At 41.0% G+C, this 144,179-nt stretch overlaps 2 protein-coding genes across 7 annotated transcripts; one reads left to right on the top strand and one right to left on the bottom strand.

The window, feature by feature from the left end:
• Positions 1-30,615: 30,615 nt before the first annotated feature.
• On the top strand, positions 30,616-108,651 carry RASGRP1 (RAS guanyl releasing protein 1). 6 transcript variants are annotated; one of them, XM_050800076.1, is made up of 17 exons: positions 30,616-30,741; positions 36,040-36,224; positions 69,347-69,452; positions 76,349-76,411; positions 77,291-77,422; positions 79,370-79,523; positions 83,165-83,338; positions 84,395-84,511; positions 88,614-88,889; positions 91,190-91,270; positions 93,735-93,839; positions 94,688-94,797; positions 95,804-95,948; positions 96,947-96,983; positions 98,126-98,278; positions 102,336-102,721; positions 106,056-108,651. In XM_050800076.1, exons 1-17 carry the CDS (start codon positions 30,734-30,736, stop codon positions 106,188-106,190), a joined length of 2,367 nt encoding a protein of 788 aa, XP_050656033.1. In that variant the 5' UTR covers positions 30,616-30,733; the 3' UTR covers positions 106,191-108,651. The 6 variants fall into 6 exon arrangements, with proteins under 6 accessions (XP_050656033.1, XP_050656032.1, XP_050656035.1 ...); XM_050800075.1 differs by lacking the exon at positions 30,616-30,741 and adding an exon at positions 31,222-31,453; XM_050800078.1 differs by lacking the exon at positions 30,616-30,741 and adding an exon at positions 31,236-31,453 and having other exon boundaries at positions 102,336-102,678; positions 103,866-106,148.
• Positions 108,652-110,515: 1,864 nt separating this feature from the next.
• On the bottom strand, positions 110,516-143,503 carry FAM98B (family with sequence similarity 98 member B). The gene is made up of 8 exons (XM_050800079.1): positions 143,369-143,503; positions 133,471-133,616; positions 132,208-132,342; positions 126,897-127,075; positions 123,717-123,797; positions 122,997-123,113; positions 115,176-115,343; positions 110,516-112,452 (listed from the first exon to the last, which is right to left on the bottom strand). Exons 1-8 carry the CDS (start codon positions 143,437-143,439, stop codon positions 112,054-112,056), a joined length of 1,296 nt encoding a protein of 431 aa, XP_050656036.1. The 5' UTR covers positions 143,440-143,503; the 3' UTR covers positions 110,516-112,053.
• Positions 143,504-144,179: the final 676 nt, after the last annotated feature.

Below are 144,179 nucleotides of genomic sequence, written 5' to 3'. Positions count from 1 at the left end.
CTGACATTTCGGAGTATGTATAATGTGCTAGGCACTTTAGGTGAGTTATCTAGTTCAATTAGTACCTTGTAGGGTAGGAACCATTATCGTGCTTATCTTATAGATGAGGACAGTGAAGCACAGGTGTGTTAAGCAACTTGACCAAGGCAGAGTCTACATTCAAACTCAGACCACCTGACTTCAAAGTCCGACTCTCAAATGTGACTCATTCTGTCACATCTACTACACTGATGTTAGTCAAATGCATCACCTCATCCCTTCCGTGATCTCGAGAAATGTATGAGTTTTAGGTTCAATGGGATTAACACACAAGGAAAACGAGAACAGTATGAGACAGCAGCTAGTGACACTCTCAATGGCGTCACAGAGGAGGAAAACGATCAATTCACTGAGCATAGGGAAAGACAACACGGGGGACGTCAGGAAGGTCACGGACAGGGTCTGGGCTTGGGGCAGGTGTGAGTTTGGGGAGGCAATGGAAGGTACCCCAGACTGGTGTGGCAGCTTGTAGTTTCCAGGAATAAAAAGCTACTCTTACATGATCTGGGCAAAGGGAAACAGTTTTGGTATCCACTAGTTGGAGAAGTGACAAAGCATTGCAGAGGTCCAGCCACATTCAGTTTTAGGAGAGAGACTGTGAAGGCTGCTTCACTCATGAAACCGTGGGCTCTCGTGGTGCATTGCAGTGGACTTCATGAGTCATAAAACTTTGTGCAAGGGAAGCCCAATTCCATCAGTAAACTCTCAATGATCCTAATAGCCTTATACCTACTGCCTGTTAGTTCAATCTATAGTGTTATGAACTCCAAAAAGAAATTTAATCTTGGTTGGCAAGGCCTAGAATCCCCCTCTCACTCCCAAATCATGTCAAGATCTCCTTCTGCAGATTTGGATTGGATGAAGTTTGGTGCTACAGTTCAAACTCAAGGTACCAAGGCACATATCCTCATTTCTCACATCTCCTCAGCTCCCTAAAGATTATATTCCCAGGCCCGTAGTATGGGTGCCCAAGTCTTCCAAATGACTCCAGAGATGTGGACCTAAACTTTACATTCTTCTGAAAGGTGTCCTGGGCTTCCCAGTCAAAGACAACATTAGGCTATTGGACGCTAGATGGTATTTCCTGAGGAATATGACTTGAGGAAGGAAGATGGCTTCTCTTTACATCTTACCCCATTTCCTGTAGCACCAACTTTCATACCAAGAAAGGACCTCTAAGGACATGCTCTGGGCACGGTTTGAGGTCATATGTTTTTCCTACATTGATGTGTCTGAAGCAAACTGATGTCCCTATCCTATTTAGAGACTTGTCTGTTGACAAGTTTTGGTTCTTTTTTTTTTTTTTTTTTTTTTGAGACGGAGTCTCGCTCTGCCGCCCAGGCTGGAGTGCAGTGGCCGGATCTCAGCTCACTGCAAGCTCCACCTCCCGGGTTTACGCCATTCTCCTGCCTCAGCCTCCCGAGTAGCTGGGACTACAGGCGCCCGCCACCTCGCCCGGCTAGTTTTTTGTATTTTTTAGTAGAGACGGGGTTTCACCGTGTTAGCCAGGATGGTCTCGATCTCCTGACCTCGTGATCCGCCCGTCTCGGCCTCCCAAAGTGCTGGGATTACAGGCTTGAGCCACCGCGCCCGGCCAAGTTTTGGTTCTTGTTCAGCATCATTTACTTAAAGTTACTTCCCAGATTTCTTTGCTTTCTAACATTTAGGCATCAGGTACCTTTCTAGGTTAGTAAAAGAGAACTAAGTTGGGAAAGGATGTTCTTTGGAGACAGAGCTGGAGTCCAAATCACAGCATTGTCCCTCACTGCTGGGTGCCTGTGGACCCAGGACTGAATTTCTCAGGCAAAGTTCTTGTGTGCAAGACAGCACAAGGCTCCCGTCTTAACAGGGTTTTAAAAAAAATAAGTATAAGGAAGGCTCTAGATCATTGTCTGGTACATAATTTATGTTTTAAGTGTTAGTTTCTCACTCCTCCACCCCCCATCTTTTTCTCTTTAGAGAAAACAGGGAAATATTCAAAATTGTAAAGGCAAAAGAGCATTTTGTAGTTGTCATGATGCCTGATGATGCCACTAAGCTGCTGTGTGACCTGGGGTGAGCCCTTTACCTTGTCTTGGTTCCATTTTCTCATCTACAAAATGAAGAGCTTTCATATTCTCAAAACTACCCATATATTTTAAATTATATTTTTTAATTATGTAACGTCTGCATTCCCCAAGTTCTGAATCATAAAAATTCCCCAAATTCATCTGCCATGTCCAGGCTTCTGGGTCATCTCCCAGCACTGGGTGTGGTCCAGTTTCTTCCCTTTCAAGTTTACCCACTGGAGCCCTCCTGCTTTTGATGTGTTGTCAAATGGCTGCTATCTAAGATTAACAAGTACTTACTGACCACTTAGGAAGGAGCAGTGGCCCAGTGATAGGGATCTCCAAAGAACCCAGTTGCCAGACCCGTCTAGACAGCCAGCAGTTCAATAAAGGTGACTGACAGCAAACACAGGTGGAAAAGAATGTAAGGTCACCTTGCCCTGTGATTTGCAAACTATGTGCCTCTGAGACCTGGATGTCCCTTAGAGCCCCTGGCAGCAGAAAGGGAGGGAAGGCAGAAGCAAATGGGCCCAGCCCCACTCCACCAGAGTGTGTTCACCTCTGATCCATTTATTTCTCGGGTTTCTGTGGAAGTTTCTGCTGAAAGAGTCTACTGAATAAAGGGGGGAAAAGTCTTGAAAGCTACTACTTTTATCTTACCCTTTCATTTTACATATAAGGAAACTGTCCTTTACACTTCAAAAGCCTCAGAATAATTCCTGTCCTCTTTGGATCTAACAATTCCACTTTCAGGTAAGTTAGTCCTAAGAAAATAATTATGGATTTGTGAATGTTTCATGAATGTTCATCACACAGTGCTTTACAAGAGAGAAAAAATAATGGAAGCACCAGCAGGAAAGAGGAGTGGTTGAATAAATCTTCTATCCCCAAACGTGGAAAACTGGGAGGTCTCATATATTACAGACGAAAATTACTTATATGGAAAAAATGTTCACAATATATTGCTAAGTGGAACACAGGCACACAGACACATGCAGGTGTATTTGTTTTGCCTCTAACATCTCCATCTGTGCCACAGAAGAACCTTCTGGGAGTCTCTAAAGGAACTTCATTGTGCTGATAATGGTCTGCCATCGCCCTATAGCATCACCCATTCTTTCTCTCCTGCACGACCTCTTCACAGCCACAGCAGGACATCCATGCTACGCTGCCACCTCTGGATGCCCCAGTGCTTCCATTCCTGGTACATCAGAATTCTGCTGGGTTCTTGACAAAAACAGATAACTCTGAGCCACATTTTTTCTTGATCTTAAAACAGCCATGCTCATACCCAGAGCTGCACAGTCTTTCTTAAATGGCTCCATCTGTTTCTGGCCGTCAACCCCTATCCAGCAGGTGGCAAGTCCAGTTTGTCACCAAGAATTGGAATAGACACCACAAAACCTTTCATTCTGCTTTCTGCTTCCGCTTTCTCTGCCTTCTGTAACAGTAGATGGTTCATCTCCTGATGCATGTGGCAAGTCAATATGCCGAGACACTAGGTCGCAGCAGAGAAAGAGATTTAATCTTAGGGTCACCAAACAAGGATGTTGACAAAAAGAGTCGAACTCTGTAAAATATTTGAAGAGATTTATTCTGAGCCAAATATGGGTGATCAATGGCCGGTGACACAGCCCTCAGGAGATCCTGAGCACATGTGCCCAAGGTAATCAGACTACAACTTGGCTTTATACATTTTAGGGAGACATAAGACATCAATCAATACGTGTAAGATATACGTGGGTTTGGCCCAGAAAGGCAGGACAACCGGAAGTGGGGGGCAGCTTCCAGGTCAGAGGTGGATTCAAAGCTTTTCTAATTGGCAATTGGTTGAAAGAGTTAAGTTATTGTCTAAATACCTAGAATCAATAGAAGGGAATGTCCGGGTTAAGATGGGGAGTTGTGGAGACCATGGTTCCCATTATTCAGAGGAAGCCTCCAGGTAGCGGGCTGCAGAGAGGATGTTTCTTATCAGACTTAAAGTCTGTTCTATGCATCATTCCAAAAAGGAGGAGGGTAGAATGAGACATGTCCGGCTCCCCCTTCCCATCACGGCCTGAACTGGTTTTTCCGGTTAACTTCAGAACTCCCTTGGCTGAGTGGAGGGGCCCATCCAGATGGTTGGGAGGCTTTGAATTTTATTTTTGCTTTACAAGGAGATGAGAAGAAATCTCAAGTCCATCTCCCTGAGGAATTCAGGGTTAGGGTTTTGGAGTGGGCCAAAGTGTGGAGATCATTGATTAGATAAAGAGTGCAGGGTGAAGTCATAGGATGGGAAGATGAAGAAGCTGTATTCTCATGCTGATCTCCTTCCTCTTTGGGGTCTTCAAACTGGTTGCTGGAATTTGGGGGTCTGAAAAACATCTTCCTTCATATCGTATAGCATATACACCTGCATGTATGCACACTCTCACAAACACATAAAAACACGTGCTCTTAAACAGACCCACACATGAGAACACCACACCTAAATGGTAATGGTCCTCAGATTGCACTCAAAAAGTTGTGGTCCAATCAGTCACCCCAAGCCTCACAACCTTATGATATCTAGTTAAACTTCTGAAGTTTGGGTCAATTGGTATAAAGAAGCCCAATGCCAGGTTTTGTTTTTGTTTTTGTTTTTAAAATCTGACTTACAGAATATCTTTAAGGATACAGAATTTTGAATTGTTATTCTTATTTCTCTACTTCACAGGACATACATTAATTGAAGATTTCTTTAGAATGCTGCCCATCTACTTTGCTAAACTTATCTGTAATTAGTACCCAGCCCCAGCATTTTAAAAGCTATGTGAATCTTCAAAGGTAGTCTTCTACTTAGCAGGTTAACAATTTGCTCCTACAATCATATGCTTAGGCTTAATAAACCCTTTCTTCATACAAATATTTAAAAAAATAGAAGCTTCATCTCATACCTCTGGAATTACTAATCTCTAAAAGTAGTGAGTGTGGATTAGTGACATTTTACTGTGTCACTTATCTAATTGATAGTTGATGGACCCTGTATTCCTTTCCGCAAAGATGGACCCTGATCCCTTTCCAGGCCCTACCCTTTTTGGAACTAGTTTAGGGTTGTCCTGGCTGAGGCAGCTTCAAAGAACAAGTAGGGGGAGAGGCAGTAGACCTCTGAGATTAGCTAGCCCCTCCAGAAATTCACTATATGTATTTGTGATCAACATTCTTATGATTTTGTTTTCTTGGCAAAGCAAGCTATGAGATTCAGAAGATGTTTGACATTTATATTCATAGTAAAAATATAGGTATATTTTCGGTTTATATTTCCAAGTCCCAGATTAAAAAATGAAGGTGAGACAGTCAAGGCCAACACTGAAATTCTTAGTGATCAGGCTGGCATTTGCCTCCCTAAACCACAAGACCGGGTGCAGCACAGAACAAGGGTTGACTTCCAGGATATGGAAAATGTTAGTAACCTTTTTTTTTTTTTTTTTTTTTTTTTGAGACAGAGTTTCACTCTTGTTGCCCAAATGGCACGATCTTGGCTCACTGCAACCTCTGCCTCCCGGGTTCAAGCCATTCTCCTGCCTCAGTCTCCTAAGTAGATGGGATTACAGGTGCGTGCCACCACGCCCGGCTAATTTTTTGTATTTTCAGTAGAAACAGGGTTTCACCATGTTAGCCAGGCTGGTCTTGAACTCCTGACCTCAGGTGATCTACCCGCCTCGGCCTCCCAAAGTGCTGGGAATACAGGCGTGAGCCACTGCGCCCAGCCGGTAACCATTTTTTTAAAAAGTACGTGGCCTTTTGCCCTTTTTAATGAAACAAAATAACTCAGCACAGAGGGATCATGCAAACATCAAATTATAAAATGTGGATCAGTTATGGGAAGGCCAATCAGACTTTTCACATAACACCTGCTAGGAACCAGGAAACAGAAACAGGATGAGGAAAGACGAAGACAAATGCTTTACCACCTGTGATGTAATCTTTTCAAGAAAAACTAGATACTCTTTTGGTCAGAAGGCCAAGCTAGAGTTTGAAGACCTGATGCAACTCCCAATTTGTTAATGACTCACCCTGTAGCACTTACCTCCGTGCCTTGGGAAGGACTCTTGTGAGCAATGAACAATGAACAGGAAGGGAAAGTCCTCTGTGAATTAAGAGAAATTAGCCACCTGTCTACGAGAGTATGAGGAAAAATGTAGGAAGATTTGAGATTTCTTACCCTTTGTCCCTGAAAGCCTGGAACCGCCTTGTTCCAGACAGTCCCAGTTATAAAGGCTCATGCTAGCATGTTTCCAGGGGTCTCTCAGGCCCCTCACCTCCTGCAGGTACCCAGTTCATCTTTACATGTCCTTGGGCTCCTCTGTGGTCTCGGAGAGCTGAGCCTTCCCAGCTGCACCCAGGACGGGATTAACTTCAGTGCCAGAGTTGATAAGACCCTGACTAGCCTTCAGATCAGCGCTGAGATCTGAGTTAAACCTCCTTAAGAAACAACTAGACCTCGACGGCTTTCAAAAGGAGTAAAAAGAAAGAAAATGAAAGAAGGAACCTGGTAAACCGGCAACCATTTCCCTGAGTTCAATTCCCTGTTGGAATGATATGACTGCTTTCTGTTTGATATGTATCTGTAACTACAGCCATACTCCTCATGAAAGACAAGGTGAGAATAAGTGCAAACAGGGCAGGAAAGGGTTACTTCTTTCTTACGCTTCCGGATGGACTGATGAGTAATGAGCACTAAGTACCTTCAGATGGTGGCTGGCCTGCCAATCAAAGTGCAGTACTGCCTGGATTCTAGGCAGCACTGTTTCACGTGCATTCTCCCTGCAAAATGAGCAACTTTGGTTCAGTGAGGGGTGAAACGCTGAATACAAGGGACTGAAAGGACTTTTGTTTTAGACAATCTTTTGAAACCTTCATTTTCTTTAGCTCTGGTCCTATTCATGTCACTCAACAATGACTTACTGTTCAGAAAGAGCTGCGTCTGCCAAAAACATTGGGCCTTGAGACTCTGATTCAAAAGCCACCCCTGATTCTCAGAAACCTATCCTAGGTTAGGGATATCTGCTAAACTTCACTAATGTTACGGCAAATAAAGTAGTAAGTTGTTGTCCATCTCAAGCAACTCAACACTCACTGCCTCCAAGTCAGGAGGACAAAAATACGCTTTTAGCAGAGGAAACAGTCCTTCACTAAAGGAAGAAGTCAGGGTGCTGGCGGTTTTGGGTTGGGTGGACAGAATTAAACAGTTTTTCAGGAAGCTGGACCTTTCCTGCTTTAGCAGAGCTAGAAACTAGGTAAGTCATCCCGCTTGCCTGCATTTCCTTGTATTTCCTCTCTAGCCCGCTCTGTTTTAAAGGCATCCTTGGATAGTTTACCATACACCCCTTCTTTTGTATATGCCACTGTTTGTAAGGACAGGATTTGGTATGCACTCTTAGGATGGCAGAGATGCCAGGTGTCCACATTAAATGAAGATAAAATGAAAAGTGGTACTCCAATGTTCTGGAAGGGTAAAAGGAAAATTGAGACACTGGTGGAATAGCAATGAATATAAGTTTGTGTCACTTATGAGTCTTTCAAAGGGGCTGGGGACCAGGGAGAAAAGTGGCGTCACTGAGCCAGATAACGTCCTAGCATTTGATTTCCCCTTTGCTGAGAGCAAGGCAAGTTGAGAGATCCTTCATTTCAGTGCTCAGATCTGTAGCAGAAGCTGCAAGCAGGTTGGGTAGAGCAACGAGGTAGAAAGATACTGAGAACACTGGGTGTCTGGAGTATTCCAGGACAGGATGGTGTAGGGTGGGAGCTTGAGGGACTGGGCAAAATAATCCAAAAAAGAGAAAAGTCCATATCGGTCTTAATTTTCCCTAATGTAACCAGGTCTGAGCAAATGTCTGAATTTATGTCTGCATTGCAGAAAAATATTCACAGCTGTTGAAAGTAGATTTTGAGACTGGAGCACAGTTCCATTAATAGTTCACACATGAGAATAAAAGGTATAATGACAAGCTAAGAGTCTTGTTACAAAAACAAATTAATAAATAAAACTTCTGGGTTTGTAGTTAGAAAGACCTAAGGAATAACGATTGAATCACTTGATTTTATATTTCCCCATTGCTTAAAGGGAAGGCCCAAAGCCCTCAGAAAAGGAATCATGGAGAAGAGATTGTAGCACGAACCACACTTCTGTCCCAAAACACTCGCATACGTAAACACGCACGCACCCGCAACGTATGGTACCTGGCACGTGACAACTGGTATCTTAGGGGATCGTGGCCTCCACCAACATATTTAATAGCACATTGGCAACATTTGCACTTTCACTTTTCAAATAACTTGAAACTGAAAACTTAGGGTAAGGCCGGAAGTTTTAAGTCAGTGACTTCTCTTTCCCCAACCAATAGCTAAGTCACTTTAGGACAATTCTCACTTGAGGTGGGCCAAGGAGCAGCTTGTCACTAGACCAAAATTCTGACCCCTATGACGCTCAGGTTTGTAACTTGTAGTTGACAAGACAGCTAAAAGGTTAGCACTTTCTTAGAGCATCAACAATATAGTTAGAGTTGGTTATTTATCCTCTTTCCTCACCCAGCTCCTCATAATGAGTAATAACCAGCTAGTGGGAACTGTTTAGGGTACTAAATCTATTATGTTATATTGTGGGTAGGCAGTGTAGCAAAGTGGTGATAAGCTTGAGTTCCACCATCACATTGACTTGAAACCTAGCTTCACTTCTCACTGGTGTGTTCCTGAATGAGTTACTTAACCTTTCTAAGCCTTAAATTCTTCATCTATAAAGCAGGAACAAGTAACAATGGTAATTCACCACAAAATTTGTTTGTGAGGATAAAGTGAAATATATTCTTACATCTTTTTTTATTATTATGCTTTAAGTTCTAGGGTACATGTACACAACACAACTTGCAGGTTTGTTACATATGTATACATGTGCCATGTTGGTGTGCTGCACCTATTAACTCGTCATTTACATTAGGTATATTTCCTAATGATATCCCTCCCCCCTCCCCCGACCTCACAACAGGCCCCAGTGTGTGATGTTCCCCACCCTGTGTCCAAGTGTTCCCATTGTTCAGTTCCCACCTATGAGTGAGAACATGAGGTGTTTGGTTTTCTGTCCTTGCAATAGTTTGCTCAGAATGATGGTTTCCAGCTTCATCCATGTCCCTACAAAGGACATGAGTGCCTCCTTTTTTATAGCTGCATAGTATTCCATGGTGTATATGTGCTACATTTTCTTAATCCAGTCTATCATTGATGGGCATTTGGGTATTTGGGTTGGTTCCAAGTCTTTGTTATTGTGAATAGTGCCGCAGTAAACATACGAGTGCATGAGTCTTTATAGCAGCATGATTTATAATCCTTTGGGTATATACCCAGTAATGGGATGGCTGGATCAAATGGTATTTCTAGTTCTAGATCCTTGAGGAATTGCCACACCATCTTCCACAATGGTTCAACTAGCTTACAGTCTCACCAACAGTGTAAAAGTGTTCCTATTTCTCCACATCCCCTTCAGCACCTGTTGTTTCCTAAGTTTTTAATGATCGCCATTCTAACTGGTGTGAGATGGTATCTCATTGTGGTTTTGATTTGCATTTCTCTAATGACCAAGTGACGATGAGCTTTTTTTCGTATATTTGTTGACCACATCAATGTCTTCTTTTGAGAAGTGTCTGTTCATATCCTTTGCCCACTTTTTGATGGGGTTATTTGATTTTTTTCTTGTAAATTTGTTTGAGTTCTTTGTAGATTCCAGATATTAGCCCTTTGTCAGATGGGTAGATTGTAAAAATTTTCTCCCATTCTGTAGGTTGCCTGTTCACTCTGATGGTAGTTTCTGTTACTATGCAGAAGCTCTTCAGTTTAATTAGATCCCTTGTGTCTATTTTGGCTTTTGTTGCCATTGCTTTTGGTGCTTTAGTCATGAAGTCCTTGCCCTTCCCTATGTCCTGAATGGTAATGCCTATTTTTTCTTCTAGGGTTTTTATGGTTTGGGGTTTTAAATTTAAGTCTTTAATCCATCTTGAATTAATTTTTGTATGAGGTGTAAGGAAGGGATCCAGTTTCAGCTTTCTACATATGGCTAGCCAGTTTTCCCAGCACCATTTACTAAATAGGGAATCCTTTCCCCATTCTTGTTTTTGTCAGGTTTGTCAAAGATCAGACAGTTGTAGATGTGTGATGTTATTTCTGAGGGCTCTGTTCTGTTCCTTTGGTCTATATTTCTGTTTTGGTACCAGTACCATGCTGTTTTGGTTACTATAGCCTTGTAGTATAGTTTGAAGTCAGGTAGTGTGATGCCTCCAGCTTTGTTCTTTTGGCTTAGGATTGTCTTGGCAATGCAGGCTCTTTTCTGGTTCCATATGAACTTTCAAGTAGTTTTGCCAATTCTGTGAAGAAAGTCATTGGTAGCTTCATGGGGATGGCATTGAATCTACAAATTACGTTGGGCAGTATGGCCATTTTCACAATATTGATTCTTCCTATCCATGAACATGGAATGTTCTTCCATTTGTTTGTGTCGTCTTTTATTTCATTGAGCAGTGGTTTGTAGTTCTCCTTGAAGAGGTCCTTCACATCCCTTGTAAGTTGGAATCCTAGGTATTTTATTCTCTTTGAAGCAATTGTGAATGGGAGTTCACTCATGATTTGGCTCTCTGTTTGTCTGTTATTGGTGTATAGGAATGCTTGTGATTTTTGCATATTGATTTTGTATCCTGAGACTTTGCTGTAGTTGCTTATCAGCTTAAGGAGATTTTGGGCTGAGACGATGGGGTTTTCTAAATATACAATCATGCCATCTGCAAACAGGGACAATTTGACTTCTTATTTTCCTAATTGAATACCGTTTATTTCTTTCTCCTGCCTGATTGCCCTGGCCAGAACTTCCAACACTATGCTGAATAGGAGAAGTGAGAGAGGGCATCCCTGTCTTGTGCCAGTTTTCAAAAGGAATGCTTCCAGTTTTTGCCCATTCAGTATGATATTGACTGTGGGTTTGTCATGAATAGCTTGTATTATTTTGAGATACGTACCATCAATACCTAGTTTATTGGGAGTTTTTAGCATGAAGGGCTGTTAAATTTTGTTGAAGGACTTTTCTGCATCTATTGACATAATCATGTGGTTTTTGTCTTTGGTTCTGTTTATATGATGGATTACATTTATTAATTTGCATATGTTGAACCAGCCTTGCATCCCATGGATGAAGCCAACTTGATCATGGTGGATAAACTTTTTGATGTGCTGCTGGATTCTGTTTGCTAGTATTTTATTGAGGATTTTTGCATCGATGTACATCAGGGATATTGGTCTGAAATCCTTTTTTGTTGTGTCTCTGCCAGGCTTTGGTATCAGGATGATGCTGGCCTCATAAAATGAATTAGGGAAGATTCCCTCTTTTTCTGTTGATTGAGATAGTTTCAGAAGGAATCGTACCAACTTCTCTTTGTACCTCTGGTAGAATTTGGCTGTGAATCTCTCTGGTCCTGGAATTTTTTTTGGTTGATAGGCTATTAATTATTGCCTCAATTTCAGATCCTGTTATTGGTCTATTCAGGGATTCAGTTTCTTCCTGGTTTAGTCTTGGGAGGGTGTATGTGTCCAGGAATTTATCCATTTCTTCTAGATTTTCCAGTTTATTTGTGTAGAGGTCTTTATAATATTCTCTGATGGTAGTTTGTATTTCTATGGGATTGGTGGTGATATCCTCTTTGTCATTTTTTATTGTGCCTGTTTGATTCTTCTCTCTTTTCTTCTTTATTAGTCTTGCTAGCGGTCTAGTTGATCTTTTCAAAAAACTAACTCCTGGGTTCACTGATTTTTTGAAGGTATTCTTGTGTCTCTATCTCCTTCAGTTCTGCTCTGATCTTAGTTATTTCTTGCCTTCTGCTAGCTTTTGAATATGTTTGCTCTTGCTTCTCTAGTTCTTTTAATTGTGATGTTAGGGTGTCAATTTTAGATCTTTCCTGCTTTATCTTGTGGGTATTTAGTGCTATAAATTTCCCTCTACACACTGCTTTAAATATGTCCCTGAGATTCCGTTATGTTGTGTCTTTGTTCTCACTGGTTTCAAAGAACATCTTTATTTCTGCCTTCATTTCGTTATGTACCCAGTAGTTACTCAAGAGCAGGTTGTTCAGTTTCCATGTAGTTGAGCGGTTCTGAGTGAGTTTCTTAATCCTGAGTTCTAGTTTGATTCCACTGTGGTCTGAGAGACAGTCTGTTGTAATTTCTGTTCTTTTACATTTGCTGAGGAGTGCTTTACTTCCAACTATGTGGTCAATTTTGGAATAAGTGTGATGTGGTGCTGAGAAGAATATATATTCTGTTGATTTGGGGTGGAGAGTTCTGGAGATATCTATTGGGTCTGCTTGATGCAGAGCTGTGTTCAATTCCTGGCTATCCTTGTTAACTTTCTGTCTCATCGATCTGTCTAATGTTGACAGTGGGGTGTTAAAATTTCCCACTATTATTGTATGAGAGTCTAAGTCTCTTTGTGGGTCTCTAAGTACTTGCTTTATGAATCTAGGTGCTCCTGTATTGGGTGCATATATATTTAGGATAGTTAGCTCTTCTTGTTGAATTGATCCCTTTACCATTATGTAATGGCCTTCTTTGTCTCTTTTGATCTTTGTTGGTTTAAAGTCTGTTTTATCAGAGACTAGGATTGCAACCCCTGCTTTTTGTTGTTTTTCATTTGCTTAGTAGATCTTCCTCCATTCCTTTATTTTGAGCCTATGTGTGTCTCTGCACGTGAGATGGGTCTCCTGAATACAGCACACTGATGGGTCTCGACTCTATCCAATTTGCCAGTCTGTGTCTTTTAATTGGAGCATTTAGCCCATTTATATTTAAAATTAATATTGTTATGTGTGAATTTGATCCTGTCATCATGATGTTAGCTGGTTATTTTGCTCATTAGCTGACGCATTTTCTTCCTAGCATCGATCATCTTTACAATTTCGCATGTTTTTGCAGTGGCTGGTATCGGTTGTTCCTTTCCATGTTTAGTGCTTCCGTCAGGAGCTCTTGTAAGGCAGGCCTGGTAGTGACAAAATCTCTCAGCATTTGCTTGTCTGTAAAGGATTTTATTTCTCCTTTGCTTGTGAAGTTTAGTTTGGCTGGATATGAAATTCTGGGTTGAAAATGCCTTTCTTTAAGAATGTCGAATATTGGCCCCTTCTCTCTTCTGGCTTTTAGAGTTTCCACTGAGAAATCCGCTGTCAGTCTGATGGGCTTCCCTTGTGGGTAACCTGACCTTTCTCTCTGGCTGCCCTTAACATTTTTTCCTTCATTTCAACCTTGATGACTCTGACAATTATGTGTCTTGGAGTTGCTCTTCTCGAGTAGTGTCTTTGTGGCGTTCTCTGTATTTCCTGAATTTGAATGTTGGCCTGCGTTGCTAGGCTGGGGAAATTCTCCTGGATAATATCCTGAAGAGTGTTTTCCAACTTGCTTCCATTTTCCCTGTCACTTTCAGGTACACCAATAAGATGTAGATTTGGTCGTTTCACATAGTCTCATATTTCTTGGAGGCTTTGTTCGTTGTTTTTTTTTTTTTTTTTTTTTTTTTTACTCTTTTTTCTCTAAACTTCTCTTCTCACTTCATTTCATTCATTTGATCTTCAATCACTGATACCCTTTCTTCCACTTGATCAAATTGGCTACTGAAGCTTGTGCATGCATCACGCAGTTCTCGTGCCACAGTTTTCAGCTCCATCAGGTCATTTAAGGTCTTCTCTATGCTGTTTATTCTAGTTAGCCATTTGTCTGATCTTTTTTCAAGGTTTTTAGCTTCCTTGCAATGGATTCGAACATCTTCCTTTAGCTCAGAGAATTTTGTTATTACTGATCGTCTGAAGCCTTCTCTCAATTCATCAAAGTCATTCTCTGTCCAGCTTTGTTCTGTTGCTGGTGAGGAGCTGCATTCCTTTGGAGGAGAAGAGGTGCTCTGATTTTTAGAATTTTCAGTTCTGCTCTGGTTTCTCCCCATCTTTGTGGTTTTATCTACCTTTGGTCTTTGATGATGGTGACATACAGATGGGGTTCTGGTGTGGATGTCCTTTCTGTTTGTTAGTTTTCCTTCTAACAGTCAGGACCCTCAGCTGCAGGTTTGTTGGAGTTTGCTGTAGGTCCCCTCCGGATCCTGTTTGTCTGGGTATCACCAGCAGAGGCTGCAGCACAGCAAATATTGCAGAGTGGCAAATGTTGCTGCCTGATCCTTCCTCTGGAAGCTTTGTCTCAGAGGGGCACCTGGCTGTATGAGGTGTCAGTAGGCCCCTACTGGGAGGTGTCTCCCAGTTAGGCTACTTGGGGGTCAGGGATCCACTTGAGGAGGCAGTCTGTCCGTTCTCAGATCTGAAACTCCATGCTGGGAGAACCACTACTCTCTTCAAAGCTGTCAGACAGGGATGTTTAAGTCTGCAGAAGTTTCTGCTGCCTTTTGTTCAGCTATGCCCTGCCCCCAGAGGTGGAGTCTACAAAGGCAGGCAGGCCTCCTTGAGCTGCAGTGGGCTCCACCCAGTTTGAGCTTCCTGGTCGCTTTGTTGACCTACTCAAGCCTCAGCAATGGCAGACGCCCCTCCCCCAGCCTCACTGCCACCTTGCAGTTCAATCTCAGGCTGCTGTGCTAGCAGTGAGCAAGGCTCCATGGGCGTGGGACCCTCTGAGCCAGGCACAGGATATAATCTCCTGGTGTGCCATTTGCTAAGACCATTGGAAAAGCACAGTATTAGGGTGGGAGTGTCCCGATTTTCCAGGTACTGTCTGTCAAGGTTTCCCTTGGCTAGGAAAGGGAATTCCCCGACCCCTTGCACTTCCTGGGTGAGGAATGCCCCACCCTGCTTCAGCTCACACTCTGTGGGCTGCACCCACTGTCCAACAAGCTCCAATGAGATGAACCTGGTACCTCAGTTGGAAATGCAGAAATCACCTGTCTTCTGCATCACTCACACTGGGAGCTGTAGACTGGAGCTCTTCCTATTTGGCCATTTTGGAATCTCTGAAATACATTCTTACATCTTGGCACCATACTTGACATACAGGATGTACTCAATATGTTGGTTTATATAATCATCATAAGAAATTTAAAGGAAACAAAATACAGAGGAAAAAGAAAAAAACCTTCTGTTTGATCACAGAATCTAGCCCAGCATAACTTAACATGTAAGTTAGCCCTTTTTTGGTTTGCTTGTTTATGTGTTTTGCCTCCTACCAGTTGTGCCTAATAGTCCTCAATAGCCCAGGGCTTGCCGAGTCCTTTCTGGTTGGGCCTCTGGTTATAACAGCCCCAGGCTCAAGTCTGACCCAGAAGCAGGTACTTCCACACTCCCTGCTATAGGACAGGGACTTCTTAGTCACTAAGGTGACAGCTACCTGGACCATAGGTAATGCTTTTTTGGTTCCTCTAAGCTAGACCCTCTAAACTTGAATGACCGTTTGAAGCCCCCAATTTATTTGTTTTGTTTTGTTTTTAATAGATTTTATTTTTAGAGCAATTTTATACTTACAGCAAAATTGATTCAGCAGCATCCCTGGTCTCCTAAAAAAAAAAAAAAATGAGCAGAAATGACAAAGATTTCCCATATACCTCCTTCCTCTACATAAGCACAGCCTCCAACATTATCTGTATTCCCCACCAAACTGGTGCATTTGTTTCAATTGATGAACCTGCATTAGCATATTTTTATCACCCAGAGTCCACAGATTACATCAGGGTCCACTCTTGGTGTTGTACATTCTACAAGTTTGGGTGAATGTTAATGACATGTAACTGTTGTTATCGTATCATACAGAGTCATTTCACTGCCCTAAACATCCTGTTAGAACCCCTAGTTTTAAAGAGGATTGTGTGTTTACCTCTCCTCACCCAGACTGGCTTTCACTTCCCATCCCATTTCCCACCCTACTGCTCTCCAGGTGGTGATTATTCATATGCCTCCCTTACTGCAAGTTCAAAAGGGACATGAAAGGAGTTCCTCCTCTAAATTCACCTTTTCTTCTTATTTTACACTAACATTTTTTCAACAGGCAGAAGCCACCAGCTCTGCTGGAGCCAAGAAAGAGCACTTTGTCTTTCATGAAAGAGTAAGCTTAATCCCAGCACTTTGGGAGGCCGAGATGGGCGGATCACGAGGTCAGGAGATCGAGACCATCCTGGCTGACATGGTGAAACCCCGTCTCTACTAAAAAATACAAAAAACTAGCCGGGCGAGGTGGCGGGCGCCTGTAGTCCCAGCTACTCGGGAGGCTGAGGCAGGAGAATGGCGTGAACCCGGGAGGCGGAGCTTGCAGTGAGCTGAGATCCGGCCACTGCACTCCAGCCTGGGTGGCAGAGCGAGACTCCGTCTCAAAAACAAAAAAAAAAAAAAGAAAGAGTAAGCTTAACGCTTAACTCCCAGGTCCAACTAATCCAGGAGGCACAGTGCCGAGGGCTGAAATTTAAATTTTCTTTTAAAATCAAAGAAAAAAGGAATATGATAATGGATATATAATAATAAATCCAGTCTGGGTTATAGTCATCCTTATGCCAACACAATCACAAAATATATTGGTTTTTTTTTTCTTTTCTTGAGATGGGCTCTTGCTCTGTCACCCAGGCTGAAGTGCAGTGGCTTGATTTTGGCTCACCGCAGCCTTGACTTCCCAAGCTCAGATGATTCTCTCATCTTTGTCTCCTGAGTAGCTGGGACCATAGGCATGCACCAAGAATGCCCAGTTAATTTTTTTTTTTAATTTCTTGTAGAGATGGAGTTTTGTCATGTTGCCCAGGCTGATCTCGAACTCCTGGGCTCAAGCAGTCCTTCCACCTCAGCCTCCCAAAGTGCTGGGATTACAGGTATGAACCACTGCCTGGCCAAAATATATTGTTAAATATATTTTTATGGAGGAAGGGGTGCATGCATGTAAAAATGTGGCTCTGCCACTCCTGCTGAGTTTGGAGAGGTCATAATAGAAGGTAGGCCTAAAGCAAACTTGCCCACCTCCCACCTCTACCTTCTACCCTCACCCCCTACTCTACCCATTTACTTCCTCTGACTGGTACAGGGCAAAAGTCACAGCGACTTTGATTTTTGAAAAGGACTTTTTTTAAACAACCACCAACATTGATTATATATAACTTGTTTATTTTACACATGCATCATAAATCTAACCCAGATTTCTTCACACCCCCAATCCAAATACAAACTATTGACGTCAAAGCAACTAACACTACAGTAGGATTGTACCTGCCTGGGCCAAATTAAGATCCAGCATGAGGTAGCCCTCCTCGGGAGGCAAAGCCTTACTTTTAGGGCACTTGAAAATCACACATAAGTGGGCACTGATTACATTTATTACAATATATGGCGATGCTTTTCACTGAGTATTTAAGATCAATAAAGCTGAATACATGGCTGACTACCTAGTCAAGAATTAAATCTCAGTCACACTTGCAAAGCCACAATGCAGACTTCTCCAGCTACACACTTTGTTAAGAGTCAAGTATTTTCCATCTGATGCAAAATGCAGGAAAAAATATACGAAAAAAGCAGTGTTTTACAGTAAATTTGGGCTCTCCTGAGGCTGTGTACTGAGAAATTATTTTGACCAAAAGTTTGGATCAACTGCAAATTAGACAGATGCAGACCAATCTGGATCCATACTTGCAGCAAATATAAGCTTTCAGCTTTGTTTTTCAATCAATGCATTTCTAATTTTCATGATGCTGTCCTGTGTGTGACTTGATGACTTGTGAAATACAAACTCTGTATTCACAGAGAACATGGTTATCCTCAGGGTTGAGCTGAGACAATCTTGCTTCCCACTCCTAAAGCCAGAGAGCACAAAAGAGATGAACATAGAAGATAAATTATTTTATCCCATGTTATACTTCCATAAGACGGCTTTCTCCCCATGAGAGTTTCACTCCTTATTCTCATGACAAAGAATCAAGCTGAAAAAAAATATGCTTAAGCCCTATGTGGGATGAGGAAGATTGTGCTTTGGCAGAGAGGTACTGGGAAAACTGAAAACCAAGAAGCAAAATGCTTGTAATCTGTGTGTGAGTGAAATTGACTACTTTAGGACACCTTAAATATGGGTAAAGTATGACCCCTTTTGAGGGAGAAAAAAATTTTGCAGCCCTTAAGAATGCATCTGCAGATGATCGCAATGTGAGAAACACCCACCCACATTGATTCGCAATGATCTTCTCCACTGCTCACATGCAAGTTTATCTATTAATACTCAGGAGTTTTCATTTCAATACTGTGCTTATCACAGTAATTTTAAAAATGCATATTAAATTAAACAGTTTTGTACCCAGAAAACCACATCCTTTGGCTGGTCCTGCCGATTTGAATCTTTCTATGAACTCTCTTTTTTTCCAGCTTTTACCCTTGTATCTTCGTAGGTGTTAAATTATTAAGTAGCGTTAATGCAGTAAGGTGCTGGGTATACAATAGGAGTTTTAAAAATAGTCGTTGCATTATGAAACTGGTTTTAGCATTTAAATTATTGCTCTTCAGATTGCAATGCCAGGCTTTTGAAAGAGGCCCAGTGTTGAATTTTAATTAACTCAGCCTTCTTTTCAGCAGCCTTCATCTCAAGCACCCAAAGGCAAACTTGGGAGTGGTGTTAATTTAATCACATCCAAAGTGGAGCGAGGGATTTAAGGAACTCACGGGGGATTCTTCAAGGTGTGAAACCTCTCAGACTCTGCGAAGGCGAAAAGATTAAGTCAGACTTGAAACTTCACTTATACATTGGCAGGTGGGGAGGAGAGAGAATCAGAGACTAAGTTCCTGAGTGTTGTGGTTCAGCAAAGCGTTCTACTCTTCCTTACCTCTGCATATTCCTCTTCTCTAAAACACCTCCTCCTCTTTTGCCTCACTTGTGTTCAGCTCACTATTTATCTCACTCTACGTGTTAGCCTGGGCCTCATTTCCTCTGAGAGGTTAGCACTTCATCAGCCAAGATCTGGGGTAGGTGCCCCTTGGATGTCATGGTGTAGCACTTACTAGGTAACTGAAACATTCACTGTTGTAGGCCCACAGCCCGGCACAGAAGCAGCACTCAAAACCCTAATGTGTCTTCAGTGCCTCTGCATGCAAGCTGTAGGTCATGGCATATAATCATCAGCAAAGTTCTATTAGGTAGGTGTTGTTTGTACCCAATTTTACAAACAGGCTTAGAAAAGTTATTGACTTCTTAGAGTCACATTACTAAGAAGCATTAGGGCTGAGAGTTCAACTCAATCTAACTCCAAAGGTCACACATTTAACCACCATGCCATTCTGCCACCCAAATATTTGCAAAAAACAACAACAGCAAAAAAAGATATTGTTTGATGAAGTTGAACAAAGTAGATTCACCAGCAACTTACCTTTGCTGGCCTCACTCTCTGGTTTTTTAAACCTATTTAGGCCAGAATCAGAAAGCAATAAGTTGTATGCCAGAATGAGTCAAAATAGCATTTATTTATTGAATAGGTACATGCAAATAATACAAAAATAAAAGCTTCAAAAGGAGGGATAATGAAAAGTAAGAGTCCCCTGACTCAGAGCCACTGAGTTCCCTTTTCCAGAAATAACCATCAAGATCTGTTGTTATCATGGAAGATAGACAGAGACCTGTATTTTGTAAACTGTGATCCCAACCCAGTCATGGATGGATTTAGTGGGTTCTAACCAGCGTATTTTTTAATGTCATGGAAAAACAAAAACAAATGTGAAGGATGAGAATGAAGCACATGTGGTAAGGGTAAATGTTGTTCATGTAGCTTGTGTTTCAGTTTTACACATAGCATAAATGTACACCTGACGGTAATGGAGTATAAAATGGCTCCTTACTGTGAAGCAATGTTTGAAGTAGTTTGAAAGCCACAGACCTGCCAGACTCTTATGGCTTAAAATTATAGAGGTCACCTGTACCAAGAGCCTTCCATCCTTACTGCTTATTAGCCTGAGTGACCCTCTTAAAGCAGAAGTCAGATTGCATCCCTCCTCTGCTCAAACCCTTCCAAGAGCTCTCCTCTTACCAGAAGTAAAAGCCATGAGACACCGTGTATTTCAATTTGTTTGTTGTGTTGCATCCTTAAAAAAAACACCAAGATGAAATTTGATCATATTTAGAGAGACTATTTATGCCAATCTGACTGAAAATGGGGGTTTTGTGATCCAAATAAAAGACTTTGGGGGGCTCTGGAAAGGGCCTTCGAAGAGACAGGCAGCACCCTTCCCAGTAACTGAAAACAAGAATGGATTATTATATTTAGGGTCTATATTTGTGATGATGTAGCTTAAAATACAATTTGCATGACATTTATAAAATTTCCTTTGAAGAATCCTGGGGGTGCCTCAGGGAGACGGAGCACTCTCTGGAGCAGCAGACCTGTGGGACAGACAGACCCCCAGAGAGGTGCACTGCCCATTCCAGAATATACCCAGGACCAAGCACCAAGCAGGAGGCCAACCACCAGTCCCGCCCAAAAGGGCACAGAGGCACAAGGAGCCACTTCTCATATGGGCAGTTCCTCACAGGCTTGGACCAAGGTGAGCAGCAGTGGGGATTTATCATATTTAATGTCCTGCTGAATGGGACAGCCAAAAATATTGAGGCCAACTCTCCCTGTCAGAAGCAGGAGCAGCATTCCGCAGGAGAGTAGAGGATGGTACCATATCCCCTCCCTCCTTTTCCCTTTCCCTGTCTCTTCACTCTCTGGAGTTGTGTGCTCCTAACTGGTTTTGTCCTCACAGTTCCATGTGGAGGTCTCAATTAGTGCATCTCACGGTGGCCCCATAAGATTAGGAGTAGTAGCTCCTGGAAATCAGGGTGTGAAACCATGGCATATTTATTTACTTGTTGACTTGGCTACTGTCTGTCCTCTAGACATGTGAGCTCATGTGAACAAGGATCTTGCCTACCTTGTTCTCTACCAGATTCTCAAGGCATCCAGGAAATATATCTTAAATGGATGAATCAGTGCTAGGCAGTGGACCGGAGGTCATGGTAGCCAATATGTTCTCCAAGCACAACCAGTTATGAAGCAGATGCAGATAGGTGGGTTCGCGTCCCTCTGCACCTGGAGGCAGCCCTGCATATGCCTTCTAGGATGAGCCACTGGTTCTGATGTGTGTGGTGTAGCTCCCTTTGTGTGTGCTTACCTGTTGAAAATAGATGGGGAGCAGAAGGAAGCACACAAGCAAAAGTACTGGGGCTACAAAGGGCACACTGAGCATCAATTTCTATAAGTGACCAAGGTGCACTCAAAGAGGTCAGGTGTTTGGGAGGGCATGGCTGGAGAGATAAGATCCAGTCATGAAGGTACATGATGTTAAAAAGTTTGCACTTTATTCTGTAGGCAATTGGAGACTCATAGGCAGTTTGGAAACAAAGAAATTATGTGACCATGTACATGAAAGAAGCAACATGAAAGAAGAATCAGAGAAAAGGAGGTTATGTAATTAGGGAGGCCAGTTACAAGGCTATTACACATGTCCAGGTAACAGATGATGGGTGCTTAGACCAGCATGTGGCTTTAAAGATGGAGAGGAAGCCCTGGGGAACAATCAAAGGAGGTGGTGGTTGGAAATGTGGGTCTGAATGTTAGGTGACAAGGGTGGATATTCAGACAGAAGAGTCATATAGGTCTGTTAAGGCCATGGGAGAAAATTAAAACACCTAATTTAAGTAATGGATCATTTAGAAAATCTGAAGAAAGCTAAAAACCCTTCCCCCAGAAAAAACATATACAAAAATTTAGATATAGTTTCAGAAGCTTCACATATAGTATAGTCCCCTCTCCCCACTTAATCTCCTCATGGACATTAATTAAGAATCCATGATTGACAGAAGGAAGAATAAGAAAGCAAGCATCCAGAGGAAGGGCCTCACCCAAGGGGTGAGGAGAGGAACACAACGCTCCCCAAAGACACCTATCAAAAAGGTAGGAGAAATAGAAGAGAGGGTAAATGAGGGTATAAGATAAGACATTTGGGTGGCTGGCAAGATGGCCGAATAGGAACAGCTCTGGTCTGCAGCTCCCAGCGAGATCAACACAGAAGGCAGGTGATTTCTGCATTTCCAACTGAGAAAACTGCCTCATCTCATTGGGACTGGTTAGACAGTGGGTGTAGCCCATGGAGGGTGAGCCAAAGCAGGGTGGGGCATCACCTCTCCAGGGAAGTGCAAGGGGTCAGGGAACACTTTCCCTAGCCAAGGAAAGCTGTGAGGGACTGTGCCATGAGAAACAGTGCACTCCGGCCCAGATACTACACTTTTCCCACAGTCTTCGCAACCCACAGACCAGGATATTCCCTTGGGTGCCTATGCCACCAGGACCCTGGGTTTCAAGCACAAAACTGGGCAATCATTTGGGAAGTCACAGAGCTAGCTGTAGGAGTTTGTTTTCATACCCCAGTGGTGCCTGGAATGCCAGTGAGACAGAACCATTCGCTACCCTGGAAAGGAGGCTGAAGCCAGGGAGGCAGGTGGTCTAGCTCAGCAGATCCCACCCCCACAGAGCCCAGTAAATTAAGATCCACTGGCTTGAAATTCTTGCTGCCAGCACAGCAGTCTGAAGTTGACCTGAGATACTCAAGCTTTGTGGGAACAGGGGCGTCTACCATTACTGAGACTTGAGTAGGCCGTTTTCCCCACACAGTGTAAACAAAGCCGCTAGGAAGTTCGAACTGGGCGGAGCCTACCACAGCTCCGCATAGCCTCTGTAGCCAGACTGCTTCTCTAGATTCCTCCTCCCTGGGCAGGGTATCTCTGAAAGAAAGGCAGCAGCCCCAGTCAGGGGCTTATAGATAAAACTCCCATCTCCCTGGAACAGAGCACCCGGGGGAAGGGGCAGCTGTGGGCACAGCTTCAGCAGACTTAAATGTTCCTGCCTGCTGGCAGATCTCTCAACACAGCACTCAAGCTCTGCTAAGGGACAGACTGCCTCCTCAACTGGGTCCCTGACCCCCGTGCCTCCTTCCAGCAGGGGTCAACAGACATCTCATACAGGAGAGCGCTGGCTGGTATCTGGCAGGTGCCCTTCTGGGACAAAGCTTCCAGAGGAAGGAACAGGCAGCAATCTTTGCTGTTCTGCAGCCTCTGCTGGTGATACCCAGGCAAACAGGATCTGGAGTGGACCTCCAGCAAACTCCAGCAGACCTGCAGCAGAGGGGCCTGACTGTTGGAAGGAAAACCAACAAACAGAAAGGAATAGCATCAACATGAACAAAAAGGACGTCCACACCAAAACCCCATCCAATGGTCACCAACATCAAAGACCAAAGGTAGATAAAGCCATGAAGATGAGGAAAACCAGCTCAAAAAGGCTGAAAATTCAAAAAAACAGAATGCCTCTTCTCCTCCAAAGGATCACAACTCCTCACCAGCCAGGGAACACAACTGGATGGAGAATGAGTTTGACGAATTGATAGAATTAGGTTTCAGAAGGTGGGTAATAACAAACTACTCCGAGCTAAAGAAGCATGTTCTAACCCAATGCAAGGAATTTAAGAACCTTGAAAAAAGGTTAGACAAATTGCTAACTAGAATAACCAGTTTAGAGAAGAATATAAATGACCTGATGGAGCTGAAAAACAGCATGAGAAGTTCCTGAAGCATACACAAGTATCAATAGCCAACTCAATCAAGCAGGAGAAAGGATATCAGAGATTGAAGATCAACTTAATGAAATAAAGCGTGAAGACAAGATTGGAGAAAAACGAATGAAAAGGAATGAACAAAGCCTCCAAGAAATGTGGCACTATGTGAAAAGACCAACCTGTGTTTGATTGGTGTACCTGAAAGTGCCGGGGAGAATGGAACCAAGCTGGAAAACGCTCTTCAGGATATTATCCAGGAGAACTTCCCTAACCTAGCAAGGCAGGCCAACATTCAAATTCAGCAAATACAGAGAACACCCTGAAGATACTCCTCAAGAAGAGCAACCCCAAGACACATAATCGTCAGATTCACCAAGGTTGAAATGAAGGAAAAAATGTTAAGGGCAGCCAGAAAGGTCAGGTTACCCTCAAAGGGAAGCCCATCAGACTAACAGTGGATCTCTCTGCAGAAATCCTACAAGCCAGAAGAGAGTGGGGGCCAATATTCAACATTCTTAAAGAAAAGCATTTTCAACCCAGAATTTCATATCCAGCCAAACTAAGCTTCACAAGCAAAGGAGAAATAAAATCCATTACAGACATGCAAATGCTGAGAGATTTTGTCACCACCAGGCCTGCCCTACAAGAGCTCCTGAAGGAAGCATTAAACATGGAAAGGAAAAACCAGTACCAGTCACTTCAAAAACATACCAAATTGTAAAGACCATTGACACTATGAAGAAACTGCATCAACTAATAGGCAAAATAACCAGCTAGTATCATAATGGCAGGATCAAATTCACATATAACAATATTAACCTTACATGTAAATGGGCTAAATGCCCCAATTAAAAGACATAGACTGGTAAATTGGATAAAGAGTCAAGACCCGTTGGTGTGCTGTATTCAGGAGACCCAGCTAACATGCAAAGACACACATAGGCTCAAAATAAAGGGATGGAGGAATATTTACCAAGCAAATGGAAAGCAGAAAAAAGCAGGGGTTGCAATCCTAGTCTCTGATGAAACAGATTTAAACTAACAAAGATCAAAAAAGACAAGGGCATTTCATAATGGTAAAGGGATCAATGCAACAAGAAGCTCTATCCTAAACATATATGCACCCAATAGAGGAGCACCCAGATTCATAAAGCAAGTTCTTAGAGACCTACAAAGAGACTTAGACTCCCACACAGTAATAGTAGGAGACTTTAACACCCCACTGCCAATATTAGACTGATCAACGAGACAGAAAATGAACAAGGATATTCAGGACTTGAACTCAGCTCTGGACCAAGCATACCTAATAGACATCTACAGAACTCCCCACCCCAAATCAACACAGTATACATTCTTCTCAGCACCACATCGCACTTATTCTAAAATTTACCACATAATTGGAAGTAAAACACTCCTCATCAAATGCGAAAGAACAGAAATCAGTCTTTCACACCACAGTTCAATCAAATTAGAACTCAGGGTTAAGAAAGTCACTCAAAGCTGCACAACTACATGAAAACTGAACAACCTGCTCCTGAATGACTACTGGGTAAATAACAAAATGAAGGCAGAAATAAATAAGTTCTTCAAAACCAATGAGAACAAAGACACAACATACCAAAATGTCTGGGACACAGCTAAAGCAATGTTAAGAGGGAAATTTACAGCACTAAATGCTCACAGGAGAAAGCAGGAAAGATCTAAAATCGACACCCTAACATCACAATTAAAAGAACTAGAAAAGCAAGATTAAACAAATTCAAAAGCTAGCTGAAGACAAGACACAACTAAGATCAGAGCACAACTGAAGGAGACAGAGACAAGAAAAACCCTTCAAAAATGCAGTGAATCCAGGAGCTGGTTTTTTGAAAAGATCAACAAAATAGACCACTAGCCAGACTAATAAAGAAGAAAAGAGAGAAGAATCAAATAGACACAATAAATGATAAAGGAGATATCATCACTGATACCACAGAAATACAAAGTACCATCAAAGAATACTATAAATACTTCTTTGCAAATAAACTAGAAGAAATGGATAAATTCCTGGACACATACACCCTCCCAAGACTAAACTGGGAAGAAGTCAAATCCCTGAATAGACCAAAAGCAAGTTCTGAAATTGAGGCAGTAATTAATAAGCTAGCAACCAAAAAAAAAAGAGCCCAGGATGAGATGGATTCACAGCCAAATTCTATCAGAGGTACAAAGAGGAGCTGGTACATTCCTTCTGAAACTGTTTCAAACAACAGAAAAACAGGGACTCCTCCCTACGTCATTTTATCAGGCCAGCATCATCCTGATACCAAAACTGGCAGAGACACACACCAAAAAAAAGAAAATTTCAGGCCAATATCCCTGATGAACATCACTGTGAAAATCCTCAATAAAATCCTGGTAAACAGAATCCAGCAGCACATCAAAAAGCTTATCCACCACAATCAAGTTGGCTTTATCCCCGGGATGCAAGGCTGGTTCAATATATGCAAATCAATAAATGTAATCCATCACATAAACAGAACCAATGACAAAAACCACACAATTATCTCAATAGATGCAGAAAAGACCTTCAATACAGTTCAACACCACTTCATGCTAAAAACTCTCAATAAACTAGGTATTGATGGAATGTATTTCAAAATAATAAGAGCTATTCATGACAAGCCCACAGTCAATATCATACCGAATGGGCAAAAGCTGGAAGCATTCCCTTTGAAAACCAGCACATGACAAGGATGCCCTCTCTCACCACTCCTATTCAACATAGTATTGGAAGCTCTGGCCAGGGCAAGCACACAAGAGAAATAAAGAAAGTATTCAAACAGGAAGAGGGGAAGTCGAATTGCTCTGTTTGCAGATGACATGATTGTATATTTAGAAAACCCCATCATCTCAGCCCCAAATCTCCTTAAGCTAATAAGCAACTTCAGCAAAGTCTCAGGATATAAAAATCAGTGTGCAAAAATCACAAGCATTCCTATACACCAATGATAGACAGAGAGCCAAATCATGAGTAAACTCCCATTCACAATTGCTACCAAGAGAATAAAATACCTAGGAATCCATCTTACAAGGGATGTGAAGGACCTCTTCAAGGAGAACTACAAACCACTGCTCAATGAAATAGAAGAGGACACAAACAAATGGAAAAACATTCCATGCTCATGGATAGGAAGAATCAATATTGTGAAAATGGCCATACTGCCCAAAGTAATTTATAGATTCATTGCTGTCCCCATCAAGCTACCACTGACTTTCTTCACAAAATTAGAAACACCTACTATAAATTTCATATGGAAGCAAAAAAGAGCCTGCATTGCCAAGACAATTCTAAGCCAAAAGAACAAAGCTGGAGGCATCATGCTACCTGACTTCAAACTATACTACAAGGTTATAGTAACCAAAACAGCATGGTACTGGTACCAAAACAGATATATAGACCAATGGAACAGAACAGAGGCCTCAGAAATAACACTACACATCTACAACCATCTGATCTTTGACAAACTTGACAAAAACAATGAGGAAAGGATTCGCTATTTAATAAATGGTGTAGGGAAAACTGGCTAGCCATATGCAGAAAGCTGAAACTAGATCCCTTTCTTATACCTTATACAAAAATCAACTCAAGATGGATTAAAGACTTAAATGTAAGACCTAAAACCATAAAAATGCTAGAAGAAAACCTAGGCAATACCATTCAGGACATAGGCATGGGCAAGGACTTCATGACTAAAACACCAAAAGCAATGGCAACAAAAGCCAAAATTGACCAATGGGATCCAATTAAACTAAAGAGCTTCTGCACAGCAAAAGAAAATATCATCCAAGTAAACAGACAACATACAGGACGGGAGAAAATTTTTGCAGTCTACCCATCTGACAAAGGGCTAGTATCCAGAATCTACAAAGAACTTAAACAAATTTACAAGAAAAAACAACCCCGTGAAAACGTGGGCAAAGGATATGAACAAACACTTCTCAAAAGACATTTATGTGGCCAAGAAACATATGAAAAAAAGCTCATCATCACTGGTCATTAGAGTAATGCAAATCAAAACTGCAGTGTGATGCCATTTCACGCCAGTTAGAACGGCGATCATTAAAAAGTCAGGAAACAACAGATGCTGGAGAGGATGTGGAGAAATGGGAATGCTTTTACAGTGCTGGTGGGAGTGTAATTAGTTCAACCATTGTGGAAGACAGTGTGGCATTCCTCAAGAATTTAGAACCAGAAATACCATTTGGCCCAGCAATCCCATTACTGGGTATATATCCAAAGGATTATAACTCATTCTCCTATAAAGACACATGCACATGTATGTTTACTGCAGCACTGTTCACAATAGCAAAGACTTGGAACGAATCCAAATGCCCATCAATGATAGACTGGATAAAGAAAATGTGGCACATATATACCACAGAATACTATGAAGCCATGAAAAAGGATGAGTTCATGTCCTCTGCGGGGACATGGATGAAGCTGGAAGCCATTATTCTCAGCCAACTAACACAGGAACTGAAAACCAAACACCACATGTTCTCACTCATAAGTGGGAGTTGAACAATGAGAACACATGGACAAAGCGAGGCACACACTGGGGCCTGTCCGTGTTGGGGGGCGGTTGGGGGAGGATAGCATTAGGAGAAATACCTAATGTAGATGATGGGTTGATGGGTGCAGCAAACCATCGTGGCATGTGTATACCTAGGTAACAAACCTGCACGTTCTGCACATGTATCCCAGAACTTAAAGTATAATAATTTTTTAAAAAGCATGAATATTATCCTCATTAGCTACCTTACAAGAATGTTATATTAAATGATGTATTTTGTGGAAAAAAAAAAAAAAGAAATTTGTTCTTGAGGTCAGAGGTGCCTCATATAACACCAGGGAGACTACTTATGTGGCCGATGATGAAAAGAGACACAGACAAACTTCTTATTTTTTAAATGTTTGGAAAAGACTTATTGCTCAGGTAGGAGTAGCCAGAAAACCTCAAAAAAGAGCTCGAAGGGGCCCAGAAGCAGAATCAGATGGACATGAAGTGCAGAGTTTTCAGAAAGTTCAAGAGAAAAACACTCGCTGGGCATATGTAGGCCTCTTTCTTTAGAAAACTCAGCAAGACTCATGTATTAAATGAATTAATAACCTCGATTTCAACCATTTGTATATACATGGACTGTAGGTGTGTAGATGTAACTGCCTACGTGTGCATTTAGTATTATGCATATATGTATATTTACATATAAATATAGTGATGCATTTACATAAAGGCATCCATTTGGCATACATACCTAGGCATATGCAGTATAAGGCCGGATTATTCCCCTGCCACACACAAAGATTTTGCTGTCCAAAGACTCAGTGCAATGAATGGCATGGAAGGGGTTCTATTTTCAAGGACGAAGCAATAGAGAAATACTGACAGCATCGGATAACCTGTGATAGGGATCCCATGAAAGCCACCGGGGACAGTGCCATTAACCTTGTCACTCCTGTCATAGACAGGGGACTTTAAAGAAACACTGAAACCCTTTCTCCAGAAATAATCAGGAAGGATCTTATTTTCTTCTTTGAGGTCAGCACATTCTGCTTTTCAAAATCAAATCCACAGCAGTTTATTAGTAATGTCCCACATGTACTGCCTCAAGCTGGCAGCTGTGGAAGCTAAAGAAGCAAAACACCTGATTCTTGACCTCAGAAAATTTAGTTTAGTTGTGGAGGTAAGACAGGCACACGGAATATTACGTGGCAATTGAAAGTGTAAATATTATAGATTTAAGTATTAGTGAAGAGAGTGGTAAAGAGCTCATTCTGGAGTAGAGGGGTCAGTGAAAAGTAATTGTTTACCCAGTAATGAGAAGATCTCTGTGAAAAAAGTCTAAGACTGCACACTTAGGACTGCTGGGAGATAGACAGATAGACTTATATATAGATACGAATCTTTATCGTCCTCAGACATCTGCCACCTTGTTTCTTTAGGTTGTAGGGCTTGCATGAGGAAGAGTGTATAATAGATAACACTAAAAATGTTTGAGCCTTAGACCCAGTGAGTGACGAAGGGTGTCATTATTTAATATTCTCCTGACATTCACCTGCCCCTTCTGCATCTGTGGCTGTGACTGAGGACTTGGTTCTTTATATCACCCAGGGTTCATGAGGATTCTCTGGAGAAATTTCTTGCCGGTCTCAGTATCAAGAAAGGGGGATCTTCTCTTGAGCAATTTTGTTTTTGGTCTTGCATGTGATAGGAATTGCACTTTAGACAGGGCCTCTCTTTAAACTTGACTGCTAGAAATGCAGGAGACAAATTTTGGTCCTACTTTAGCAAGGGTATTGGACTCTATGAGATGCATTTATTTCAAATGATGTTCATTTTTGGCTCCATCTTCTGTGCCTTATTTTTCATTTCACACACTTCTTTTTGTAGGTTATGTGCTCTTGTAAGCTATCTTGAATTCTGTTTTAAGGACAAGGTAGCATAAAAATATAAGGAAATATATAAATGAAATAGAGGAAGGCTTTAAGGTCCAGAACACTATGGCCGGGAAGACGACTATGACTGTGGCTAGAGTTATGGTCTGTGGCCGTGATAATGAGTGTGTTATTAGGGCAGGGCAGCAGTGATCACAGGGAGTCAGACAGACCTCAGTCCAAGTCAGAGCTCTCTCTGCTGTTTATTACTTGTATGATCTGAGGCATATTATTCTCTAAACCTTCATTTTGTCATCTTTACAACAGTGATCTCTTTGTATCAGGGAGGATGGATTAAATGAGGTAATGTATAGAAAGTACTTGGCACAACCGCACTCCATCATTAGCAATTGAGATTATCAGCACTATCACCTGGACAAGCAGCGGGTGGGCCGCCCCTCTTGGCCAGGTCTTCTGCGCGCACTGACGTTGTAAGAAAGCTGTCCCCACGTCTCCCACACCCACCGACGCCAGGCGGCCGAGTCTGGGCCCGATACGGATCACGCCTGCGGAGCGCACCTCCACATGGGCAGCCCTCGTCCAGGGCGCAGGGCACATGTCTACGGCCCAGTCCTGCAGACGGCTACCAAGAGACCCCAATGCGCAGGTCAAGGCAACTTCACAACTGTCTTTCCGTTCCTTTCCCCTGCCGGACTCCGCGCTCTGATATATACAGGAGAGGCCAGCGAGGGGACAAAGCGTCCGCACTGCAATGCTCCGAGCAGCGGCCGCAGGCAGCGGGGTGGAGGCTGCGGGTCGGCTGCGGGAAAGGGGGTCCCATGGGAGCCGCTAGGCGCAGCCCGTTTCCCGACCTCAGGTGGAGGTCGCCGGGCACAGCTGCCCTGCAAGGCGCGGGTGTGGTAGCCGGGAGCCCGCTCCTCTCCCTGAGACTTAACCCTTTGGCCAAGAGAGGTCGACGGCGGGCAGGGTGAGAGAACCGCGGAAGGCGCAGGGCCCGGGCACCCGCGGAGAGGGGGCAGGTTTCGGGGAAGAGCGGCGGGGCGCCGCACGTTTCCTGCAGCCGCCAGCATCAGCGTGTCAGGTGGTTGCCGGGCGGGTGTGAGCGCGCGCGCGAGGCAGAGGGGGCGCGCTCGCACAAAGTTTGTGCCTGCGGTGCGCCTCGGTCGGGCTCGCCGGGCTCGAGGGCGGGCGGGCGGGCGGGCGGCCGGGGCTACGAGGCAGTGGGGGACAGGGCCGGCAGAAGGTGGCGGTGGCGGCGGCGGGGGCGATGCGCCGCGCCCCGCCGCGCTAGGTGAGCCGGCTTCGGGAGCGCAGGCCGCGGCCATGGGCACCCTGGGCAAGGCGAGAGAGGCTCCGCGGTGAGTAGAGGCGGCCGTGGCCCTCGGGAGCGCCTGTGTCCTTACTTAGGAAAGAGTCCCCTGCCCGCCGCCCCAACGCCCCGAGGGAAGTTGAGGGCGGAGGGGGGCCAGGGTCGGCCGGAGTCCCGGGACACCAGAGCGAGGGGCGGACGTGTCTAGAGCGCACGGCGCGCTGCGCCCGGGGCTTCGGGGAGGGAGTTGGGGCTGAGGGGCGGTGGAGGGGCGGCCGTGAGGCCAGAGCTCGCCCGGCGAGATCTGCTAGGGCCGATGCTCTTCGCGGAGCCGGCGCCCTCCCGCCGACCTCCTCCCCCACATCTCCCCGCCCGGCATCGGGACTCCCACTCGCGGACTTTCCGCGCCGCCCGCACCTGCTGGGGCGCGGGGCTCCGGATGCGCCACCTGGCGGCCCCACCCGGCCCTGCCCAGAACGGCCGAGGGAGCTTGCAGGGAGCCCGCAGAGGTGGCACCGCTTGGTCGCCCCTGCCCCACGGAAGTTTCCAGATCCGTGGGTCAGCGAAACATATGGCCTTCCGGATGGGAAGCTGCACTCCTCTCCCCCTCACTATGATTCTGTAGAGGGTCTTGGATAATAGAAGTTGAAGAAAGAGGGACAGTGAGTGAAAGGGCTCTTGGCCAGGCAGCTTTGAGTTTGTAGCCAAAGGACCAGAACTGGGCAACAGCGTGAACAACGGCCTGGCCTCGGCGTAGGGCTAGACAAATTGTGCACTTCACAACTCCATATGGGACTGTGCCTTGCACCACCATACCCAGTAGCGGCAGGAAGCTTGCGATGCTGGGCTTCCCGTGCTTATAATCCCAGGAACGGAGGGTTCTTGGCCCTGTATGCACGCCCTGCCTCTCCCCATCCGGGTGTCCGCTGAGGGTCCACCACTGTACTTTGCACTAGATTCAGAAGGAGGAGTTCAGTACATTAAATTGAGTATTATAAGGGGGAGAGGATGGGACTGGAAGGAATCCACACTAGAAGTCAAGAGAGTCACCTTCCACTGCAAAGAAAGTTGTGGAAGTTCCAGTTCCCTTACTCCATTTCATCCCTTACTTTTCTAGGCTGGATTTCATACAAAGCTCAGCCTGAAAGTGATCTCCACTGAGATACCTATGCCTGGAGAGGATTTCACCTAAACCAGTTTAGAGTTTTGACGGTCTCCTTCAGCAAACCTATGGGACTTTGGTCACTTTTAGGCTCAGAAAACACCTTCAAGTTAATTCGTTTCTCTCGGGGTTTTGTTTTTTTCATTTACAAGAAAACATTTGGCCACTGTTTTTCTTTTTTTAAATATGCCTTTACAGACTCAGAGGCCATTCATTCTATGGATTGTTAAAACACCCTTCGACCTGCCTATAATAAAGCATTTTATAAATCCTTGTCTACCCCTATTTCACCAGAAAAGGCAGAACGATTTGAGGATTTCTCACAAGGCAACCAGTTAAGAGACTGTACAGCAAGAAAGCCAGGTTTCCTAGTCTACCGTGCAAATAATTCCTATCTTCTTAGAACTCTTAGGCTGCACTTTGACTTTTGATACTTTCTCTTCTCCCTGTTTTCTCATGCTGTAACCCTCTGAGTCTCTCTGGGCTCCATACTTCCCAGATTGCTTTTGGCACCCTCTTTTCCCTTTTACTACCCTATACTTGACCCTGATCCCTCCTGGTTCTGATAAAAGCATCAACCTTCAAGAATCCCCTTATGAAACAAAGTGGCTTCTCTTACTGGTAACACTGGGAAACATTACCAGAATTAGAAAACAGGGCAGGATTAGGAGGCTTGAATGGTCAATGTCACCAACCAAGAAAGAAAACGGAATTTTCCTTGGATCTGTAGCCACCTCCCCTCCACCCCTAGCAGGAAGAGCTCTGTGTGTAGATAGAGCCTCTAGTTGTAGTCGCCTCTTCTCCAAGGTCTAGGGAGAAGTATTGTGGAAAGGCTGAGAGACGGAGACTTCTACAATGAATGACTTTATTATTTTTTTTTAATCTTACCCCTACTCGGCCTTTGGTGGAGGTCTTAATGGTGACAAAGGCAGCAGCTGGGGCAGAAAGCTGAGTAATCCCGGCAGTGGCTACGTAGCCCAGGTGTAGAGAGCTGTTAGTGCTTTCAGGAAGGGAAGGGAGCCCACCTGGGGCGCAAGGCATGGGCCACAAGGGGCTGGCTGCTAGCCTGTCTCTGCAGTCGTGGCCAGGCACGTTGCTCTTCTGATTCTGGACCTCCACACCTATAGAAGAGGGGTTTGGAAAATGACCATAAAGAGTCTGTCCATCTCTAGGGACCTGAGGACAGTTCTGAGGGCCTGCAAAAGGAATATGGACTGAGATTCAGCCTTTACAGTATCAGCTATGCTTTTGAAGGATTTTACTTTCATTTTAAATTGAATTGACCTTTTCAGCCTCTCTGTGATGATCTAGTACTAATCCTCATGTTGTGAAATGTGCAGAGTTCCAAGCACAGTAAATATTTATTAAATGAATAAAGCCAGAGAGGTGCTGGGTACAAATCTCAGGTTTATTATATATGAGTTTTATAAACTTGGCTATGTCATTTACCCTTTTTAAGATTCGGTTTCAGCATCATGAGATGGGGATAACATCCTTCTGGGCTGTAAGCCTCAAGACAGGATCAGTCCCCAGCACAGTACCTGCCATAGCATAGGTACTCAATTCATGTCGCCATTATTATTTTGTTTTTGGAGACTGATCCAATTATGCGGTTATCACAGGGCCTGTTTGAAAATCAGTTATGGTCAGAAACTTGAGTCCTGTACCACCGACTTAATCTTTCAGGAATTACTGCCTAGGGTTAGCAGATGCCCAGTAACCAATTGTTGACTCAATATCACTGGACCTGCACCAGGTCAGAATAGAACTGAGCGGCCACTGCAGACCAGCGCCCTGGAGCTAGTTTGAAACAACCTGAAGGGCCAGGGTGCCCCTGCACAGGTCTAGCTGTGTACTGAGTGGCCCCATAGTTCAGTTACACACCATCTCTTAGCAGTCTGGTTTCCCAAAACCCACATGTGCCTAGCATTTTGTTTTGTTCTGAGCACTTCCTCAGCCCCTTTGGTTGAGATTATATCCTGTCAGAGCAGCTTTCCCAGACACTCTCCCTCAAACTGCCTCTTTCTCCTCTGAAAACATCATGCTTCTTACTCTTGACACTCATAGAACACTTATTTAACATTTATATGGCTTTCTTTTCATTATCTCAGTCTGATTCCTCAGCTGTATTTTTGTATTAAGGAACTTCTAGACTACTGTTATGTAACAACAGCAACTAGTATGTAATGAGTATATAAAGTACCCTCACCTAGACTATCTGTGTGGTCTTCTCTGGCCAGTCACAATGCCTTACTCATAGAATAAGCACTTAGAGATTAATTGATGCCATTATACATTTATAATATGTAGTGAGTAAAGTTACACTTCTGAGATACGTTGTTTTCCTTTTTCTCTTTGCTGCTTTGGTATTAAATTACAAAATAACCAAAGCCACAGTAGAGAGAGGAGAATTAACTAAATGCTTAGAAGAGTTACCAGCAACACTCATCACTATTAAACCAAAAAAGATTACAGATATGGATCTGTGTGTGTATATGTGTATTTTTTAATGGAGAGGACAGTAAACTTCCCAAATCATTTTGCAAAATGACTTGTACTGATGAGGTCAAGACCAAAGATAGAGCTACGTGTGAGTAGATGAAAGTCCATTGGACTCTTACGCCATTTCTAGATCCAAACTTGCCCTTTTACATTGAGTTCTGGAACAACACTCTCACAGCTCTGCTTTCTGTTTTAATCATTAAGGACCCAAGTAAGGATTTGAAAAAATGATGTTTAGTAACAAAAATGACTCATAATGGTTACCTGTATTATCAACCATGAAAAATAAGATCTTAAAACTAAAAGATTTGTAAGAAAGGCAGGACTCACTTAAAATCTAAACACCACCATCATCACCCCTCACTTCCTGCACTTGGGTTCTCAGTCTTTGACTTCTCCCTTAAGGTCCTTAACGATGATTCTGAGGCTGCCTGACCTTCTGTAGCATCTCAGGTGTTGCCGAAGATGAATGAAGTTAGCCAGAGATGATCTCGCACTCCTGACCTCAGGTGATCCACCTGCCTCGGCCTCCCACGGTGCTGGGATTACAGACGTGAGCCACCATGCCTGGCCAAAGTTAGCCAAAGATGAGACCAGCGTAAACAATTTTTAAGATTCAAGTCAGTGGCTTAGTAGCTGAAAAAATATATATATTGCTGGGAGCTAAGGACTGTCAAGATAGTCTTGCCTCTGCCCATTCCCCTTCAGGAACTGGGAGACAGTAGGACAGAGCAATCCTAATGCCAGCATGAAGAGCCCTAGTTGCAACCCTGAAATCTCACCTTTGCTGGGGAGATGTCTGTTTAACAGCCAACCAGTCGTTTGGTGCATTTGCCAAGTGGGAGGGGTATGGCTTCTATCAGCTCAACTCCTGAGATTAATTGTCTTATCTCCATTCCCTTCCTCTCCAATCTGCCTTCAGAGCGTGAAGCTGCCAGTTTGTCCCCTCACTGCCTTCTCTCTTTCCCCAGGAAACCTTCCCATGGCTGCAGAGCTGCCCCTAAAGCAAGACTAGAGGCGAAGCCAGCCAACAGCCCCTTCCCCTCCCATCCCAGCTTGGCCCAGATCACCCAGTTCCGAATGATGGTGTCTCTGGGACATTTAGCCAAAGGAGCCAGCCTGGACGATCTCATTGACAGCTGCATTCAATCTTTTGGTAAGTTGGCTACCTGCCCACAGGCATAAAAATCACTATATTACTTTGTTCTTCCTTTAAAAGTGCTTTACAGAACAGCAATCTAGATTGTATTTTGGCTTTAAAAATAGCTTTTGAGCTTTTGAAATGTTGGAGACAGTCTGCAGAGCCTATGGCACATGACTATGTGGGTGTAATAGGTCGTGATGAGAAGTGCAATTTTAAAGTGAGAAAAGTTACTGAGGAGAGTTTGCATTTCCATTTTTCTCAGGATGGAGGTTTTTCTTGTGATGACAAATATCATAAAAGGATATTGTGCATCTGGTACTTTGAGACTTTTCTGTCCTTGCCTTCTTGGGGCACATAAAGACTATTACATGAGCAAACTTTGTTATCAAACAGAAATTGGAATCATTTGGAGGAATAAAGTCCCAATAATTCCCCTTGCAATCTGGAGGGCAGATGTGATGGAATAGGAAAGGACTGGGTAAAGCCAGGAGGTTTGTGACGAGAAGACATTGGTTGATAAATGTTGCGATGCAGGGTGAAGGGACTGGGAAAGAAATGTGGACACACACAGTTCAGACGCTGCACTCTGTCAGCACCTTTGCTCACCGTGGGAGAGACACGTTTGTGCAGCCGTCAAGCAATTATCTGAAAAGATGTTTTTTTAAATGTTATAAGCATGATTTATTTTTGGATTTTTATTTGTGAAATAGTGATTGAAAAGTACTAAATATTTCCTCCCCGAACATGATTAAAATTGATGGATTTCAATGAAATCATTGAATTCAAAGATTTCCAGCTTCGTGTTCCCCCTGTGGGCCCCTTTTTATATCCCTCCATCTCTCGCGGTGAAGCAGAGGAGCCTGTGTGGCACAGCTCAGACATACCAACCCCGCCAGCCTGCCCTAACCCTGGGAGCCTCCTGGGAAGCTAAGGGAGGCTTCATCAGATCCTAGGCAGCTCGAGATCCATGAGATCTCAGAATGACGGACTAGTGGCTGTGTGTGTTAAGTGCTTGCTCAGACCTTATGTATAGAATTGGGGAAACACTCGACAGGTTAAGGATATTCATTTAGTACAATTTAGTACAGCATTGAATAGTTTCAGCTATTCCAACATTGGTTTAAAGTAATGGTTCTCAAACATTAGAGTGTCAGAATCACACATGGAGGCTGTTTTTTGTTTTTTTGGTTTTTTTAAACACACATTGCTGGGCCCCACCCCCAGAGTTTCTACTCCAGTAGGTCTGGGGTGGGGCACAAGAATTTGCATTTCTAACAAGTTCCCAGGAGATGCTGATGCATCTGGCCCAAGCACCACACTTTGCCAATAGCTGCTTTAAAGTGCTGTTTGTTGTAGACTTTAACTTGGACAAGAGGAAGGTTTTTTAGTATTACTAGTTTAGCATTAAATTTTCATTAGATTTCTCTTTGTTTTATACTTCAGTCTTATTTTACACTTTAATCTTTCAGTTAAGATGAATTTTTGTGAGCAGAATGAATGGCTTTCTATTTCAAAATAATCTCCTTAGAAAATGTGCTGCAAGGAGATACATGAGAGGACAGTGGAGACTGGGGAGGTACGGCCAATGTGGGGCCATCGTTCATCATGTACTCCTTCCCAACCCGAATAAACTGCAAACCCGAATAAACTGCGAAGATCCTTACACCATTTCAGCAGTCAGATTTGCTCGGCTTTAGCAGGCCGCTGTGACTATTTCCTGAATGAGGATTTTTCTTCTTTCTGTTTCACTATTGAAAAAAGAGGGACCAGAAATGTGTTTGTCATGCCGTCTTCCTTCCTTCCATGCCTGTGGTGCAACTGCTGGCTTAGTTCAAGACTGTCTTACTAATCTTCAAATAATTCATCAACCTGAAAAATACATGGCTGATTCTGAAGTCCTTACCCCCAAAATAACCAAGCCTAATTCAGTCCCCTTAACAGACCCTCCAAAGGCAGCGGCAATATATCGTGTTCTGGAATATGTTGAACTGAAAAAAGTGGCTTAAAATCCCAAAGCCGTAAAAGTCCCTTTGAGTCTAGTAGTCTTTTGTCCGTTATCAAGTAGCATTGATTAAGCCCTTAGTTGCGTCTGACACTGTGCTAGGCAGTACTCAAGAAGAACTACAGTGACCAAACTCCGCCTTCCATCAGAGCTTACAACACCTGAGAAACATATTGTTCAGGAAACATATATACACACACACACATACAGACAAAGGACAGGGTATATATATATATACACACGAATATACAAAGGACAGGGTGGTAAATACCGAAGGCATGCAGGAAGAGTAAGTTTTTGTACCATGTAGAGTTTGAGTAAGTGCACTTCATGGGTGAGGACGTAGATCAAGGAGAACGGCCACCATTTGTTGAAGTCCCTCACGGGCCATGGGAATGCTGCGGGAAGTTAGTAAGGTAAGATCTCAAGGTTTTGTGTATCATGTACTGCAGAGGTTCTCATCACAGTACATGAAAGAGGCAAAAACGAAAAGGCGCTCTGTGTCTGGAAGGAACAGAAGCCAGCACCTGTTGTCTGTCTCTCTCCTTGCTCTTTGGTTATCAGTTGACCCATCTATGGGGCTGGGGCATGGAAACTGCGCCGCAGAGGAAATGGAGCCAGGAATCAGCAGCAGACTTTATGACAGGAAAGCCCGTAGCAAAATATGTGCCTATGCTTCCGTAGGTCTCTTTAAGAGGTGATCTGACAGTAGTATGGAGTGAGGCTAATGCTTCTCCTGAAGCTTATCTTACTGGCTCTTGTCTCAGGTTTGTATAGAAAAGTGTTGCTTTAGGTTAAAGCAATCTAGCTAGCTTTTTGTTAATGAGTTTAGATGTCTTCTCATTTTAAACCCACGAAAAACTGTACAGAAGTGTGGGGGGGGGGGTGGGGGGAAATTATTATCATCATTATTTTTATCGTTGCTACTCTTTTGCCTCAGACCCTAATTTCAGGTACTCCACCCAGCAACTTGAATAAAAGAGGGAAAGAAACTTTTAAAGAGAAAGACTGAATAATTGTTCATTTAGTTTCTACTGCCTCTCAACCTCACCTTCTTGCTTTCAGGAGGTTTGAATTGGCTACAGCTGTGCTGTCCAATGCAGTAGCCACATGTGGCTATTTTCATATACATGTCAATTAATTAAAGTTAAATGTAAGATTTCGTTTCGAAGCCTCACCAACCATAGGTGAAGCGTGCAATAGCCACAAATGGCACCTACCGTTGAACAGAGGAGACAGCACTTCCATTGTTGCAGAAAGTCAGTTGGATAATGCTGGAGAGGGTAGAAGATGGTTGTCTCAAAGAAAAAAGAATAGATTTTCTGCAGACTGTGGGATTTGCATTTTGCTAGCATTTCTAGATAAGAGTCTGAATATTGCTTAAAGCATCATGGGCATTCAGAGGTCTCACTGATGGCTATCTCTTTAGCATTATTAACCATTAATTACCACCCACACTGTTCTCAGAAGAAGGACTTATATTGCTTTTAAGGGCAGTGGCCAGTACGGGTAAATTAAGAGCACTTTCGAAGGCCTCTACAAGCCTCTCAGTGTCACATACAAGGTTAGAGATCTGTGACTAGAAACTTAGGCCTTGAGTCATAGTTCATTGCTTTAACCGTGAAACAACCCACTCCCGCCTTCTATTCTAATCAGAGGTCATGCTTTACATTCTCAGCATATTATTACTAGTTAATCCCCTCTTCAGCTGAGCATAATAAGGCGAATCATCACAACCTGGTCACACTTATGTCAAATATATGTGAATCACACCATCTGTTTCAGAGGTAGAAAAGACCTATGAGATCATCCGGGCTTTTACCTTTTTTCCCTTTATAAGAGGGCTGCCAGCATTTGGGGCCAAATGGAAGGCTTCAAATGTCTGAATTCACAAAGCTCTTTCCTTGTCTCCCTCTCAATGCAAGACAATTTCTGACAGCATCGGAAAGAAAACTGCACACCTGCCTCAGAAAGGGGCACACACACACACCACACACACACACCACACAAAACTCCACCCCAGCAAGCAGACCTCCTACTCCCAGTGAGACGTGGGAAGAAACTCCATGTTTCATCTTACCTGTTAGTGTGAAGAGAAATGCTTCCTAATATCTTCTATTTATGGACTGTCTTATTTTTTCTTAGAGTTCCATTTGTATTGATTTTCTTTTATACTAAGAACAGCTCTGAAATAGGTTATATATTACTCTCTCCATTGAACGAACAGGAAAATAAACCTTTGAGAATTGAAAGAATTTGCCTTGCACCCCCAGTCTCAAGAGAGGATGTGCTGATTCTGTTCTCCTTCCCTTACCCCTAGCAGCCACTTGCAACCTGGGTTGGAGCCAGCCTGGATCTCTCTCCTACTACAGGCCTTCCTACACTCAGGGGAGACCTGCACACCACATAGGACGGGCCTGCACATGGTGCCCACCCTTCTACAGTCCTGCTGTCTCCCCAGTTAGAAATAAAACTCCATTCAATGTGAGAAACATTGATTGGACCCCATCTATATACCAGGTGTCTGCCTGATATTCTCTAGTGAGCAAAGTGAATCAGTGAATTCCTGTGTGAATTATACTAATGCTATCCAAAGACCTTCCAAACTAGAAATACCCCAAAACTAATAGGTATGTTTCCTCCATCATGGAGCAGTTGGATATTAAAAGCATTTTATAAGCCTCAGCTTATTGAAAGTAAAACATTCCATCTGTTTTTAAAATTGGAGCCACAAAAGGCAAACACACACTCAGGGCCATAGCCCTCTCCGTAACAAAGGAAAGGTGAGGTATTTCTTACCACTCTGCAACGTGGTCTGTGCACCAAAACAAGGTGCCCAGAGGGCAGCGGGAGCATAAGACCAGAAGCTAAGGGCCATGACATCATTGGGCATGTAGACCTAACAACAGGCAACACCAAGGAACAAAGTCAGTTGTCGTGTCAGGAAGGGGCAGAAGCCTTAGCCACTGTTGATGACAGGCCCTGTGTGAAGAACACAGCTCTCCCAGAAGCCTCCTCAATGGAACCCTCCAGTCACTGGTAGTTGTGGCTACAGGATTTCACGTGTAAAGGATGGTCCTCGGAGGCACTTGCATCCTGAGGCATCTAGTCATCAGAGCAGCTCCCAGGCTGCTCTTAGCCCTCTAGAATGAATTAGCATTATTATAAGACTGGACACTATTTATTCCAAGGGGGCCTTTGCTGCATCTTTGATGAGCAGGCATCACCAGTGCGCCACGCTGGTCTGCCCTCTCATGAGCATGAGTTTCAGTGACTGCCAGGCCTGAGAAAGGAGGAGATGGGAAATCCCCTTCAGTCATATCTGTGCTCTCCCGCTTGGCAGTGTTTATTGCAGGCCACGCTGTAGAGAACAGAGGCAATGCTTATGCGTGAGTTAGACAGTGTCTCAGGAGTTCTGAGCAGTTCATTCAGTAAAGCCATCCAGAGAGGTGAGTTTTACTGCTGAGAGAGCTGGAGACAGACACAATGGACAGACAGTAGTTAAACACTTATCGTGGACTCTGTAGGGTCCTGAGCCTTTACCTAACATGACCCCATTAATCCTCCCAACAACCCTATGAGGTGGTTGTCATTTTGCTCCTTTAACTAATAGAGAATTGAAGCTCGGGGAAGTTCAATGACCTGTGGAAAGTGGTTCAGCTCATTAGTGAGAGAGCTGCTGAGATGTGAACTCTGGTCAGTCTTCCCCCGAGGTTCACGTTCTTTCTGCTCTTCCAGAGATTCTCCAACTTTGGCGTGAGGAATACTCATCAGGGAGTGTGTTGAACATTCAGAGTCGTCACAGTCATCCCCAGAGATTGCCATTCAGCCAGCAGTCACTGGTTTTGATGGAGGTGACCCGTGAACGGATGTTGAGAAATACTGTCGTATAGCACACTTGCTTCCTGAACATCCCAGATCGTTTTCTCAGGCGTCGTAGGAAAACCTGAAGGGCACAAATCTCCAGGGAGGCAATAGAGCATATAGGTTTTTCAGCTATGTGAACTAGAAAAGCACATGGTGAAGCCAGCCTCTTGGAGATCCTTAAAGCAATCCAGCCAGATCTAATGAGATCCCTGCCTAAGAGCAGGTCTGAAACCCTGGGAGCCCTTCTATCAAATGTTCCTACTTTGCTGTCTCTTCTCAACTGCAGTGAGCCCCCTACAACACATCCAGCCTGTCTTTTGGCTATGTAAATAGAATGTGGATGTCTGTTACAACTACAGTTTGATTCTTGCATTCAGAGGCCATGTTCCTAGTGTAGATTTCCACCTTTATTCAACACTCCAGTTTCCTGTGGTGCTGGGAGGGTCTACTCTGTAACGCATGCCAGTCCCCATGGGTCAGAGGGCTACAGTAGTGGCTTAGCTGGGGAGGAACTGGGGAGTGCTTCCCCTGAGTACTTACCCAAGAGTGCTACTTTGGCAACAGATTATCTAAGGCAGTATGTTGACCTGAAGTTTATGAAGTCTGTGATGAAAACACATTGGGAAACTGTGTGAAAGCAGAAACAGTCTTTTCAGTAATTGACAGAAGCAGCTGTGTTGGACCCTGAGACCCCTGGAGAAGGTCATCTACGGTTCAGGCCCCAGCCACAGCCCACCTGCTGATGTTAGAACTTGTCCACTCCCGCCCAGAACAATTACAGCTGCTGGATCTGTGTCTGGTTCTGGACTTACAGTGAGCTTTGGCTACAACCTAGTTGGGGTTGCCCTAGAGTGGCTGGCAGGAAAAGAACAGGGAAAGAGTGAGAATGTAAACAGGGCCAGCTTCCTGGGCACGCCACCTCTGAAGGCCCACAGGTTCCCATGCTTGGTTTAACGCTGTCACAGTCTTGAAATTTTTAGTAATTTTTGAATAAGGGGCCATCATTTTTAATTGCACTGGGTCCACCAACTATGTAGTCAGAGGTCTGTGTAAGAGCCACAAGACCAGAGGGCAAAAATAATTTGCCATGTGTTGAAGACACATAGAATGATGTGGATTGATGTCTTAATTTCTTTCTTCATAGAAAGATGCAATTGTGAAAAAAAAATTATCTCCTTATCTCCTAGCAGTGGTGTGCTGGGCTGGCTCATACCAGCTCACAAGAGTCGATTGTTAAATTTTCAGGAATTCTGCAAGCTAGTTGTTAAACACAACCATGATTGAAAATTAAGTTGTATACACTAACAATTAGATTATATTAAAAACAAAGATAAGAAATACTCAAAACTCACCACTTCCTAATTCATGACTACGTTTTACTGTTATCTTTGCTTTTGAGGTTATGTCTGTTATGTCTACCTGGTACAAATGCTATATAATGGTATGCTAGCATGCATCTTTTCCCAGCTCCGTGTTCAGTGAAGTCATATTAGTAGCTTGTTAGTAGTCTGTTGTGAGTCTTTACACCGTGGAAATCAACAGACACTACTAATCAGGGCTTCCTTTTCAATCCCTCCCCTGGAGAGCCCATTGTTAAACATTTACAAGCACACCACTGTCTCCCGGATACAGAGGGTGCTTACATAACCAAATGTTGAGGTGGGAAGGGACCCTAAAAGCTGGGATTTCTATTTTTTATCTCTTAATTAAGAGAAAGTAATAATTCTGCCATTATTTTGCTGCTTTCATCTATGTATCTTATAAAACAACCTCTCTGTGTGTTCTTCAAAGGAAAGGAATAATGGACCTTAGAGATAAGGAAATCATGTATCAGTGTGGTTGAAAAGTTTTCTTAAATAAGTGACAGTGGAACATGAAAACAACATGAGAGGTTCTCATTCTGAAGTCAAAGTTAGTTTGTGTTTTTATTGTTTTAATTCACCTCTAAAATATCTCTCAGATTAACCAGCCTTGTTTCTGACCAACCCTCAATTTTGTGAACTTTCGTTCTTCATGTATTATATATGCTATCTCTATTTTGATTTCTGATTCCATCTGCTAAATCATTTGCTTTCATTACCCACTGCATGGTGACAGGCACTATTGGTGTATATAACCAACCTTTTGTTGAGTAGTTTTCGTAAGTTTGTTTGCCTACTGTATTTCCAGTTTTATGAACGGTCTGTTCATATCCTTTGCCTATTTATCACTTGCTGCTTAATGCTTTTATTATTAGAGGCGTGCAAAACCTTTTTATATAAAAAGCTGTTAACTCTTTGAATATCATTCACTATAGGCATTTTTTTATTCTCATTTTCATTTTTATGTTGGTTTTGATATTGTCATGTATAGAAACTTTGTATTTTTATGTATTTAAATTTGCCCATTTCTATTTATCTTTTTAAAATTCTAAACCTTAAAAAAAAAATCCCTCTTCCAAAGATTTGATTAATAGTCCATTGTCATTTTAATCACAGTTTTGCTTAATCCAGTGTCTAATTCTATATCATACGTTGTTGTGGATGATCAATACAAGCTTGTTAATAAGTTGGCAAAAAAGAAGCCTTCAGTTTTGTTTCTCAGATTGTCATTTGCTTAAAACCCCAGTGCTTGGACCGGTGACTTTGTAACTCAGAGCCTCCATTTCCCCTCGCTGTAATACCGCTGAAATGATTTCCGAGACTTAAAGCGTTTGGGAGAAGGTGTAATGGGGGTCTCCATCATGATATTAAACTTGAAGAAAGTTCTTCAGGAATTTGCATATTTTAAGAATGTGCTTTTGGATCTATTTGAAGAGTCAGTATTCTTAGGATGGAGTCTTAGAAACCCCACCAAATTTTTAACTCAGTCTTTAAAAATTATTAATACAGACTGAGTGTTTCTTGTTCTTACATAGACTTTGTGGTAAGATAATACATAAGATCAACCACTAGCATAGACTTTTAAAATACTAGTAATAGCTAACTTTTGAACATTTACTGTGAATACCACAGTGTTTATGTTAATATTTTACATATGTAGTCTCATTTAGTTCCCACTGTTTTATAAGTTCTTGTATTTACAAAGATCTAACTCTCCCTCAGCATTTATACTTACTTTATAAATGTTAATAACTTTTAAAATTATTCATGTTCACCATAGAGAACGTAGAAAATACAGACTGACAAAAAGAAGAAAACCACAGTTACCCATTTTACCATCAAGAGCATGATAAGCACTATCAACATTCTTGGGTGTGCCTTTCTTGATTCTCTTCTATGGATACTTACATATATTATAATCACATTGACTTTTTGATAATCAACTCACTATAACTTTTTGCTTTCCATAATTTATATCTTAAACAATTTTGATCTTAAAATCAATATCATTATTTATAAAGAGGTATGCTAGCACACAAGGTTGCTCTTCCATTTTAAAATTGATTTTTTAAAAATAATTCTGCTTAGTCCCTTCAAATATAGGACATAAAAGTGAAGGTTGCTTGGCAACTGAAATGGTGGTAATGAGGAATTAAAGACATTACAAGAAAAGAAGAGTACTCAGTTCTTTTCAATGCTGCATGCTAATTGCAGTAACTATGGCTGATTACAATTGTAATAAATGAAGGAAACACAAAACTTCCATTAAAAATTTGTGATGTGAACTTTTTTTAATTTTGTAGTATAGTGAAAGTGAGATGGGGTTTGTTGAAGAGAAACTTTACTTTCAGAAACAAGAAAAGATCTTTTGTCTGTATTAACTTTTTTCTTTTCTTTTCTTTTCTTTTCTTTTTTTTTTTTTTTTGGTGACAGAGTCTCACCTAGGCTGGAGTAAGGTGGTGTGATCTTGGCTCACTGCAACATCTGCCTCCTGGGTTCAAGCAATTCTTGTGCCTCAGCCTCCTGAGTAGCTGGGTGTGCACCACCAGAGCCAGCTACTTTTTGTATTTTTAGTAGACATGGGGTTTCACCATGTTGCCCAGTCTGGTCTTGAACTCCTGAGCTCAAGAGATCCACCTGCCTCACCCTCTCAAAGTGCTGGGATTACAGGCATGAGCCACTGTGCTCAGCCTATTAACTTTCTAAGGGAATATGACGAAGTTAGCCACTGGGTGAGATACATAGCAGAAACACAGAGATGCCACAATTTGGTACATGTGTCATTCTTCAGCAGCACAGAAGAGATGGTGGGCAGTGGTGTGAAGGAAGCCATGTTGTCTAATTTGGGTTTTTTTTCCCCCAAAAGAGTGGTCAAGGGCCCTGGAGAGATTGCTAAGGTTCTTACTAGAGCCTTCAAGCAGAAGATGCTGCCTAGGATGGAGATGTACTTAGAAGAACACCAGTGATTCATTGAAATGGGCAAAGGGAGTAGAGACTAGAGGGGGAAGAGGGAAGCAGGGATTGCGGTTTTGTAACAAAAGAAAGAATGCAGTCACCAGAGAAGTAAGGCAGTTGGGGATGAAGCCATCCAAGAACTTATCAAAGGTATATCCTTGCCAGAAAGTGAGGATTTCTAGTTGGAGGAGCAAATGGAGCTATGTCTGTCTCCTCGTCACTGATCTATCTGAAGCATGATATAGGACTTGGTTTTGTAATCTTGTGAACAGCTTCATTTTAAGGGGGAACCCACAATATTCAGGAAGCCAAGAAATGTCTCTATTAATCATCTATGAGTCTATCTTGCTGGAATATAGTTATAGACTGTGGAGCATCCTTAAATCTGATGAGCAATTAATCATTGGTTAATTCTGGATTCACTTATTAAATGCCAAATGCGTAGGGGCTTTCTCACACTCCCTGCCCTTCCTCTTTCCCAGTTCACGAGCACCACAATTGGATTCCATATTTACTTCATCCAAACCTGCCTTGGTAGGTTCACCATTTACCTCCAGTCCTGGGGAGTTCAGGCCAGACTGTGAGTTACTGCTATTTCTGAGGGGCTGCCTCCCAAATGAGAGCCATAGGACCCTCGCCTCTGGCCACTGGACTCAGTCTTCATTTATTGCCAAGGATGAGCACTTGGTCTCAGGAATGGATGCTGGGGTCCACATGACTGGCCTTGCTTGAATCGCTAAAGGAAAAGCTCCCTACATTTATTATGCCTGTGATCCCCCCACCCTCTCTGTACTCAGTGCCTAAGAGTCTCATTACCGTGTCAGCAACTACCAGTGTCTACCTGAGATGGACTAAGCTTCATTTAACTGAGAAAGTGCACCCTCAAAATTGCAAGGAAAAATGATGGAGGAGGACCCTCTGGATTAAAAGTGACTTAAAAGACATTTCAACCAGTCCTAGTATGTGAACCTTTTTTCTGAAAATTATGTGTGTGTGTACATATACACACTCGCAGGAGTATAGATGGATCCAGATCTGCTATATGCTGACGGTTGTTGTAGCTGGCTGAGTGCATGGAGGTCCCTTACGTTGTTTTGCTCATTATGGTATATATGCTTATAATTTTCCATAATCTGTTTTTGAGACAGGGTCTTGCTGTGTCACCCAGGCTGGAGTTCAGTGGTGCCATCTTGGCTTATTTCAGTCTCTGCCTCCCCAGCTCAAGTGATCCTTTCACCTCAGCCTTCTGAGTAACTGGGACTATAAGCATGTGCCACCATGTCTGGCTAATTTGTGTGTGTGTGTGTGTGTGTGTGTGTGTGTGTGTGTATTTTTTTGTAGAGACAGGGTCTCACTATGTTGCTCAGGCTGGCCCCAAACTCCTGGGCTCAAGTGATCTGCTCACCTCAGCCTTCCAAAGTATTGGGATTACAGGCATGAGCCACCGCACCCAACCTCTAATAATATATTAAAATTAAAAGTGTCCTCAAACCTAGGAAAAATAGATGATTTAAGGTTACAAAAAATTCAAATGGATTTTAGGAAATTTCTCTAAATTTTCTTAGGTGGCAAAATAGAGTGTGTCTGTTTTAAAGAAGGGAGAGGAAAATAAAGAATGAAAATGGTTACTTTGGTTACACATCATGAAAATAATTCACCCGTGTCATGTACTTGACACCTTATGACACTGCCCATTCCCCAATCAGCGCTGAGATGCTCAATTCCTGGGTATCCAAAAAGACAAAACAAAACAAAACAAAACAAAAAAACCCTGGAAACTTGTAATCATTAATGGTACTGTCAAAGGCAGGAGTTGGAGTTGAGTAAGTAAGAGAATGCGATCCTCTCCTCCCCACCCCATCCCACACACACACACACAGTTTTGAGCAGGGAAATGCCGTGACTGTGGCACAGCTGATTTCAGCAAGCGGTGAAAAGGTTATGGAGGCCACGTCGCGTGGCAGTCTTTGAAATCCAAAGCTGAGTCTTCCATTTACCACATGTGGGTCTTGTTTGCTTATCTTCAATATGGAGAATAATGGTAAAAAATTGTAAAGGCGGTTTTACTTTGGGTGAAAAATTAACAAGGTCGTCTTAGTTTGAGTTTTCCCAGGAGCAGATCCTGAGACAAGGATTTTTAGGTACAAATAGTTTACTTTGGAAGGTGGTCCTAGGAAAAACTGGTAGGGGAGTAGGGAAGGCAGCTCTTGGAGGGTGCATTACCAAGTTACAACTCTGGGAGTCAGAGTAGAAGGCTCTTTTCAGACCAAATTTATCCAAGGGAAAGGAGCTGGAGTATTGATGGACCAAGTCCCATCGGTCATTGGTTGAGGGCTGCTTGTAGAAGGTGTTAAGTTTCCAGCACATTTGGCCTGCCCTGCACACAGGGAGGAGTGTGAAGGGCGTCCAGAAACCTCTCAGGCTGGTGGAAGTTGAGCTGGCATGCATTACAATGGTAAGGTCTGAGAGTATGCATGTGGGAACTTCCAGGCTCTGTTATGAAGTCAAAAAGTAAATGTTAGATGGGCAAATATAGGCTACATGAAAATCTGGATGAACAGATTCAAAGCTAGTTTATAGTCATACTCAAAGTGTATACATATAGATATGAGTATTGAAGGATGTCCTTCTGTAGGTGAACCATTTATGAGTGGCTCTGGACATTTTCTTCAGATTTAAACACAATCTGTGTTTTTGGTTAGACACACTGTGGGAAATAGTATAATTAGTAAGTCAGAATTCAGGAATGTGAATAACAGCACAAAGAACTTAGGCAAACAGGACTTCAATAAAAATAAACGTCAAGTCTTGCACTTAAGTTTAAAACTAATGCTTCTTATATGTTCTGGATGGGGGTAAACTATTAATTGTAGTTCTTATGACAAATATCAAGAGATTTTAGTAGATTGTAAATTCAACATGAGTCAGTAGTATCATGTGTCTTCCCCAAAATATTAACTTTCCAAAAGTTAAAATAATTAGAGCTTGCATCAATATAAATAGCCTTTCCATTTTAAGGGAGTAATACCTCCATTCTATTCTGAGGTCCAGTCCTAATGCTGACACATGGTAACTTTATTCCCTTAACAAGTGTCTTAATGTCTCTGAGACTCAGTTTCTATCAACCTGAAAGTTAGTAGATACTTCCCCTGGATTGTTGTGAAGTAGGTATCTTACTAGAAAGTTAGAATTTATGGCCCCACATGGTGGCTCACACCTGTAATCCCAGCACTTTGGGAGGTCGAGGTGGGCGGATCACGAGGTCAAGAGATCGAGACCATCCTGGCCAACATGGTGAAACCCCGTGTCTACTAAAAATACAAAACTTAGTTGGGCATGGTGGTGCATGCCTGTAGTCCCAGCTGCAATAGAATACTTGGGAGGCTGAGGCAAGAGAATCGCTTGAACCCAGGAGGTGGAGGTTGCAGTGAACCAAGATTGTGCCATTGCACTCCAGCCTGGTGGCAGAGCACGACTCCGTCTCCAAAAAAAGAATGTATGTAAAATGTTCTTAAAATTCCATTGTGCAGTAGATACTCAAAAACAGTAGCAATCATTATGAGTATAGACCTGTAAAGTGTTAGCGTATGGCTTTTTCAGGTTAATAATGCAGCTTGCCAGAGGATCCAAAATCACGTCATGGAGATACAAGATGGTTGGAATAGCTGTGTCAAAAAAAATTACCAGAATGGTGTCATGATAGACACTAACAGCTATGAGCCTAGAAGATAGTGTTATAATTTAAAATTTTATATGAATTTGAGCTATATTAATGCAGTGTTCAATAAGGAAGACCTGAAAAGTCTCTCGTTTTTCAAAATATTAATCAGGACAATGACAGATATCCAACCAGAACTATTTTTGGGAATTTATTAGAAATAATATGGAGTATTTCATATATCTAAAACACAGGAAGAGTACAGGATGCCTGCAGGCCTTAGGAGTGCTTGAAATTAGGGACTGTAATACTTTTAGGAGACTCCTGCATATGTTCTGTGTATGTATGTGTCTCTTCTCTGTCTGACTTGCTTCTCTCCGCTTGTCAGCTCATCATTTTCTTTCACTGAAGATTTGTTATCTACATGGCACTAACAGCTGTAAATCATGCATCTCTTACCATTAGAGATTTAATATTTTTTTTTCCCTCAAGTTCAGTGGAAAAAAAAAAAAAAAACTGCCAGGGAAGAACTTTGATTGGTTTAGATTTGGCCAGGTGGCTACTGCTTGAATGAATTAACTGTGGCCACAGGGTTGGAGTCATTTAATAATCCAGCATTTCTCTCTAAAACCACATGACGGAATTTGGGGAAGGAGCGTTTCCTAAAGGAAGGCTATTGTGCTGGGCATACAAAGCAGTGTCTGTCATGACCAAGATCTGACCAAACACTAGGGTGCAGCATGCTATTGGATTCAAGTTTAGTTTCTGGGTTTTAAGATGGGAATGGAAAGGCTAGAGAGAGTGCAGAGGAGATAAATAGTTAAGAAATTATACAGAAATAACATCTGTGAGGATGTAAGATGGCAGAACCTGAAAAGAAGACGAATAAGTGGGTTTTCCCCTTTGTTTTCTTAATAATGTAAACGTATGTATGTCTCAATAGTAATAACCACAGAAGAGCTAGTATGAGTTATTTACCTCCAGTGGGACATATAAAGGGTAAACAAATTTAAATCTACCAAAGAACTGGGACTTCCCATAAAAGAAAAAAATTAAACATCAAAACGAGAACTTTCATTTCTGACCATAGTGGAATACTGGTTATTAGAATTATTTTCCTGCTACAAACAGCTATGAAACTGGACAAAATATGTGAAGCAACTATTTTTGGGTCTTGGAAAACAAGACAGACATGTGACTGTGGATAAAATAAAAAGATGTGAGATGAAGTCAGAACTCCTCTTGGCTTTCTGCCGGAGAGCACTTTACAAATCATGGTACAGGAAATTGGAGCCCAGTGAGCAGCATCTTGCCTTGCAGAGTATCCTAGTTCGTTTTCTGCTGCTGCAACAGAATACCACACTGGGTAATTTATAAAGAGATTTATTTGACTCACGATTCTGGAGGCTGGGAAGTGCAAAATGAAGGGACCACATCTTGTTATGTCATAACGTGGCAGAAGGCATCACACAGAGAGAGAGAGCTTGCGAGACAGAGAAAAAGGGGGCCAAACTCCCAAGGTAACTAACCTTCTCCCAAGATATGGAGTTAATCCATGCATGAGGGTGAACCCATGACCCAGTCACCTCTTAAAGGACTCACCTCCTAATACTGTTACAATGACAATATTAAATTTCAACAAATTTTGGAGGGACATTCAAACCACAGCACAGAGAGAACAATTTGTGTTCAGAGATTCTCGGATGGCTGGCATTTGTGGAGTAGCATACAAGAGAGAAGGTATTTCCAAAGACTAAACTACGCATGGATAGAATGAGACTCTTTGACCACTAATAGTTACTGGGGGTCTTTGAGTTAAAGGAGGTCTCATGGGAAATAATGCAGTTCCAACCAGCCAAAGTGGAGTGATATAACACTTTGGGCATTCAGGTGGGACGTGAAAAAGACTGCAATGTAGGAGTTGGGCTACTTTAGCCCTCGAATATGAGCTAATCTTGACTCACCCTAATGAAGCCGAAATCTGAGCTTCAACAGGATTAATTTAAGGTCCCATGAATTAAATACCACTATAAAGGAACATATTAATAATTCAAATGATCAATATTGCACTCACAATGCCCAGCATGTAACAAAAATTATAAGACAGAAAAAGAAGCAGGAAAATGTGACTCATAACCAGAAGAAAAAAGATCAATAGAAATGAACTCAGAGATGACACAAATGTTGGAATTAGTAGATAGAGAATTTAAAGCAGCTATTATAAATAAATATGTTGGAGGATTTAAAGTAAGATGAATAGATGTGAGTAAAGTAAGTAAAGTAAGATGACCTTGGCAGAGAAATTGCATCAATAAAAGGAACCAAATGGAATTCTAGAACTGAAAAATAAAATATACCAAAAAGAAAAATTAACTGGATGGGCTTAATACTACAATGGATGCGAAAAAATAAAAAGAAAAAGAAAGAAAGAAAGATCAGTAAGGTCAAAGACAGGTCAATATCTCAGAGAGAAAAGGCTGAAAAAAAAAGACTAGAGTTTCAGATGATGTAATCAGAGTTTATATGGAAATGAAAGGACCTGGAATAACCAAAATCTTGAAAAAGAATGAAGTGGAAAATTTACGCTACCTGTTTTCAAGACTTAATATAAAGCTATAATAATCAAGTCCATGTGATACACATATAAGGACAGACAAACATATCAGTGGTACAGAATAGCACGTTCTGGAAGAAATCTACGTATATGGTCAGTTGATCCTCAACAAAGGCACCAGAGCAGGTTAATGAAGAAAGGAGTGTCCTTTCAACAAATAGTGATGGAACAAATGACAGTCATGAAAAAAATGAACTGTGACCTGTGTCTCACACCATACACAAAAAATGAGACGAATCAAATTACCTAACTACAAATAATGTTAACCTGAATGTAAAGTTAAAACAATAAGGCTTCTAGAAGGAAATTTAGGACAATATTTTTGCAAACTGAGGGTATTTTTTAGACAGGACACAAAGGACTAACCATAAATAATATATTTAACAAATTGAACTTTATAAAAATCAAAAACTTCTCATCAGATATACCATTAAAGAAATATGGTATTTTTTGGAATTAGTAGATAGAGAATTCAAAGCAGCTATTATAAATAAATATGTTGGAGGATTTAAAGTAAGATGAATAGATGTAAGTAAACTAAGATGACCTTGGCAGAGAAATTGCATCAATAAAAGGAACCAAATGGAATACTAAATACTAAATCTGGCTCACACCAGATTGATTTCTGATCATGCTTTTGAAATTAGAATTAACCAAGCCCCACCAAGGAGTCTGTAATGTAGGCAGGCACCAAATCACCTGTGTTAAGTACTTCCCTCGCATGTTGCTCTGAGAACAGGTGAAAGGCTTCACTGCTGATTTCGGAAATTGGAAGGGTCTTCATGGGGTCATACAGTATAGCTTGTAGATCTACTCCAGGGCAAGGATGAACTCCATGGTCTAAAGCAGTCTAATCAAACTTGATCTGATCGCTTGGGAGCTTTTTAAGCATGCAAATTCCGTGCTCCATCCCTGGATCTCTTGATGGAGTAGGTATTAGGCAAGGCCTTGGAATCTATTTTGAGTTCTGTTGGTGGTTTTTTGTTTGTTGTTTTGTTTAGGCCAGTCAAGTGAAGCAGCGGGAGTGGAGAAGAAATAAAGAAACCTGTAACTGGTTGTGATCAATTAGTTGTAAACACCACTGCAGTCGGACCAGTTTTTGTTGTGCTTTTGTTGTTATTTTTTAGTTGAGTGTGTTGTTTGTTTGAGACAGGGCCTTGCCTCTGTGTCACCCAAGCTGGAATGCAGCAACAGTATCAGCTCATTGCAGACTTGAACTCCTGGGCTCAAGTGATCCTCCCATCTTGGCCTCCCAGAGTGCTGGGAGGTACTTCATGGTTGAGCTGCCACCCCAGGCCGAGCCTTAGTTTTGTTGGTAAGCTACTCAGGAAGTCTTGAAAAGTCTCACCTGCATCTCAGTCTGTCAGACTCTGACCCTTCCTTCAAGGCCCATCTCAAATGCTACCATCTTTATGAGGATTCAGTCATTTCTTCCAGTCAAATCTGACTTTCCACTTCCTCTGAACTGCCCCAGTGTTGACCTCCCTCTACGCTCTGACTGTACCCTGTATTGCAGTATTGCCTGTAGCTTCTTCAGGCTGGAACCGGGTGCTTATTATATCTGCAATCCCACAGTACCTATCACAGTGCTCTTTGAGCAAAGAACTCTGGTCTTGTGATGAGAAAAGCCAAGCCTAGAATGCCAACTCTGATACTTGATGGTATTATTATCCATGGGTTAGTGATTTATCCAGGGGTGACATTCAAAATATTTATGTATATATATGTATGTGGGAATGAATGAATGACAGGGTCTTGCTCTGTCGCCTAGGCTGGAGTGCAGTGGCCACAATCATGGCTCACTGCAGCCTCGACCTCCCTGGCTCAAATGATCCTCTTACCTCAGCCTCCCAGGTAGCTGGGACCATAGTCATGAGCCACCATGCTGGCTAATTTGCTAATTTCTTTTTATTCTTAGTAGAGAGGAGGTCCTGCTATGTTACCCAGGCTGGTCTCAAACTCCTGAGCTCAGGCCATCCTCCTGCCCCAGCCTCTCAAAGTGCTGGGATTACAGGCCACCACACCTGGCCTTCAAAATATTTAGCCAGCCTGGCACATGTCCCATCAATCAGACACCAGCTAGCCAGGCTGGGGAGTAGCCCTGTCTTTATGCCTTTCTCGTCAGTAAAATGGATACAGTCCCTACCCACCTCACAAGGTTGTTGTGATGGTCAAATGAGATAATGCATGTGAAAGGACTCTGTAAAGTACAAAGTGTTATGCAAATGTAAGTCAGGGTTGCCTGGTGGTATTTCTAGTGCCCGTCTGTGGGGTTGGTTGCCCAGCCTGCAGCATTGTCTGCTCTGCTCTGCTCTGCTCAGAGCAGTCTCCCAGGAGCAAACCAAGGAGAGCTGTTGAGTAATTGAGCAGGACACTGCAAATCTGAAGAAATCCTGGAATCAACCTGTTAGGTCCTAAGGAAACTCAGAATATCAGCTCCTTCAAGGGTGGCCCCTTTTTAGGCCTGAAAAATATCAATGTTTCAGTATATATATTTTGGAAAAGCTAGATAAAACAAAAACCTAACAAAGCTTTTTGAATTTTAACCTAAGTTTTCCTCACTTAAGGACACCTTGTCCTGTTGCACAATGACCTTGAAATTCAGGATCCTTAAAGATATCTGGGCATCTCAGACTCATCTGATTGTCACCATATGGCAAGGAGCTGCTCTGCCTAGATCTGTAAATGGAGTTAAATGCCAGAGACATTAACATAGATTAAAGGCACAGTCTAAATCTTAGTCCCTGCTTTGTCCTTATAGTTTCTTGCCTCCTCTTTTTACCCTTTTATTTCCTTAAAAACTGTCTTAATTTCCTCACCATCGCCTTCCCACTGCCCTCAGGTCTCCAGATCCTGGGGATGCAAATCCTTAGCTACTTCTCTCTTCCAAATGCATTTCACCCTTTCCTCATATTCAGTGCCCAGTTACTGTTTTGTGTTTATCGGTAGTTGCCAGTCAGTGTCAATGCTTGTTCTTATATGCTTTGATTTAAATGAAGGAAATGGCACCAGTGTAGTGTGTACAGCAGAGAACTAGAGACTGTACGGAACAGACAGAAAATAGACACAACCTTTTAATTCCTCTTGAAGGATTCCCATTTAAAAGGCAATGCAGGGATGTGCACGGTGACTCATGCCTATAATCCCAGAACTTTGGGCGGCTGAGGTGGGAGGATCGCTTGAGCCCAGGAGTTCAAGACCAGCCTGGGCAACATAGCAGGACCTCATCTCTACAAAATGTAATAATAATAAAAAAGAATTAGCTGGGCATGGTGATGTGTGCCTGTAGTCCCAAATACTTAAGAGGCTCAAGTGAGAAGGTTACTTGAGCCCAGGAAGTCAAGTCTGCAGTGAGCCATGATTATACCACTGCACTCCAGCCTAGGCAACAGAGTGAGACCTTGTCTCAAAAAATAAAAAATAAATAAAATAAAAAGGCAATGCAGGCCTATGGTAGGTATTAATAACTTTAAAACCTGAATCATAATGATAAAATAACCAGGGTGATAATTTGTAACCCCTTCTTGCTACTTCCTAGCTGTGGGACATTAACTAGTTTTTTTTTTTTGTTTTTTTTTTTTTTGTTGTTGTTTTCTGAGACAGAGTCTCGCTCTGTCGCCCAGGCTGGAGTGCAGTGGCGCGATCTCTGCTCACTGCAAGCTCTGCCCCCTGAGTTCACACCATTCTCCTGCCTCAGCCCCCGTGTAGCTGGGACTACAGGCGCCCGCCACCACGCCCGGCTAATTTTTTTTTTTTTGTATTTTTAGTAGAGACAGGGTTTCACCGTGTTAGCCAGGATGGTCTCGATCTCCTGACCTCGTGATCCACCTGTCTTGGCCTCCCAAAGTTAACTAGTTATTTTTACCTCTCTTGAGTCTGTTTCTTCATGTGCGAAACAGAAAACATCTATCATACAGAATTGCAGTAAATACTGAGCACATATCTGTAACATGGCCTAGTCCACACCTGGCACACGGTGTAGATGGCTCAGTATATGGTGGCATTTATTATATTCTCATTTAGCATGCAGGCCAGCTCTGGAAACCCTCAATACCCAGGTGGAGGATGTGCTTTTTATCTTGACAACCGTCAGGGTGAGAGGCAGTGGTAGCTGGTGGAAAGGGCAGGGTTTACCTCAGAAGACTGGAACTCAAGTCCCAGCACTGTCACTCATAAGATGGGTGACTATGCAAGTCATACCACCTTTCTGTTTCCTCACCTATAAAATAATGCAGATAATACCCATCTCTCTGAGTTGTGAGGCTCAGATGAGGCAACGTGTGAGGAGAGAGTGATCATTCATAAAACGCTAATAACTAGAGGTTATTAGTACTTCAGCACCAGGCTGAGGGTTTCATGTGCCTACGTGACAGCTGTCAGGCAGCCTAACTATTCGGGACCCACACGTTAACCAGACATCAGTGGTGTGAACTCAGTTCAGAACCTTGTTCTCCTCAAATGATATTAATACTCTTCTTATCTTGAGTGCCATCTCTGCATTCTTTCTCTGCTGGGAGGGGTGCGGATAGGACATTATCAAGCTCTCATTCTGCAAAGAGCAAACTGAGGCTCAGAAACAATCAGGGCCGTCCCAGAGCCAAGCAGCCTGGGGTTGAATCTCAGGTCTACTGCTTACTAGCTGTGTAAACTTGGACAAATTATCTTATATCCTTGCCTCAGTTTCTTCGTCTGTCAGATGGCACCTATCTCACAGGGTTAATATATGTAAAGGCTCTGTTGAAACAGTGTCTGGTACACAGGAAGTGCTCCAAGCATGTTAGCAAAAAGAGAAGCTGGGGGGTGGCTAAACCTTGAATGTAGTTCATTTCTTCTGGTTAGATGCTGCATTTCTTCCAACAATCCCAAGTATTTCTCCTGGTCTCCCCCATCTTCCAATAAGTAACAACATTGTGAGTTTCAGTGTTGTATTTTGGCTATTTCTGTAGGACAGTGATACAACATATCAGTTCATGACTTAGGATGTTCTGAAGCACATTCTTTTTTGTTTTGTTCTGTTTATGGAGACAGCATCTCACTCTATCCCCCAGGCTAGAGTGCAGTGGTGGGATCTTGGCTCACTGTAACCTCCACCTCCCAGGTTCAAGCTATTCTCATGCCTCGGACTCCTGAGTGGCTAGGATTACAGGCACCCGCCACCACACCGAGCTAATTTTTGTATTTTTAGTAGAGATGGGGTTTTGCCACGTTGGCCAGGCTGGTCTCGAACTCCTGACCTCAGGTAATCCGCCTGCCTCAGCCTCCCGAAGTGCTGGGATTACAGGCGTGAGCCACTGTGCCTGGCCCCTTGAAGCACATTCCTATTTAGCTCTTGACTATTGAATAGAGATCAGTTTCCTTCGGATAGTAAGAGATTCCTGACTCACCGGTGCAGTTCTCACTTTCAGAGTGGCTCTCCAGGTCCTCCTGCACACTTCTCTCTAACACCTCCGTAAACTCTAAGATTGTCTTGAGGGTTCTAGGGTTGGGGGAGTGCACTTAAAACCGAGGATTGAAAGGAAGCTTGGAAGGCCACTAATATAGTTTGGATGTTGTTCCTGCCCAAATCTCATGTTGAAATGTAATACTGGAGGTGGGGCCTGGTGGGAGATGCCTGGATCATGGGGGTAGGTTTCTCATGAATGGTTTAGTACCCTCCTCTTGGTACTGTCCCCATGATAGTGAATTCTCATGAGATCCGGTCCTTTAAAAGTGTGTGGCACTTCTGACCTCTCCCTCTTGCTCCTGCTTTCACCATGTGATGTGCCTGCTTTTTCACCTTCTACCATGATTGTAAGCTTCCTGAGGGCTTCCCAGAAGCAAATGCTGCTATGTTTCCTATTCAGCCTGCAGAACCTTGAACCAATTAAATTTCTTTTCTTTATAAATAATATTTTCTTTATAGCAATGCAAGAACGGACTAACACAACCACCAACTGCCAAGGAGGACCCCATGCTTGAGGGAAACTAAGTCCAGTCTCACTGGCACAGTGATGAACTACAGTGGACAGCCACTCCTTGAGTGGTGGTTAGAGTTAAGGGACAAAAAATCATGGTCCCGGTCTAGAATAGCCAAGGATGAACCAGAACAGAGGAGGAAAAAAAAGTGATTAAATCTAGCAAGAGAAATAAGAATAATTCATTACTGTTATAGTGCTTCACAGTTTTCTAAGCATTTTTATGTATTTAATCAAACATCATCTAATCCTAACCACAAGCAAAGAAGGGGTGAGGAAATGTTCAGAATAATTCCTGTCTGATTTTAAAAGACTTTGTTCAGTTACTTTTACCCTACGTGGTGATGTGATGTTTTTTTTTGTACGAGACTGTTCATGGCAGAGAGTTATAAGCAATTGAAGGACAGTTTCTATGGCGAAAAGCGTATTTTACATAAGACCATGGTCAGTGGATCTCTATTTTATGTCAGCACACACTGTCACAATTCCATCATGCACTGGAATGAGGCTGTTATCTAGGCTTGTGGGTCTGATGGGACAAAGTCACTCATTGAGAAAAATTGTCTGAGGAAGGCTGAGCTCGTGGCTAACCAGTAATTCTCAGATGGGCCTTATATTATTTTATTGTGTAAGTATTGAGGAAGTTCCCCAAGTTGCTTCTTCATGCCTACTGGGTATGTCTGAAAATATGCAAAAAAAAAAAAGGCCAAGAATTTAACAGACAAGAATGACGTGATAGAAATATGTGCCAGTAAGCAAGCTAAGAGCCTGACCCAGATTTTCTTCCCAGTTTGTTTGTTTCTTTTTCTTTGGGTCCACTGGCCCTTTTCCAGCCCCCCTCCTAGCAAGCTCCTGGCAGCTCTCTCTGTCCCTCTGGGAAGCTAAGACAGGGCCCCACTGCTCCTTCTTCCCTTACCTGGCTCATTCCTATAGTGCTGCATGGGAATGGTCAATGTCTGTGAGCGTGGGGTTGCGTGTATGGCAGCTCATCAGAGAATCAAACTGTAGCATAACTACCCAGCCAGATAATTCCATTGTTCCTAGAAAGTTTGATGGGGCCCAGAAGAAGTAGCCACCAGGTATATTCAGTTGGCACTGACTTCAACAGATGCTCTTAGAGTTTGAAGTCATGGCGTTGTCTGAGTCAGCTCACTGGGTCTGCCCGGGTCTTGCAGTACCTCCTCCCTGCCCTTGTGTTTATTTCCTAGCCCCAGTCCCCAAACCCCACCCACAGACTTGTGTCCAATTTCCAGAACTGAAGAGGACCAACCTCCCTCCTGACTTCTCAGACTCATGATTCTTCAGACATGACAAGTCCAGATCGAGACTGCAATCCCCGAGGAAGGCCAGCGGTCTTGCTCAGCAGAGGCGATACAGCTAAAAGCTCTTTCTCACTTTAGGCAATTCATGCACTTGGTTAGACATTTATAGACTTCAATTGCTCATCCAAAAAATCTGGGTCATTCTTTACATAGCGCTTCACACTTCGGAAGGAAAGCCATGCCCGGGGAGGAGCGTTTCTGTTGATGTCTGGTTTGGCTGAGGCAGTAGAGAGTGCTTCTGCTGTGGGAAGAGGGAGAGATGGGCCAGCGCAGCACTGTGGGCTCTTAGGGGACCTGGCATTTTCACCCCCTGGCCACTGGCTCCCAGACTCTCTGAGTTCCAATTGTCCTGACTAAATGGTGCCAATAATAGCTGCCTTGTGTTGATGTCATGAAAAGTGGTGGGTTTAAGGGTTAGGCACTCTAAGGACATTTTTAGAGTATGTAGTGTAATTCCAGTGAGAAGGGCTGGGTGGGTCTGTGGGGGTGTAGGGCTCCCTGGGGAGGAAGAAGGAGTAGAGGTGTGGTTGAGGGGGCTAGCCATGTAACATGGATCGCCAAAATGGTAGCGCTCTTCCCAGTATATTCCTACCTACCTCCTAAGCCCCGAGGAGAAGGACATGCCAAAGAAAGAGCCTTGGGCTGGGAGTGAGAGGGCCCTTCTTGTGGAGGTGCCTCTACTCACAGTGGCTGAGGCATGCTGCCTCGGTTTTCTCATTTTTAAATTTGAGCCCATGGTCCTGCTGCTGCATTAAGCTGTTGTACAATGCAAATGTTCGACACAGGTGAAGCTGTTTGTTGAAACTAAGTGCCACAAAAATGTAACATACTATTATCAGGTGTTCTCACGCAGAGAGAATAGTGTGGTTCTTCAGCCACTCGCTTGCTTCAGGGATGGTTTGTGTGGGTATGTGCTCATTTTGTACAGGTCTGTTCGTGTGTACCTAGATGCTGTGCAACTTGAAAGGCCTGCTCCTCCTTCCTGCTCCACTACTCTGGCCCCGGCAGGACCGTGAATATCAATAGAACAGAGGGAGGAAGCACGGGTTCTTTTCCTTCCAGTCTTTTTCCACGTTGGCTTCTCTGCAGCAGGAGTTGAGGGGAGGCTTGGTTAGAACAAATCACCTTTGTCTGGGGGTTGGTTAACCAGATTTTTCCCTTTTGTGTCTGTGGCTTTGGTTGCTGCACCAGCTGTCATCACTGCCCCAGCAGTTGAGTGGGAGAGAATAGATGAGCCTGGCCAGCCCCTCTCCTGCTTTGGTAAGACTCCGCTTAAAGGCCTGTTGTAGAAGTTTGAAATTGCAGGTTAGGGTTAATTTAAAGCTTGTGTATTGTCCATGTTATGGTATCCCCGAGCCATTACAAGTAAATAATTAAAAGCTAATTGTAACCAAGATATTCAGAGCTTCATAAATTCCTGGACACAGTAATATGACAAGAAACAGACACTAGTCTAACTATATGGCAGGCTCATCTACGTGGGCCAGGGTATGACACACCAGGTTATCCCAGAAAGAAGAACAGGACAAGCTTTATGAGGAATTGAGCTTCCCTTCTCCCAAATTCTCACCTTATCTTAACATTTTTATTCTTGGTTTAGGGCACCAACCACTTCAAGAAACTGCTGTTGCAATGTGGATTTCTCTGAGAGGATTCATCCTTGAAGTCCTTGTCTCCTGCAGAGGAATTTGTTGATCTGGGTTAACCGTCCAGTCACTGGGCAAGGCCCAGAGGGCATGAGATTAGGAGTGAGATGAGGAGCGGAATGGGTTCAGGAACACCTGGGGAGCAAGGAGACCAGACAGGAAGGAATACAGAAGGAAGCCCAGCGAGCACCAGCCCTCTTGAGGAGGCTTGCAGCTGCGGTGTGTGCATGCTGGAGCTGGCCCACACCTGTCCTGAAAGCTGACTGCAAGCATCTCTTCCTAGCCGCATGTTCAGTGACTCCATGTTGGTAGCTTGAAACTGGCCATAGTGGAAGTATTTACCATGCAGATATGTGAACACTACAAACCAGGCTTCCTCCCGCTTCTCTCCCAGGAGAGCTTTTCATTAAACTCTTACAAGCATGCTGTTGGTGGCAACCATAATGGATTCTCCAACTTTCCCTTGAAGCGGGACTTAATCCTTAGCAGATCACTTGCTTTCTCCTGATTGTTCTCCTCCCCTGAGTCTTGAGGGGCTGGGGACTAACAGAGACCAAAGTGGCCTTGGTGATATGTGTGAAATGGCTCTGGTCGTAGAAGGTATATAAGTTCAAAGTTCGTATCACCACATTCTTTTATCACACACACTTCCTGCCTAAGTTGCTGCTGTCAGTTCTACAACACTAAACAAACAACAACCAGAAAACAAACTACTGAGCTTATTTTCAGCTTGCCAATTTTTGTACACTCTCCAAACAGGATTTAATGAATGTAATAGTCTTGCTGACAAGTAGGTTTTATTTCTTTGGAATATTTATCACATAGTTAGTTATTTAGAATTCTGTGTATATACCTACCAGGTTCAACCTAGACCCAGCCTATCCATGTTTCTGGAGATACTGACCTCCATTATCAACCTCAGCCTTACCACAGGCTCTGTGCTAACCTTGCCCCCAGGTTTTCTGATCCTAGCTTTCCCATTGCCACCCTCTGGCCTCTGGTTGTGGCACACCTGTTATTTCGTGTTAGGCCCTCAATGCTGACAGCTTGCCTATCCTTCATATACCGATCTGTCTCTGGTACACTCAAAATCCTTGGAGATTTCCTTGGAAACCAAAACAAAGGAGAAGAAGTGACTGTTCTGGAGTTGCTGTCTGGTGCTGGACATTTGTTTTCATGTTTCATGTTCATCTTGCAGCGAGGCGTTTCCATCTCATCCCCCAGACAAGCCTTCACTGTAGGAAAGCTGGCCACCACCTCTTATCAGCAAGGAGCAGGGTCTGCGTCGCCACCCTTTGCCAGTTTTCTCTCACGAGACTCTGATCATCAGGGAGCAGGTCTTCTCTCTCAGAGGCAAGCAGCTTATTTCAGGCAATGACAGCAGTTTTCATATAGTTCTTCAGATCTCCCTTAGTACCTAGGACAGTGCTTTCCATAGGGTGGATTCATAATCAATGTTGGTTAGTGGTGTCAAAAAATTATTTCTAATTGAAGTAGAATGAACAGTTGTTATACAGAATAGTTAGGAAGCCGTATCCTCATTGGAGGGGTCCAAGTAGAGGCTAGACAACCACTTACCTGTGATGGTTTTAGGAGGGAATAATGCATTTGGATAGAAAGAAAAGGTAGAAGATGGCTCGTCTTTTCCACCCTGATTGTCTGTGATCTCATAAACTATGGGACGCCAGCACTGAGTCTAATGGTGGAAAACAGGCTGTTGGCCCAGAGACAAATGACTCTCCAGAATCCACTTGGTTTTTCTGTTTTCTTGAGCAGGCGGTCTGCAGGTTGGGTGAGTCTTTAATGAATGTGCTTCTCTAGCAGCGTACATTACTCCCCTAGTCAAATGGCAGAGTATGTACGATCAACACTGTGTACCCCACTGAGGCTTCAACCCTTTAAAGTCTTTTCCTGTAAGTGTAAGGAGAAGCAGATGGTAATGAAAAAATATGCACATTTTATTATGCATTGCACATTTTACTTATTAGAATTTTTAGTATGACACCCTGCATTTTAAAAAGCCTAAAGATGAAAACAAAATGGAATTATTCATTGAAATATTTAAATCAGCTTGCAGCAATTATCTCAAAATATGAAAATAAAATCTAGCAGCCTGGAAGGTAGATCTTCCTTGACCACCCACTTTGAAAATCTTTTCTTTCAAAGGGAGCCTCTTCCTCTCAAAAAGGAAGACGTGCATGCTGTACGGAATGAGGGCAGGAAGGGACACATCCCTCATGAGATTGTATAGAGGCTGGAGCTTGTGTGTGGGAGAGCTGGTGGTGGGAATGAGGGCAGGTGACTACAATGAACCATTCTCTCGTTGAAAAGTAGAACCAGGACCGGAGAGGAGTTACCTCGGAGTTCTGGACTGGGTGTAGAGAGAGAGTGTTTCTGTCTGCTGCTTCCCTAACCACATCTTTGCCTCCCATTGCCGAGTGAGTCATCCTCTCCCGGCCTTACCATTTGCCAGCACTCACTCCCACAGACACCATGTGAGGATTAACAAGCCACATTGTGGGAACATCACTGAAACTCTGTGGAAGAAGCGGCGCAAGGTAAAAGTGAAGTGTGAATATGATTGTGAATCTTAAGCTCAGAACCCTGAGTTCTTAAAGGCAATTTTTAAGATTAGTATCAATCAACCAAAGCTCACAAGAGTTTTTCAGAAATCACCAGAGTACAAAAGCTATTTCACGAAATGTGCAGCGGCTGTGACCTTAGTGAGATTTCTTAGACTTGTAGCCATAAGGACTGGAAGAGTTCGTAAAGCTCAGCTCCCACTTTATTCTTGAATTCCTTATCCTGACAAATGGTGATTCAGCATGCAGCCAGGTATAGTGGAAAAAGAAGGGGCTCTGGAATCAGAAAGACCTTGGGCCAGGTCCCAGCTCTTCCATCTATTGTCTTTTTGACCTAGAACAATTACCTAATCTCTCTATGCTTTGATTTCCTCAGCTGTGAGTTGTGAACAATGCCAACATTGCAGGGTGGCTGTTGAGAATTAGAACATGGTTAAAGTGTTTAGCACAGCTCCTGGTATTTAGTAGGGCTTCAATAAATGATAGCTGCTATGCTAATTACAATAATTTTTATTAAGTGTTGTTCTTCAGGCTCTTTTTGAATATCTCTGTGATGGCAATACTTCCATCATTAGACAGTACTAATGGTTAGAATTGTCTGCCACACGTTGTGCCCAGTCGTATTTCCTGTAATTTCTATCCCTCTACTCTGGTGCTGCCTTTTGTGGCCCCACAGAACAAGTCTAAACATACTCCCATGAAGAACACTTCAGATATTTGAAGACAATTTTAATCTGTTCCCCAAGTTTTCTTCATGGTAAACTCTTTAGTTCCTGGAATCCTTCCATAGGTGACTTAGTTTTGATCTCAACAAGGACACGTCTAAGTCCCTTTTCCTCATATATGAGCATCCATGGGAAGATGCTAGCCAGCCATAAAGGAAAGTTGAGATGGCCAGTTTTAGATGATGCTATCCATACTGAATAAGCTGGATTTTGTTCCATGGTTCATGTGAACATTCTAATGCATACCCTACAAGTATATTTCACAGTTTCTTCTTTTCACTGTAGTTTCACCATAGTGTTCAGGAATATGAACACTGCTACCTGTGAGGAAGGGTACATTGTAAAGACTGTATTGTCAAATGCTGCATTGAAAAGTCACCCCTTGTAACTGTGGTAGGTTTGATTGCATTATTGCCCCCTGACTTTTTACCTTCTCTGTGTTAGTGATGTGTTCCATGTGACGTTGAAGTTCCTGCCCCATGACTTTATATTCAGTAGTGTGACTTGCTTTGGCCAACAGAATGAGTCAGAAGAAACAGTATGCCAGCTCCAAACCTAGGCTTCAGAGGCCTCGGGTATATCCAGTTTCACTCTTCAGTGTTGTGCCATCATCATGAGATAACCTACCCCCACTAGCCTACTGGCCCAAGGAAGCTGGGAGGCATGTAGGCTAGGGCCCTTAGCAGCACCCAGCCTGCACTAGCTGAATCTGACCAACTCACAGAAGCTTGAGCAAAAGTCAGTGATTACTGCTTTAAGGCACTGAGTTTTGGGGTGGTTGGTTATGCAGAACTTTTGTGGCAAGAAATAATTATTATGGAAATTATGTGGGGCCAAAAACATCAAGTAATACTAACCCTACCTGGACAGAGTACAAGTTTAGAAGAATTAATGAAAGACTTACAAAACTATAACCAAGCTAGATGAACACTTTATAAAAATGATTTACCAAATTGTAACTTTGAATTTCTTTTGCAAACTGTGACCAAGAAGAAAATAAATGTGTATATTTCACGAATGAAATAGGTAATGACAAAAGCAAACTCAATTTCTAAATATATGTAAAAAGTTAAGGTGTTTCCTATTTGACATAGTTCACTCATTTACTCAAGAAATGTTGAATGAGTCATGTGTCAGTACCATTCTAGGACCTGGAAATATAGTTGTGGGAAAAATGGACAAGGCCCACATCTCGTGAAGCTTGTATTCTACTGGAGATTTAGAAACTAAAAAATTAAATAAATTAAGCAGATAACTTCAGATAATGATAAGTGCTACGAGAAAACTCAGGCAGGGTAAGGAATACCTTAGGTAGTTCAGAGAAGACTTCTCTGAGGATGTGACATTAAAACTAAGACCAAAATGGCATCAGTCATTCAAGGGAAGAAAGACTACATTGAAGAGAATAGCAAATGCAAACAGCCTGAGGTAGGAATAAGCTGGGAGTGTTCGAGGTATAATTAGACGTGTGGAGAGGAGTAATGTGGTATGAAGTGAAGTGGATGGTATTTAAAGAGGCCAGGACATGTAGTGCTCTTTTGGCCACAGGAAAGGGTCTGTTTTATTCCAAGTGGAATGGAATCCACTGAAGTGTACTAAGTACACGACTTGCTTTATGGGTTTTAGAAGCTCAGTCCTGACTGCTGTATAGGGAATAGATTGTAGGTGGACAAGAGCGGAAGCAAGGAGTTCGATGAAGTCATTGCATCATGGTGGCTACAACTAGGGTGAGGCCAAGGATGGAGAGAAATGAGCAGGTTTGAGATAAATATTGGAGGTAGAATCAAGACTTCCTGATGGATCGGATGTGAGGGAACATGAGCAATGAAGGATAATGCCTAGGTTTGTAGTTGGGGTAACTGAGAGGATGGTTGGTGGTGCCGTTTCTGGAGATGAGGAAGATGCGAGGAACAGTGAACTCGGAGGAGGGGAGAGGTCAGGAATTTTGTTTGAATGAGTTAAGTTTGAACTTAGACGTTCAATGGGATTTGCCAGGTAGGCTGCCAGACATACTAACTGGGTAGTGAAGGCTGAAGATACCAGTTGGGCAGTCATCAGCATATAGATGGTATTTTAGCCAAGGGACTAAATGAATTCATCTAGAATAAAGAAGTGAAAGTTTTATTTTTAATTTAAAATTTCAGAAGTTTTAAATTTTAAAAACTGTCAATAAATAAAAGCAGCAGCAGGAGGACTCAGCCACAGAGCATGCTGACATTTAAAAGCTCAGCAGAAAAAGAAGAGACAGAAGAAGAGCCTGAGAGAGAGGCTGGGAGAGTGTGATGTTATGGAAGCCAAGAGAAGAAAGTGTTCCAGGAAAGAGAGTCATCAACTTGGGTTGTGTTGGGTTGAATGCTACTGAGTCATAAAGTGAGATAAGGACCAAGGAGTAACTATTGGATTTGGCAGTGTGGAGCTGATCGGTAACTTCGAAAATAAAAGATTTAGTGGAATAATGGACACAGAAGTCAAATGGAATGATTGAAAAGTGAATGGGAGAAAAGAAGCTGATAACAGTGAGGTTTTGCTAAAAATGGGAATGGAGAAATAGGTAGCTAGAGAGGATGAGAGTTTAAGGTTCTGTTTTGTTTTATTTGATTTTGAATTGGAGATGCAGAGTCATATTTAAATGACCGTGGAAATAAACCCACAGAGAGAAAAGTTGATGCTGTGGGAGAGAAAATGGACAAATGCAGGATCAATGTCCTTGAGAAAGGGGGAGACCTAGAGCACAGTAAAGTGTTGGCCTTCCACGCTAACAGAGGAGGGCCGGGGGTAACGGCAACAGAGTGCCAGTGAAATGGTGAATTTGGGGATGGGAAGATGAAAGACACTGTCAGTTTACATATATGTATATATATTTTGTTGTTTAATTTTAATATATACGCTTTTAAATTATTGAGATGGCCTCACGCTCTGTCACCCAGGCTGGAGTGCAGTGGTGTTATCATAGCTCACTACACCCTCAAACTCCTGACCTCAAGCGATCCTCCCACCTTGACCTCCCAAAGCATTGGGATTACAACCGTAAGCCACTGTGCCCAGCCACTTATATTTTCTCAAGAGATATGACTTCAGGTCATCATTTGAGGAGCCAAGACTTCTGAATCCTGAGCCCAAAAGCACTGTCCTTCATTTGCCATTTGGTACACTTGAAGCAGAATGAACATGATAACCCCTTTAATCTCATGTATTTTAACGAGTAATACAGATGACAAAATTCATGTATATTCTTTCATTTGATACTCTTGCCCTGAATAACTGAAGTTCCCAGTCTGGAACAGAATTCAGTCTGTATAAATGAAGACACTATAATGAAGGGGCTACTTACAGAGATGAGAGTGGAATTAAGAGATGTACCCAGAAACTATCAACCGTCAGAAGTCATTACCACCCTTGGGGCCAGTGGGTCGAAGGAGATTAATAGTATTAGATCCAATGAGAGCTGGTGCCATGAAGGGAGGACCAACCAGCGTGATCATTCATTGAAGAGATATGTAGTCACTGTCAGGGGAACGGTGTCAATGCAGAGAGAGAATGAAAAACAAATATCCTGACTTCCCTCCACTCCCATGTCTTGCTGGTGCTTCCCAATGGCTAACCCAACTGGAAGCTAGCTGGCAAGTGAGTGGGCTGTCATGGTGAAAGAATCGACCTGGCAATGAATAACCAGCACAGCTCCTAACACTTCATGCCATAAATGTTGAAAAGATTTTGAAAACCGCTCCAAGGGGAATCTTTTTACCCAACGCCAGTGTATAAATGCATCTGATTATTTGGTGCCAGCTGGGATTTGGAAAACCTGGCTAACCATGTTCTTTAATACAAATCATCATGAGTACTTGTAATCCACTGGCAATCTTAAAATGTAATGTTTGCCCATAGTCTTTTATTTCCATCCAGAGGCATATTAACCATAAAACTGGAGCAGCATATATTTCAGGGCCCCTCACTTGCATGAGCCCCTTCCCTAGGCCATGGGAGGACCCTAGAAGTGTATTCATACGGTCATTTGTTTTTGTAAAATTTGTAAAGGTAAGATATTTTAACTGCAATCTATTAAAAACCAACTTTTCTCACTTTGACCTTAGACAGGTCTCTCCCTGCCCCGACCCCGACCAGTTATATGAACTTTAGGCCCCACAAAACCTGGATCTGCTTCTGCTTTCAGTGAGACTCAAGTGTGCTGATGTGGATTTTATCCCTTTCCGGATTTCACCACTGTGGAGAGGGAAAGGGGTAATTAATGAGCATCACAATGGACATTCTGCAAGGGGGAGAATGTAGTGGGAGGATGAGAAAAACAGAGGGGGGCGGTGCCAGGGACAAGGGAAGAAAATCACTGTGCCTGAAGGATTGCAGCTGAGTCACGGAGGGTGTGCAGGTGTCTACCAGGTGACTAATTTCCTTCCAGGGCCTAATGCAGGTGCTGCTGTTTATATTTTCAGATGCGGATGGAAACCTGTGTCGAAGGAACCACCTGTTGCAAGTCGTCCTGACCATGCATCGGATTATCATCTCCTCTGCAGAGCTGCTCCGAAAAGTTGTCACCCTATATCCTTTACCGTAGAGGGTGGCAATCCCAAAATGGGATCCGCCCAAAACAGAGCTTGAAATTCGAAGCAGGCTTTTATTTTTATTGGTTTAAAATAACCCTGAGTGGCAAATAGGTTCATACGTTCTTTCAGGGGTATGGGTACATGTGTTGGGGGTGTGTTCGTGTCACCTCTGTTGGGTGGGGCAATGTTGTCGATGCTGATTGCTCTGGGGGATGGTCAAAGAAATCAATATGCAAGCACAATCTTCAGTCTCTTAATAGTAAAAAATACTGTGTCTGTAGAGTGTCCAAAATAGACATGCGTCCTGTGCAGATTGACACAAGTGCAAGCATGACTCAAAGATAAATTTCTTTCTGGCTTTCCTGTCCAATACTTCAACTTTCTCCACATTCTGAAGAAAGACTCCCAGTGCCACAGCGTCTGGAGGATCTGCTGGTGCCTTATTGCTTCAGGCAGGAGGACTGACTGTGCCAAGAAAAACCTGCTGGATTTTAACCTTATTATGGGGTATGAATCAAGTAGGGTGGAGAAAGCTCCTGCTTTCTCCTTCTCGCTGATGACACTGTAAGCAGCAGCCCCCACAGAAGAAGAGTTGTAGGCGGAGTGAGACCGTTTAGCACCCAAGGCTCAGGTCCTTGGTACTGTGTCATGACTTGTAGCTGCTCTAACACTTTCTCCCTCTCCTAACTCCCCACGCTTCATCTTACAGCACACAGAAAAGATAAAAACCATCAGGACTGAATCCCTTCTCTATGCCTATTCATGACTCTACCTCTCATCTCAAAGGAGGTGTTCTTCAGTAGCACACAAAGTGGGTGAGCATTGGGAGAAGTGCACGTAAATAAGAGGTGCAGGTCATAAGTGGGTGCCTCTTCTGCAGAGAATTTTAAACCATCATGAAACCAACTCAATGTCTACTTTTTATTAACTTCATGTACCAGTGATTATAAACAATATCAGCGATTAAATACTCCTCCCTAAAAACTTGTTTGTTGGCCTAGGGACTAAATTGTACCTGGGGTGGCTGGGCACAGTAACTCACCTGTAATCGCAGCACTTTGGGAGGCCAAAGCGGGCAGATCACTTGAGGTCAGGAGTTCGAGACCAGCCTGGCCAACATGGTGAAACCCCATCTTTACTAAAAATATGAGAATTAGCCGGGTGTGGTGACACATGCCTGTAATTCCAGCTATTCATGAGGCTGAGGCAGGAGAATCACTTGAACCTGGGAAGTGGAGGTTGCAGTGAGCTGAGATTGCACCACTGCACTCCAGCCTGGGCAATGAAGTGAGGCTCTGTCTCAAAAAAAAGAAAAAGAAATTGTACCTTGGGGTTCCTGCCCTTAGTGCACTACTGGGTGCCTACACAGTGGGGCAGATCCCCGTCTCCCCTTCCCATGGTCCCTCATGGTTCTTATAGAATCTTACTCCACCAGCTATCGCCTCTCCTATACTTTCAAACTCTACCTCTTCAATGGCACCTGCCCCTTAGCCTAAAACACATTCAAGTCTCCTCATCTAAAAATCAGCTCTTAACCCTACCTCCCCTTCATTTCATTGTTAGGGTTAAAAATTTGATGTGAAAGCGTCTTAAAATAGTCTACACTCACTATCTCCAATCTCTTTAGTCCTCCTCACTTCGTAACTGTGTTAAGTTGGCCCCCGGTACTTGAACTTTCCTCTGATGTCACCAGTAACCTCCTAACTGCAAAGCCCAATGGCTTTTTCTCATCCTTGTTTCCATTGACCCCCAGAAGCATTGGGCATGACTGACAACCCCGTTCTCCTCCCAGCTGTCCCTCCAGGCTCCTGGAACTGCACCCTCCTGGCTTTCCCACCTCTTGGGTTGTGCCTTCTCCAGCTTTTCACCTAGAGGCTTCTTTGAGCTCTGCTTACATGTAGGTATAATGTCCTGGTTTTCCTTTCACTCAGCTTCCTTTCTGTGGGTGATTTCTCACCAGAATTTCTACCACAGTTTCCACCATTCTTCTGTGCTGATGGTGACTTTCAAGTCTGCATTTCTCTAACTTAAACCTTTCCTTTTTTTTTTTTTTTTTTTTTTTTTTTGGAAATTGGTGCGGGGAGAGGGGTCTCACTCTATTGCCTGGTCTGGTCTCAAACTCCTGGCATCAAGTCATCCTCCCACCTCAGCCTCCCAAAGTGCTGGGATTACAGGCATGAGCCACTGTGCCCAGCCATCTAACCTAAACCATTTTTCTTAGGTTTATGCCAGTTTGTCCTGCTAACACTTAAGACTTTAATATATTCATTAGCTCACTGTCCCCACCCACAGCCACTACCTCATTAATTCTCCTTTGACACTGGTACAGCCTTGTTTTGCCTAACTAGGCCACATTCTGAGAAATACATCATTGGGCAACTTTGTCATTGTGTGAACACCATAGGGTGTACTTACACAAACCTAGATGGCGTAGCCTGCTACACTTCTAGACTAGATGGTACAGCCTGTTGCTCCTGGGCTACAAACCTGTACAGCAGGTTACTGTACTGCATACTATAGGTGGTTGTAGCACGATGGTAAGTATGTATGTATCTAAACATAGAAAAAGCACAGTAAAAATATGGTATAAAAGATTAAAAAATGATATGTATGGGGGGCACTTACCGTGAATGGAGCCTGCAGGACTGGAAGTTGCTGTGGGTAGTCAGGGGTGAGTGGTGAGGGAATGTGAAGGCCTAGGACACTACTGTACACAACGGTAGATTTTATAAACACTGTATACTTAGGCTATACTAAATTGATAAAAAATACTTTTCTTCAATAATAATCTAGCTTACTGTGACTTTATAAACTTAATTTTAAAAACTGACTCTACAGCTGTGCAAAAATATTTTCTTTATATTCTATCAGCTTTTTCGTTTTAAAAATGTTTAATGTTTATTTACTTTTTAAACTTTGTTGTCAAAATCTAAGACACAAATACAGTAGCCTAGGCCTATATTGGGTCAGGATTATGAAGACACGACGAGGCAACAGGAATTTTTCAGCTTCATTTTAATCTCATGGGACCACTGTCATATATGTGGTCCGTCATGGACCAAAATGTTACGCAGCACGAGTGTATTTTCATGGTCAATTTCAGTTAACAGTGTTAGTATCTATTCTTGCCTAAACCAGTAACATCAGAAGCACTCTTGATTTTTCCCCTGCTTTCACCTCCTACGGTCTGTCACCTGATCCTGGCCTTTGACTTCAGAAATGACTTATCTGTTCTCCATTCCTATACCATGCCTTAGTTCATGTCTCCGCAGTCCCTCTCCCGGACCACTGTCCCATACCAGTCTTTGTATCTACATGGTCCGCCTATCCCGCCTCATGGTAGCTACCCTTGAAATTCTTTCCTACAAAGCAAATTGGGCAGGCCATTGCTTCTAAGCCTCTGCAGACCACGGAGTTAATGTCAGCTCCTTAGCTTGCCAGGAAAAGGGCCTCCTCAGTCTGTCCCCAGCGAGTTTTTCCTGCTTCATTCCGTAGCTCTCTGAGAAACCCTGTCCCTTCCTCACTGAACTTCTCAACATACTGGCTGTAATGGGGCCTTTTATAATTCCTGTGCCTTCAAAGCCTCTCTACCCTCTTTTTTTTAGCAAGCTCTTTCAGTACCCTTCTGGGAAGCTTTTCCTGACTTTTCCAGCCCTTCTCCCCTTTTAAAAATACTTCTGGTGTTTTAAAGTAGTATTCTTGATTGCAAATCTGTTTAATTCCTTTGATTTTCATTTTGTATTGCTTAAGTCAAAGTGTGTGTCTCCTCTCTCTGGCCTGGATGTAGTCTGCGCTGGAAAACCCGCAGGGAGTGGGAAGTGTATTTATTCTGTTAGCTAAATGAATCTGTCTCCCCAAACTTCAGTCCGTAAGTTTTGCAGCGTAATGCCTGTGTCCTCTGGTCTTTGTAGATGACCGTTTCAAGTAAACTGCAGAACCTTTGTGTCTAGCTGCTGTGATTTCAATTTGGTTAATAATATAAAAGATTGCAAGGGTACTGAAAAGTTGGTTGAATTACAAATTAAGCAAGATATAAATATATCTTTGTATTTTAAAAGTACATACACCGTAACTTACCTATTTGTGTGTCATCTCCCCCGCGAGACCCTGTTTTTCAAGGACAGGGAGCAAGGTTTATTTATCTTGTATCTAGAACTTAGTTTAGTGGCTATTTCATGGTAGGACACTATAAATGTTGCATTACTATGGGTGCAAACATTGGGATACTTTTTATATTTACAAGAACTTTTACATGTGATAAAGGTGTAACCTGGGGTAGGGAAAGGGATTCTGAGAGTATGAAATAATACTCCTGTAATGAAAGCCAGGTTAAACACTGAAGGCAAAATTATTTTCTTTCTTTACGCTTAGTTTCCCTGTTCTCTGACCTGGAAGTAATAAAATTTTTAGTTAAATAAGCTCAGATGGTCTCCTGATTTCCGTTGTTAAAAGAAGAGAGGGATAAATTTGAAAACATGCTTTGAATAGTTTGGATGCCTGAAAAGTACAGTCAGAACTGTACTGGCACTTTATAGCCATAGTACTAGCTATGAAGAGAAGAAAAAGGTCTGGGGTCTGAGCGTTCCAGCAAACATTGAAGCTGACCAAGATCAGCAGGTGCCTGAGCCGCTTACTGTTTAGCCTGCATGTGCTGGTGTTTGTTTCAGCTCCTGAATGAAGTGAGAAAGAGGGTGCCCTGCTCCCGTGGTGGGCAGCCTTTGCCATGGCATAGGGGCTCTAAGGACCTCTGAATGGCATTCTGAATGGTGCCCAGGCTCGGCACTCAAATGTAGACTGACTGGATTTACAGCATTGATGCTGCGCCACAGTGTAGCCAACGTGCAGCCAATGTGCACTGTCAGAATACAGTTTTGAAGGAAAGGATAAGGAGCCACTGGGAGAAGGTGAATGACACGGTAAAAGTCACCATGTCAATTTAATGTATCTACTTAGCTTTAAAACAGAAGTGTGGTTATTGTGCCTTCCCCTTTAAAATGGAAGAATAAAAATTTCAACAAGTAGAACAAACGATAAAAATATAGAATCTGAGAGGTATTTATCTATGTGCCTTATGCCTGAATCTCTCTGCATTGAAGTGATGCATTTTCTTAGTGATGTGGCCTAAAGAAACATAAAGCCATCTCATTCTCACTTCTACCTTCCCACCCAACCCAAAGAAAGGCAGTCATAAAAACTTTTCTACATCATGAAGTCTGCCAGTTCCCTGCGCTTATTTTTATGTCAATTAGCTTTGTTGATATGTAGGGTTTTGCGGGTTTTTGTTTTGGTGCTGTGATCTAAAGGGCAGATTTTATAGGCAGTACATGTATTAAAATGTAATTTTTAAAACTAGAAGTCATTTTATTAAAATTACAAATTTTATAACCATAGTTCTTGTTTAGGGTTTCAAGTTTAGCTTGCAAATCTTACTGTTTCTATAAGTCTAGCATGTTTCAGCAAGCATTTTTAAGGGACTTTGAAAAATGTTTCGTTAATTTCAATAATGTTAATTAAATATTTCCAATGGTTTTAAACTACCGTTCTGCATTTTATATCTTAGATAATTTTTAAGTGCTTCAGATACCTCCCTGAATTCTAAATAATCTTCTTATAAACTCTAATAGATTAAATTTATAAACAGTAAAGCTATCATTATCTTAGATGTTCCAAAGCTATGCATAAACTTAATAAGGTTTCAATTTAAAACCACAAGTCTGAAGAACTTAATTATATATTGCAAATTGAAGTTTCAAGGCTATCATTCTAATATGCTTTTAAACATTACAAGCGTTTATAATTTCAAAATGCACAGATTTCCTTCCTAACCAAAAAGATCAGTACTACGATTTTCATTCTCTTTTACTTTTATTTAACTCTAAATTTTCCAAAGGTTAAAATGCGTACACCCACAGAAGGAAGACCAGTCCTGTCCCAGTTCATTAAAATTTTTGCTGGGTTGTTCACTGGATTCCTCTCATGGGCCCAGCTGGAATTCACTGAACCCTATATTGTAGTCATTATGCAGTTTTTAGAAGGAAAACAAGGCATGGCCTTTACGGGCACACAGCCCACACAGCCTGATGCCTCAGTCTGTTGATGGGAAATGGCAGGACCTACTCAGGCTCATCACGGCATTGGAGTTCTCATTTCTTTGACTCTTAAAATAAATGAATATTTTCTTCCATTTATCTTTAAAGATATGTGAACTTGATGAGATCTTGCTATTCTTTCATATTCTTAGAATGCTCAGAATGCAAAGGATCCTTAAGGTGATCTCCAGTTTTGTTTCAGATTCTTCACACGGTTTGTCCGTCTTGCTGTTACAATCTATGAGGTCAGTCTACTGACATCCTCTAGGTGTATATATTGTAACTTTCATATTATTGTTCTTCATTATCATGACATATCTGAATATGTCTTTCTTCCTCTTCGAATTCACTGCATACATGTGTATCAGTTAAAAGAAACATTTTAAAAGATAAATGGGGCTGCTGTTTTTTCTTTTTTCCTGCTTCATTTGTCCTTCATAGGGGCTGCTTTTTGAGCACAGGCAAGGAGTCATTTGCCCCTTCTTCACTTCTTATAAGTTACCTGTCCTGGGACCTCTTTACACGATTCATTTCTCAGTTCTGCGGTGCTGCTGCCTCCTTCCGTAAGCCAGGTTGACATGGGCTGGAGAGAAAATTACCATAATCGCCTTTCTAGGCGATAATATGTATACAGCTGGACACATCAAGTTGGCTTTTATCCTTTGGCCAGAAAGATAAAGCATCACATTTTCATTTTTTAGAAAAAATATTTTGGAAGGTAGTTTCAGCAAATACTTCCAAAGATGGAAAGTCGTTTGATTTCTGTAACAGAGGCCTCCATTTCCCTTAACCACAGCCCTACCTATAAGGATGCTTTGGCAAAGAATTCACCAGGACTTTGCCTGAAGATCTGCTATTTTGTAAGGTAATGTTTTTTATGTATTTCAAGATTTTGTGGAGCAAGGTGAAATGACAGGTGAAGCACGGGACTTTCCCTGCCTCTCCTGACTCTATAGAACACCTTTGGACAGACGGAAAAGAGTGGTCCTTCATAACAGTGAATTTTCTCTGATGTACCTGAGCTTAATTATTTTATACCAACCTTTTTTCAGTCTTTGGTATCAAATGACATAAAGGAGGGAACAGAGAAATAATTAAAGGTCTGTCATTTTCTTTACTTTTATTCTTAATTATACAAGTAATATAGCTTATTATAGAACATTTTTTAAAATGTAGAAAAGAATGTAACTATAATAATGATCACTCATATCTAGTTACCTATTTTGGTATATTTCCTTTGTCTTGTTTTCATGCCAATTTTTTGAGATGAAAATATATATACGGCTTTATATCCTCTAGTTTTCACTTAACTTTATAGCATGAGAATCTTCTCGTCATTAAACACTTTTTGTAAACATTCTTTTTAATAGCCATGTAATATTCGAATATGATAAAGCATAACCTATGAATAGATTGCCTCATTTGGGACATTTGGTTTATCTGTAGTTCTGTCCTTTGTAATTATCTCTGACCCACATGATTGCGCCTGAATCTTTGTCATGGCTCCTTTGATTGTGATATGCCTTACCCTACCACAGCATTTGTGTGGAGGGACAGAAGGTTTTCAATGAATAGGTTTCTTCCTTCCCTGCTCCCACCCCAGCTCCTTCAGTATACTAGTAGATGAATCAGACTTTGCCTTTTTCTGAGTTCTCTTTGTGACAGTAGATTCCTTTGTGAACCCAACACATTGTGAGCCCTAGGTATCAGTTTTGGATTGTGTTTTTTAACCCCCTTCTTGTAGGTATTGGATAACAGAATTCTGGGTCATGTTTAAAATGGATGCCAGCTTGACAGACACTATGGAGGAGTTTCAGGAACTGGTGAAAGCTAAGGGTGAGGAGTTACACTGCCGCCTGATTGACACAACTCAAATGTGAGTGTCAGGGTTTGACTCATCTTTCTAAACCACCTCCTTCCTGTAATATAATCCCAGTTGCTTGCTAGGCTTCTGACCCCCAGCGGTGACTGCTGCTCTCTTTCGCCACTCTGAGAAGCCCCTCACATAGGCAGGTTCAAATTGCCTCACCAAAGTGAAGGCTTGGCATTTAACAGAAAAGCAGAGAAGCTGCACAGTGATAAAGCACTAGGTGACTTATATCCAAGAGCAGAAAAAGTAAGTCCCAGTCAAAAAGAAATCAGGTAGCAAGATATTGACTAAAATTAATCCAGATCATGAGAAACTGAAAGTGCAAATGACTGAACTCACACTTAATGCAGGAGGCACCCCTGAACTTGTAAATAGGGACAGGACTGCTAAAAAAAAAAAAAATGCATTCAGGAGAGGGCTTCTAACATGTATGGATGTCTATGAAAGACACTTCAGACTTCCAGAGCCAGATGGGATCCCAGGAATGTTTTAAATTATTCCTTGGAATTCTTATTTATAAGACTGACCCCCTTCTGGGAAAATGAGTGCCTTTCCTAATTAGGGGGAGGGGAATGTATGAACTGTGTGCCAGGGTTTTCACAGTGAGGCTGCTTTAGTTTGAAATAGTACAAATCCCTGAGAAATAGACTTCTAGGACTGATAATATATTCTAGAAATCATTTCATCCAACATCCTGATTTTTCTGACTGGGAAATTGAGGCTCAGCAAGAATGTGACTCCTCCGGGGTCCAGCTAGTGAAGCTAGTGACAGAGCATCAGCTAGCCTCTGAGGCCCTGTCCGTGATGCACGATAGCCACGCAGAAATGATTTCAAGATTATATTTCAGAGCCCCAAATAAGTCCGTTTATCAGTTTGGATTCTCTGTACTTCTCTGCTGAAAATTACACAACTTGAAAGATAAGAGATTATTCAATAGTTTCTTCATTTTAAAGATGAAATTAGAGCCCAGGGCAATTCTCAACCCCAGGTCTCCCTGTCCCAATATTTCCTAGCTGACTTTTCTTGAGCAAAATTTTCCACAGTATATTCTGTAGGAATTATTTGTCTGTGGGATATTACTTGGCCAGATATAATTGAGGAATAATGAGTTATGAACTTTCCTTTTGCAGTGCTTTTCAGCGTGTGTAATATGCTCACTGGTCAAAGAGGCTACAAAATTTATAGCACTTCCCAAGCTCACTAACTACAGAACCCTTTTATCAAGAGACAAGGTTCCCAGGAATCGCAGTTTGGAAAAGACAGGCAACCTGCTGTCTTTCAAAATGGGGCCACTTCCCTTTGCTTGTTTAGTGAAGGAAACTGAATAAGAAATGCATGGGTTGATTACAAGAAAATAATGGGGGCAGGGAGCACTCTAGGGTCAGCTAGGCTTCCTTGATCATTTCAGTAGCTGAGGACATTTGAGGAGAATGACACAACTCTGCCAAGAGTGACCACATGTTTCTACACCTGATTCCCTCTATGACATCTTCTCGCTGTGGTTCTTTGAGCTCTTCCTGGCATGAAAACTGTCTCACTACCTTGGAATTTCCAACCAGATAGAGAGTCCCTGTCATTCACATGAGATTGAAGGAACACACAAGTGGAATGGAGGGAGCACACATACCACAGGATACACAACGGGGCCAGGACCAAAGGCAAGGAAACTGACCGATACCTGAGACTCTTTCCTTCCCACTGCCTTAAAGTAAACTCATTTATCCTGTACGCAGCTGCACATTTAAAAGGCTCACTGAAAACCAGCAAGACCTCTTGGTTGCTGCCATGGAAAAAAACTGATTTGGAGAAACTCTGTGAATGCACTGTTCTGGCCAAGGAAAGTTAGCGAATGGTGTTTTGTATATTCTTGTGAAAAATGTTAATGGATTTACTTGCAAAAAATGATTTATTCCTTTGCCCTGTCTTCTCCCTTTCACATTTACCCACAAAAGCAATGCCCGTGACTGGTCCAGGAAACTTACTCAAAGGATAAAATCAAATACCAGCAAGAAACGGAAAGTCTCCCTGCTCTTTGACCATCTGGAACCGGAAGAGCTATCCGAGCACCTCACCTACCTGGAGTTCAAGTCCTTCCGAAGGATATCAGTATGTACCCAAGGGGCGGGAGAAAAATCTTCCCTGGGGTATTTCTGAAAATAAAATGAGAATTCAACAGCCCATCCACTTCATAACCTTAGAGGCCCCCTCAGTAGTGGCGGGCTTTCCTGCCAGATATCATAGAGTCTGGAAAAATCAGTACCGTCTGAATTCCTTTGGTTGTGACTCCTGTGCTTCTCCCATCACCCTTCTTCCATGCCCCCACCCATACCATCCCACCACTCACTCAAGTTACCATACTGTGGGCACACATCACACATACACACACACACACTCTCTCTCTCTCTCTCTCTCTCTCTCTCTCTCCCCCCCTCTCCCCCTCTCCCCCCCTCCCCCTCTTTCCCTCTCTCCCTCTCCCTCTCTCCCTCTCTTCCCCCTCCCCTCCTCTCATACCCCTGATAATCATTAGGCTTCAATAACTCTTTTTTTAATCTTCCTCAAAAAAAGTGGGGGGGAGCGCAGGGGGGTGGGGAAAGGATATGTCCTCTCAGAGTTTGAATTCATTCTTGGGTAAGCTTTGAATGGCTCTGAGAAATCCCAAAATAGATTCTACTGGCCTAGCCCAGAACATACCTAAATCCTTGAAGTGGTGCTGGCCCAGAAGTCACTGTGATTCTAGAAGCTAAGCTGTGCTGACCCCCTAACCTTTCGATTGGGGCAACTAAGCAGAGTCAAAGGAAGAGAGGTTTCAGTTGATCATCAGGAACAGAAAGAGCGCACAGGTGCATCCTGTCCTCACTGCAATCCTTGAAACTCCATATGTGATCCCAAAGAACGTTAGTTCTGTATAAGAGAACTTGTCAATGTGTCAGATGCCAACAGACCCTCACTGGCCAATATGCTTTCCTGAGAAATGAAACCCTTTTTCCACTTAGCCCCTAACCCTACCAACAGGTACAGTCTTCACCTTCGTGCTAAAAATAGAGACCACCTAGTTGCTGGGTCCATTTATTAAAATGACTGGTATTCTGGTGAGGGAATGGAGGCCCAGAGGGCTGACCTGAACAAGGTCGACACAGCTGATTACAGTCAGAGCTGAGGCTAGGACCACATGCCTCTCTCAATCGGTCACCACCAATTTATTGAGCTCAGTTGTGTCTGGAAGGAGACCTGCAGACCAGGTTACAAAGGAGAGTTTACATTTTCATTCATAATGTTGACATCCCTTCGGTTTTCACACAGCTGTTTGGCTAGTCAGTCAGGAAGCTCCCAGCTTCCATTTGGAAATAACTTCTCCAAGCATTAACTCTCCATTCTCTGCAGCCCTCAGTACCCCAGACCCAAATTGAAAGGCTCTGCCTGGGGAGTTCCCATTTGGCAGTGCCTCCCCTGTCAGGGGGAAGGACAGCAGTCAAAGCTGAGAGCAACTGAAAAAAGCCATTTATCACACAGGAAATCTGAGCTCTGCAGGGGTCAGACTGGCAGGCTGCTTGGTCAGGCCTGCAGGATGGCTGCTTGATGCCAGTGCTCACATCAGTGGAGGCAGAAGTGAAAAATCAGTGCAGAACAAGGAATCCCAGCCCGTGTCCCCAGGGGTTCAGCAGTGTTCTATTTGCAAGTAAAAACATCAGTTTCAACCTTCATTTCTTTTGACTGGCAAGGTCCCTTCTTCATAGAAGACTATTTCAGGGATTTTTTGTTTTTCCTGTACAGTGCTGAACAGTTTTACCAAACACAAGTTTTCTCTCCAACATGAGGTTGGAGGGCAATTTATCTCTGCTGTGAATTGAAAGGCATTTGATATCTTCTGTTTGTTATAAAACTTTAGGGGTAGTGAGGATGTTACTGGGATAATTCTTTTGTTCTCATTCATAGGTGGGAACTGAACAATGAGATCACTTGGACTTGGACTCGGGAAGGGGAACATCACACACCGGGGCCTATCATGGGGAGGGGGGAAGGGGGAGGGATTGCATTGGGAGTTATACCTGATGTAAATGACGAGTTGATGGGTGCTGACGAGTTGATGGGTGCAGCAGAGCAACATGGCACAAGTATACATATGTAAAAAACCTGCACGTTATGCACATGTACCCTAGAACTTAAAGTATAATAATAATAAAAAATAAAAATAAATAAAAAATAAAAATAAAAACTAATTTCCCATTGGTAAAAACAAAAAAAAAAAAAACAAGTGGATTTAATGTTACATTTATAGTGGGAGGGGTATATTAAATGTATCCACTGGACTATATTAATTGAATGAATATTTTCAAAATATATGTATTCAATAAGTTGTAGCTACTTTCTTTTAGAACCAGTAAGATGTTTGCTTTATATATCTCTCTTAAGGAGCGATTTTGGTCCTACTCATAGGCTTTCCACCCATCAGCAGCTATAGCACAGTAAAATGGGGCTCAGTTCATTTGCAACTATTTTATTTGGGTTGTGACTTCTTCTCATCTATATATTTACTACTTAGGCAGAACTAAGGTGTACTGTAGTAACAAGCCCCCACCCACCCACCTCCTGCACAATCTCAATGGCTTAACTAAGCAAAAGTTTATTTTTCACTCACACTGCATGTCTAACATGGGTCAGCAGAGGCTGATCAGAGTTCCCCAGGAACCCAGATGATGGAGGCTTCATCTTGCCAGGAATTTCCAAGATCTCTGCAGCAGTGGGAAGGCAACAAGGCAGACCATTCACTGGCTCTTACATCTTTCCCTCCAAAGTTACATCGCTTCCACTCAACGTTCTGCTGGCTGAACTATGTCATATGGTCACACCTTCTTTCAAAGGGAAGAGTTGGAAGTAATTGGGGAAAAGCACCAAAGACTTCCATAGGAATGTTGAAGAAGAACAAAACAGACTGTGCCTCCCTCTTGGTTATACAATTTGAGCAGAGGGATTCTTTGTGACAGGGACACAACAGCTACAAACATCACTTAGACTAGATCTTCAGGGACATTTCCAGTTTTACACATGCTGTTTCATTGCCAACTATAGTCAATGCTATTGTCAAGCTGGGAAACCATGGTCAGCGAACATATAGCTAACCACGTTTTAGGTACTCCATTTGCCTCTGCTCAAGTTGGTGAGAAGGAAATACAGACAGGCTTGTATTAGCATGAGATTCATAACTACTCCACTAGCGCAACCTTACATATATGTAGCACTTTAAAAAGTTAAAGCTTTCACACATTGTCTTCTTTGATCTTCATAACAATTCTATGTCCTAGATAGGGCAGATTTTATGATCACATTTTTAAGGTAAGAAAACAGCTGGGGAAAGAGAGATTTGTTTTTGTCAGGGGAATTACCTTTTATTCCCTTCACCTTTGCAGCAATACTGATCTTTATTCTGTACTGTATTCTTTAGAATTTAGAACAGTCGGTAACAATATCTAATGAAATACAGTATTTGGATTAACTAATGTGTCTACACATCCACTTATTCCTAATAACTTTCGATGCAGAGATCACGCTGTGGGTAGAATAAGAAAGATTTTCCTCCCACCATGCTTGTTGGCAGGTGGCCAAGATGCTGTAGAAAAGGGCCAGGAGCTCCTCTGTTCCATGGCAGTTCCCAGCCATCAACTGAGCAGACCTGACTTGTCCCTTAAATCTTCTGGAATACCAGAGTACAGTACTGATAGTTTTTTTTTTTCTTTTTTCTTTTCCTGCAGTTCTCTGATTATCAGAATTACCTTGTAAATAGCTGTGTGAAGGAAAACCCCACCATGGAGAGATCTATTGCTCTGTGCAACGGCATCTCCCAGTGGGTACAGCTGATGGTTCTCAGCCGCCCCACCCCGCAGCTCCGAGCGGAAGTCTTCATCAAGTTCATCCAGGTGGCTCAGGTGAATCACTGGTTTGAGACTTTTGGCTTGGGCTATGAGGTACACCTTCTATCCCCTTTTCCTCCAGCTTAGCCTATTAGAGCTGTTTTTTTCCCTCCTGAACCATGGTGGGGGGTGGGGAGGTTTGTGTGCCTTCAACCCCATCTAGATCTGGTGATTTGTCTATTCTTCCATACAAGGACAGTGTGGAGGGGAGGGGGCCATACAGGCCATATCAGGGGTCAGGATCCAGTTTGGGATCTGTTTAGATCTTTAACATTTTTCAAAAGATGTTTACCAGCCTACGTTATTTTCCCGAGTCTGGCCCACATGGCAAAGGAAAGGGCAGTTCCAAGATTTACTGGAGCTGGACCAGCCTGAATTCTTACGTCTTTGAGCCCATGCCGTGCTGAATGGCTGCATTTAATGTTTGATGGGCATTTTATAAGAGGAAAACAGGTACTATGAACCCATATTTGAAGTTCCCCAGAGATTCTAGCTTCTCTGTCCCAGTTACTGTCCTACATAGGCACTGGCATTGCATGGGAAAATAAGACAAAGTCCTTACCCTCAAAAATAAAAGTCTGGTAAATTTGGAATAAATAAAAGATTATACTTAATAATATCTTTCTCCAACTCTGGATGGTCTAGATCAGTGTTTCTCAAAGTCAACAGCCCTGACCTTGGATCACCTGCTCTGATATTAACTAAAGGCATATTAAAAGGACAGATCTCCAAGCCTAACCCCAGATCCAGGTAATCAGAATGTCTGGGTTTGGTCCAGAAACCATTGTGTTAAACCAATACTTTAGGTGATTCTAAGAAAGCACTGACCTAGAAGGTGGTCCACAGATCAGCTACAACAAAAGGAGAGAGATGTAACACCTCCCAGATTTGGAATCCACCAGTCCGAATTAAGAAGAAGGGGAGACATGGACAGGGAATTGCAATGCCTCATAACTAGTCTTCAGCCAGTGTAAGGGAGACTCATGGCACAGAGATAAGAGGCAGCCTCTAAGCTCCCCATGTAACTGACATGTACAGTGACTCTGCTGTCATCTGTCTTCTGTGTCACAGAAGCTCCACCAACTACAGAACTTCAATACGCTGATGGCTGTGATAGGTGGGCTGTGTCACAGCTCAATCTCGAGGCTCAAGGAGACAAGTTCGCATGTCCCACATGAAATCAATAAGGTCAGTGCTACTGTCTTCTCTGGGACCCTTAGCAGCATTCTCAGGACGTGTGCCAACATTTTCTCCTTGGGGGGAGAGCCCAGAGAGCATTTCCAAACCACACCATCCCTTGTCAACCAGGCTAAGCAGCAGGGAGTCAAACCTTAAGGAAATCCATAGGATGGAGAAGTCACATTTTTTAGAGTAACTGTGATTTTGTCTGGCCTCAGACAGTGTCACTGCAAATGTTCCTGCTGGACCAGTTGAAACAATGCGTGCCTCTTCCCATGGGCATAGGCCACTGAATATTCAGTTACCATCTTTGACAGATTCCTTCACTGCAGCTCTTTGCTCTAAAATGTGTTCTCAAAGAGAATTGTGGTTCGGTTGACTATAGGTCAGTTCGCACATTGAGTGTAGTTATGTAGTGATATGTTAAAAACCTAGCTATCCAGAACCCTTAGAGAATGACATTCTGGATAGTTGAATTTTAGCAGATAATTGGATATGAGTTCTTCAGATACCATTTTGTAATATATAATGTTTTATTAATGAATATTTTTCTTAAATGTCCTGTGCATTTTCCTACATTATTAGATTTTACAGAATATACTTTAATCTTTTATGACATAAGGCTGTTTTGCTTGTTTCTCTTTTTTACAGAAACAGGGTCTTGCTCTGTCACCCAGGCTGGAGCGCAGGCTGGCATGATCATAGCTCACTGCAATCTCAAACTCCTAGGCTCAAGCGATCCTCCCACCTCAGCCTACCAAGTAGCTAGGACTATAGGTGTGCACCATTATGCCCAGCTATTTTTTTTAATTTTTGTAGAGATAAGGTCTCCCTATGTTGCCTAGGCTCGTCTCCAACTCTTGGCCTCAAGCGATCCTCCCATCTCAGCCTCCTAAAGTATTGGGATTACAGGCATGAGCCACTGAGCCCAGCTGGAGCTGCTGTTATAAATATAAACCACTGTGATATACTGAGGATATAAATGTATGGCATGGGTTAGAGAATGTCTGCTCTTTGAGCACTTTCATCTCATGTAAAAGGACCTTACTATCTATACTCAAGCCCCGATCTTTCCAAACTGGCATGAAGAGGAACTCTCTTTTTAGGGAGAGATACCTGAGCTCATTGCCCTAGCTGTTTTTCCCAGGTGTTCAGCTCCCTTTTGGGGAGTCTTTTATCTGTTCTCACAGTGCTGGGCCTCTGGGGAGGCCCCCCACTCCCCAGTGGTCTGATCAAAAGGGCATCATCTTTAGTCACCTCTTCATTCCTTAACAGTTCTGCTGAAACCAGGCGCAGCAGTTGAAAAGATTGCCCGTGCCTCAGAGGTGACAGAGAGAAACAGTCACAGAGATTGCAGCACTATTCACAATAGCAAAGACTTGGAATCAACCCAAATGTCCATCAGTGACAGATTGGATTAAGAAAATGTGGCACATATACACCATGGAATACTATGCAGCCATAAAAAAGGATGAGTTTGTGTCCTTTGTAGGGACATGGATGCAGCTGGAAACAATCATTCTTAGCAAACTATCGCAAGAACAGAAAACCAAACACCGCATGTTCTCACTCATAGGTGGGAACTGAACAATGAGATCACTTGGACTCAGGAAGGGGAACATCACACACTGGGGCCTATCATGGGGAGGGGGGAGGGGGGGAGGGGGGGGGAGGGGATTGCATTGGGAGTTATACCTGATGTAAATGACGAGTTGATGGGTGCAGCACACCAACATGGCACAAGTACACATATGTAACAAAACTGCACGTTATGCACATGTACCCTACAACTTAAAGTATAATAATAATAAATTTAAAAAAAAAAAAAAAAGAAGCCTTCAAGTCGGTTTAGCTTACAAGAGAGAGCTTGCTGCTCTTCCGCTTGGCGTCCCCCACAGCAGTGCTTCCTGTAGTAGCTACTTGACCCTCAGGGTGGTCTGCATAGTGAATTAGTAAGTCCAGGGTTGAAGCAAGAGTCCCCAAGTTGTTGATTTCACCTTCGGAGGGGAATAAAAGTATCTCTATCATTTTTGCTGTTACACTCTTGTCGTGGGAGCCCCTTCCATGCCTGGGGCTCCCCTGCACCGTTGGTGGAGGTTTATGAGGAGGAAGCTCTCTTGCCATCTCCCAGTGATTTGAAGGGGTCTGACTCCAAGAACTCCAAGCTCTTCATTGTGGAGAAATGGTATTTTGTAGGCCACAATTTTATTAAGTTTGGGCACTGTGTCTAAAAGGGTTACAGTAGTCCCACCTTATCTGAGGTTTTGTCTTCTGTAGTTTCAGTTACCTGAGGTCAACTGCAGTCCAAAAAAAATTTAATGGAAAATCCCAGAAATAAACAATTCATAAGTTTTATGTTATTGATTGATTGACTGATTGAGACAGTCTCATTCTGTTGCCCAGGCTGCAGTGCAGTGGCGCAGTCTCGGCTCACTGCAATCTCCACCTCCCAGGTTCAAGCAATCCTCCTGCCTCGGCCTCCCAAGTAGCTAGGACTACAGGTGTGCACCACCACGCCCTGCTAATTTTGTGTTTTTAGTAGAGACGGAGTTTCACCATGTTAGCCAGGCTGGTCTTGAACTTCGGACCTCAGGTGATCCGTCTACCTCGGTCCCCCAAAGTGCTGGGATTACAGGCATGAACCACCACGCCTGGCCAATTCATAAGTTTAAAAATGCATGCTGTGCTGAGTAGCATGATGAAATCTTAAGCCATCCCACTCCATCCTTTCTGTGACTCCTTCGTATCAGTCACTAAGTAGCCATCTCGGTCATCAGATTGACTGTCATGGTATTGCAGTGCTTGTGTTCAAGTAACTCTCACTTTATTTACTAATGGCCCCACAGTAATGATGTTGTAATGTAATGATGCAAGAGTAATGATGTTGGCAATTTGGATATACCAGAGAGCAGCCCTAAAGTGTTTCCTGTAAGTTCTTTACTTAATAAGGAAAGAAAAAAATCATATGCTGAGGTTGCTAAGATCTAAGAAAGAAGGAATTTCGTCTATGAAATTGTGAAAAAGGAAAGAAGTTCATTCTAGTTTCTCTTTTGTACTTCAAACTGCAAAAGTTATGGCCACAGTGCATGATGGGAATGGCATTACATTCGTGGGTGGAAAACATGAACAGAAATGTGTTCCACTTGACAGCAATCGGGTTTGTTACTATGCACTGTTTCAGGCATCAATTAGGCATCTTGGACTGTATCCCCCTAAGAATAAGAGAGGACTCCTTATGTTGTATGATAACATGATTGGCAGGCAGTCACTTCACGTCTTTGCTTCTGAGAAAGCTGGTTATCACTCGTGGGGAATGGATTCTGTGAACTGCTTGCTGACTTGAATGACATGTGATTGAAAAGAAAACCAGATCTGGCTGCTCCCTTTCTGTGCTGGTGAACAGCCGTTCCCACTTCCAGGGTTGAAGCAGGGTGTAACCTCTAGTGTCCTCTCTCCTGTCCTTTGCTCGGAATTGATCTGGTCTATTCAGGTTTTTAGTTCAAGGTTTTAGTCTGTGAATGGAATGTCACTTGCTTTCTAGTCATAGGCCCATTCTGAGAATCCTGAAAGGCCCACCGAGCACCTCATAGAGGATAACACACAATAGACTACTGAAGCTCCACTCTTAAAACACATGCTCTTCCCCGTGCCAGCAACATTTCCTGACATCACATTTCAACTGTTAATCAATGCAGTGTCTCTGGAAGCATTAAGAAGACACCAAGGAAAGTAATCACATGGCTTGGGGACAGGAGTTAGAGGGATAGTGTTCACTATATATTCTTGCACCTTTTAAATTTTTGTATCAGGTCCTTATTTTTGAAAAGAAAGACATTTTAAAATAAAAATGATAAAACCCCCATTTATAATGTTTAAGTAATATAATAGATTCAATCATATCTTGTGTTTGTAAATATATTCTGTGATATTTGACATAGCTGAGGTTTTAATTGGGGAGTCATAATCTGTACCGTTTACATGAATAACCCCCTGCTCAACAAATTCTGGATGGGATGAGATCACGGCAGACGATGCAAATATGCAAGGTGGTCATTACGGACAATACACACTACCTAGCGGGTACCTGTGATTGGTCTGTTCTGCTTTGTAGGTTCTCGGTGAGATGACTGAGCTGCTGTCCTCCTCCAGAAACTATGACAATTATCGGCGAGCCTATGGAGAGTGCACCGACTTCAAGATCCCCATTCTGGGTGTGCATCTCAAGGACCTCATCTCCCTGTATGAAGCCATGCCTGACTACCTGGAGGACGGGAAAGTGAACGTCCACAAGCTACTGGCCCTGTACAATCATATCAGTGAATTGGTCCAGCTGCAAGAGGTGGCCCCACCTTTGGAGGCCAACAAGGACTTGGTACACTTGCTGACGGTGAGGTTCACACAGGAGAACAATTACTAAGCACTTTCTCCGTGCCAGGTGCCATTCTGTACACCTTACCAAATATTAGCTATTAATCCTCACTCTATGAAGCAGGTACTATTATTCTCTCCAACATATAGATAGGGATACTAAGGCACAAAGATCCACCTTGCCAGAAGACCACACATTATTAAGTAGCAGAGGCTTGATTCAGACCCAGGTGCTGGGACTCTAGAGGCTGTGCCCTTCAGACTTCTAGGACTGTTTCACTACCCCTACAAAAGCAGTCCTAAGCTCTCTGGGAGGAGCTGATGGCAAATTGGGATACAAGTCTTCGTAAAAGATGAAGAGAATGAATGTGCTCTTATAAAAAGGGCAGGCAGTAAGTGAAAAAACAAAAAACACCCAGAGTTATTCTTTGGTTCCTGGCTTAGATCTTTGCTCTTGGAGATATTCAAGCGAAGGGTAGATGAACACTTGTCAGTGGTGTGGGAGACCAGGATTTGCATCTTGAGTATGGGGTGAGATCAGATGAACTCCCTTCCAGACCTGCAGTTCTGTAGGTCACCAGCTGTGTGACTGTGGACATATAACCCTCCAAGATTCCTCTCCTCAGAGGGATTAGTCTCTGGGATGACTTCTAACTTCTCTTCCAGTTGTAGTTATACAGTTTTTAACCTGCTGTTTTTGGGGAGTAGAATAATGATCATAACCTCTTTCTGCCTCACAGCAGCATTGTGATAGAACCCTGGGCTTCACATCAGCTGGTGTGTGATCCTAGTCCTTTCACTTATTAGCCAGGTGACCTTGGCAAGTCTGTGCCTCAGACATCATTTGTAAAACCATGCACTGAACCTTAACATTCTTTGGATTATAAATCTTGTGATGAAAGCTGTGACCCTTCTTCCCAGAAAAATGTACATAAGCCATATATATATTTATATATATTTATAAATATATATAAAAATATAAATATATAATGTATAAATAATATATAATATAAATATATATTTATATAATATATATTATATGAATTTATATATTTATATTTTATTTATACATTATATATTTTTATATATATATTTTATATATATATATATATATATATATATTTTTTTTTTTTTTTTTTGAGACCGAGTCTCGCTCTGTTGCCCAGGCTGGAGTGCAGTGACACCGTCTCAGCTCACTGCAAGCTCTGCCTCCCAGGTTCCTGCCATTCTCCTGCCTCAGCCTTCTGAGTAGCTGAGACTACAGGCGCCTGCCACCATGCCCGGCTAATTTTTTGTATTTTTAGTAGATATGGGGTTTCACCGTGTTGGCCAGGATGGTCTCGATCTCTTGACCTCATGATCCATCCACCTCGGCCTCCCAAAGTGCTGGAATTATAGGCGTGAGTCACTTTGCCCGGCCCATAAGCCATATATTTTTAAATATGCATGTAATTTCAAGTTCTGAACTCCTTGAAGCCTATCCATAGACTCAAGGTTAAGAATAAGATTATTCCTAAGGACTTCTCTCCTAAAATTTTATAGTTCTAAGATATATGAAACTCATTAACTCTTTTTCTTTTTTTTTTTTTTTTTTGGAGACAAGGTCTGGCTCTATCAACTAGACTGGAGTGCAGTGGTGCAATCTCAGCTCACTGCAACCTCTGCCTTCTAGGTCCAAGCCATCCTCCCACCTCAGCCTCCTGAGTAGCTGGGACCACAGGCACACGCCACCACGTCTGGCTAACTTTTGTATTTTTTGTAGAGACAGTGTTTTGCCATGTTGCTGAGGCTGGTCTCAAACTCCTGAGCTCCAGCAGTCCACCTGCCTTGGCCTCCCAAAATGCTGGGAATACAAGCATGAGCCACCATGCACCCAGACTCATTAACTCTTAATAGCAATGAATATGTCTTACCATTTAAACTGAATTTTATTGTTGGACTCAAATTTAATAGTCTCAGACCATACACACCATCCTTTTAGATCATCTTTCTGCTTTGAGAGAGAACAAGTGATGTATTGGTCATCTGTCCAGACAAGGCCTTTGGCCTAAGCTCTATATAGAGGCTTAGATTTAAATCATAGTTAAAAAGAGAGCATCCTGAGATATGTCTAAAATTTAAAAACATTTTAATGAGAAAGAAGTAATGCTTGCCCTATTGCAGTAGTAGGTGTTATACCTGTTTTGTGAATTTTAAAAACAAACTGTTTAGAGCCTAAAAGAGTAAACTACTGGCAAGGATAATCCAAGAAAGAACCATCAGCCGTGGGAGAGGCAAACAGCATCTTAGCAATGAACCCTGTTCTGCTTTGATCCGCAGCTATCCCTGGATCTCTACTACACTGAGGATGAAATCTATGAGCTTTCCTATGCACGGGAACCAAGGAACCACAGAGCTCCAGTGAGTTTCATGTTAAGACTCCACATGTAACAGGTGCTTTACAAGCTTCTCCTCGAATTCATTCATCCTCAGGAACAGACTTTCGGTTCAGTTTAATAAGTATACCATTTTTCTTAAGTGCTCAACTTTATGCTAGGAACAGAGAAAACTTTTCAACATATGTCTGAGGAATAGTTCCTGTCCATTAAAAAGCTGTGATGTAGTTGAAGAGATAAGCCTAATGTGTGACCAGTGAATAACTAGTGAACAGTAAATAACTATATCATCAGAACGCCAGGTGTGGTGGAATCAGTCAGTGGTTTACAAAGTAGAGAAGGAAGATACTATTGTGCACCAGAGTGACATCCCCCTCCCATTAAGAAGCATCCCCACATAAATTTCTTTTCTGATTCATTGATGATAATGAGAGTAATATGCATACTAATCAGAAGCTAAATTTCTGAAGATTTCCAGGTTGGTAGATAGAAAAGCCCCATTTTCCTGTAATGTTCTGGGTGAAAAGAACAGTCTGCTGAGTCTTTTGACAGGAGTCCTATGCTGAGAAGTCCTCAAAATAGTACACAGTCCTGGCACTGCCCACAGTAGGAACTTCACAGGTTATCTGCCCTGCCCTCCCACAGGCAAGTAAAATCATTTCAGTCTCCTGGGAAATTTCCAAACCCTAAAACAAGTGGTACTCAAGGGAAGAGAGTTACCCACACTTAAGAAATCCAGCTCATGTATTGGGGTGGCTAAATTGCACTCCTCCACATAGAAGGATCAAGTTCTAGCATTCTATTGTAATGAAAGATTTGACTGAAAATATTTGGTAGATTCCATTTTCAGGTTAGAGGCATTTCAATGGAAAGGGTACGTTCTGTTTTTTCAAAGAGATTTTAATTTGGGCCAAGTTTCAAATACAGTCATGCACCACATGATGACATTTTGGTCAGTGATAGACCTCATATATGACAGTGGTCCCTTAAGATTATAATGGAGCAGAAAAATTACTATTGCCTAGTGACAGAACCATTGTGACATTGTAGCACAACACATTACTCACTGTGTCTGTGATTATACTGGTGTAAACAAACCTACTGAGCTGTAAAAAGTCTAGGTCATACACTTATGTACAGTACCTAATACTTGATAATAAATATCACTGGTTTATGCACTTACTATACAATACTTTTTATCATTATTTTAGAGTGCATTCCTTCTACTTAGAAAAGTTAACTGTAAAACAGCCTCAGGCAGGTCCTTCAGAAGGTGATAGCTCCAAGCATGTTACTGCCCCTAAAGACCTTCCAATGGGACAAGATGTGGAGTGGAAGACAGTGATATTGATGATCTTGACTCTGTATAGACATAGGCCAGTGTGTGTAATTGTTTGTACCTTAGTTTATAACAAAAAAAGTTTTAAAAAATTAAATATTTTTAAAATAGAAAAAAGTTTGTAGAATATGGCTGCAAAGGAAATAACTTGTACAGCTATACAATGTGTGTTTTAAGCTAAGTGTCATAACAAAAGAGTAAAAGTTAAAAAAATGAAAAGCTTTTACAGTAAAATAAGGTAATTTATCATTGAAGAAAAAAATTTAAGAAACTTAGTGTAGTCTAAGCTTACAATGTTTATAAAGTATATAGGAGTATACAGTAATGTTAGGCCTCCACATCCACTCACCACTTGCGACTTGCCAGAGTAATTTCTAGTCTTGAAAGCTCTATTCATGGTTAAGTGCCCTGTACAGGTGTACCATTAAAAAAAATTTCTATACCATATTTTTACCTTTTCTATGTTTAGCTATGTTAAGATACACAAATACCATTGTTACAATTGCCTACAGTATTGAGCAGAATAACCTGCTGTATAGGTTTGTAGCCTAGGAGCAGTAGGCTATACCGTATAGCCTAGGTGTGTAGCAGGCGATACCATCTAGCTTTGTGTAAGTACACACTGTGGTGCTCACACAATGACACAATCACCTAATGACACATTTCTCAGAATATATCCCAGTCATTAAGTGATGCATGACTGTATTTAGAAAAGAGCTTGTCCAGGCTTCAGATTATTTTTCTTGTGTCTTCCTGCCTTTTAGCTAGGCTTTTCCTTATTCACATTTCTACTGCAGAGTGACTGGAGAATAGAGAGGAAGCATAAATGATCCACTTTACTCTGTTGATAGCTCTGACAAAAGGTTTAATGGAGAGGAAATTGCAACTCAGGCAGATTGAGAATTTCAAATTATCTGTAGCTACAGATAATGTATGTGAAGAGCACTCTGGAAACCGTAAAGCACAGTACCTTGTTAGCCAAAATTATTAGAAGATTTCAGTTGCCTGTGGGTTCTCTGCTCCTCACCACTGAACATAATTGAATATTGTCCATAAATGTGACTGTCAGGTAGTGGGAAAAGAAGGAGCTAGCTACAGGTTATAATACTGCATTGTAGTCACGAGGATTTCTCTAAATATTTCATTTTAGCCACTAACACCTTCAAAGCCACCAGTAGTAGTGGACTGGGCTTCTGGAGTATCTCCCAAACCTGATCCAAAGACCATTAGCAAACACGTCCAGAGGATGGTGGATGTAAGTACAGCGGTGTTTCAGCGCACAAAAGCAAGGCACTGCCTGGCTCAGTTTTGTATGTGGGGCAAAGGGGAGAGGAGAGTACAATGGTGGAAATATAAAGGCAATAATCTTGAAAGGAACCACTTACTTCTCTTACTGTGGCTTTAGAACAATTCAGAAGTTACATTTTGACAATACACACTGGCCTTATATGAAGGCAGTCATGCCTCCTCTTAAAGACCTAGCAGAAGAGCATATGTTTAAAGGTTGTCAGTTGATTCAGGAGTACAGAAGTAATGGGATACATTTGAGTATAGTAAAGGATAATACAGTAAACCTAAAACTGAAAAATTTTGTACTGCTTGATTCAATTCTCTGTGCTAATTGCTGAGGAAGGGGTATATATTCTCATACTTCTGCATTTATCCTTGTGGACAACTCCCGTGTAACAACAGAAAAGAGCATAACAGTGAGAAGAGGATTAAGAGGGGGGACAGTGCACTTCCAACTGGGCTGTTTGTAGAAGCATCTCAAAGAAGATGCAACTGGAGATGAGTGATGAAAAAAAGGGTAGAGTGAAGGGAGAACATCCTCTGTGCAGTGAACTAGGAGTAGCCAGCATGACAGTATAATTGATGTGCTAATGATTCAAAGTACATGGCCACCCTCCAGATGCTGCTACCTACAAAGGCCTGAGATGTGACCTGCCACATCTTTGCCACGGCTAAAGGAGCAGGTTTCCCTGTTCCTCTTGTTCAGGTTATTAAAGGCTTTTATCCAACTGCCCCAGCTCTTCGTCATCTGATCTAAAGGGAGAGAAGACTGGTTTCTCTTTAGTAATCACCAAAAAAACTCCTTTTTCACAGTCTGTCTTCAAGAACTATGATCACGACCAGGATGGATACATTTCTCAGGAAGAATTTGAAAAGATTGCTGCGAGTTTTCCATTTTCCTTCTGTGTCATGGACAAAGACAGGTGAGGATTTGTACATAGGAAGATGTGGTTATGAGCCCATTGGTGAGAATAGGTTTATAGGTATGTCACTAGAAGCATTTGAAAACTCAGATGTGTTGCTGCTGTGATCACTTAAGAACAGACCATAAAATATGCATGCTTTAAAAAATATTCTGGGCCGGGCACAGTGGCTCACGCCTGTAATCCTAACACTTTGGGAGGCCGAGGTGGGCGGCTCACCTGAGCTCAGGAGTTTAAGACCAGCCTGGCCAACATGGTGAAACCCTCTCTACTAAAAATACAAAAATTAGCCAGGTGTGGTGGTGGGCACCTCTAATCCCAGCTACTCGGGAGGCTGAGGCAGAGAATTGCTTGAACCCGGGAGGCAGAGGTTGCAGTGAGCCAAGATCATGCTACTGCACTCCAGCCTGGGCCACAAGAGCAAAACCCTGTCTCCAAAATGAACAAATTCCAAACTGAACATTCCATAAATCTGCCACTTTAGAAATGGTCAACTATAAATAAAAAAGTTTAGTCTTCCTTCTTGCTTTGTCATTACAGATTTTGGGAACCAACTAATACTTATTCATACTTTGCATATTTACTTTTCTCAAGGTTAAATAAATTCTATCTTGGTTGTCTATAGGAAACCAATTGTATGGTTAGTGGGTTCCAGTTAGGTACTGTCTAAAGTCAGAAACTGTAGCATAAGACATTTCCTTCCCTATACACATGTACATTTTACATTGTTTCTTTTTCAAGTCTTATAGATAGTGGTCAAGTTAGTTAGGAAAACCTGGTTTGGCCAAAGAACACCTCTGTGGAAATGACTAATGCTGCCTCACCTACTTACCACATGTCATCTTGTATCCTTGTTAAGAGTAGGGCCCATGGAAGTAATCATAGCACATACCATATTACCACTGAGGATAAAAAGAAAGGTGAGTTTCTAAGGCTACAAGCCCCCCTTGCTACCTGCCTCCATGCCCCGTATACTCACATCCTTGCCTTGGTCATTTGCTGGCAGGGAAGGCCTCATCAGCAGGGATGAGATCACAGCCTACTTCATGCGAGCCAGCTCAATCTATTCCAAGCTGGGCCTGGGCTTTCCTCACAACTTCCAAGAGACCACCTACCTGAAGCCCACTTTTTGTGACAACTGTGCTGGATTTGTAAGTTGTTCTTAGGGTGCTCCAGGGTTGAATTTGGGGAAGAGTGTGGGCTAGTTTAACTAAGACAGGCACAGACCTCACAATCCTTATAAACCCATCCCAGCCTGGAGCCCAAACAGACACCTAGAATAACCTAGAACTCAAGCGTGTGGTTTTTACCTGCACTCATTGTCTCTCCCTTCTTCCTGATTGTTTTTTCTTTTCTACTGCATGAGGCCTTAGATAAATGGTACCAGAAATGCTGAATTAGGGATATACTTTTAAAGTATAATATTTATGTGCTGTTACAAGTGTTATAACAAAGACATATGAGATACCTTCTGTCTTTAGGAGATGATATGGGCTATGCCCCTCCTCCGTTCCACTCCTGACCAGTAGTTTCCCCCTAAACCCAGGTCCTGATGCAAGGCTCTATATCCTTCTGTTTGGAGTCCTTAGGAACCTGTTTGCCTGATGATTCATCCATTTCTGGAAAATGTCTGATTCATAAGGCTGCTAGTGAGGGCCAGGCATGGTGGCTCATGCCTGTAATCCCAGCACTTTGGGAGGCCAAGGCGGGCGGATGAGACCCGGAGTTTGAGAGCAGCCTGCCTAACATGATGATAACCCGTCTCTACTAAAATACAAAAGAATTTAGCCAGGTGTGGTGGAACATGCCTGGTGGTCCCAGCTACTTGGGAAGCTGAGACAGGAGAATTGCTTGAAACCAGGAGGTGGAGGTTGCAGTGTGCGAGATCGCACCACTGCACTCCAGCCTGGGCGACCAGGCAAGACTCTCAAAAAAAAAAAAAGAAAGCTGCTTCTTGAGAAACTTTGATCAGCATAAACTCTTCTCATGTTTAATTTAAGGTCAGAAGGGACAAGACATGAGAGATAAATGAGGTTTCCTTCCCACTTGAGCTAGAGAGTAGAATGAAGGAAAATAAAGGAATGTCACCTTGTAGCCTCACACCAGATGGATGAATGACATGTGGTACATTCTGTCTCTTGTTTCATAGCTCTGGGGAGTGATCAAACAAGGATATCGATGTAAAGGTAAGACTCAATATTGTTAACTGTTTTTCCTGGTGTATCAGTCCATTCTCACGCTGCTATAGAGAACTGCCTGAGACTGGGTAATTTATAAAGGAAAGAGGTTTAATTGACTCACAGTTCCACAGGGTTGGTGAGGCCTAAGGAAGCTTACAATCATGGCAGAAGGGGAAGCAAACGCATCCTTCTTCACATGGTGGCAGGAAGAAGTGCTGAGCAAAAGGGGGAAAAGCCCTTATGAAGCCATCAGATTTCATGAGCAGTCACTCACTATCGTGAGAACACCATGAGGGTAACTGCCTCACGATTCAATTACCTCCCATCGGATCCCTCCCATGACACATGGGGATTATATGGGCACTACAAGGTGAGATTTGGATGGGGGGACAGAGCTAAACCATATCACCTGGTCTTAAGAGTCCCACCTCTAAAACATTTTTTTGCCCGTAGTAGTTGTCCATTTAGTCCACAACTTCTCAGCAGAGTTCAGAGTCTCATCACCAAAGTGGTTTCCTAGGACACCCTCGGTGAATGACCACCACACCGAAGAGAGAAATGCCCGGTTGCACAGTTAGGCAGTTTCCCTTTATCAAATCCACTTTCTGTTGATGTTGGCCTAGAACAGGGATGGCTGGTAGGAGATGGTGCTCCCATATAGTCATGGAAGGGTGGGTCCCCAGTGAAAAGGATAGAATCTCTTCTGGAACAGAAGATAAACAATTACTAAAGGCCTTTTATCATTCAGGACATAACTGTCCTTCCTTGTGACTAGGAGAATTCAGGAGTGAAAGAAAGGAAACCTTTTACTGCAGGAAAGAAAATAAGACCTAACAGCTGAGCGTTTCCAGAGGGTCTCACTAGAGTAGGCAGAATGTGTGGGATACCAGGACACCATCTCTTCCCTCCAAGGTATCAGGATACTGCTTCTGATGCTGAGACTCACTGATAAGGGCTACATTAAGAATGTGAGCTCTGGGCTTCACCAAGTGAGAAGAATGCTAGCTTCATTAGGAATGTTGTGTCTTAGCTCCAGAAGATAGAACAGACATGTGTGACAAGACAGCACTGCATGAATTTGGTTGTGAGACACACTGGGGAAGAGAGAAAAGTGAAAGACTTCTTGACCCAGGATGTCTTGTCCACAGACTGCGGGATGAACTGCCACAAACAGTGCAAAGATCTGGTTGTGTTTGAGTGCAAGAAGCGAGCCAAGAACCCAGTAGCTCCCACAGAGAACAACACCTCTGTGGGGCCAGTGTCCAACCTTTGCTCATTGGGAGCCAAAGATCTGCTCCATGGTAAGTAGGCACTGGGAACATTCATCTTGGAAAGTGAAGTAGGAAGCGAAAAGTTTTAGAGGAGGAAAGACTACCTCATGACTCTATGTTAGAGTTTAAATTTAATCTCAACAGCTAGGCCAGGGCTGACTCCTCCCCCAGTTTTAGATTTTAGCTCCATGATGCCTATGTCTCAGACTTGAGGTGTGAGAACAGCAGAGTCCTAGTTAGGCATAAAAATCAGCAGGTTCTTATTGAGCATCTACACCAAGCACAGATACTGACTTCTGGCCAGGATAGTCCCTCAAGTTAACAGTTAACTATCCCACCCTATCCCCAGCTCCAAACCCAAAACAGTGATAGAGAGAATATGTATGTACATGCACATGTATGTGTGTGTATATATAATGTAAATTCACATACAAAGTATATAAATAACATTAAAAGGCACAGTGCATTCAAAAACAAAGACACACATCTCACAGGTCAGACATGTACTAGAAACACACAGCAAGGAGTAGATGCGAAAGCTACTGGTCTGCTTGGCTGCATGTCTAGAAGCAAGTAGAGGCAACTGCGAATTTGATTGCTGCATAGTAACAGAGACCACCTATGCATGAAAGGTGACCAGAACCAGACTTACTGCTTAAAATTGAGAAGGAAAAATCCAATGCTTAAAAAACTGTGACTATCACTTAGCAGCGGGAAGCAGACTTAGCCACAGGCAGTCTTCTAGTAGCTGAGTGACTGTCTATGATATCCCCAATTTTTCTCCAGGAGAGGAGCCCCAAGCCATTAATTTAAGACCAGGTCCTAGTCTGGAGGACCCTGAGGGGCCAGGTAGCAGTAATTGTTGAAATTCTAGAAACAGAAGGCTAAATATAGAAAGGAAGGGTGGGGGTCAAAACTCCCACTCACATGGAGCTTGCAGATTAAAATTCCAAATCATACAAGAAAAATCCTAGGACTAAGCCAAAACATTCAACATTCAAGAAATAAACTAGCAAATTCACTTATGTTAAAATGCAAACAACAGTATAACAAGGAAATGACTTTAAGTATGTTTGAGATGCCCCAGATCTAAAGTGCAAAGAAGCAGAACAGACTGTCTCTGTCTTCATGGAGTAGTTCTAGTTAGGGGGAAGACAATATATAAATATAGAGCAGTTTAGAAACAATGCAAGAGTATATGCTAAGAACCAAATAGGTTGCAGTGACAGCAAATGACAGGAGGACATAGCAGAGAGATCGCTGTACTGGGGCTGTTGGGACTTTATGCAGAAGGTGGAATTTCAGCTAAGTCTTGAAGGAAGGGTAGAATTAAGTTATGGGAGGAGGGCAGAGCACATTCCAGATAGGATGTACAGTAGGAGCAAAAGGCCAAGGGCAGAACAGCTCTAGTACTCTTGAGATAGTGAGCAACAACAACAAAAAAAGGTGTTAAGGCGATTTAGGTAAGAGATGAAGTAGAAAAATGAGACAGTCTAGAGAGTCTTAAATGACAAGTGCCTGTCTATATGATAAAATGAGGAGCTATTTAAAAAAGAGTAACATGAAGGGCTTGTTGGGGAGGGTTGGGGCACAAGGCTTCATAGTGCTATACTAGGCCCTGATTTCGGAGCTGGCTGGTCAGCCAGCATGTCAAAACACTGATCACCTTGACTAACTGAAGAACATACAGGTCTTCAGCCAAAATCCAATGCTTATTAGGTTAGTGCCAGTTTAATATAAGAAGCCATGTAACTTCTAATTAGAACCAAAAAGGGAAATAATAAATGAGTTTATTTATATAAAGCACTTAAAATCGGGTTTAACACCTATGTACCATATGTTAATATCATTACTCTTTTGAAATAAGCTCCCTAAAGTGATAAGGCCACTATAGTTACAACAGATGCCTAGAGAAAACTTTAAGTCCATATAGTATACATTCTGCATTTGAAGCATTTCTAATGTTCAGTAGTATATATCAATATGCATTTGTTGATCATTTAGATCAAAGCTTTAGTGCTTTACTTCCATGTAAGAAATGCACATTCCTTTTTATCACATCAGCCAAGTACAAATTTTCTGCTGTCTTCCTAAATCCTTCCCCTTATTATCTATCTAAACACAGGCTGACTTCAAACTTTTGGGATGTTTTGTTCTTAGGGGGAAAAAATCCTCTCAGGGTCTTAGAAAGAATATGCTAATCAACTAAGGATTTGATGTTCAACTTTTAACAAAAATCACAAACACCATTGTGAAAAATAGGCCTAATACCCTATATTTCATTCATGCACTCTGTATTTTCAGAGTTACACATAACCTTAGGGCACCACAATTCTGTCACATAAAATGCAGATTTTCAAGTGGCAAAGGTAGCAGAGAACAGCCTGAACCTGAGACCTCAAAAAGGAATCCCTGAAGGGGCTGCTGTTAGAGATTTCTCCTCTTCAGGCCATCTCTCCTCTTGCTCCAAACCCTGCCCCACACTGGTAAGAAAAGTAATTTTCAGGAAGTAGACCAACAGGTAGGATAAACATACATGTATCATGGGCAACAAAATGAAAATTACTATATTATTATAAAGTTGCTAAAAGTCAAGGTCTATTTATAATGGCAAAAATGACTATTGGATATCATCCATTCTTAGTTGTTTCCACCTCATTATTATCTGGGATGGTATCTGCTTATCAAATCAAAATTTCCAGTGATTTCTTTTAGCCCATTACTATCTTTCTCAATCTCATCAACTTTCACTTTCTTGAAACTTGTACCTCTCCTAATTTCTATAACACTGTGGTCTCTCAGGACTCTTCCTGCAATTTGAAGGGCTTGCTGTTGCTTTTTGTTCTTATTGGTTTCTTCCTTTTGCTCCTCAAAGTGTATACTGCCCAAATTTCTGTCCCAAGCTCCCTGTATGTCTAGGAATTCAACCTAAGTAATGGACGGGATTATATTCATAATTTGACAATTTATGTTTGGTAAAAAGAATATATAACTGTATTACAGAAAAGTTGGAAAATAGAGATAGGAAAAAATCATCACCCATAACACTCCTCCAAAAAAGACAATAATTATTTTAGGGTGACCATAACAATTTAAATATTTGAGCACTTAAATAACTATGTAATTACAATTTTGAGCTTTAATGGATAAATATTAAATGTTAATTTAAATTATGTTCTCTTTGGCAAGAGTTAAACTAGGATCTTTGTAAGATTTCTAGTTTTACAACTGGTTGATTCTGGTCAAATACTAATTAGAAAACTTTTTTTGTTGTTTTTTAAAGCCATCTTGACTATACTAATCCCGTGTCTTCAAAGTCAGACCATCCAATGTTTTAATTACTGCTGAGTCTTTCCAAAAAGTAAACTGAGATGGTCTGCAGCTTATCTTAAAGCCTATGTATCACTCACCTCAAATGCATCTGCTCTTACTCTGCTTTTCCAGGAAATTACTTCTTATGGCTAACATTACTAAGCTGGGTCCTGGGTAGTGGGTCTTAGTTGAAGAAAACCCGAGAAACTTACGTTTTTCCTTTCAGTATCAAACAAGGGCAATACATTTTAAGGTACATTTCCACAAAGCTAAAACTTCCTTCTCATGGTTAAGCTGTGCCCATTGTACAAACGGGTCCCCAGAGAGTTCTTATCTGTTAGAGGGTATCTGTATCAAGACTGAGACACGAATGCTGAGGGTTCCCAAATTTCAGAGTCAAAAAAAAGTATGTATGGAGCATTTCTGTCTATGTACTGTTCTTATTCTCTTTATTTTATGAAATTCTATAGCACTGAGGCAGGGGCTTCAACTTACCTCCAAAAACAGAAACCCTCTAGGCAACCCGTGTGCAAACAGAAGAAAATGCTCTTTCTCAGGGTGGATGTAGCTTGACACCAGTGGCCATGTCTTGGCCAGCAAAGCCCCTGGATTTCAGCCCTCACTTACCCCCTAAATTGGGTGCCTGAAAATGGGTCCTCTTTGAACATATGGAACTCCTGTAACAATAAGAAAGGTCACATTGAAACTAATGTCTCAGTCTTGAGTCTCTGCTTTCCTGAGCCAGAGTACTAGCATGTCCTGTATCTTCCTACAGCACCTGAGGAAGGACCTTTTACGTTCCCTAATGGGGAGGCTGTGGAACACGCTGAGGAGAGTAAGGATCGGACCATCATGCTGATGGGAGTGTCCTCACAGAAGATTTCTCTTCGGCTGAAGAGGACTGTTGCCCACAAGGCCACCCAGACTGAATCACAGCCTTGGATTGGCAGTGAGAGCCCTTCAGGTCCCTTTGTGCTGTCTTCCCCAAGGAAGACAGCCCAGGATACTCTTTATGTGCTTCCCAGCCCCACCTCTCCATGTCCCAGCCCGGTCTTGGTCAGAAAGCGGGCTTTTGTCAAGTGGGAGAATAAAGACTCCCTCATAAAATCAAAGGAGGAGCTCCGTCACCTGAGACTGCCTACCTACCAAGAGCTGGAACAGGTACCTTCCTTTTCCTTTTCCTTTTTTTCAGACTATCATAGAGAAGTGGAGCCAAACCAGGACAGAGCATGGAAACTGAAGATTCAGATCCGGCTGATTATAAGCAGTCTCAAACAAAAAAGGAGGAGGGGAGAAATGGGGGAGGGGGAGAGAGGGAGGGAAGGAAGAAAGGATGGATTGATTCCAGCTTCCTCACAAGCCACTGGGGGCCTTGGTTCACATTACACAACTAGCACAGGCTATACAGGGCTCCCCGTCACCACACAGGTGGTGGCATTTCGGAGTGCTGGTGCCAGTGCCCAAAGCACTGTTTACTAGGCTCATGGAGAAAAACCACAGTATCTACTGGTCAGCTTTACTGTGCTGACACCACTCCTTTTCTAGATGGAACTAAAATGAACTTGCCTAAATCCTCCTTCCCTAGAGGTCTCCTTAGTATGTTCATCAGGGTTATGGTTTGGGATCATTATGGTTACCTAAGCATCCTTCTAAGAGAAGTTAGTGATCTTAGTTCTACAGCAACAACAGTAAGAGAAAGGTGAGTGTACTGTGGCTCACCATAGAAAATGCCTCCCTCCTAACATAAACGAGGAGAATCTTTTCTAACACATCAGGGAATATGCTGATCTTTTACACATATTAGAATAGTGAAAGCAACAGTAGCAAGCAAATGCACAGTTGAATATAATATAGAGCAATATAATGTATAAAATATTAACAATTATGACAACAGGAGCTGCTTTTCAATGTTAGGCTCACAATGTCCTAATTACCAGGTACCTAACAGAGACAATGGAAAAGACAAAATAAAGTTTACCAAGGAAAGGAGAACAAGAGTTTGGAAACATGGTACCAAGGCTTGAGAGAAGGGAACAATGACATTAAAAATAGGAAAACAGGGCTGGGCAGCATTTTGGGAGGCACAGGTGGGTGGATCACTTGAGGTCAGGAGCTCAAGACCAGCCTGGCCAACATGGTGAAACCTTGTCTCTACTAAAAATACAAAAATTTAGCTGGGCATGATGGCAGGTGCCTATAATCCCAGCTACTCAGGAGGCGGAGGCAGGAGAATCACTTGAACCCAGGAGGTGGAGGTTGCAGTGAGCTGAGACCAAGCCATGGCACTCCAGCCTGGGCGACAGAGTGAGACTCCATCTTTAAAAAAAAAAAAAAAAAAAAAAAAAAAGGAAAGTAGGAGATGGGAACAGCAGAAAGAAGAAGAGCCAACAGCCAACTGTTGAGATACTCAATTCTGAAGGTTCAATCATGACTATACTTCTTTTTGAGTATACAACTCACAGGGCTGGCACAAGAGGTTACCTATAATTGGTAAGAACCTACTGTCCCATGGCATAGTAGTTTCTTACTTATAGGTAACTAAGCCATTTTAGAGACAGGGAAGCAAGGACACATTAATATCAACACTACTATTCACTTTATTAGAGGAGAAGGAATGCCTTTCTGGCTCTTCCCAAAAACATCAAGGTTTGCACTGTGTTTCTGGAGACCTGTCAGTGCAAACACAAAACCAATATCCAGCTAGTAGATTCCTTATATAGTTCTATATTCTACAGAGTGAAAAACTGTCCATGAGGGCTTCAGGATTCCCTGCATTGTCCTCAATGCTCTACCTTTCCTGTCAGACCCCCAGAAACTGAATTAGAGAAACATGTGAAGAAACAAGTTAGACAACGTATGTGGAACTCTTGATTTGGTGCTTGGTACAAAGAACATAATATTAAGAGAAACATATGAAAAAAGAACAACGGATTTTCTGGATGAATGGTACCCTCTTGCTCAGAGTTATCGTTAAGATGTGCTGTAAAAACCAAGTCAGAAGGTGGCAAAACGTGGGTTAGACAAACCCCTTCCTCTTTAGGGACAGAAACTGCCAAATGCAACTTTTAAAACGATGAAAGAAACCTCAAAAAATGAACTCAATAGAATAGAAAGAACTTTGGTCTTGGAGGCAAAGATTGGGGTTTTCAGTCCCAGACATTGCTTACACCAGCTGTGAAACTCTACAACCTATTTGGTCCTTGTGAAATACAGGGCTGGGATTCCATGTTCTGTAAGGTTTGCCTCAAATCTTGACATTTGACATGCTGATGAAAGGGAAAAATGTGGTTGGCAACAATGCTTTGAGAAGTGGCTTGCAGGAAGACTAGAATTCCTACTCAGCAATATCAGAGGCAGTAAACCCTCTCACCATGTTGACCACCACCTCTCTTTACTCTTTAGGCTTGTCAGATAGACCTAAGGTCCAGAATTCACTGTGTGCATTTTAGAGGAACAATTATGTGTCCCACTTTCCCATTAAGTATAATCCTTACAATGACTAGTCTATGTGTAATTCAACAGTCCTATCCATAATAACTAGTCAAATTGTCAGTATTTACAATATGTAATGTAAATTAATAAGTATTAATAAATATTACATATTAAGTATAATGCACCACTGAACCAGCACGGGACAAAAGCAAATAAAAGCTTTTATGTTTAGATATACCAGGGTTCAACTCTGCAGTTTTATACTATATGGCAACATTTTCCTTTGTAAGACTGAAGGTATACCACCTATTTTCAGGGTGTTTGTGAAGGTGAAGGTATTCCATTATCATGTCACACAGTACAGGCACATAGCAGGTGCTCAATATCATACAGCAGCTAAGACAGCTATCTACATAATTCAGATTGAGAAACAACCCAGTGTATCCCAAATTACCCAGACACTGTCTATATATAATATTCTCTTGGAGTAATCAGTATAGGATAATATAAGAACACTGGACTCAAAATCAGAAGACTGGAAATCAACCGTTGGCTCTATAATGATACCACTACAAATGAGATCACTAAATCTCAACTTGGAGGGGGAGTAAAATTCTTAACGTCATCAAAAAGTTACATTTGTTTTCGGTAATTTGTGGGGAAAAAACTTAGATAACATTACCTAACACCTCGCATGAAAGAATTCTCAGTTATGCTTTCACGGCTCACCTGATCAGAGACAGTTTCTGCCAAGTTGAGATCTCCCGCGAGAAAACATCCAAAAGTTTTGTCATTATCTACCTATTGCTCGGAAATGGTTTATTCTGCCTGCTAACCACTCACAAACTTTGATATGATAACAAAGACTAACTGCTGCTTACAAATGCTCGTTTGATATTTAACTTGCTATTTTCTATTCAGGGCAAAATAACTATCTTGAAAATAGTTTTTAATTCTCAGCCACAGTGAATAAGAGATGCCAATCAAAAGTAGCTCTCAATTTGTAATTCATCTGCTATTCATTGCTGCTTTATTAACATACCTCATTCTCCTTTCCCTTTAGGAAATAAATACTCTGAAAGCAGATAATGATGCCCTAAAGATTCAACTGAAATATGCACAGAAGAAAATAGAATCCCTCCAGCTTGAAAAAAGCAATCATGTCTTAGCTCAAATGGAGCAGAGTGACTGTTCTTAGCCCAGAAACTCAAGTAGCACAATCTGTAGATGAGTATAGTGGAGATCTCATTTCCTAAACTGTAACACACAGACCTGAGGAACTTTAGATTGACCAGCTTTAAAACAGTACTTTAAAAGGAAAAGCCTGTTATTGTTTATTTACCTAAAAGATTCCTAATGTGCAGCATTGTTTTTCAGTCAGTTGACTCAAAGGGGGAAAACTAAAGAATGCAAAACCTTTGCTATTCATACCACTGACGTTCATCCAAAGTATGCGATCTAAAAGTATGCGATCTAAAACACGACTGTCGCTTTCTTACAAAGGGGCATCTCAGTGGCCTGCCTGGCTGATTCGTCCTTAAAACTAAAATCTCTGGAAAATGTATTTGCTTCTTACCCTGTGTTTTCTGCAAACTGACTTATTTTGTTCCAGCCAAAGCTTGCTAATAATAGAAAACTACCCATATTCCAAAAGTAGATTTCCTCTGTATCCCAGCATACTTTGTGAACCTGGCTCCTTCTTCACTACCTCAGATCTAATCAACTAGCCTATGTACCCTCCTTCCTCACTACAGTCATAACACACGAGCATATCTACCTAGAAGCGAATTTCTACCGATGTAGCCACAACTTTTTAGAGGCCTATTAAACATGACAGCATCCAACTGCAGGTCAACTCATAGTTGTAGCCTTGCAACTTAACAGTCATCATAAAATAAGTAATCAAATTAGGTACCTGGAAACGTAGTTATTACCATCTCATATTACTGTCTAATTAAAATAAACCTAACGCAAACATGTTTGTCCTTATATATTCTACAGTGGATAGAATTAGGAATTGATGGCTTTAAAAAAAAAAATCTATGAAGAGTCTGTTTAACTCTTCATGTTCCATCTTTATCTCTGAAGTAAACTATTTTGAAAGTCCTCTTTTTTAACTGAATTTGTGCTTAACTGTCTTCACTATTAATACTATTTAGAAATAAGCTAATTGGATCAGTGGCTTAAATAACAGCTGACTGTGTGTACATATGTATATAATATGTATATACAATATCAGGCATGCATGTGGCTTGGAATTTTGTTTCCTCCCTAAAATGTGGAAGTGAATAAAACAAGTTTTAGTCATTTATACAAAGTCACAAATATAAAGTTCAGTTTGTCACAAGATGAAATTGCTCACAAGGTAAAATTGTATTGTTTGGCAAAATCGCAAGTAACAATCCTGTGAGTTTTCTATTATGCAGGTTAATAATAAATGGGCTCATTTAGTTGCCTGGGCAACTATTCACAAATTCATTTGTCAGCCTCTTTTTAGTTCTCTTAAAAAAAAAAAACAACATATGATCATTTTCCTTTTTGGGGGTACTTAGCTTCCATGCCTATTAAGTCTGCTACTAGACTGACTTGAAATTCATAAACAAGTTGTCCAATTGCCAAGAATATGTTAACAATTAAAAGTTCCAAACCTAAAGCCAATAGCACCAAGTCTTCATAAGAATACGAAGTATATATACAGTATTGCTTACCTGGAGGATTCAGATCATTTAGGAATTCTCTTTGATGAAAGGCCAGTTCCCATTTGCATTCCTCCTTGCACTGAATTTTAGTAATGTAGAACTAGCTTGTAGTTAGTGTTTCATTATATTATAAAGAATCATTTTATACACATATTTACCCTTTTCCAAATTTAAACTCAGAAATACCCAAAGCAGGCCTGCTTAGGCCCACTACCTGGCATATAAAATTAATAGTAACACTTTGTTATTTGCTTTTTATAGGACAAACATGAGTTAGGACAAACTCTAAAATTCATATTCTGCACTGTTCTTCTTTTCCTTTTATATAGACCAAAGACGGTATACTCCAATTTTTTAAAACAGTCAAGGAACACAATTTTTTTCATTCTTCCTACTCTGCATTCAAAATAAAGATCCCCAGTTTTTATATAAATAATCTATAGGGATTCAAAAGGTCGCAGTCCCCTTAATTAGTCAAATTAGCAATGGCTAAACAGTATCCAGTACTGCAGAATTTATCACTGAAATGGATAAGAGGAAACAGTTTCATCACAGGTTTTTACAGTCCAGCAAGGGGCAACGAGGTATAGTATACAAGTTAATAGTATTTGCGTTGAGCAACATGGGGCTAGAGGGATCACAGAAATAATAAGAAAATAAAAGCAAGGTTTTGGCTTATCAAGCCGAGTGCACATTTTTGCATCTCACACGACTTTGGTTTGGCCAGGTATTTATCTGCCAAAACAAGGACAAATCTTGTTTTATTAACAGCAGGATCACTTCTCTTTTTCTTTGCTGACTCACCTTTTTACTGACCCGTTGTGAATTTCTGTCTAAAAATGTATAATATAGAACTGCAAGAAAAAAACAAATGTACAGATTGTAAAGTTTTTTGATACCTAATGTAAGTTTTCTTTGTGTAATATTTATATGATAAAAGACATTAGGATCCCTACAACATAAATGTCTTGTGTTTCTTCTACTTCGTGACCATGTAAACACTTTACCTGAATTTTTACTATAATCCACAGCTAACACCACTCCCCTATTCTATTAATCAAATTGAGTTTTCCTAGAAGGAAAGGCACAGCAGCTATTCAGTTTAAAATTTTCTAAATCTTTTTACAATACAAAGAAGTAACACTATAGAAATATTTGATTTCTTTCCATCTTATTCATAACTTACAGTGGTCCCCAAATATTAAGTCTATAAATACTTAACATTAAAGGAGACAGACTTGAGGTTGTCCCTTCTCTGTGGCTTTTAATTCCACAGTTTCATCTAAGCAAAATAGCAAGTAAAGAAGAGATCCTTTGAAGCTATGTATAAAATTGGTAACGACAGCTCAATCCAGGTTACAGACCTACTCAGGGCAATTTATTTGTGGTCATGATTATTTAGAATGATCAGACATAACCACAATTTTCCCTTAATCGCCAGCTAATTTTTGTTTAACCAAACCAATGGAGAGAGAGGAAACATTTCAGTCAAATTCCTCTGTGGAATGCATTCTGGAACATTTAGATGGGTGTGTATTTATCATTTGGGCAATTCATAATACTTCATACAAAATAATGAAGTCACACTGACTGCCTGATCCTGAAGGCGAGATTAAACTGCCTGCTCACCTCCCCCATTTTCATCCCCACATTTCTCTCACCTGTGTTCCTTCCAAGGTATAGATAGTATCACTGCTCAGGACATTTTTCTGGTCACAAATTTTTTTTAGGTTGTCATGCCGCCTCTTGTCACAAATACAGGTAATAAGATGTTTTTTATTTAAAGTGTTTTCCTTTTTCTGTTTAATGAGGCAAGGTTTCCCTGATCTGCAGAACAAAAGTAAGTTCAAAGAAAACCCTTGTTTCCCTTTCGATGCGTGCTTATGAGTAATAGTGTGGTGATTATGTAGACAGAATACATGCTCTTTATATGGTCCAAAGGAAAGATGACTACTTTAGGCAGAAATTCCCAGTAAGATCATGTCTATATGTGCTATTAGATACCAGGCTGGACAAAAAGAGAAGAAAAAGGGGAAGGACAATGAGGTAATTAAAAAATGAAATTGAGAACCAGGCAAACAAGAATGAAAAGGAGATATCAAAAAAAGTGTTAGATTTTAGGAAGCAGTAGCGTGCCATTCATCATACTCCATGGTGTATTGCACTCAATTTATAAAATATTTTCACACTATGGCCTTTCACATTAAGGCCCCAGATCTCTTTCCTGCTATTCTAGATACTGCTCAGCAAACTGTTCTACAAAAGAAGTTTTTACTGAACAAAGATTATCAGGAAAATCCCACTTTACAGGAGAAAGAGTAAAATATTAGAGTCTACCTGATTCAGCTTTTCATTCAATTAAGGTTTAAAGGATGTGTACATAGGAGTGGTTTCAGCTCCAACATGATTCCAGGAGCAAGTGCTAAACTTTGATAGGAAATAAGTGATTGCAGTGAATAACGCAAGCAGCGCTCCTATAAAGGTACAAAGAAATCTTAACGGAAAATCTAATGAAACTGATGAACTGTTGTTTCTGCCATATTTATCATAAACCTTTAGTGGTAAAAAAGTTGAAAGTAGTTGTAAATCTCTTTCATCAGCAACTAATGCTACCAAAAAAGAAATGAGGCAGAAAGTAAAGGTTTTAAATGAAGATTTTAAAATAACTTTTGAAATATTTTACTCAAATATTTTCTGAAAATTTTTTAAAAATTATTTTTCAGAGTTCATAACTACTGATAAAGGTATTTTCTTAATTATGGACAGTCTTTTTTCAGCTATCACAAATGAAATTATATCTTTTCATTAAATATACACACACAAAAAATAACCAAAAAATTTTATATTTTCCTACCTTAAACACATTTCTTCAAAGGGTTAGCTTGAAAAATACATGTCTAAGATTACAGAATATTCAATAGTTACTTTTAAGGTTTTAACATTATTTTAGATTTTACCACAGAGTTTACCAAAAAAAATAACAACAAAAAAACTTGCTAAACATCAAATACCACTTGTCCACTGGGAACAATTCAGCTTTCTATCAGTTGAGTTGGTTGGATCACATTAAGTTGTTATGCACAGGTATTGACCAGAAGCCTACAATGAGATACAGATTTTACACTGAGATTGAAAAAATTTACGGGACCAGCTCTTTTTCTCTAACTCTCTACACTAAGAGAAAAATACATTACTTGCCCTACATCTTAAGGCATTCAAATAGGCCCTCTATAAGTTTTTAACAAATTGTATTTGTACTTAGGTCTTTATGAAACAACCCGAGATGACGCTAAGTGTCTCATTCCTCATTTGACAAATGAGGACAAATCACTCCTTGAGAACTAAGGTCATTTCAATCCACAGCATCCCTGACCTAGTGCCATGATTCAGATTCACAACTCTTGATAGCTAAGACGTTGACTGCTCCAACTAGCAAACCACATATAGCCATTCCCTAACTTTGTGTTTCCCAAATCTAGCTGTGAATCAGAATTACCAAGGGATGCCTTAGCCCTACCCTTGATCTACTGAAGCAGGAAATTACTGCCTTAATTCTGTGTGATACAGGTCAGCCTGTCTTTTAATATTTGGATATCTAAAGTGAGAGCATATATGATGAAGAGACCAGTTTATAGGACTATTTCTCACACCATCATGTGAAGCTGGTATGTATCTTTGCTCCATTAAAGTATTTCTGACCTCAATCTTAAAACTTTGCTTTGTCAAACAAAATCATGCAGATTTCAAATCCAATTAGAAAATAAGTATGTACAGTAAAAAACTTGGGCTTCAATTAGTGAAACTTTAACAGAAACACGGCTAGAGAGGAATCTCCTCCTATAAGAGATAAAAATGATTCACAACAACTGCCTACTAAATACAACTGGAAGTGCCTTTCCCTATTTTGTAAAATCAAATGAAAAACCCACAAAACACATCCACAGCAATACAGGTGAGGCAAGGGTCTATATTCCTTTCCATTACAGGTGGGGTCATTTATATGTCTAAACCTGAACAAAATACAGGTAACAATCTAAATTCAATCATGACAATAAAATACTTTCCATTTTCCAAGTTTGATGGTATTATTTACATTTTAAAAAATAATTTTTGTTCTTTCGTTTTTTAAAAAGACACAACATGCTCAAGGGTACATAGAATATGGAAAAAGTCTTCACTTCATTTGAGAGATCAACTGGTAGTAAAAAACAATGTTCTTACATATTAACAATTCAAGAATGGTATCACCAGGGAGTCTAACATGGTGTTTACTTCAAAGATGATATTCAAGTATGTTATTTAGAACACTATGTCTAATGTATCTATAAAGAAGCAAGCACTGCTATCTGATTTTTGTAGTTTTTAGTATCTTCTATATCCACCACCACCACCACCACCTCCTCCTCCATATGGATCTCCGTAGCCTCTTCCACCATAGCCCCCTCTTCCACCATAACCCCCTCTTCCACCATAATCTCCCCTGCCTTGGAAACCTCCTCTACCACCTCCTCCTCCTCCCCCCCCCCACCCACCTCCCCCTCCCCCTCCCCCACCACCTCCCCAGCCTCCTCCACCCCCCCAGCCACCTCTTCCACCCCCACCCCCACCACCACCTCCTCTACCACCACCTCCACCACCACCACCCCAACCACCCCTTCCACCGCCGCCTTCTTGTCTCTTTTGCCAAGGGGGCATTTCTGGGGGTGGTGGTTCAATTTCATTCGGCCGGCCTCCCCTGTCAGGCACCCTTCTCATCAGCACCTGTGTGAAGAAACATTTTCTTTTAGTTTCTAATATTTTAAAAGTTAAAGTTTACATAAAAGTTTCAAGTGATGTTGTTTCTAATAAACAGAAGCCAATATTTAAGGACATGAAAGTATCAGACATGGCAATACAATTGAATATTAAAAATATTAAGTGTGGGATAAGGAGAAATCTGTTCAAGGATACAAAATCACGGCTAGACAGGAGTAATAAATCCTAGTTTTCTACACCATTGTATGATGACTATAGTTAATATATAGCTTCAAATAGCTACAAGGAGGATATTGAATGTTCCCAACACAGAGATGATTAATGTTTGAGAGGGATATGCCAATTACCCCTGTCTGATCACTATACATTGTATCAAAACATCACTATGTTCATACATACGTACAATTACCGTGTTTCAGTTTAAAAAATAATTTTACTTCCTGTTTACCAAGTCTGATGAAAAAAGAAAAAAAGAATTTTTAAAAAAAGGAAATATGAAAAAATATAATATATGTGATACAAGACAAATTCCTTAGAATATACATATACACATATATATATTTTTTGTTTGTTTGTTTGAGACAGAGTCTCGCTCTGTCACCCAGGCTGGAGTGCAGTGGTGTGATCTCAGCTCACTGCAAGCTCCACCTCCTGGGTTCATGCCATTCTCCTGCCTCAGCCTCCCAAGTAGCTGGGACTACAGGCGCCTGCCACCACGCCCAGCTAATTTTTTGTATTTTAGTGGAGATGGGGTTTCATCGTGTTAGCCAGGATGGTCTCGATCTCCTGACCTCGTGATCCACCCGCCTTGGCCTCCCAAAGTGCTGGGAATACAGGCGTTAGCCACCGTACCTGGCCTAGAATATATTATTTTTAAACGATCTGAGAGAGTATTTTTGAAACTTAAAGGCTTAATTTTTTCTCACTTAAATTCGTTTAGCAAATTCTGTAACAAATGTAGTACCCACTTCACTAAGAAGTTTCTTTAGGAAAACATTTTTTTATATATATAACGACATACCTTACATTCATACCATTTATACAACAACAACTCTGGACTTTCCATTGCCATTGATTTGGTAATTGATTATCCAATAAAAGATTATATTCCTAAGCACATTTCATTTCAAAAATCTATGAAGTATATACAACATGGGACCTTAATGAGGTCAGAGATTGATATAAAAACTGTAATTCCAGGTATCACCGCAAAGAGAGAGAAGGATTCCCAATGAACTACTTCTTTTAAGAAACTTAAGCTGACTTTCAGTGATGATAATGCCATGTTATTATAAGGAAAACACAGTTGATATAATTCCTTTACTATGCTTTATAATCCTTTCAAAAATACACTACGGAAGAGTTTAAGTATCCAACCTTCTGTAGAAAGCAGCAGCTTCACATGCCATGAGCAGAGGAAAGATAGCAATAAGAAGGGTGTCATCTGCTCACCACAGACAAGGGGAAGCCAATGGCTTCCTGCTACTGCCTTTCAGGAAGGAAAGTAAAACAGCAACTGCCTCAACCAAAATGACCAGCTAATTATACACTTCCATTGATCCTCTAAATCAAAACCAAGTTTAGGATTTATGTCACAAATGAAAGATAAAAAGTGCAATATCCTCAATGTGAGACAAGGTTCTAAGTATGCAACATTCTTTTAAAGATGGCAATGATGTCCTAATTACCAAATCCAAAAAACAGCCTTTCCTGGTTATTATTCTCACTGGTCTCTCTACCAAACATGGTATGTTGGTGGGCATATGGAGATGCCAGAACTGATCCTAAGACTACCCTCAAATAATGAGACCATAAATTATAAACTCAGAAGAGATGGCCAATGTTGCTTACAGAAATAGAACTCTTGATCCAGCAAGACTAAATTATAACCCAATGCAAAATGTTAGGTAATATATTTAAAGAGAGAACACTTTCAGAAGATAGGATTGAGCCACAGTGGAAGCACAGAGGCAAACACTGGTGATGCCTAATTTAGCGATAATTAGAAATATGACTTTAAAAACAACCATCCTTCTGAAAAGGTATTTTATCTCAAGTTACACTGAGTGAGAAGCGATGCTTTAAAATTATCCAAATCCCTTATTTCTGATTTTTTGCTCTTTTGTAATAAAGTTTGCCATGGAGTGCTCTACCTAAATGAACAAGACATGCCAGTAAAGCTGACATAAACATACTAAATTAGTTTGTTGTTATTGCTGTTGTAAAGTAAAAAATTCAGTTTCCTTGAGTTTAAGACTACTGTCAGAGAAATTGATGTATACTCCAAATCAGGAAACAGAAGCTCAAAGAGGTTCAGTAGCTTGCCCGGGTCATTTCTGTAAGTAAATGATAGAGCTAGGATGGGAACCCAGATTGGTCTGACTCTAAAGCACGAACTCTTCTTTCCTTTACACCAAGGATGTAAGGAATCTGTTAGTACTTGAAACAATTACTTTTTAGAAAGCTGGAAAATAATTCTTGCTAAAGCTTTGACAAAAACAATTCGTAATTCCTCTAATTCAGATAATACTTTGATTTATGAATACACAAATTCAAGTGAATACATATACATACACAAAAATAACATTACTAAGCCTAGACTGAACCCCCCTGCCACTCTTTCTTCTAAATATTTACCAGGACATGAAAGAAAAATAGGTTAAAATTTGTAAAAACATTAAGTAGGATATTATCAGTTCATTTTCCACTGTGCTGAAAGAAACACCAACCTTATTGATGGCACATGCGGTCTTCTCCCGGCTGGTGCCACTACTTGTCCTAATGATCTTGGATAGATCTTCACGAGCAGCAAGTAGATGTGCCATTGTAACTGTTGTCTTGGGTGACAAAGCATAACGTTTAGGCTGATAAATTCTTGCTATATCATCTGTTTTTACCTAAATGACAAAAGGTAAGGAAAAAAGGAAGAAAAATACATTTTAATGAAAGAGCAAAAACAATCATAACCCTTAGAAAGAAAGAAAAAGAGATAAAGAATAAGCAAGGAATTAGAAAAGAGCAAAAACACCCACATATCTGATAATTTAGGAATAATTTAGAACATATAAAATAGACCAACAAGTGTTAAAAATATGTAACTGCCAGCAACAACTCACTAAAAAATAACAAAAAAAATTCTATTCATATTAACAAAAAAAATAACTAAAAAATAGTTTTACCAAAACCACATACAGGACCTTCAAAAGGGAACATCAGTAAATCTTGCAAACAAAAGGCAAACTTGTATAAATGGTAAGAAACACCAAGTTTCTGTATTGGGACATTAAGTATTATTGTCAGTTTTCCCCAGAATTAACTTATAATCCTACAGAAATAGTTTTTGAGAGAATGAAAACAAAAAAAAGAATCTGCCGGGCGCGGTGGCTCAAGCCTGTAATCCCAGCACTTTGGGAGGCCGAGACGGGCGGATCACGAGGTCAGGAGATCGAGACCATCCTGGCTAACACAGTGAAACCCCGTCTCTACTAAAAATACAAAAAAAAAAACTTAGCCGGGCGCGGTGGCGGGCGCCTGTAGTCCCAGCTACTCGGGAGGCTGAGGCAGGAGAATGGCGTAAACCCGGGAGGCGGAGCTTGCAGTGAGCTGAGATCCGGCCACTGCACTCCAGCCTGGGTGACAGAGTGAGACTCCGTCTCAAAAAAAAAAAAAAAAAAAAAAAAAAAAAAAGAATCTAAAGTTACATCCAGAAACTCAATATGTAAGAATAACTAAAAGCATTTTGAAAAATAATCCTACCAAATATTAATATGCTATCATACAAAATTATCATCATCTTAACAGTTAACATTTAATGAGCACTTATTAAACGTGCCAGAATGCTGTTCACTTAGTAAGGCATTATTTCTTTAATCCTCAAAATATCCTTTTAGAGTGGTTGGTTTTTATTATGCCCTTTTGCAGATAGGAAAAAAAAATGAGGCATAGAAAGCTTAAGTTAGTTCTCCAAAATATAGAGAGAATCCTAGCTCTGCCCACTTACTAACAAAGGCCCACCTGACCCGCAAGCACAGGTCTAGTATAGGTAACAGTTTGCTATCCTACCTCCATCTAATTAACTAGAACTCGGGAGAAAAAAAAAAAAAAGGTGGATGAAATAGTATATTGAGACTCAGAGCCTCATAAATCTATGAATGCAATAAATGATAAAGGAGACATCACAGATCAACGAGAAAAGGAAAGGATTATCTTTTAAATGGTGCTGGAATGACCTGGTGGCTATCTGTAATAACAATAATATGGCACACCATATAACAAAGGGAATTCCAAAGAGAATAAAACGTTAACTGAGGTTTAATTTTAAATTTAGAAACAACTACATTACAAAAATTAAAATTTCTATACGTCAAAAGACATAAAACATCATCTACTGACAACTGGGGAAAATATTTTCAACAAATAATTCAACCAGCAAACATCCTTTATATATAAAAAGCTCAAACAAAAGGAAAACAGAATTGTACAGGAAAAAAAAATGGCAAGACATATAAACAAAAGTTTTAAAAAAAGGAAATTCAAATGACTAATAAGCTTATGAAAAAAGTTCAACTTTGTCAATAATAAGAACAGACAAAACAAGTTAGTCTTTTTAACTACCAAGTTAGCAATAAAGAGGCTAAAGTGAGACAACATTTCATTTACCTTACTGACAGGAGTTTAAATTCATATAAACTTAACTGGAAAACAATTTGGCCATGGGAAACGAGAGCATTAAGAGACATAATCTTTGACACAGTAAATTTCCTTTGGGAATCCACCATAAAATTTTACTTTGAAATTTATATATAAAAAATTATACATAGAAACATGCCTGGTATTGTTAATATAGAAAAAAAAATGTATAAAATAAGAGAATTAAGTAAATTACTGATCACTGTGATAAAACATAATGCAGCCATAAGGACACTGAAAGAAATTTAGTGCTGTTATACGCTATGACATGGATGAACCTTGGAAACATTATGCTAAATCAAAGAAACCAGAAGCAGAAGCCACAAATTGTATGATTCTGTTTATATGAAATGTTCAAAGGCAAATCAACAGAAACATAAAGTATAGTATAGTAATAGTTGCCAGGGCATGGAGGTAGGGAGTATTGGGAATGACTGCTGAGAGGTAGCTATGTCATTTTGGGATGATGGAAGTGTTATGGAATTACATATAGGGTTATACAACACAGTGAACAGACTAAAAACCACTGAATTGTATACTTTGGTATATTTTGGCCAGGCACAGTGGCTCACTCCTGTAATCTCAGCATTTTGGGAGGCTGAAGTGGGAGGATCACTTGAGGTCAGGAGTATGAGACCAGCCTGGGCAACACGGCAAAACCCCGTCTCTATTTAAAAAAAAAAAAAAAAAAAAAAAAAAAAAAAAATTTTAATTAGCCAGGTGTGGTGGCACACGTCTGTAGTCCCAGCTGCTTGAGAGGCTGCAGTGGGAGGATCGCTTGACCCTCCAGTGGGTTGCAGTGAGCTATGATGATGGCACTGCACTGCAGCCTGGGCAACAAGACTACACCTCAAAAATAAAAATAAAATGGTAAATTTTATGTTAATTATATTGCAAAAAAATTAAAAATTTCAAAAAGGGTACTAAAATAGAGTTTTTAGAGATATTGGAAAATGGTTACAATATATTTAGTGAAAAAGCATGCTATAAAATTACAATCACAGTATTATCTCGATACTAGCTAAACAGTAAAGAAACTACATAATCTTTTGAATAAATGACTATAATCTTTTTGAAGGGCAACTGTGGAGTATGCATCAACAGCCTTAAAATCATTTCCTTTAATCAAGGTATTTCACTTTTAGGAATACATCATGGACATGAACAAAAATTTAGCTGTCAAGGATTTTATTACAGGGTCAAAGAGGCAAAATCAGAGAAAACCTCAGTGTCTATCAATACAGTATATATATGCATATAATAAAATATTGTGCAAAGATTTAAACTGCTGTAGAACAACGTTGGTAACGGTCACTCAACAATATCGGACACATTTTCCTATCATTAAAATAGGGAGGAAATGATAAAGATATAATAAATTTAACAAGTTTAACAACAAAACTTAGTATACAAAGACATATAATCATATAATCAATTGAAAAAAACCAAATGAAAGGTCAAAACTGATCCATACATAGCCTAAGGAAAATATATTTTTAAAAACCTTCCCAAATAAGAAAAAAAACAAAAACACAACCTCCTTGTCCTAAAACATGAGGAAGAAAGACCAAGATGAGACAATAAGATATCAAGATATTTTCTAAAGGAATATTTGCTCAAAGCTCCCATTGAAGTCCAGTTAAGGGGTCAAACATGCCCATGAATCTATGTCACTGAATGTTGAAAGAATATGTCAAAACTCATTTGTTTTGGATTTCTCTGTAATCTTAATGCCAACACTGAAAATATCAAAGTACAGTAGGACAATTTTAATGCCACTACCATTCACAATTTGCCAAATATTCCTAAATTCCTTTTTCCTCAATAAAATTCTGTTAGGTTAAATGGAGACCCAACATATATACAACCTCTATTAAGTTTCCAGAGCTCAGTAATGCCGGTGCTTCCCACACATCTGAACTCTATTCCATTTCTTGAGGTCAGCAATCATGTCATCTACTTCGTTGGTAACTTATAGTTCTTAACAGCATCTGAGCTTCTTGCACAAAGCAGTTACTCCAATGAAATACACAGACATCCCTTGGAGTTTATCCTGGTGCACATGCAGAAGTGAATCAGGCTTTAACCACCCAAGAAGCTGATTAGATATTACACACACAAATCTTCTATACCTAATCATAGGCAGTACTGAGATGTTCATCCTGAACCAGGTACATAGTACATGACATATACAAAGTGGTGAATGCTTATTAAAGAAAATGCATGAATGATGATCTTTAATAGCTCTTCTAATCACTCTTCACTTTCCTGTATCTGTCAGGTGTTTGGAAAGAGACTCTATGTAAAACACATGAGAGAGGATTTCTAGGTAAATGAGTCATACTGAAGACACTAAATTATAAAAGGTACATATATCCTAAATTATAAAAGGTACAGATAAAAAGGGAACCAACATTTCAAAACACTCAAAGTCTATTTGTAAAACAGTCCATGCCTCCAACCCCTGGTGACACCTGCTGCTACTCCTTTCCTGGACAAATTAAAATACAGTATATAGGAAAAAAAAAAAAATGAGGTTTCTCTTCCTGAAAAAATGAGCAACTACAAAGACCACACGTTGGCATTAAGAATTGCCACAGCACATCGGCCAGCTCCAAAGTCTGACGTTAATGATCCCTAATAATGACTGTAGTTCCCAACAGGCTTTATCGTGCTTTACTCTTTTCTTTTTAAGAGACTGTGACTCGCTATGTTGATCAGGCTGGTTTTGAACTCCTGGCCTCAAGTAATCCTCCCAGCTCAACCTCCCAAAGCGTTGAGATTATACGTGTGAGCACAGCACCTGCCCTCCCACCCCAACTGCCTTTATTATTAGAGACAGAGTCTTGCTCTGTCACCCAAGCTGTAGTGCAGTGGCATGATTATAGCTCACTGCAGCCTCAAACTCCTGGGCTCAAGTGATCCTCCCGCCCCAGCCTCCTGAGTAGCTGGGACTATAGGCACACACTACCATGGACAGCCGGTGCTTTACTCTTAAATATGGACAACCAAAAACTACTATGCAGCTGAAGAAGCCCCCAACATGAGAGAGACCAAGAAAAACAACTAAATAAACAAAAAATTATGCTGGAGGAAACAGATAATTGAAAGTAGAAAAAAAAAAATTACAAAGGCAAAGTTTCTTTACTCAAGATGATAGTATACCAAAAAATATTTTTAAAAAATCAAGAAACAAAAAGAATTTAAGGAAACTTTTTAAATAATTGCAGAAACAAAAATTCAACACCAACTATAAAATAAAGTTAAAAACATTTCTGAGAGTGAATCAAAAAAGGGAAAGAGAGGGAAAATGAGAGGAAAAAATAAAACAACTTAAGTGGGTCTATCTAGAATGTTTAATATCTGACTAAAGCATTTCAGAAAGAGAATAAAGAAAACAAAAGGGAAAAATAAATAAAGGAAAATATAAACGCTGAAAGAGTCTACATATTGAAAGGTTCATCTAGTAAGTGACGATGAATGAAAAAAAAACTCAGATCAACATATGTTTTGCAATTTCAGAACTCCAAGGATAAATAGTCCAAAAGCTTACAGAGAAAAATAATAGGTCACACAAAAACACAGAATGGAGTCAGTTTTCTTAACAGCAGCATTAAATATTTGAAAACGATGACGCAATGCCTTCAATATTCTTAGAGAAATATATTTTCAACCTAGAATTTTATATTCAAATGTGAAAGCAGACTAAACATTTTCAAAATGCAAGAGATTGAGAAAAATCACCTCCTATGCACTCCTTGTTTGGAAATTACTTGTGGATTTCCTACAACAGAACAAGGGGATAAACAAAGAGTGACCATGGGATCTAGAAGGTAGTAGAGCAGCCAAGGATAGCCATGCAAACAGCCCAAATTGCAATAAGTGGATGCAAGTTTCTCAGAGAAAAAGTATACAGAAAATGGAGAACTCGGCCGTGCGCAGTGGCTCACACCTGTAATCCCAGCACTTTGGGAGGCCGAGGCGAGCGGATCACGAGGTCAGGAGATAAGACCATCCTGGCTAACATGGTGAAACTCCATCTCTGCTTAAAAAAAAATACAAAAAAATCAGTCGGGCGTGGTGGCGGGCGCCTGTGGTCCCAGCTACTCGGGAGGCTGAGGCAGGAGAATGGTGTGAACCCAGGAGGCAGAGCTTGCAGTGAGCCGAGACCGCGCCACTGCACTCCAGCCTGGGCGACAGAGCAAGACTCCGTCTCAAGAAAAAAAAAAAACAAAATGGAGAACTCATTAGAAGACCTAATTTTTCAAACTACAGTTTAAAAAAAAAAAAAAAAAAAAGCATTTTATCATATTGCAGAAATACAATGCAAGAAAAAATAAAATTCATTTAGAAGCCCCTTTGTAAGTTGATTAGTCCTCCAAAGATGTCCACATCCTAATTCCTGAAACCTGTGAATGTTACCTTGTAGATGCAGGTGTGATTAAGTTAAACATCTTGAGATGGAGAGGTTATTTTGTATTAGCTGTGTGGGCCTAATATAATCACAAGGGTCCTCATAAGGGAGAGACAGGAGTGTCAGGGACAGGAGAAGGCAATGTGACAATGGAAGCAGAGAGAGAGAGAAAGGCTGGAAGATTTTATTAGGCTACTGGCTCTGAAGAGAGGAGAGGAAGCCAAGAGCTAAACTATGCAGGTGGCATTTAGGAGCTAGGAAATGCAAGGAAACAGATTCTCCCCTAAAGCATCTAGGAAGAATGCAACCCTGCCAATACCTTCACTTCAGGACTGCTAATCTCCAAATTGTAAGAGAATAAATCTGTATTACTTAAGCTACTAAATTTGTGGTAAACTTTCACAGCAGCCACAGGAAACTAATACATCACATGGAAAGAGACATCATGTGAAAGACAAGGTAACAGAAGCACCACACTCATGAGAAGCTAATGCCTGATGATCTGAGGTGGAACAGTTTCATGACAAAACCCTCCTCCTGCCCCCCGACCCTCCGTGGAAAAACTGTTTTCCACGAAACCAGTCCCTGGTGCCAAAAAGTTTGGGAATTGCTGGCATAAGTGACCCCAACTGGTCTAACATGGGGCAGAAGAACTGCCCAGTTAATCCAAAAAATGTAAAAATAATAATACCTGAAATTCCACTTGCAGTCAAGATAATCGGCACCAGATTTACTCTCCCACCTGAAACAACTAAAAAACTGGATAACCCACGTGATGTGAACCAATGATGGTCAGACAATGGACAACAAGGAACACAGGACAATGATCCCTAAGTGAGGAGAAGGCCTGTAATTGTCTCAGCTTACTGCCTGGAGAGTTTCCAGGTGATGATGCAGGGTGGGGAGAACGGGGGTGAGGAGTGATCCCACACTAAGCATGGGTACAGATTAGAGGCATAAAATGGGAGTGATGGGACACAGCTCTTTAGAAAGCTATCTGAAGAGATTCAAATTTGGAAATGCCCTCACCTCCCAACCCCCTCCTCAACTGAAACACATTCTATATTCATCCAGCCTTAGGATACTTTTAAGACCTGCTGGCATCAGCACTACCTGCAACTATTCTTATATCCTGCTTTCTTGTTACATTGCTCACCATATCTATCTCGTTATCTCATATGATGCCCCTTCTTTTATGCATATCCTGGCATAAATCACAGTATCTATGAGTTTAAAATAAATGTCAAAACTGTGGGGAAAAAATAAGTTATATGCAACAGGGATTTATACAAGACCAGGATCATCTTGTAAGACCAGTAGTTGGCCTGGACATGTAGTTGAGATAGCGATGAAGTGCAAATATGGCATGGTTACATAACAGACAAGCACGGCAGAAGAGCTGTTATAGGCTACCACCTACAGGACACATATGGGAAAACAGCCTTACCTTTGCTCTATCAGACCATCCAAAGGACTGTACAGTCACATCTAATCGTTTCATTAACATTCGCCGGCGGCACTCATATTCACAGGAAAGAGCATCATTTATTCTTTCAAGTTGTTCCTTAAAAATTTGGAGACAAAAATAATAAACTTTAGATTCTTTCATTCTGCAAAGAAAAGAAATCTGAAAACTGTGCTAAGTACTTCCTACTGAGTCAAAAGATATTGTACTTACTCACCATTTTCTGTTCCCATGAGACTTTACAGTAAATTATTTAAATACTAAAGCATAACCAAAAGAACATTTATGATATCCAGAAGACATTAAACATACAAATTAAATTCCACCTGTTGGCAGAGTAAACCTTATCTGTAATCAAATATGTTAATTTAAGTAAAACATTTACCTGCTAAGCACTCTGGACCAATAAGAAAAGAAAATAACAATAACTCATCTTGCTGGCTTTGAGCCTCTGTTCTTTTCAGATCACAGCTGTGCTAGCACATTGAGCATTATAAATATTCTCAACCAGGTATTTTTAAAAAGTAATTAGTAATTTAACTAAAGAAATGTTAGGAAATATTACTCCAGAAGACAAATCAATTTTAACTCTACAAAATAATATACACATACTATATATTGCAAAATAGATGTTCATTTATAAAATTAAGTCATATTTACTAATTTAATTACATAAAATTAATAACAAAAAGGGGGATTTACCGCCTGTTCTGAAGTTAAATCAATTTTCAGCAGTGGTTTTCCCACATGATTTTTCTGGACCTTTGAGAGAATATCTTTCACCTAAAAGTAAATATGAAAGACTGTGAAAAATGTATATTCCTAATTTAAAACAATCTTATGCTTGTTTAAAGTATTGCTCTGAACACTACAGAATAGTAAAGTGACATAATTAAAATATACCATCACACACCAGAATACCACTACAAAACAGAGTATCTTTTTCAAAAAAGCACATTATATTTATTCAAGCTATAGAACACATTCTTTCCCAGCATAAGAATGAACATACCCAGACAGTTAAAGAAGTACCTAGGTTCTACTATGAGAATCTGTGTCTTAGTTCCTACTTAAGATAGCACTTTCCTACTTCCTAGTACATTTTCAAAAGGTACTAAAACCTTTCACCAGCACATTGATTTTTCTCAAATAAATGCTACGTATACATTCCAGTTGTAAGTATTCTCATTCATTGTTCAGCAAGACAACATAAGGGAACAAGCCATCTATCTCAATTACGGTCATCATGTACATATTTTCATTACTTGTGCAAAGCCCCTAATTTAAATTACTTGAAACATTTTTATTTTGATAAACAAGATATTAGGCATTTACTTTTCCTTTAGCAATATCAGGGTCATTCAGTAATTTATCCTCCTAACTAAAGGATTAATTTACCTTCCTGACTGGAGAATCCATCATTAGCTAAAGAAAATATTTACAAAACCAAATGAAATATTTACAATTTTTTTCAAATCAAGGGCAGTTCAGATTTTGAGGAGCATGAAGCTTATTTAATGTTGGGGGCAATCTTTAAGGAAAGAATTCAAAATTAGCTTGGAGGCTGGAGTTGCAATGTGGAGTAACTGTAAATGGGCACAATGGAGATTTCTTCTGAGGGTGATGGAAAAGCTCTAAATTAAAGAGTTTGGTGATGGTTGTTCAACTCTGTAAATATACGAAAATGCACTGAACTATATATATATATATATATATACTCAAAATGGGCAAATTTTATGGCATGATTACATTTCAAAAATGGTGTTTTAAAAAAATTAGCTTAGAAAGAACCTATGCAAATAAGAGACTCCAAAACTTCAGCTTTAGTAGCTTCACAGCAAATCTACATCTACAATGATACAATTTCTGTACTGATACATTTTTTACATATTTTAAAGAAATTATTATTTTCTTAAAACGGACCATTTCTGTAGATTCTCCAACTATTGTAAATATCTCCAATTTTAGGTTTTTTCATACATTATAAAAAGTATGAGTTGTAACTCCTCACTCCAGAGGAATTCCCAATGTATACTTGTAGTTTGTTATGTGTAATCATATTCAGCTCCATTCCTAGGATTCCAACATTACGTAATAGTTTTAATAAATCTGAAAAATCACTTGTTATAGAGTAAGTTAAGGGCACAGGCTGTGAAGGTTGACTACCTGGGTTTAAACCTCAGGTCTACCACCATTTAGAAATTCGCTTGTTTAACTTATTAAATCTTTCAGTACCTCAGTTTCCTCGCATGGTTGTCTAGGTAATACTACACAGGGGTGATGTATTACCCATAACCTTGGGTGATATGAGAATTGAGTTATTACATATAAACATTTACTCACATGGGTGATGTTAGTATTAAGTGAGTTATTACATGTAAATATTTAGAAAAGTGAATGCTATATATTTGCTGTTATTATACCACCACTATATATTTGTTGTAATTATACCACTATAATTACACATTTGAACAACTTTAAGTTAGAAAATAATACTTTCCTTCCCCAGTGATAACAAAGTGTCTTCTGGACAAATCACATGTAGAAGCAAGAAAACATGAAAACTTTTACTTTTGGTTAAAAACTGAATAGAGTAGGAAGACCTTTTAAGGAAGTATTTAGCCAAGATGGTCATAGTAACAACTGCCTTATAATTAGTATGCCAGTATTTGAACCTAGGCATTACAGACTGCTTCCAAGTAGGGAAAGGAGGTAATTGAGAATGTTGTTCATACTAAATAAAACCCATAAAAAGGAATAGCCACTTTGAGAAGCACTAGAAAATTATAATGAGCTCAGAAATCTGTCTAATTTGAAATAGTCCCAGAAAATTTAGTAAACCCCAGATCAGTCTTCATCCAGAGGAAAACAGGAAAAAATTCTGAAGAGTAACTTGTTAACTCTCTAAGAATGTTTTTGAGCTGAGATTCACAGACTTAGTCTCTGGTTTGCAAGTTCTACCAAACAAATTTTTTTCAGTATTCTGTTTTTATCTTAATGACACTATAATTCTCTGACATTCATTAAGACAAACCTTATTTTTCAGTTCATAAATTATCAATGCAAAAGAGATCTTTACTGAACAAGGATTTAGTTTAAGGCACTGTGTCTAAAAATGGAGTTATGTACTTATTCTTGAAGGTTAGGCAAGAATTTTATTTTCCTTTAAAATGAATCCTGTATTATTCCCCTAGAGGACTGCATATTTAACAAATGAAACCCAGGAACTAGGCCAGAATTTGGTCTGTGAGAGTAGCATCCTCTCTAATATACGGCTTGACTGCGAACAAGAGTTGTTCACTAACTGGAAAAAAAAAAATGCCAAAGTGCATAAGGTACATAGTTTGTAGTTGTTTTTAACTATTCCCATCAGGGTCCTAATTAATACATTCTTCCATTCATTATATAATGCATTTACTCTTACTAAACATTTATCCACCAAAAACTGTGCATGCTCACTGCTAAAGAAACCACACTGCAATTCTATTAACATCCATTTTTTTAAAAGTTTACTCTCCTTTGACTTTGTAGGATAACTCTACTTCTTTCTTCCTTTTCTCTTTCTCTTCTCTCTCTTTCTTCCTTTCTTTCTTTCTTATACTACATTACAACCCTGGTTAGGAAAGTGATCCTTTGCTAAGTGATTTCTATCATGTTAAACTCTGGCAAAGATGAAGCATTAAGATTTGATTCCTGAATATTAGCTACTGACAAATTAGGTCACAGGCCTGTTAGGTCTGAATCCAAAACTGGGTTAACATGAAGATAAACTCTTGAAATAAAATGCATGCCGCATAATTATAGGGAATAGTTTCATTTTTAATATAGCACTTACATGTTAGCATTCAGTTGAATTTGGGGGAAAATAAAACAAGATAATACCTTTGATTCCACTTGGTTTAGCATATGCGGAATGTCAGAAGTTGTTGACTTGGGTATACCAAGTGTATCAAACATAGCTTGAACTTCCTGATAAATGTCACTATTTTTATCTAATTGAGAATTTTTATGTTTCTTGTTCTGTAGTATCTGTGAAGCTTGAAGTTCTGTACTTAAAAATACTAGAATAAAGAGAAAATAAATAATGTTAATACATGCATAAGAATCTCTTAAAATATTTCACTGAAATTATTTATTCACTTAAAACAAGTATCAATTAATACCAATAATGCCAACTTACAAAGATCCAAAGAATACCAATAGCTGTAGAACACTGTAAACTTATAAATGAAATGATTCCCTAGTCCATAGCGTTACTTTCTTTTTTTTTAATGAAATGAGAAAAAACAACTAAAGCTATATAAAATAGACACCCTATTAAAATGCATTTACACTGTACTTTAAATGGTTGATTCTTTTCACACTGGAGGAGCCCTAGTAGCTCCTACTGGAGTTAAGCAGGCAAAGATCCAGGCCCCACAAAACAGCAGCTTAACTTTCATCTACTTTACCTATAGAGGTTTAACCTAAGACTTAGTTTGAAACAGATGAATGGGTACAGAAAAAAGGGCACTAGAAGCGAAAAACTAAAATGAATTTATTTAATACTACCAGGAAAAAGAGAAATGGTTTATTTTATTCTCTTTGATTTCACACTAGCTGGTTTCAGTTCCATTTTAATTAACATATTAAATGATCTAGATTGCTATTTCAGTAAGTACATGTTTACCAAGGACCTGTTCTGAGCCAGGAACGGTGTGAACAATGGGGATGCCAAGTCAAGGAAGATATGATGCCTACCCTCAAAGAGTATAAAATCCAGTAGTTGAGACCCACCACCAAATCAACAATTTAAGAACAGGTAAGAATGTGTAAGACTCTGGTAAATTATTCTGTCTCATATGTACAGAGCACACAGGTCAGGGGAGAACATATAGCTCTAACTTTAACTGATCTATAAGCACATAGAGCAATTTGAGTCAGGATAGAACACCCCAAACTGTTTACAAGTCCCTTTACTTTCACCGTTTCATCTAATCCTTTCAACAGCCATATTTAAGAAAATTACTCAAAAATCTTAAATGGTTATAGTCTTGTTTTAAAGAGACTCTTCACTACAGTAGGTAAGACTTTGTTTTTGGCTGGGCATGGTGGCTCACACCTATAATCCCAGCACTCAGATCACCTGAGGTTAGGAGTTCAAAACGAGCCTGGCCGACATGGTAAAATCCCGACTCTACTAAAAGTACAAAAATTAGCCAAGCGTGGTGGCACACACCTATAGGCCCAGCTACTACAGAGGCTGAGGCAGGAGAATTGCTGGAACCCAGAGGTGAAGGGTGCACTGAGCCAAGATCTTGCTATTGCACTCCAGCCTGGGTGACAGAGCAGATTCCGTCTAAAAATAAATAAATAAATAAAAATTCTTTGTTCTTATTTGTTTAGTTAAAATTAGACATAAACGCCACAATTTAATATAGCAGTTTTAACTTCAGCTGAACAGAAAATAGACCTGAAAAACAATTTAAAAGTACAGGTGCCAGGGTCCCATTCTCTGAGATTCTGAACAGTAGATCCAGAAGCAGGAGTTGGGCATCTGTGTGTGGTTTGTTTTAGACCCAGTGTGATTGTCAAGGACAGGCAAGATTGATAGTCACTGGCTTAAAGACTTTTCCACGCAGTCTACACATGACAGTTTAAAGAGTCAAATACCAAAATATTAAGATCAATTATTAAACTTTAAGACCAATATTAAACTTTCTTTATGAGGACTATACTAAGGTCCTTTTGACTTAAAAACTTCATTAAGACCAGGTGTGGTGGCTCAGGCCTGTAATCCCAGTATTTTGGGAGGCTAAGGTGGGAGGACAGCTTGGGCGCAGGAGTTTAAGACCCACCTGGGCAACACAGACCCCATCTTTACAAAAGATTTTTTAAAAATTAGCTAGGCATGGTGGTGTATGCCTGTAGTCCCAGCCATGCAGGCTGAGGGAAGAGGATTGCTTAAGCTCCAGAGTTTGCAGGGGACCAGTGAGCTACAATCACACCATTGCACTCCAGCCTGGGCGACACAGTGAGACCCCACCTTATAATAAAAACTTGATTAAAACAGATTATCAGTTTTTCAAAAATTTATATTTTAGACAGAACTTTGGCTGAAGTCTATTGTTGCTGTATAGAAACATGCATTCCCTATGTAAGAGTACAGACAAGAGTCTAGCATTTACGATGCTAATCCATGCAGATAGTAAGCAGTGTAGGGAAAAGTAAGCCTTCTTCCTTTTGCTGAACCTTAGATTCCCCCTCCCCAGAGGCAATCACCATTAATTTCTTGGGTACCCTTTTAGGCATGTGTGTGTATAGGTATTCAAGATACACAGTAGCCATCTACGTGCTTTTCTTTTATATAAACAAGAACATGCTATACATGTTGTGTGTGTGTGTGTGTGTGTGTATATATATATATATATATTTTTTTTTTTTTTTTTTTTGAGATGGAGTCTCGCGCTGTTGCCCAGGCTCGAGTGCAGTGGCGCAATCTCGGCTCACTGCAAGCTCCGCCTCCCGGGTTCATGCCATTCTCCTGCCTCAGCCTCCCAAGTAGCTGGGACTACAGGCGCACACCACCACGCCCGGCTAATTTTTTTTTGTATTTTTAGTAGAGACGGGGTTTCACCGTGCTAGCCAGGATGGTCTCGATCTCCTGACCTCGTGATCTGCCTGCCTCGGCCTCCCAAAGTGCTGGGATTACAGGCGTGAGCCACTGCGCTCGGCCATGTTCTGTATATTTATTTTGTATTTACCAACATATCTTAGAGATCATTCCATATCAGCACATTTGATTTATCTGCATTCTTCCTGTTACCTATCTAGTGACATCACTGCATTAATGTACCATTTCTATTTATCTATATTTATGGACACTCAGGTTTCTGGTCTTTTTGCTACTACAATGTCACAATGAACATGGTTTTCTTTTATCTTTGTACACTTGGGGAAATAGATATATATTCATAGACAAAGAATTGCCAAGTCAAAAGAATTGCCAAGTCCAAAGGCCTAGTGATTTTTAATGTGACACTGAAAATGTGTCCTCCTAAGAGGCTGTACAAGCTATTCTCCCACCACAGTCTAACGTCTGTAGTATACGAAAAGGCTTACTCCCCCAAACTTCTATTATGATTTTTTGAGTGAAAAATGGTATCCTGTCATAAGTGATATTGTGCATCTTGTCATGCTTAGAAGCAGTTAAAAAAATTTTTCTGTAGAATGCATGTTCATGTCTTATGTATTTTACGTATTTTCTCAGTGAATTTTTATCTTTTTTGTCTTGATTTATAAAAGCTCTTTACATGGTACAGAATTTGGCCCTTTTTATTTTATACATGTTGCAAACACTTTCAAAAAGAACACAAAGAAGCTTATTATATCAATATGATTAAAAGAGTTGAACTGAAGAAAGAATAGATGCTGGTAAGACTGTGAACTGGTATAACCTTTCTGGAGCAAAATATGGCAATATACATCTAGACCAGAGACTATTTTAAATGTTCATAATCTTTGTCTAAGCAAAAATATAAACAAGGAAATCGTTTCAAAATAGAAAAAAATCCAAATACCTCCAAATTTGAAATCTATTACACATAACGTTATGTCAATAGCAGAGCCAATTTATTTTTTCAAAAAAAAGTGATAAGGAAATAAAGAGATAAACAATATATCAAATGAAGAGGAGGAAAAAAAGCTGTAACAGGATCTTTATCTTATTTAAGAGTGAGTGAGAGTGTGAGAGTATGTGTGTATGTACACAGAAGACAAAGACACAATATTCTCTCTAAGGAGTGAAATTATAAATGCTTTTATGTTTTATGTATTTTCTAAGATTTCTATAAGCATGTAATTTTTGAACATATAAAATTTACCATTTTAATCATTTTTATGTATACAGTTCTATGACATCACCATCCATCTTCAGAATGTTTTCATCTTCCCCACTGAAACTCTGTACCCATTAAACAGTAACTCCTCATCACCGCCCTCCTGAGCATGTTATTTTTATAATCAGAAAAAATGATATACTTCTCTTAAATCTCTTCTTTATTCCTACTTGTACCAGAAACTTGTATCACTACAATTGCTAAGCTTCTTAGCAGCTAAGGAAAAAAGGGAACCATGATGGATTACAGAATTCTCATTGACTGATATTAAGGATATGCAAGTTCCTCTAGTCGGTGCTGCTTAGGTTCCTTTCTGTTCCAAAATACCTAAGAGTTACTGTGATCTCCCATTAACAGTGGTTCATTAAATCAATGACTCGCACCAAATGGGAGGAAGATGGAGAACGGTGTATTGGGATGGAGAGAGAGGGCATATAATTTTTATCCCCACTCAACACATACAAGGTAATTTCAATGCCAATACTTTTAATACCATTAAACACACACACACACACACACACACACACACACATTTCATCTCCAATGAAACAAACTTTATTAAAACACTAGCACCTAGGAGGAATATGTCACATGTAATCTTTTTATAAATGGTATAATCTGAAAGAGAAATCTTCAATAATAAAAGGTATTAGATTAGTCAATGTTTGTAGAACTTTAAAAACATTATAAAATTAACCTAAAGTAAAAAAATGATGAAAGAACCCAATACAAAAATGGACCTACTATTTATGGCAATTATTTGAATACAGTATGATCTATATTCCAAATCCCTCCCTGATGAAACTGGTCACATATAAGTGTCCTAAAGGCACAAATTTTATCTTTTTTTTAAAAAAAAAAAGCAAACAAACAACCCTCATATATCTCTAGTATCCAGAGCAGTTCCTGGTACAAGAGTAAGTGATCAACAATTTTTTTTTTAACAAATTATCATCCAGTGCCTAGTTTCAGAGAGCTTTAAGATTAAATAGGACCTTGGAGATCATCAACTTTAGCCACATAGTCAGGAATAATAATAACAGACAGAATGAGATAAAGAAAAAATTACTAAAGTACTATATAAATCACAAACACAGGACATTCTACATTGGCCAAATAAATCCCAAGTGTTAGAAGGTATACTGGTAAAATTCATACTATATTATGTAAACATTTCTGATATAGCTTTGTATTTTAAGTAAAATATTAAAACCTTTTTAATATACAAAATGTCTAATGCTTCATTAATAAATCTTGACTTGAAAATAATAAAAACCATATCAAACACATGCATTTAAATGTTCAACATAACTTACATAGAAGTTTCAAACAGTCCTCCTTCTTTTTTAAACGATCTTTAATATCTCCTGATATGAGTACAGAATATGGACATGCCATTTCTTTTAAAAAGCCACTTATCTCAAGCTGGAAGCTCTCTAGATCATCTCTTCCTTTAAAAAAGAAAAATTATAAAACATTTACTGAGCATTTACCATATAATCCAATGCTATAAAATCTACTCGTTTATTTCCATTTTACATTCAATTCTAAATTTTCACATTAAATCCTTAAATGTGTGATCACGAAGCTTATGTTAACAACTGAAATAGTAAAAGCATTATTATGGCTATAATTATTAATTCACTTCAGAGCAAATGATCCATTTCTACTGTATTTCTATATATTCAGAAAAATAAATGCAACCATTTAACCCTCAGTGCCTATCTTTATTTCATAATGTAATTACGTAGGTGGTCGTATTATATGTTTAGCATTCAACTTATTTTACTTTGCGTCAAGTGAACTGTTAGATCTGGCAAGGAAAAAACAACTGAAAAGTAAGGATAAGCTGGGTGCGGTAGCCCATATCTGCAGTTTCAACTACTCAGGAGGTTGGGGTGAGAGAATTGCTTGAGCCCAGGAGTTCAAGTGCAGTCTGGGCAACATAACAAGACCCCATCTCTTAAGGAAAAAAGGGATACCTTTCAAAGAAAAAGCTACTTTTGTGAATGCACAATTTTTAATTTTTCTTTTTATTACACTATTAATATCCGAAATTCTACCAAAGACCCACAGGACTCCAGTTACTAAGATGGTGATGAACTAAAGAAGCTTTACGAGCTAGTACAGACGTTTTTAATAGAGGTATTCCTATGTGAATCCATATCCTGAGCTACAAGCTTCGGAACACAAATTAGGAATTACATATATATATAGTATTTTAAGCCTTAATTCAACATGAGCACCATTCAAAAATTAAACTTTTAAATAATCAAATTCAGACCCTACTTTTTCTAAAAAACTATACTAAGGTTTAGACAGCAGATATCAGAGTTATCAGGAAGAGAAAAAAATAGCAGATAAACAGGAATTGCTTATAGTTTTATAGCAAATTTAAGTATCAATTTTGGATTAATATAAAATTTAATCCAAACATGTTTACTACCACATACTGAAATTCTTTGGAATACGTGATTTTTCTTTGTACAATGGGCACATTATTGATAAAACTATAAACCATAAGTTATCAGTTTATTTTACTATTAAACAGAAAAGTACATAAAACATAATGGCAATACCAGCAGACGTGATACTTTCTTCCAAGTTGCATAATGATTTTATTTGAGAGCCTAACCAAATACAGAGCTCTGAAAATTCAGGTGAAGATAATCCACCCTCTGCTGCCTTCGTAAGGGCTTGCTCTTCTAACAATGGTCCTTTATACCTAGAAAGGAAGAAATACCAGTTAAAAACTAAATAAGCCAATCAAACAAAAAAGCTTTCAATACTCTGTGTCAAGGTCTGCTGCTTGTTTTAGTAAATAAAATGTTATTGGAACACAGCCATTAAATGTATTAATCCACAAATTAGCTATGGCTGTTTCCACACTACAATGGAAGAGCTAAGTAGTTGTAACTGAAAATGACCACTACATGGCCTTTTAAAGAAATGGTTTGCTGATTCCTGCTCTATATAATTAACATTTAGCTTTTTTCCTACATTTTAACATTCCACAGTAAAATTATCTACCAATTTTAAGATAAATTCCACAGATATCACAAAGTCAAATACAGCATAAAGTCTAATAACCTTACATTAATTACAATAAAAGTGTGGTGGAAAAAAGCACAGATACAAATTACAAATTTAAAAAAGCTAAAGTTGAAAAGAACCTATTAGATCATTTTAATCTAAACCTTTTATTTTATATTATTTTATTTATTTACTTATTTGTTTATTTTTGAGACAGGGTCTCACTCTGTCACCCTGGCGGGAGTGTAGTGACACAATCTGAGCTCACTGCAATCTCTGCCTTCTGGGTTCAAGGGATTCTCATGCCTCAGCCACCAGAGTAGCTAGGATTATGGGCACCCGCCACCACACACAGCTAATGTTTGTATTTTTAGTAGAAAGGAGGTTTAGCCATGTTGGCCAGGCTCTCCTGAGCTCAAGCAATCCACCCACCTCAGCCTCCCAAAGTGCTGGGATTACAGGTGTGAACCACCGTGACTGGCCTCATTTATTTATAATTTTACACTTTTAAACATTTCTGCAAGTTGTATTTCACAAGAATCTTAAATTTTCAAAACACTTTATATACTATCTTAACTAAATTAGATGATCAGTTTTCTACTTTTATGGTTCTTTTTGTAACTGAACTTTTGTTAACATTATAAACTCATAGATAATATATTTGATGTGTTTTCATCCATTACAGTTATTATTCTTTTGATACTCAAATTCTTCTATGTCTGATTTGTAGTAGCCCATTTACATAGGCCAATGGAGCCCTTTGTCTTGTCCCCCGTACTCTCTGAATACTTTCCTTGCTTTCTACAACATCATCTTCCTGCCTTAGACTTGGAATCAGGCATTTCTCCAAGGAGCCCCGATTCTTTTAATGGTATTTAGAGTACATAATCTGGTACCAAAGGTTGGGCACTGTTTCTATGCCTTTTTCAGAGAAACTATATTAGGAGTTCATATTGCTATTTCCAACTGGCATTTAGAATTGTAGGGGTTTTACTTATTTTGTTTTACATTTTTATCTTCTCTTACAATAACAAATCTTGTTTTAATTAACATTTACAAATTCCTAATATATATTAAAATAGGTATAAATTACATATGGCTTCAGAATAGGAAATCTAGCTTACTACCAACAATAAAATTACTTTTTAATTTAATTTTTTTATATTTACAATGTATTCCTGTAAGGATATAGAGAAAAACCATTCCCATGTGATTAAACCACCTACTTGATACATCAATAGACATCTGTTTTGTTCAGCTTTTAATTTATAGGGATTTGTTTCTTTTTATTGCATTTTTGTCTTATAATTATGTAAAACATTAATGCGGTTTCAAAGCCTAACTTAAAAAACAAAGTACTTCAGAAAAATCTAGTTTGCAATTTTAATCTTGTATCCTCTACTCTGTTCCCTCCCTCCCCTCCAGGTGACCATATTTATTAGTTTGGGATTGTCCTTCCATCATGTTTTTCAACATAAATATATGCATTTTTGTCTCCTCTTTCAGATAAAAGGTAGCCTACTATATACTGTTCTAGTCCTTGCTTTAAACACATACATGCTCACACACACATACATTTACATTAGTAGAGATCAGTATTTAGAGATATTATTCAACCATTTTTTACAGTTATATACTACCCCACTGTCTGGATGCACCATATTTTATTTAATCAGCATCTACTAAAGGACACTTGGACTGTTTCCAGTGTTTTATTAATATAGTTCAGCAAATTTTTGTCAGTTTATATCTAGGATAGATTCCTAGAGGTGAGGCTGTTGGGTCAAAGGGTAAACAGATACATAACTTTGCTAGATACTATGAAATTCTCCTGTAGAGGGGTTGTACCATCAAGGCATCAGAGTACCCATTCCCTCATCATTCACCAAAGTTGTCAAACTTTTGGGGTTTTGACCATCTGGTAACTCAGTATAGTTTTATCTACATTTCTCTTATGAGCAAGACATAGGGCATCTTTGCATATGTTTAAAGGCCACTTGCATTTCTTTTTCTTTGAATTCTCTGGTTATATCAGATGAAGGGTGAGTACAGGTATTTTCAAATCCTCATTTTGTAGGTAAAGAAACTAAGACTTCATGACATTAGGAAACCTGCCTTTATGTAGCAGGCCAGGCACAGTGCTAGGCATGCATATATATATATGTTTCATTTAATCTTTACAGCAATGCTTTAAGTTAGCATTATCCTAATTGTGTAGAATCAGAAGATGGCACTAGCATTTAAATCCACGTTTAACCCAAATGCTCCATCGTTAACATAGGTCTTGTTAGACCTCTATCTACAACTATAAGGAAACTAAGGAAAAAACCTGGTCCAGCTGATACAGCCAAGTAAAGGCAGAGCTGAGACTAGAACATTATTTCTGCACCCCCAGCTCAAGGCTGGTTCTTCTATGACTCAGCCTTCCTCCATGTCTTACAATGCCTCTCAATGAGATTTCATAGTAAACATCTTAGATCCTCTTACTTGCTTTCATTTCTGCAATAAAGCAATACTCATAAACTCTTGAAAGAATTTAACTAATTCATATTGGTGTAAGTTTTTTTTTTTAACTGAAATGTCAATAATAAAAACCAACAAAAACTGGTCAAATCACAAAAAATTCTGAATTTGGAAAAAAGATCTAATCTTTTAACGCCTTAGCTCATCAGGTGAAGTAAAAATAAAAAGAGGAAAAAATAAATGCATTTAACATACCTGAACATCTAATTAACAATCAAAATCACAATAGTGGCTAACATTTATAAAGTGCTAACTGTATGTTGGGCCAGCACTAAATGATTTGTATAAATTCATTTAATTGCCACAATACCCTATAAGGTAGATACGATTATTAGCTTCATTTTACAGATGAGGAAGCTCAGGACGATACAGGTAAATAATTCGTACGGGATGGCCATGATCATAGCGAACAATCGTCCCAGAACCGAGCCACACAACCTCTCTGTACAGCCCCGCACTCTTAGCCCCTATTGTTCTGTCACCATCCAGAAATGTCTTATGTAACAGAAGTGTCTCAAAATATTCTGCTAGATAACTGAGTAAGAATATGAAAGCACTTTTCTGGCTAGAACAGTGCTTCTTAAACTTTTATGTGCATAGGAATCTCCTGAGGGTCTTATTAAAATAAAGATTCTAATCCAGTAGAGCTGGAATGAAGTCTGGGATTCTGCATTTCTACTCCCAGGTGGTGATGATGCTGCTAGTCCACAGACCTCTCTTAAGCAGCATAGTACTTATTTTTTTACTTTCATTTAAAAAAAAATCTCTCAATATTTATCATTACTCCTTCTCCTCTTGCAGTACATGAGAAATTAGAGCATGCATTTAAGAGTCTATTTATGCTACATTTAGCAACTGTTTAGTGCTTACCACATTTATTTCATACTTGCTTTGATTTCCAACGCCATTCCGCATTTATGGAGAATAACCAAGCTCCTAGTTTGTTCTATATATTCTTAGTTAATCATCAAAGTGCTACTGTTACTCCAAACACTGAGAACATCTCCCCTAGGCCTAGGCCCTCCCGCAAAGCCTCATACCCTGGAAGCATAGTTGCTGGTCGGACATTACTTCAAGCAGGGTGATCCAAATCTTCAGTCCATTAGGGCTGCTGGTAACTCTCCTGAACAACACAGCCAGGGCCTAATTTACTTTCTATTTTCATCAGCCAAGAGACAAAACAGAAGACCCTTTCTTTTCCCATCATTTACCCAACCTATTGTCTTTGCCTCTCATCCAACTCTCCACCTCTCTCTGCTTCCCAGAAAATGTCCACTATTTTCCATCCACAGCACGGCATATATTTTGCTATACTGTCCATCTCTTCTCAGAAAGATTATCCCTCTCGTTTTCACTCTGGATTCTCCATTTTGGACCCAAACTTAGAAGCCCAGAGCTGCTGCTAGGAGACTGGAGCCAGGGTACCCAGGGGAGCCCATCCCCAGGCACCCACCCTTGGTACAGGCCACCTTGCTTCCTGGCCCAGGGAGGAAAGGAGAAGGGGTATGTGAACAGCTGTGGGAGTTGGAGTCTCAAGAGTTGCAGCAAGCCCAAGCCCAGGCCCCCCTGCCTAGCCTAGACCGTGGGCTCACTGGTTCTTCCACCCAGCCAGCCCACACCTGCAGAATTAGATGGAGCACAGTTCCATCATCACCCAGGGGCAGGTGGAAGATGCCCTGGTGCTCACCAAACAAGGCCTGGTCTCCAAGTCCTCCTTAAGAAGCCTCGTGGATATAACATCTCCAAGGCCCTTTTCTGCTATTTTCACACCCAGCATGGCCAGTCAAGCTCTTCCACTGAGCTCGTGCATATAAGGAGGAAGTCAACACCACTGCTAAGTCAGATCTGCTCCAGTGTCTCCAGTACCAGTTTTATCAGATCCCAGGGACATGCCTGCTCCAAGGTGACAGAGGAAGATCAAAGGAGGATCTGTGTGGTCACTGACCTGGATGAAACTTTTGTGCATCTTTAAGCCCAGCAACAATGCTAGCTTCACAGTGCCTACAGAGATTGAGGAGACCACTCAAGCAGGTATATGTGCTCAAGAGGCCTCGCGCAAAAAGACAAATGAGAGAACTCTTCACTGCCAACCTGGCCAAGTATGCTGACCTGTGACAGATCTGCTGGACCAGTGTGGGTGTTCCGAGCTCACCTATTCCATGAGTCCTGTGGTTCCACCAGGGCTGCTAAGTCAGGAACCTCAGCCTCCTGGGGAGGAACCTGAGGAAAACCCTCATCCTGGACAACCTGTCTGCTTCTTACATCTTCCACCCAGAGAATGCAGTGTCTGTGCAGTCCTGGTTTGATGACATGGCAGATACTGAGTTGCTGAACCTGATCCCAGTCTTTGAGGAGCAGAGCAGAGGACGTCTACACCAGCCTCGGGTAGGTGCAGGCCTCTTAGCCTTCCCTGCTTCCAAGCAGTGGTCATCCTAGTAGGGGTCTTTCCTACACTGTGCCTTTACGGTCACCTGACAGAGTGGAAGCTGGAGCACCTCACCACATGGGCCTGGAAATAGTGAGAAGTGATTGTAAAGAGCTTTAGGACAGCTTAGATGTCAAGTAGGCAAATGCCAGACCAACAATACCCAGAGCTGCCTACTCCCGAGTTGTTGGGTTCCCAAGATGTGTGTGTGAGTGTATGTTCTGCCATGAACTGTGGCCCCAGGATATAGTGTTTCAGTAGGGGAGAAGCTGAGTCTTGGTCTTTCAAGTCATCTCCTCTCCTGTCACCCTAAGGAGCCACTGAACTCTACAGGGATGAAGACTATTGAACATTCCATTGCCAAACCATGGCCTTTCCTCAGTGTTATCAGGCCTATGCCAAGGAAAAGGGAAGGTTATGCCTTTGGGTGCTCCAGGTACACACCTTTCCAAAATCTTTCTCTAGCCAGCTGCTGCAGACAAAAATAAGACATTTCTGGGAAGATGAGGACTTGTTTCCAGGCCAGTACCCCAGCGGCCATCAGGTCTTGTGGCCCAAAAGCTACACTTGCCTCCAGGCAAGTGCCTGGCATGGGCCCTTTCTGTGTCTCCCCAAGGTTGGGTACTGAGCTCCCTTCCTCACCATCTAGCCATAGTCTTGAACCTATGGGGAAGGAGGTTCTCTTCCCACCCTGGAAGAGAACAGATTACTAATTTCTGTTCTTTTGACTCTGTTTGAAAATTCTCTTAAAAAAAAAAAAAAAAAAAAAAAAAAAAAACCTAAGATTATTATTCCTACCATCTCTAGCTTTAGTTATTTTTATTTTTGCAAATTCCTAAAGATCAGATAGTAGGGGTTTTGGCCTCCTTACTTACCAAAATAGCATCATTATCACTGCTCTCCCATTATCTTATAAATATCTCCTGTTCTCCTGAGGCACAGGCCACGCAGATTTACCACCCATTCACTTGTGGTTTTCATCTATTACCTCTTGGACACTCCCCAACATCCTCTTTGCTCAGTTTTCCTCTCCACCTCTGTTCTTGCCATTATACTGAGTTTCTTTAAAGTCTGTATGTATACCCTATCTTACACCCTGAGCTCTCAGTTTCAACCTGCACGTGTCACTCAGCCCCCTCTTGCACCCTTGCCATTACCCAGAACTACTCTACATCCAAAATCACTCATCCAAACATGTGGCTCCCTGACCACAACCTCTTACTTACCCTTCCAGCTTGCTTCTTTGACCACTCACCTACAACTATTCTTTGATATCATCATTACCTCCATTCATTGATCCCTCTGCATTCTCCATATTTACCAACTTTCTCCTATCTTCACATTCTTCTGTATCCAATTTAGATTCTAAGGTGTATCATTTCATTTTGGTGCTCAATACCAAATGAAGATATTAATCTGGTGGGGCCTGGTGGCTCACACCTGTAATCCCAACACTTTGGGAAACCAAGGCAGGAGATCACTTGAGGCCAGGAGTTCAAGACTAGCCCGAGCATCATAACAAGACCCGGTGTCTAAAAATCTTTTTTAAAATAAAGAGAAATGAATCTTTGAATTTTAATATCCAATCAATTACTAAGTCCAGTAATGTAGTTCTTTCCATATCCACTGCCACTAAGCAACCATCATTTCTTTCCCAGACTATTAACTAAATTCTCCAATCCATTTTCCACCTTGCTGACAGATGTAACTTTCAAACTAGACATCTAATCACTCCCTTTTTATTTACAATTCTTCAATCGCATCCCACTGCTGTTACGATCAAGAATAAAATCCACAACACAGCCTAAAAGGGGCTGCATGCCCCAATTTTCACCTAACTCTTTAATCCAATTTCCCACCACTCTGCCCCTCACACTCTACCTTCTAACCACATTAGCCTCCTTCCAGTTCTTCCAATACAGCAAGCTCCTTCCCACTTCACAGTCTTCACATTTTCTTCTCACTGTAAGGATATCTTTGTTCCCCTTTTTCATCTATCCAACCTCAACTAGTTAACTTCTATTCACCCTTCCCATTTCAACTCAAATGTCACTTCCTCAGGAATCTATCACTAACCTCTAAGACTTCTTAGATCCTCCTGTTATATCACCCTGTTCTTTCCCTTTGACACATTTATTATAGTTTATAATTATTTTTGTGATCATGTCTGTTTCTCCACTAGACTGTAAACTCCACAGGGGCAGGAACCAAGTCTTTTTTGCTCACCACTGACTCCTCAGAATGAGGTCCAATATACAGTTGTGTTCAATAAATATTTAAAGGAAATTTCTCTCCACAGTAGTGTTTCTCAACCAAGGCTGTGAATCTTTTTAAAAATATGTAGGTCTGTACTGTACCTCTTGAAGATTATGATTCGGTCAGTCTACGTTATATACCAGACTGGAACAGTTTTCATAAGTTCCACATGATTCTGATGTACTTCCAGTGGAGATCTACTATTCCACAAAATCAGACACTATCAGAACTGAAAGAGACTTCTAAAATCATCTGCTCCAGTCCTCTCTTTTCACAGATGAGAAAACTTACCGACTCCTAGCCTATCCTGTTTTCACCTGTATCACTAAATTGTCCTTTCACATAGATTTTTCCCTTCAAATGCCTCCCATTAATTTATTTTACATGACAAACTGAAGTACCTTCCCTGATATCCTAAATACCTTACAACAGAAAATGCATTATTCACCATCTACATGGATATTTGAAAACACAGCGTTGCATTACAACACATATTGTAAATAACTACTTTTTTCACATCTTATGATCATAGGAGAATTCAAACTTCAAAATTTTGCCCTCATGGTTATTCCAGGAAAAACTAATTTTGGAGTGTGTAAACTGTTTTACTTTCCATGTTGAATAATCTGAAACTATTTTCCTTGATAAAAATCAAGATTATAGCAATGAACTTTCCAAAACACTTATAATAGGAACAATAAGTTCAAGAAGTGAAGAAAGAAGAAAAGCACTGCCTTTTCCTTTTTCATAAACCATTTATGAGATCCCAGTATTCTTACCTGAAGTACTTGGGAGCTCAAACTCTTTGGTGCCTAAATAATTCTACTAAGTATTTTCAGTTCTTGCTTTGGTTCCTTCTTAACCAAGTTAAGGGAGAACTTCCAAGGGACCTCACAGAAGTAAAAATGCCCCCTAAATAACCAATGGCACTGTTCTCTCATTGGACAAATATGTATTCACGATCTACTAACTGCAAGACTCCGTAACACTGGATCACTGCAGAGTACACATTATCAGGGTCCAGCTAAAGAAACAGTTGATAGAGGGGCAAATGCAGTTTTAGGGAAGATAAAGTGGGGTGTGGGATTGGTTCAAGCTTCATAACAACACTGCAAAGGCACAGCTTCCCCTATCAAGAAACAGCAGCACGTAGCAGGGCAAACAAATGTGCAGATGGCTCCAAGCTCTTTATTTAATGTGCACCGTATGACTCAACTATCTGGTCCTATGCTTACCGTTGTGGGCTCTCTTCTCTAAGCTGTTCTTCATTCATTTACTCATTCATTCGACCAACTATTTACTGTAAGAACTCCGTTCTAGTGTGTGGCTGGGAATACATCGGTGAATAAAATATGCAAAGCATCAGTTTTCCAGGAGCTGTCTTGGGGAGGAGGAGGAATTAAATGAGAGAGAAGGAGAGTTCAAGAGACAAATGAATGGGCAGGACATGATAATTTGGGATGGGGACAACAGCTGTGTGGGAAAAAACAGGACGAGGTTGAGGGGGAGATTACTAACCACCACACTTGTTAAGTATTAACATTACTCTCACCTCCATCCTAAGAGTTCTCACAGCACCTACCACACTGCATTGTAGCCTGCAGTAGCCCGCGCGACTACGTAAGCCACGAAAAATCTGAAAACTATCTTTTTCCCTTGCCTAGAGGAAATTTACAAACGTAAATGCGTGTAAATGCACATACAAGCTAATATACACATTGACGAAGAGATGAAATGGTTGCAAGAATGAACTCGCAATGAACTACAACACTTTCTCCGGTCAAAGTAGAAGCCATTCGCTTCAGAGCCCCAAATAAGCCACAAGTTGTACACTGTAGGAGACAACAGTCCTCAACAGCAGCTCAGGTTCCAGCACCTCCCTCCGGGCGCCACAACTACGTCAACACAAATATCACAAATATCGCGGGCGCGGGCTCGCCCAGAAAACCGGTGCCAGAAGGGCCGCTCCGCGCCACCCCGCGGATTCTTGCAACAGAGTTCCGAGGCAAGAAGTTTGAAAGAGGGGGCCACGAACCCCAGCTCTCCGGCCCTGCTCCACCCCCTAAATAGATTTCTCTCCCGCCTCCCGCTTAACTCCGTCGGCGCCGGAGGGATCGAGGCAGGGAAGGAGGCCTGCACAGGGCCGCCCAGGCCCACAGAGGCCCAGGGGAAGTAGGTTATGCAGCCAGGCCAAGGAGAGGTTGCGTTTTCAGGAAAAAGGCGTCTCCAAAAGCACTCACCCCAGCGCCTCCAGTGTGTCCAGCACGTCTCCCTCCATCGTTGGTTCGGGACCCGGCTCCGGCCCTCTCATGTTCCTTTGGCCCAGAGCTGTTCGGCGCTCTAAGTAACCCGCCGGAAACTAGCGTCACCGCGCCAAGGTTCCGGTCCGGGTCTCGCCGGTAACTGCCTAAGAGCACAGCTGAAGAAGGGCGCAAAGTTTCCCAGCCCGGAGGCGATGGACACTTGACAGTGCCTAAAACCGCTGTGTGTAACGATAATAATTTTTTAAAAGAATAGTAGAAATAATAGTAATAAAGAGGTCTCTGGGTTGGGTCTTTTCTGTGTGTTCAAATAAATTTTAGCAAATATCGTGGTATCGAGTTGATCTCAACCTATCGGATTCCAGACCTTCTTTTAAGTAACAGAAATCTGAAATGAAATTATAATTATCTTCAGCTAAAATTAGTAATATCACATGCCTACACACATAATTTTTAAATCAATATACACGACGATGCTTCAACTTTAAGGAAACAAGGAAGGTACGTAATTTATAACAAAGTAGTATTTTTCTCCTAATGAAATGCAGAAGACCAATGAAGGGATCAGATGCTTGCATCTATCTATGTGGAAACCCCTCAAATGCATATTCAGATGATGCGCTTCATTGCTGACAAAGTATCAGTTGTATAAGCAACAAATAGCAGAGTAAGGTAGCTGATGTGGTTTTCCAAATTTGTGGCTAACTCTCCACAAAGTTCCAAACAAACAAAACATAATATACCCTCTGTGTACTATCCATGGAGAATTCAATCTCTATCTAAAGGATTT

The sequence above is a fragment of the Macaca thibetana genome, chromosome 7, assembly GCF_024542745.1.
Source record: "Macaca thibetana thibetana isolate TM-01 chromosome 7, ASM2454274v1, whole genome shotgun sequence".
NCBI classification, from domain to species: domain Eukaryota; kingdom Metazoa; phylum Chordata; class Mammalia; order Primates; family Cercopithecidae; genus Macaca; species Macaca thibetana.
Note: the sequence above shows the minus strand (reverse complement) of the source record. Positions and strands in the feature narration are given on the sequence as shown.

Bases quoted from the DNA above. Each gene is read 5' to 3' on its own strand.
- FAM98B (XM_050800079.1), bottom strand. From the start codon at position 143,439: ATGAGAGGGCCGGAGCCGGGTCCCGAACCAACGATGGAGGGAGACGTG. The intron at 115,344-122,996 runs GTAAGGCTGTTT...TTTGTCATTTAG, and splicing joins GATGGTCTGATAGAGCAAAG to GTAAAAACAGATGATATAGC. The intron at 112,453-115,175 runs GTTGGTGTTTCT...TTCTTCACACAG, and splicing joins CCGCATGTGCCATCAATAAG to GTGCTGATGAGAAGGGTGCC.
- RASGRP1 (XM_050800073.1), top strand. From the start codon at position 31,419: ATGGGCACCCTGGGCAAGGCGAGAGAGGCTCCGCG. The intron at 77,423-79,369 runs GTGAGTGTCAGG...TACCCACAAAAG, and splicing joins CTGATTGACACAACTCAAAT to CAATGCCCGTGACTGGTCCA. The intron at 95,949-96,946 runs GTAAGTTGTTCT...CTTGTTTCATAG, and splicing joins GTGACAACTGTGCTGGATTT to CTCTGGGGAGTGATCAAACA.